The 110,491-nt window shown below is 36.8% G+C and overlaps 18 protein-coding genes across 23 annotated transcripts; 8 read left to right on the top strand and 10 right to left on the bottom strand.

Moving 5' to 3' along the window:
• Positions 1-23,169: 23,169 nt before the first annotated feature.
• Positions 23,170-26,961, top strand: LOC117789906 (BTB/POZ domain-containing protein KCTD3). The gene is made up of 3 exons (XM_034629084.1): positions 23,170-23,580; positions 23,707-25,138; positions 25,203-26,961. The coding sequence occupies exons 1-3, from the start codon at positions 23,519-23,521 to the stop codon at positions 26,037-26,039; spliced, it is 2,331 nt and encodes a 776-aa protein (XP_034484975.1). The 5' UTR covers positions 23,170-23,518; the 3' UTR covers positions 26,040-26,961.
• Positions 26,962-26,998: 37 nt separating this feature from the next.
• On the bottom strand, positions 26,999-31,509 carry LOC117789905 (uncharacterized protein PB18E9.04c). 3 transcript variants are annotated; one of them, XM_034629083.1, is made up of 9 exons: positions 31,213-31,509; positions 30,848-31,033; positions 30,665-30,786; positions 30,173-30,601; positions 29,974-30,114; positions 29,282-29,913; positions 28,334-28,613; positions 28,124-28,180; positions 27,876-28,017 (listed from the first exon to the last, which is right to left on the bottom strand). In XM_034629083.1, the coding sequence occupies exons 1-8, from the start codon at positions 31,335-31,337 to the stop codon at positions 28,164-28,166; spliced, it is 1,932 nt and encodes a 643-aa protein (XP_034484974.1). In that variant the 5' UTR covers positions 31,338-31,509; the 3' UTR covers positions 27,876-28,017; positions 28,124-28,163. The 3 variants fall into 3 exon arrangements, with proteins under 3 accessions (XP_034484972.1, XP_034484973.1, XP_034484974.1); XM_034629081.1 differs by lacking the exon at positions 28,124-28,180 and having other exon boundaries at positions 26,999-28,020; XM_034629082.1 differs by lacking the exon at positions 28,124-28,180 and having other exon boundaries at positions 26,999-28,017.
• A 526-nt stretch (positions 31,510-32,035) lies between these two features.
• LOC117791771 (alpha-2-macroglobulin receptor-associated protein) lies at positions 32,036-33,663 on the bottom strand. Its single transcript, XM_034631649.1, has 5 exons — positions 33,361-33,663; positions 33,089-33,304; positions 32,821-33,031; positions 32,403-32,764; positions 32,036-32,345 (listed from the first exon to the last, which is right to left on the bottom strand). Exons 1-5 carry the CDS (start codon positions 33,658-33,660, stop codon positions 32,217-32,219), a joined length of 1,218 nt encoding a protein of 405 aa, XP_034487540.1. The 5' UTR covers positions 33,661-33,663; the 3' UTR covers positions 32,036-32,216.
• Positions 33,664-33,826: 163 nt separating this feature from the next.
• On the bottom strand, positions 33,827-35,647 carry LOC117791175 (BTB/POZ domain-containing protein KCTD9). Its single transcript, XM_034630853.1, has 3 exons — positions 34,970-35,647; positions 34,364-34,495; positions 33,827-34,304 (listed from the first exon to the last, which is right to left on the bottom strand). Exons 1-3 carry the CDS (start codon positions 35,513-35,515, stop codon positions 33,990-33,992), a joined length of 993 nt encoding a protein of 330 aa, XP_034486744.1. The 5' UTR covers positions 35,516-35,647; the 3' UTR covers positions 33,827-33,989.
• A 36-nt stretch (positions 35,648-35,683) lies between these two features.
• LOC117791173 (Golgi to ER traffic protein 4 homolog) lies at positions 35,684-37,049 on the top strand. The gene is made up of 2 exons (XM_034630852.1): positions 35,684-36,193; positions 36,257-37,049. The coding sequence occupies exons 1-2, from the start codon at positions 35,789-35,791 to the stop codon at positions 36,887-36,889; spliced, it is 1,038 nt and encodes a 345-aa protein (XP_034486743.1). The 5' UTR covers positions 35,684-35,788; the 3' UTR covers positions 36,890-37,049.
• Positions 37,050-37,817: 768 nt separating this feature from the next.
• On the top strand, positions 37,818-39,948 carry LOC117790863 (E3 ubiquitin-protein ligase MARCHF5). The gene is made up of 4 exons (XM_034630469.1): positions 37,818-37,963; positions 38,040-38,610; positions 39,085-39,281; positions 39,346-39,948. Exons 2-4 carry the CDS (start codon positions 38,044-38,046, stop codon positions 39,824-39,826), a joined length of 1,245 nt encoding a protein of 414 aa, XP_034486360.1. The 5' UTR covers positions 37,818-37,963; positions 38,040-38,043; the 3' UTR covers positions 39,827-39,948.
• A 2,530-nt stretch (positions 39,949-42,478) lies between these two features.
• Positions 42,479-46,311, top strand: LOC117790296. Its single transcript, XM_034629705.1, has 2 exons — positions 42,479-42,968; positions 45,985-46,311. The coding sequence occupies exons 1-2, from the start codon at positions 42,744-42,746 to the stop codon at positions 46,147-46,149; spliced, it is 390 nt and encodes a 129-aa protein (XP_034485596.1). The 5' UTR covers positions 42,479-42,743; the 3' UTR covers positions 46,150-46,311.
• Positions 46,312-46,362: 51 nt separating this feature from the next.
• Positions 46,363-48,955, bottom strand: LOC117790295 (E3 ubiquitin-protein ligase TM129). Its single transcript, XM_034629704.1, has 2 exons — positions 47,898-48,955; positions 46,363-47,296 (listed from the first exon to the last, which is right to left on the bottom strand). The coding sequence occupies exons 1-2, from the start codon at positions 48,528-48,530 to the stop codon at positions 46,739-46,741; spliced, it is 1,191 nt and encodes a 396-aa protein (XP_034485595.1). The 5' UTR covers positions 48,531-48,955; the 3' UTR covers positions 46,363-46,738.
• A 293-nt stretch (positions 48,956-49,248) lies between these two features.
• On the bottom strand, positions 49,249-51,097 carry LOC117792102 (protein Tube). Its single transcript, XM_034632088.1, has 2 exons — positions 50,489-51,097; positions 49,249-50,433 (listed from the first exon to the last, which is right to left on the bottom strand). Exons 1-2 carry the CDS (start codon positions 50,925-50,927, stop codon positions 49,394-49,396), a joined length of 1,479 nt encoding a protein of 492 aa, XP_034487979.1. The 5' UTR covers positions 50,928-51,097; the 3' UTR covers positions 49,249-49,393.
• A 177-nt stretch (positions 51,098-51,274) lies between these two features.
• LOC117790912 (contactin) lies at positions 51,275-58,205 on the bottom strand. Its single transcript, XM_034630524.1, has 8 exons — positions 58,066-58,205; positions 56,492-57,565; positions 54,746-56,431; positions 54,252-54,418; positions 53,311-54,183; positions 53,073-53,241; positions 52,131-52,264; positions 51,275-52,076 (listed from the first exon to the last, which is right to left on the bottom strand). The coding sequence occupies exons 2-8, from the start codon at positions 57,444-57,446 to the stop codon at positions 51,777-51,779; spliced, it is 4,284 nt and encodes a 1,427-aa protein (XP_034486415.1). The 5' UTR covers positions 57,447-57,565; positions 58,066-58,205; the 3' UTR covers positions 51,275-51,776.
• A 426-nt stretch (positions 58,206-58,631) lies between these two features.
• On the top strand, positions 58,632-61,251 carry LOC117791801 (protein YIF1B). 3 transcript variants are annotated; one of them, XM_034631686.1, is made up of 4 exons: positions 58,632-58,818; positions 59,148-59,716; positions 60,294-60,680; positions 60,740-61,251. In XM_034631686.1, the coding sequence occupies exons 1-4, from the start codon at positions 58,785-58,787 to the stop codon at positions 60,971-60,973; spliced, it is 1,224 nt and encodes a 407-aa protein (XP_034487577.1). In that variant the 5' UTR covers positions 58,632-58,784; the 3' UTR covers positions 60,974-61,251. The 3 variants fall into 3 exon arrangements, with proteins under 3 accessions (XP_034487577.1, XP_034487576.1, XP_034487578.1); XM_034631685.1 differs by having other exon boundaries at positions 58,632-58,833; XM_034631687.1 differs by having other exon boundaries at positions 58,633-58,806.
• Positions 61,252-61,399: 148 nt separating this feature from the next.
• LOC117791199 (WD repeat-containing protein 20) lies at positions 61,400-68,345 on the bottom strand. Its single transcript, XM_034630886.1, has 4 exons — positions 67,235-68,345; positions 64,562-64,750; positions 62,583-64,499; positions 61,400-62,513 (listed from the first exon to the last, which is right to left on the bottom strand). The coding sequence occupies exons 1-4, from the start codon at positions 67,838-67,840 to the stop codon at positions 62,454-62,456; spliced, it is 2,772 nt and encodes a 923-aa protein (XP_034486777.1). The 5' UTR covers positions 67,841-68,345; the 3' UTR covers positions 61,400-62,453.
• Positions 68,346-69,641: 1,296 nt separating this feature from the next.
• On the top strand, positions 69,642-70,139 carry LOC117790351. The gene is made up of 2 exons (XM_034629779.1): positions 69,642-69,715; positions 69,777-70,139. Exons 1-2 carry the CDS (start codon positions 69,703-69,705, stop codon positions 70,067-70,069), a joined length of 306 nt encoding a protein of 101 aa, XP_034485670.1. The 5' UTR covers positions 69,642-69,702; the 3' UTR covers positions 70,070-70,139.
• Positions 70,140-70,372: 233 nt separating this feature from the next.
• Positions 70,373-71,013, bottom strand: LOC117790350. Its single transcript, XM_034629778.1, has 3 exons — positions 70,791-71,013; positions 70,552-70,704; positions 70,373-70,489 (listed from the first exon to the last, which is right to left on the bottom strand). Exons 1-3 carry the CDS (start codon positions 70,963-70,965, stop codon positions 70,476-70,478), a joined length of 342 nt encoding a protein of 113 aa, XP_034485669.1. The 5' UTR covers positions 70,966-71,013; the 3' UTR covers positions 70,373-70,475.
• A 4,556-nt stretch (positions 71,014-75,569) lies between these two features.
• On the bottom strand, positions 75,570-77,444 carry LOC117792085 (vasotab-like). Of its 2 annotated transcripts, none has more exons than XM_034632046.1 (2): positions 77,223-77,444; positions 75,570-75,824 (listed from the first exon to the last, which is right to left on the bottom strand). In XM_034632046.1, the coding sequence occupies exons 1-2, from the start codon at positions 77,416-77,418 to the stop codon at positions 75,766-75,768; spliced, it is 255 nt and encodes an 84-aa protein (XP_034487937.1). In that variant the 5' UTR covers positions 77,419-77,444; the 3' UTR covers positions 75,570-75,765. The 2 variants fall into 2 exon arrangements, with proteins under 2 accessions (XP_034487937.1, XP_034487938.1); XM_034632047.1 differs by lacking the exon at positions 77,223-77,444 and adding an exon at positions 75,909-76,137 and having other exon boundaries at positions 75,573-75,824.
• Positions 77,445-81,310: 3,866 nt separating this feature from the next.
• Positions 81,311-81,790, top strand: LOC117790156. Its single transcript, XM_034629468.1, has one exon. The coding sequence runs from the start codon at positions 81,326-81,328 to the stop codon at positions 81,635-81,637; it is 312 nt and encodes a 103-aa protein (XP_034485359.1). The 5' UTR covers positions 81,311-81,325; the 3' UTR covers positions 81,638-81,790.
• A 6,978-nt stretch (positions 81,791-88,768) lies between these two features.
• On the bottom strand, positions 88,769-90,246 carry LOC117791342. The gene is made up of 2 exons (XM_034631064.1): positions 90,202-90,246; positions 88,769-89,687 (listed from the first exon to the last, which is right to left on the bottom strand). Exons 1-2 carry the CDS (start codon positions 90,209-90,211, stop codon positions 89,026-89,028), a joined length of 672 nt encoding a protein of 223 aa, XP_034486955.1. The 5' UTR covers positions 90,212-90,246; the 3' UTR covers positions 88,769-89,025.
• A 1,978-nt stretch (positions 90,247-92,224) lies between these two features.
• LOC117791330 lies at positions 92,225-93,125 on the top strand. The gene has a single exon (XM_034631050.1). It carries the CDS (start codon positions 92,310-92,312, stop codon positions 92,907-92,909), a length of 600 nt encoding a protein of 199 aa, XP_034486941.1. The 5' UTR covers positions 92,225-92,309; the 3' UTR covers positions 92,910-93,125.
• The last annotated feature ends 17,366 nt before the right edge of the window (positions 93,126-110,491 follow it).

Genomic DNA, 110,491 nt, shown 5'->3' with positions numbered 1-110,491 from the left:
TCCAATGGTTTGATTCGGTTACTTCCTTTTACTTGTATAACTATTCAGTTGATTCGTCGCTATTTTTACACATTTCTTAAAGAACTTCATTAATGTTGCATTTGCTGCATGTCAATTGCAATCCTGTGAAATATAGAGCAAGAAAATTGTATTTGATTTATGTTAAGTCAGTGGGTAAAAATAACTTTTCATTTCTGGGCAGGAAAGGTTTATAAATAATGAAAAGAAGAGAACAAGTTGGTTTAGTATTGAATATTCTCTGCAAGTAAATATGTAAAGTAGTATGATTTCAGTTTCAGGTTTCTAAGTTTTCTGATAAACATAGGAGTCAACAATTGACTAAAATACTACATTAAACAAATTTTTTTGTAAGCTGTGATATATTTGAAATTTTTAGAACATTAAAATTTTTTTTAAGTGAAATTTTATTTAGTTTTATCATGAATGTCACCAAAAATTGAAAAAAAAAAAACTTTCTGAAAATTTGGAAAATTAATCTTATTGGCGTGGTACTTTTTGATTGAAAAGTGCCGTGAAACTTTGGGAATAAAAATAATTTCTTAGCCACAAATATATATAAAAAATAATGGAAATTGTGTAACTTATAATTAACAGAACATACAAGAAAAGGACAGGAACTTTTCTTAGTAAAAAAGTACTTAATGCAGTTTTTAAGTAGTTAGGTCAACAACTAAAAGATTACTCAGTCTGTAAATGGCAGTACACTCGGTACTCGCAACCTAATCTTAAAATCATTATATTTTACACTTGTTTAGCTTAACACACAAGTAAGTATTATAAGCCATAATCGCAGTCTGTTGCTGCTGTGCTCGGTTAGCAGTTTACGTCTTTAAGAAATCAACAGCAGCGATAAAAACTGCAGCAGGAAAACCCATAAATAGTTTGTTGGTAGAATGTGGTGGGAATTTTGGTTCAATATTGGACACGTCGTCACGGTTGCCACGACACAAAACCATATACCACACATCGACAGCACTCACACTCACATATATATATATAAAGTATACCCGCAGCATGTGGCGCAACCATACAAATATTGATGTGGTGACCTGACGGTGGTCGTAGTCGACACGTCGACGTCAGCAAACATGGCGTTTAGTTAGTTAGTTTCGATGCTCATACAACAATAACAACAGCTTTATATGAATTCTACATGTGTGTGTGTTTGTTTAACGTCTGATGTGTGATAACGCACAGATGTGGCACACGCTTATGTTTGAGTTTCCATTAAATGTGAATTACAATGCCGAAACAAAGCCAAATACAAATTGCGGCATAGTTCGAACAACTGTTAATTATCATAAAATGCTTCTGTTTGCAAACGAAAATCCCCAGGCAATGCAACAGTTAACAAATTAACACAACTCTGTAATTTTAGTATTGAAATTAGTATACGAGAATGCTCGCTTTGTTAAATTAAATTAGCAAGAATATTTAAAAAAAACTTTTAACTTCATAATGTTTAAATTGACTGAAAGCAAACAAATATTTACTAAATTAATTAGTAAAAAATAAGTAAATAATATAACAAATAATAAGCCAAACAATAAACTTAAAAATCATCCTCAAATAGTTTATTAATGACAGACACTATAAATTTATTTGATAGTAATAATATGTTACACATACAACTTGCTTCTACATTTCCGGCAATATAAAACATTAAAATATAAAATAACATATAAGAGATAAATTAATCAAAAATAGATTTCATTACTAGAATTTAAATATGTGCAATTAAAGACAATATTACGCATACGACTGGATTAAACATTAAACTTATAAATATAATAGTTAAACTAATTAAGATGAGAATGTCTTACATTACTAAATATAAAACAGAAAATTAATATTAATTAAAAATAAATAAGAATAACAAATTGTTTATCATTGGTTGAGCCTATTCAAGTATAAATACCTTTGAAAAGATATTACGTATACGCATGTACATTTACAGAATTAGAATAGCTAATTACATTTGTCTGTCTTTTTTTTTAACTCTTTCTCACTGCATTCATAGTTTAGTAAAATTAATTAAAAAGTTATAAATAAGCTGAAAACTATAAAGGTATGCAGCTACCTATGCATATTTCCCTTCACAGAATTCACACAGCAAAGCAAACATTCTGTCTGAAAATATTTTTTTAATTTAATACTATGAATGTGTAGGAGTGTGTGGGCAAGTATGTGTTGTGTATTGTACAAAGTTGCGGCAGCAACAATAACAAAAAAAAAAAAATAGGACGCTGACAGCAGCAACAGTCAAAAGACATTTAAATGACAATGACAGTTTAACTGTGGCGGCACACAGAAAAGAACATCACACAATGAGTTTGAAGGAGAAAAGAGGAAAAAGGAGAGGAGAGGAAATGCAAACAGCGACTGCTTGCACAGTCCAACAGTTTTATCGAGTAACACAAGAACACACACACATACGCATACACACGATTAAAGCGGAAGTGCTGTCTTTTACGTTGTCTAACACTGGCTGCGCCTACGACAGAAAATGGCAGCTGAGCTAGTGATGTAAATCGTATGTGAAATATCGATATTAAAATTAAAAACAATTCATTGAATTTTCTATAGTATTTACAAATAAAATTAAATATTTTGGGTTCTGAAATATTGATTTTAACTTAAGAGACACTATTTTAAATACTTGACTAAGAAATAAACCCTGAGCTCGTTTTGAGAATTAAACAACAAAAGATGGGGAGAAAGTCGTTGTCTACCGCTATATCAGATAAAATATCGCTATCAGTTATTTATTCCATAAAGTCAATTCAAAATTTATATTCTGAAATTATGTTCTGAAATATTGATTTTTAACTTAAAAGACACTATTTTAAAAACTTGACTCGTTGTCTACCGATATATCAGATAAAATATCGCTATCAGTTATTTATTCCATAAAAGTCAATTCAATATTTATATTCTGAAATTATGTTCTGAAATATTGATTTTTAACTTAAAAGACACTATTTTAAAAACTTGACTCGTTTTCTACCGATAAAATATCGCTATCAGTTATTAATTCCATAAAAGTCATTTCAATATTTAACGATGTATCGATTAGGATTCACATCACTAGACTAAGGAAAACTGAAAATTGAAAACGAAAAGGAAATGCTTCTTTGTGTGTGCCAGTTTATGTGTGGGTATTCATGTGGGTGTTCGTGTGTGTTTGTTAGTCCCGCCAGACTCACAACGACATGCGATATCAATTGAAAGGCAACCGCGTAACTGGATGCTTAGGCTCCTGGCTGGCATCCTGCCTGTCTCAGCGCCTCCCCCCTTTGACGTCTGACTGTTATCCCGGACTGCCGTGATGATGGATGCGCATCGCATGTGCAAAAAGACTCACTGGCTGCGTGTGGTGCAAATGTAATTAAGCATTTGAAGTGAGAGTCTCCACTATACTCGTATTTTCTCCTCATTCTCGTGCTTATTGAAAATATGAAAAATGCACACGCATGCAATGTAGATAAGTACAATAAAGGAGCATATGAGAGATTATACGGCATCTTTTTAATTTACACTTGTTGAATTTTTAATGATGTAGTGCTGACGTCAAGTATACGCAGCATGTGACTGACGGCAACAATCTAATAACAACGACTATAATTTTAATGTAATAAATAAATAAAAGATATTAGATAAGAATTATTTCTTTATTTTTTTCAACTTATTGAAAAAAAACTTTTTTGATCTAAATAAAAAATGTATGTTATAATAATTGAATTTAAGTTTATCTAAGACTTTTCTATTCACCTAGTCAATTTTTAACAGGTATGATTTTTTTAAGCTCATAGATGTCCATTGCCAGTTATGTGGATATTTGCGAGCTCTTAATTGCCCCAGCTGTTGGATATTTTTAGCGACAGCTAACACAATGCTTTATTCATAGAGAGAGACAATACACAACACTGAGAGTCTCGTAATTGAATTTGACTGGAAACACACAAATCAATTTTAGTTTAGCATTCAGGAAGGCCAACCTAACATCATCCGGCTTGAGAGGCTCAGATTAAAAGTTTTTTATACGAACATATTCAAATGCACATTGCACAAACGTCATGATGGACAAGAGAAAACGCTTTCCCCTGCCTCAATGTTACAATGCCAGCGGCTGTCATGAATAAACAAACGAATGGAAAACAGAGCTAACATTTCAATGTCATTGTCAGTTATGCAAGAATCAACAGCAGTACAATCTGTGCAAATAACAGCGCAGGATTCTTTTGTACATATGTATCCACGTATTTTGCCATTAGATAGGGTCAATGCTAAAGTTCCGGAAGCAGCGCGTTGATAGTGTTGACAGCTATGCCAAAGAGCATAGCAAACTTAACAAAAACGTGCCGCCAAAGCACTTGACAGGCAAAAAGACATGAAATAAAGACATCGATACCATACAGACACTAACTGAACAGGAAACACACAGCAATTCCTGAAATATAAGTTCCATCGAATGGGAATAATGTAAAAGAAAGTATTCTTGACATTGTATCAAACTAATCATTTGCATTTTCTTTTCAAAACAATTTTAACTTTTTTCCATTTATTTGTAGTGGTTTTTCTATTCGATTTTTATTTACTTCTTTACATGTGCCCTTATATTATAAAAATACTATCATACAACAACAAATTATCACTAAACACATTTATTTTTATTTGACACATATTTAAGAGCAGTTTATATAAATTTCTTCACATGTTTTATGTTTTTTAAACAAAAGGCTTTTCTTCAAGTTTTTTCTTAAGATTGAACCAGTTTTTCGGTCACAAGTGTTTACTATCGACCAATACAAAAATCTACTTTAAAATTTAAATCTGTATATTTTTAAAGCAGTTCTTTTCTTTCCTTCATTTCATTGAAACAGTTTATCAATATTTATCATATCTAATTCATTGAAAGCAAAACATGTCCCAAATTTAATCATAATAAGTGGTTCTTGTGTACTTTAAAAACAGTTTTTAAAATTTTACAATGAACGAGTTTTTCTAAACTAAACATATTTAGTTTTGTATAAAAGTCATCATCGTAAGTAGCTCTTGTATGGTTTAAAAATACTACTTTATTTATTTTTACAATTTATCATTTTAATCCAAAAGCTTGTCTACAAAAAATCATCATGAAAGTAACTTATATACTGTCTAAGCTCTAGACACTGAATCATATTTTTCTACTTGTCGCTCAGGTAATATTACAGTTTATCCATAACTGCGGAAAGGGTATTAAGAACAGGAAAGTTTCAACGGCACAATCAATATCAAAGTGTCGCTTAAAAGCACACGCTGAATAGCCACACAAATATAGACACACTTTGGATACCTATGTTAGTATCACTGTCTGTCCGACTGTCCGTCTGAGTGTGTGTGTGTGTGAGTTGTCAACATTTGTGTGCAGTTCCGTTGCGCTTGCCCTTGTCTGTCCTATATAATGCCTTAAGCTCTGCTCAAAAGGGCGCATATATTACTTACTATAAAATAAGCGTTAAGCATGACTACAAGTGCATGTGTGTGTGTGTGAACATATATACATATATAGAAGCATGTTTACACCGTTTGCTATATGTAAGAGAACATTAAGTACCTACGAGTAACTTGCTGGTGTCAAGTGCTTGTCGACATCATTCTATGACTGACAACTTAAAGGGCTCGTTGCCTTTTGGGTATTGGCTCGGACCTGGGAATAGGCAACTGGTAAACATACATACATATGTATACACATTTGCCACAAGTGGCAAGTTAGCCCCCCTTGTGGAGACCACCTCAAATAGTGATATGAATAAAAATATGAATATAACAACAAGCATAGCTCGAACTGGATTCTAAATGAAACAATGTATATGAGGGGAACGTGTTTATTTTAGACTACATAACATTCGAGTAGTGCTTACTTATTATTATTTGTACAAATTTCTCTAAAGAGTACTTTGAAGCAAATTATTTAAATACCAATAAATACTCATAATAATTATTCAAATATTTTAAGAATAGAGACTGCTTTTTGAACATTTTTTATGTGGATTTCGACTTAACAGAAAAAGAAAGATTTTTTGAAAAATTCAATGAGATTATCGTAATTTAGAAAACTCACATATGCTCATAGCTTTTATGTACATATAAAAGACAGCGAGCTTAACTCTTTTAAATATACATTCAAATTCAATTTAAAACTAAAAATGTGGAACATTTTTTGCTAATAGATTTTTGTGCACTTTCCTGTGTATAACATTAAGTAATTAAAGATGTCATAAATAAAAATAAACACATATTTTCGGAAGGAAATAATAGTTTCACAAATTTTATGACATAGAATTCAGAATAGCATGAAAATAAAATTTTACCATTGATTATTTTGATTCCAATTTGTTTTTTAACTGCTTGACACGAATTAGCCTTAAGAATTCGGCACGTTTGATTTAATAAACATCGATTTTGTGTCAATAAATTCTTCTTTGATTCTTAGAGAATCGGGTAGCATGAAGCCGAGTAATCAATTGGGCATTGGTTGCTGCCCCAAATGAATTGGTAACTCTGTTGCACGTGATTCGCCTGTCAAACTGTCGAATCAGGCTTTCGGGCACTTAAATGCTCAAATATGCACTCACATGCACAAGTGAATAATTTAAGTATTCGTACAAAAATAGCCACAGACCGATAGCATTTTCAATACGTTGTCTCAAAGGAAAACGGAAGCGACAACAACGCAAATCGAAGTCAAGCCAATTTCCACATAAATATAAATTACAATCATAAATATTTAAAAATTGTTTGCCTCTAGCCACGGGCAGCTTTATAAACTTGGATAGCAAAATAATGAAATTAACAAAGTGTCTCAGTTCAACAATCGCAATTATCAGAGCGAACCATCCACGCACTCGAAAGGTTAAGTTACTGCAGCGCAACTGAATAACAAATAACGGTAAAACATCATGTAGACCCCAAAGCACCACTTTGGTGGCTTTGAACCACTACTTTATACAAAATTCATCAACGATATAGTAAGTTGAACTGGACAACAAGACAGAGATATAGTAACATATATCTATATATCTATAATTGACTTGAGCCATGGCAAACTAGCTTATTATTCTCAAATAGTTGCACTTCTTTAAATTGTTAAACGAGACGCTTGCTAGACTTTAATATACATTAAATAATAACACAGTATACAGGACAATCGTACAGCATGTCGTATACGTTTTTTTTTGCAAGCAACTTGAGAGAGTTACAAGCACAGAAAAAACTGTCGGCAGTCGTATGCACATGACAAAGAGATGTGCAGGATAAACAGCATCGCCATCTGCCAACCTTAAATTACACACACACAAAAAAATACATCCACACACATATAAACACGCGGTTGTTTGACAATGTCCGTCTGTATATGTGTTTCCATCTACGCTTGTCTGTGGACCGGCGTGTTTATTCAGCGGTTTTGTGTAACACACGTCGTATGATTTATTCAGAAAACAATGAGAGCCTTTCTTTCACCCGCCTATCACAGAACAAAGAGAAATAAATGTAGGTCAAAGTGCAAAAGGAACAAGCGAGTTCAAAAGCCAATTTGTGGATTAAGACTTTGGCCGGTGTATTTTTTTTAAAGGTCAAAATCGATTAGTTTTTTTGTAAATAATATGATTTTAAATAGAAAATGACTCAAGCTATTAAATAACAGGAAAAAATCTGATTTAATTCATTGTTCAACAACTTCAAACCATCATAACTTTGTTTTCCTTATTTGAACTTTATTTTGATTCTGCATCAAGGTTTGAAAATTCAGTTTATATCCAACACTCCATTTTTCCGTACATCATGCATGTAGTTGCTAGACTGATGCAATTAGTATAAATATCGTAATTTATGTAATAATCAAGCCAAACTGATATGCCACTGCTCAATTTACTATTTTCATTTTCAAACTTTAATCGAAAAAAGTCCACTTAAAATTTATTTAAAACAAGGCTAATACAAACAACCAACTGAGATGGCTCACACAAACAGCAGCAAAAGGGTTCTTGAAATAATAAATGGATTAATGCCAGCCATTTTTAGAAAATGTTTATCTTAACAAAGTGTAAGCCGGCATTCGATCAGCACAAAGCCAATTGGCCAATGGACCACAACTGCGAGAGCTGTGGCTGCTGATACAGCGTTTGCTAATGTGTGTGTGCTGTGTGTGTGTGTGTATGAGTGTGTGCTGGGGTTTGTTGTGCGCACTCTGCTGCCAATCGATGGGAACATAACCAAATCGCATTAATTACGCTTCAACAATTGTTGCGCCACAAACCTTAAATGGCGTTTAGCTGAAACTGTGACGGACCACGCCGACAAGGATGAAGGAGGGAGATCTGCCACTGCAACCAAGCCCTTCCCTCTTCTACTGTCCTGTCTGACAGTCTGTCTGCCTGTTTGCGCTTGTTATACCCTAGCCGAGGGTATAATTACGTGTGTGCAAATTTATGTTATAGACAGAAGAAGGCAGACATTTTTTGTATACAAATAAGAAAACTTTTAGAAAAATATATTATACAAAAAAAACGCTGAAGCAAGTGATCTTACAAGTTGGTTTTCAATTTAAAAGATTCTTCTTTCGAATCCAAAGATTTTGTTATAAACTAAAACGCTTAATCTAAAATGCGTCGAAAGCAAACATCTTTTATTACTAAGTTCGGACATGTTTTAAAAATTCCATGACGTTCAAATAAATCTACGTGTCTGTGCGCAGGGTATATCGTAGTCGAGCACTCACTTTTCAAGCTTTTCGGCCTGTCTATATCTGTGTGTGTTTTGCTTCAACAATTTCCGGCATTGCAGCAAATGTTTAATTAAATGCCAATCCATCTGACTCCCTCTCTTCTTCAACGTATTCGCCATCTTCCTCTTTGCAGTCTAGTTGTGCTGGCCTTTGTTTTTGGTCGAGAAGCAAACACCTCGACTGCAACTGAATGGGGCTTCAGCTGAAGCACAAGTCGATTTGTGGCTATATTTGATCATTTCAGCAACTACATTAGCATCGTTATGTGGCCAGCCAGCGGGAAAATTCCGAATCCGTGAAGCTGCTGGGCATAATTTGCCGCTCAGGCGGCATTTAATGAATGGGGTCAATGTTATGCAAAATGTCCACTCTCTCTCTCTCGCTCTCTCTCTTTCTCTCGCTCTCTTTTCCAGCCTCTGCCAACTGTCGTCTTTGAAGGGCAACACAACTGATGGGGCATGATGTTGTTTGGCGGTGTGTGTGTGTGTATGTGTGCAACCATCAACCGCCTGTCTACCGAGTCATTACCGTGTGCAAATATTTGCACGCTGCCACTGTGTGAGAGTGAATGTGTGTGTGTGTGTGTATTATCCTTAGTGTGAAACCTGCTCAAGCGTTTGCCAGTTGCCATTTTAGTCTTGCTTCGCACAAAGGTCAGAGGATTGCGTCGCAGCTGCTGTTTGTCATCTTGTTATGATTTATTTTAATAAAACTATATATGTGCTCAAAGTTATTGATGATGCTCAAATGGAAACCAACACACTTGACTTATACCCTGTACAATAGATATTTTCTTAACAGATCAACAGATTTAGTATTTGTGTATTCTCTATAATTTAACGTATTCTAATTAATTTTATGCAATTGCACATAGTATTATAATTTATTTCGTTTGACTTGTAAAGTTGCTATATCCCAGGTCTGACCAGCTTCAAACTGTCATAACATTGTAAAAACTCAACCGATTTTCAAGCGGAATATCATTTTGATAATGGATTATTCTCTAAACTCATTCATGAAATGGGAACTTATTTGTTTAGGATTGATTCCCAGCTTTAAGAAGCTCCCTTAGCTGTCATGCTTGCAATTCATATTTGCATTATATATATTTTCCAATCTAACTGAACAATTTTTCCCAGATTGAGTCGACCGACTGCTATCAATCAACTGAAAAGATTCATCAAAGTAAATTTGATATTTCTAATATGGCAAATTGTTTAAGGTGTTGTAAAAAATGGAAGCTACATACTCGTAATTATCCAAACCCCCTGAAGTCTCATTAGTGTACTCTTCCCACAGTCAGTTTGTATGTTCCGCTTGCTCAAATTATCCCTAAGGTACACTTCAAACTCACATATTTTTTCGAATGAAATGTATGTATAGATATATATGTATTTTTGGTATACGCATGCACAAGTTTTAATGCCTGGCAGCCTTGTCATTACGGCTGAGCCTTGTCAGGATTCCTGTGCCTTTGCCTGTTGTTTCTGAACTGCTTTTTTATGCATAACTTTTTCATATTTTCTCTTCCTTTCCTTTGTAAAATTTCAATTTTCAACGCAACTCATAAATCAAAATGTCTGGGCAAACAAAGCCCCAAAATACTACAAAAATGAAAAAGAATATCCAAACATGTGGTTGAAAGTGTTTTCAATTAAACCAATAGATTGAAAAGTGATGTTTCGCATCGAATGCGAGTGCATGCAATGTCATTGCAAGTGATTAAACAAACATAAAGCTGACTTAAAAGCCTGCCTCAAGCTGCATAAAAAACCACGAAAGGAGAATGCAGACGAGGAAGGTCGGAATTGTCCTGGTTGACTTGTTGCTTTCGCAAATACGCACTCAACTTAGCAGATTACTTGCGGATATAGAAAAGCATCAATCTTTGAATGTCACCACCAACCCACAAATACTTCAATACACATTCACTTTTTGGGGCAGGTTTCCGTTTGAATTTGGGGTTGTCATAAATTCACGTCAGCTTAAGAAATACGAGACAGATCTTTAAAAAGTCGTTTAGACATCAAATGAATTTCACGCTTGTCGCACACAAGAAACGATCAACTTTAATGCGAAATTTATAAACGAGTTTCGTAATTGATAAACTCAGTCATGAGAGAGTAATTATAAACGACCTAATTAGTTAAAGTTCAGTTCATCAATGGATTTCAAGTTAAATGATATACATAATGTGGTTGGCAAGGAAATGATAGAAAGGAAAACAAGTCAAGCAAGACGAAAAGGAAAAAGGAGAAGCGCGTAGTGAAGCCTTTGTGAGTGGAAAATGCTTAACAAGATGCAAATACAGTATTAAGAAAACAAAATAGCAAAAAGATATAACGAGAAGCAAAGGCGTAATAGGAAAAAACAAAGCATGAAAGATAATTGCAACAAGAAGTCAAATCACAACGAGTAAGAAATTCAAAAGTAGATACCACAATTGTAACGAGATGCTTAGTTGAATATGTAACGAGACACAAATATAACGAGAAGGAAAAAGACTGGAGAAAACACAAAGCAAAGTAAGCGAGTAAGCATTATGAACATAATCTGAAAAAATCAGCACATAACGAGTAAAAAACCTAAAGCAACAAAAAAGAGAAATTTTAAAGCTGATGGACTAAAAACAGAAATCGCAATGTGAAGCCAGGTCAAAACTGGAAACAAAAAAAATGCAAAGTGGAAAAAAAGAGAAGTGAAGCCAGATGATAAAGCTGAAAAGTACAGCATTGCGAGTAGTAAATGATTTCTGTCAAAAACTTGAACAGAAATAAAAATAGCAAGGCGAGAAGGAGAAGCATAAATATTAACTTTTCCCGAGGCAAAAGAATTGTTCCTTAAAACAGCATTGGATATGAACAAGCTATAATAGAAATTTATCCAACCTACTATTAACAAATTTTATTTAAATGTAGACATAAATAAACATATATGAAACAAATCACTTAACTGTTTTCAATAACTAATATTTCAATAAAAGGCAGAATAAATATTTATATAAACATATTGAAAAATAGCTTTTATGTGAAGAATGTTATTTTCGCTCGTTATTTATATTTACAGTACATTTAATAATTATTGACGGCTGTTTAGCGAACTTAAAACCCAAATGATGGATAAATAGTATTTGAAATTATTAATTCAAAACTAACATAATTGACATTACTCCAGCTGCACACTCATTACCTCTTCATCTCTTTTCCTATCATTCCGTGTGCAATAAAAATGTAAATTCATTTTGTTGAATAGAATTATTGGCCAGACCGGCATTGGAGACTCCCTCAGTCAGCAAATACAGCACACTAATGATTAAATCGATATCTGTATTGGTAGCCGTCGCAATAGCTGTAGCTGTAGCTGTATCTCTATCTGTAGCTGGCCATCTATTGTATCTGGCATTGTTGTTCTGCCTCAACCTCAACCTCAGACAGCAACTTGATGCTGGCGGTTGTGGCTTAAATATCTTGCCATTTGTCAGAGTCGATGCCTCGGCCTGTCAATCTTTAAGATGCCTCTGATAAATTGCTAGCAATTTGTTTGCTCCGCAAAAAGTTTTTTGCATTCAATTTTGAATCCAATGAGTGTGGGCTTTGAGCCAATACAAAGGATTCCGGCCTAATAAGCCAAAACATTGCAAATATTTTAGACCCCAAATTCAATTCGATTACATTGTAAACGATGCAGCAACAATAAATCTTAACATTTCTTCAACATGTTACATTACGTATACGCCGCGTGACCGCAATTGAATAATTTAAAACATATGCAGAATTTGATCGCTTCTAAAAATCCTTGCATTCCTTTCATGTTGTTTCTGTTATTTCGCAGCCACAAATACGAGAACATAAAATAAAATGTGTGCCAAGCCGCCAGCACTGTGACAATTTGATTATTTCATGTCAAAATGGAAAACATTTCCTGTTTTTTTTTCTTTTATGAATTTTATATCAAATCAACAAAGCCACCCCGTACAACAAAGAGAGCATGGAACTTGGGGGCAGACAACAACAATAATGCTTTTTTTTTGCAGATGACAAAAGTATTTTCTCTGCGGCAACAAAAAAAAAATGTTAAAAATGCGTCATTCCGTTGGCTTACACGTATTTCTGCTTTATAGCCGCTGGAAAAGCGGCGTGTGCGAAAACTTTAGTTAATAATCAAAATTGCAGCATTAAATCAAGGCCATATTGAAGTAAATAAACGTGTCTAGGAAATTTAAAAGAATATTATAAATTCTAATAAATATTTTCTATGTTTGATTTGTTGATCATCTTACAGATTATGCTCCATAAATATTCATTTGTGTTAAACAAATTTGTAGCATTATTTAAGTTAAATAAAATAAACAGATGAAGACTTGCAATTTTCTATTTCAAGGTAATGAAGTAATAAACGAAATTGGTTAGACATGTCGGGTAATTTGAACCAGCTTACTGTCTGATTAATTTTAATTACATTTCGCAATTTTGCTAATGATTCAATGACAGGCCAACCAAACAATGCGTCTAAAATTCTTAGCCATGTCTTTGTCCCGAATACGAGCATATTTTGTACGTACAAATGTGTGTGTGTGTGTGTGTGTGCGTGTGTGCGTGTGTTTGTGTGTCTTTAGGGACAAGTGCAAAGTTCATTTGCCATACAATCGATTTTCACATTAATTAAGCACTAATTGCATGCTCAGCATCCACATTGAATGCGAATTTCCAACTGAAATCACACTAAGCAAATGAAATAAATAAATTTGTTTTGCTGGTCCACAACATATGTACGTATATAAGTACAAACATCATTATTAATTAAAATGTTCTGTCTGAAAAGTCGTTTAATGAATGGCCTCCAAATTAAATCATCATGTCTAAGACGGCTAACAACCACACGCACTTCAGTTTATAACGCCAAAAGGCATAAATGTACCAACTTTTATCTGACTTTTCTGTTCTGAACTACATAAACTTTAACATAAATGTAATCGTATAAACTTTGTGACTCAATTCGCACTTTATGTTCCCTGTATTTTCAGTTTCAGTTGCAAATTAAATTTACAACTCGACTTATTTAAGTGCCAATTACACAAGCTACACACACACTTTTGTGGTGCACCAGAAAGGTTATAAATAAATGCCTGTAACAATAAATGTGTGCAAAATGAAGCCGAGTCAAGGAAATGTATATATTAAATTTAGTTTGATAGCTAGAAGTAATTTTATATATTTATAGCACACTTTCAAGGGCCCTGAAAAGGTTATTTTAATATTTTATTATTTTAAAAGTTTTGGCATTGCAAAAATTTTATTGCTTAATCAAAATATATGCAAATTTTAGTTGTTAAATGGGACAAATTTTAGAATAGTTTAAGTATCATTTATTAAAAAACTTTAAGCAATTGAATTTTTATAGCATATTTTGAGTATAACATACTCCACAAATTTCTACAGATTCTATTGACAATTGATTTTGAAAACAACCACATGAAATGTTGGTGTTCCTGAAATGGGAAATATGTAATGCACACAGTCAATGTACATATTTTCATACTTCACCAAAGTACAAATTCTTGTCATATTTTACACTATAATTTAATTAAGTTAAAAATACTCAAATACTTATTTCAACAAATACAGGATTTATTTAAAAAAAATAATACTCGTAAGGCATAGTTTCAAGAGCAACCGCAATTGTTTTTGGGTTGCTAGAAATTTTTAGAACATGCCTGAATATTAGAAAATTTGAAGCAGTTGTATTTAGCACACTTAAACATAAGAATTTAAAAGTTCAATTTAAATATATGCACAATAAAGCAGTATTACGAAAAAAAAAATATAATTTTGAATTAAATAGGGCCACAAATGCTGAATGTACTTCCCATTAAATAACTCCTCTTTTAAAATGAACTGAATTTGAAATCGCAAAATAAATTTGCATAGGGTTTAAATTACTGCAAAACTCTTTTACTTTTTTTAAATTTGCAGATAATGAAAATAAACAACAATTTGAATTCGTTTCATTCATTTTATAATCAAATTCTGGGTAAGTTTTTTGTTTTATTTCAACAAAATTAATGGCTTGCTGGAATGTAAAAAACACTAACAAAAGTAATTCTGAGAAAAGCACCCATAAAGTATGCACCTGTTTTTGTACATATATTTCGATGTTGTTGGTAACTTTGCTTTGAGCTCCAATGCACACACGGCAAGGACAACAACCTTTTAAAGCAGTGTTTAAAGCAAATTTATTGTGGAAATTCATATTGGCGTGGGAAAAACATTAACAATAACAAATGGACAGACTGGTCCAGGAAAATCTTTTAACTGTAGTTCATAAAAAATGTAAAAACGAGTACGAATATGAGTATGAGTGTGTGTTTAAGGCTAATTGCAAGTCTGAGCATAAATGAAAAATGTTTCATGGTCATAAACGAAATGTAATACAAATAAACAAAGCAGAATTCATTCAGCACAATGCTAACAATTTGCCATCAAATGGTTTTAATCAAAACGAGCGAATAAAAGAAAGGAAAGCCAGAGATGATAAACAATAAGGGAGAATGAACAATGAAGGGAGAAAAATGAAAGAAAATGAGCGTAGAGAGAATGTAAATGCTATGCAAATACAAAAGGCAAACAAGTTATTACTATAATGCCGCCTACTGAATGACAGTTGAGGGGACATAACTTCATATAAAACAGTCGTGCCGAGTATGAATATTAAGTAAAATTCACACACACACACAAAGATATAGACTCATTCACGCACACACATAAAGTTTGTCAATTAAAACTTTTCACTTGCCTGACGTCTTGAAACACGCCTTGAATGTTGGCTTGTAGGCGTGCCCACTAATTGTTTACTAAGTGTTGCCAAAGACAAAATTAACATATCACAGCATGCGTGCAGCAGTCGATGATTCGAGCCATTTTGCCCCTCCTTGATTTTCCCACGCAACTCGCACACCGCAAAACTGATTTGTTAGCCGCGTTAATATTACGTACGTTCCCGTTATTTCCGTTTAAAGCTGGAATACCGGCGCGATTTGCGAGGCGGCCACGGCAAAGGACATCTGCGTTATGTGCGGCTCAACAATTTTGCGCTCCAGCTGCTGTTGCCACTTGTCGTGGCAAGCTTCGTCAAAGCTGCTCGGCAATTGACGACGCAACGCTCGGCTTTACTTTGTGTATTGCTGTCGTGTCTTTCACTTGGTTCGTGTGTATGTGTGCGTGTGTGTGTGTCAGTATGTCAGTGTGCGGCAACTGTTGCTCTTTTTCAAGTTTATTGGCTCACAAGTGTCAAGGGAAGTACGTATTAATGGCAACGTGTTGCAAAAGGCAAAGGCAGCACGCCAAAAAATCGTACGTTACTATGTACGAATTGTAGTAGACAGCGACACATAAATAGTAGTAGCAATTGCACTAATGAGCTGCGGCATGACAGCGTTGCCAGATAAATGACAACTGGAACAACGTTTTGTTAATTTTATTATCTGTTAATAAAATAATGTCACAACAGGTACTTCGTGAGTTTTGAATTAATTCATTTTTTTCAGCTATGTAGTAAGAATTTGATTTTTTTTTAATAATCTTTAAAAAATAGCTGTTTTTTTAATTCATTCCATTTCTTATACATAAATTTGTTTAATTTCTTGACTTTCTCACAAGCTATAAATTTATACAAATTTCATTTAGTTAAAATATTATATTAAGCTAAGTTTACTATAATTATGAATTGTACATGTAGTATATTTATTTGTATTTTCTTAAGCTATTCAAAAAATTTTAAAAGTTTATGTGGATGTATATTTGGTTAATTAAATATAAATTTAATATATTGATCTACTTTTAAGTCTTTTCGATTTTTTATTTAGTTAAATTTCTCAAGTTTTCACAACTTATCAACTCTTTTGTCTTCTGAGTTAAGTTGTTTTATTTCTAGGCATCAAATCAACTCCTTCGGTTCTCAAGTTAAATGCGCTTATTTTATCGTTTGCAATCAATTAATTGAAATGAATTTCTTGAGTTTTATATGCATTTTTTTAAATTTATAGTTTATGTATTTGATTGATTTATTTGTACATAATAATAAATGTAATTAATTTATGTAGATTTTTAGCAACTTTATCCAGCTATGCCTTATGTAATTCTCATAAATGGACTTCAACATTTCCAATTTGTCTCAAAGATAAATAGAAACTCGAATTTCTGTCATAAGTTTTGACATTATCTCTTTCTTGAGCACACAATGTTTACGCCTGCTTCAGTTCAATTTGGTATTGCTTAGCAATAAACAGTAAAAGTCAAGGACCTCAGCACAGGACAACACAATCCACTCCCCCAATAATGGTGGTCATGAAGCTTTACCTAAGTTTGTCTGCTGTTATCGGACCGGGCAGTCGTAAAAAATGCGAACAGATGAAATTATAGCGACGAGCATATGTACTACACACACATACACTTACACACATACTCTTACATATACACACATAGATAGACGCAGATGTTTTTGGCTCAAAGCATGCAAATGGAGACCCTGGTAACATCAAGACCTATACGCATAGGAGAAGCTGGCTAAAAGTGTAGCATACTCCTGAGGGTGCAGTATGTATGTGTGTCTGTTTATCTGTGTCGGTGTGTCTGTGTCTGTGTGTGCGAGTGTGAGTGGTTTTTGTGTCTGTACGTGTGCGCGCTTTGCAACTCAATAAGTTGTAATTTTCTTGGTGTTTTATGTGCCAAAACGACGACGGGGACAACGCGCGAGTGCGCAACGGAAATTGAAGATGAAAGCAAAGCAGATAGGGCACATAGCAGACACAAAACACCTTAAAGGATGCGATGTCCGATTTAGGCGCCTTAACAGATCCTGTGCAACCAGAAACCAGACAACAGGGGAGTACCCGAACCTATACAATGTTCGACGGTGTGGAAAATGGGAAAAATGTGCAAGGGCACGCATAATTGAATTTCAATGTTTAAGTTTTCTTTTCTGTGCATACATATATACACAATGTATATATATATATGTCAGTTTGTTTAATTTGTAAGTTTACTTTTAATTTTACAAGATTCTTGACGACATACCAAATTTTTAGAGTTTATAGCGCCATAAATATTTGCTTCTTTTTTTTTTGGTTTCTTATATTTAATGTCATCTACTATATTTTATACTACACGGCACTAAACGTAAAAATCTCATCTGCTTGGATGTCGCAACATTTTTTAATAAACGCACGTGGAGCTGGCTACAAAAAACACATACACATACACACACACTGACGCGTAGCTATTTGTTAAAAATAATAAACGGTTTTTTAGTTCGCGACTTGTACAACACTGTCAAAGAGTCGCGCGCACTCCGCTTGGCGACGATGTGAACTCGCCAACAACAATCCAGGCACTGAAACAACTTCGGCCTACAAAGCAGGTCCTGGGTGCCCATGCACACATAAACATACACATACATTTAGCTATGACGCTAACTGCGCTGCTGCTGCTGCTACGCATACAAATGCAACTGCCAGTAAAGCAGCAACAATTTCAGGTAAAGCGGCATGGCTTTGTCTGGGCCACGAGAAGGGTGAGCAGCAGAGTGAGCTTATAACTGTTGCTCCAAGAGAGCGCAAGCGAGCACAACGGCGAGAGAGAAAGAAAGAGAGCTGAAAAGTTTTTGAGAGAGAGCGCACTGTCCATATCCAGTGTTGCCGTGCTGCGCGCACGCTCTAAAACTGTTGCGCCTGGTTCTGTTCATCGTCATTATTGTGAGATAATGTTCATTATATTACGCGTAAAAGCTTTCGTGACATAGTTTTGTTAGCACTTTGAAGAGAAGCTTTTACGCCACGCTGTGTGGGCGTTTGTTTATGTTTTCTTCACTGCCAAAGCATGTGCTTCAACTACCCAAACACACACTCACATTTCAACACACCTAGAACCTCACACATACATATGCATGTAACCATTGTGCTGAGCACTTGAAGCAAAGTTTTTGTTTGGCCGCCTGAAAAATGGCGTCGCTTGACCTCAGTCTTGTGTATGTGCATGTGTGTGTGTGTGAGTCTGAGTGCTTGTGCGTCTGTATGTGTCAGTTTGCGCCTTTTGTTATTTCAAGCCGCAACGAATGAGTTAATTTCATGTTAGGCCAGGCCCAAAGTAAAGCTCATTTCTCATGTTGTTTTGTTCCAAAAGACGATAAATGAACAGCCATTTTGAGCATATAATTGAAAGGCAGTATAACAGCGACTTTAAATTTAAAGTATTTGCTGTAAGTAAACAGATAAACAATGATTAACTAAATGATATCCTATAGACAGGTTTTTTATAGTCTTCCCTTTAGGGAGCAATGGATGTTCAGAGAAATATCAGCGAATGACAGAGAATTTTTCTGATTTATATCAACATTTTTAAATTATAATACACTTTTAATAAAATACACCTATAATGCAAATGAAAACTGGTATATTCCTATATTTTAATTTTATCTCTCCCCACATTTCCAATTTATAAAAACCTCAATTTAAAGCTTCTGCTGTTTATAAACAAGCAAAAATGCGCAACTAATAGATATCCCGTGTATATTATTCTATTGTCTTTAATAAACTATTTAATGATATAGATAAGCTCTTCATATTTACTTCTTTATTCATTTTATTATTATAATAATAATGACATTATTTATTTTACTTCAAGTTTTTATTATCCTTAACAGGGTATTAAAATATGTACATTTTATCAAAACAAAGAAAAATATTCTGATGCCGACTCATTACGAGGCTTCATAAGCCAAAAAGCCCCACCCAAAATCATTAGCATATTCTGGCTTGCTATGTAAACAAAGGCGCTATCAAATGCAAAAAACCATTAATTTGAAAAAATTCGCTTGAACTTGAAGCGGAAATGCTGCTGCTGTTGCTGCTGCTGCCACAGTGAGACCAATAAAAAATATGAAAATATAGTCTTTCCACACATTTTTTATCGCAACGCTTTTTACAGAGCAATGGATCAAGCGAAGGGACGAAAAACTGAACGGAGCCGGCGAAGCCCAACGAAATGGCAAACAAATTAAATTGTAATTAATCATTAGGCTCCTCCACAGTGTTGGCAGCACGTGCTGAGCAGCCTATGACAACGGTTCTTCCAGCAGCAGTAAAATATACAGCCAATTAATTACAAAACGCACAAGAGGCCAGATAAAAGCGACAGGCATTTAAGACATTAAGGCTGGCGCCAGCCAAATACCCACAACAACAAAAAATATATGAAAAACAATAGCAGAAAAAAGCGGTGTCAACAAGGATTAACAATTAACACCCAACGTCTGTGGTGTGCCCACTCATATGTAAATACATTAAATTACATTCATAAATTAATTGCATTCATTTTTTATTTTCCCCATTGAAATTTCTCTGTGTGTTTTTGTTGAAATCAAATTGGGGATTGACTTTGGCATACTTTGAGATTTGTACCAGGTATTAGAATATTAATTAAACTGATTTTACTGTTTGTCATAAATAGAACTCTTTGTAAAAAGAACTTGCTCTTCACTCGCCATGCATAATTCAATGGAATTTGCCAACCCATAAAATCCATGGGAAACTTCAGGTGCAAGCTCTACCATTTCTTATTGTATTATTACTTATTTATTAAAATAATGCTTAATTTATGGGGAAAAAGTTTTAAGTACAATATCTTTATTTACGTTTATATCACAGTTATAACTTATTGACCTATTTTCTATCCACAGACACCATTCATATATTATTAATATTTAGAGTTGCGTAGTTATTACAAGAGCTTTTTTTCTTAAACGGCATAAGAACTAGAAAGTGCTATGTTAATGAGCCGATATCAAGTAAGCTTTGCTCTGTACTTGTGTAAGCACTTGTAAGTTAATTTTTTGTTTATTGGAGGGGCCTTTTATTTAAATGAGAATAAGTTTTGCAAGTTTGTAATTCAATTAATGCAATCAGGGAAGCAAACGGAAACAAATATAGGTTCCGCTGTTGTTTTATTTTCAAAAGATATAAAATTGAGTTCTGCGGCAAAAAATTATTTGAAGAAAGTTTATAAAATTTAAATGGAGAATGAATTTAAAGCCCAAACCATGATCGAAGTGACATTCCGTTTGAAAATCGGTTGAGTTTTGATAAAGTTATGACAGTTTGAAGTAAGTCAGACTTTGAATCCACAAGCTTACAAGTCAAAATTTTCGTTCAATTTCCCATGATTTTTGACAAGAAAATGAAACGTCTCAGAATCAAGTTTAAAGTGTTGTTTAATGGTAGTTACGATATAAGGAGTTGGTAAAAAGTGAAATATTGAGATTTAAAATTTTCAATTTTTAAAATTTCAAAGGGGGGGACCCTTTGCATCTAAATCAATGTCAAGATAACAATGTGATATTCAAGCCTTAACAAGTTTAATGGGCAACAAGTTGCGTAAAGATTTATTGATTTGCATATTTATGAATTTGCTTTTAAATATGTTTGTATTTATCCATCCATCACAACTACTCGTTGTACTATGTTATTTATGATTGAAGCTAACTCGAACAAATCCCAGAAATAGAAATCGAACATCCTGTGCATAAACACAAACACAAACACACACTCACGCATGCATGTGAAGCTGTGTATTAGCACACAACACGCGCCAAGATTGGCTCACTTTAATATGCAATACACACACACACACATGTGTATGTGCTTGTTAAGCATTTGCTCGAATTTGGTTACACGCGTTGTTTCTGGCTGTAACTGTTGCCGTGTTGAGGTTAGTACCCCTAACAGGACAATCAACCAGTCAGTCAGTGCTGCCAATTTAGATATTTTATAGCTAGTTTTGAAAGTTGCTTTAAGACGAAAAACTCTCTGTTTGAAATATCTATTTAACTATATTAAGCCATTCACTTATTTTTTTGTATCTTTGTGCAAAATGTCTGGACGAATTTGACAAAGTAGACAAAATAATGGAAATTTTGTAATTAGATATATATTGGTTGTATAAAAAAGTTGGCTAGTTTTTTAAGCTATTTTTATTGGATGCTTTCGCAGTTGGCAGCACTTCTCGGGTTGTAATCAGTGGAGGGGGTGAAGTGGGTGGGGTATGTATGCTAACGTGTGTGCGTGCGTTTTTGTAACTTGTTACACATTTTGCCGCCATTATTTCTTTCATTTACTTGAATTTGCCTTTATTGTTGTTTGCTCGAGTGCCGTTATCATTTGTCGGTTTATTTTCGCCATATGTGTCGAGGCTCCCACACATGCTGCTTTCTTCCTCCTCCTGCTCTTCCTCCTGCCCCTTTTAGGGCACAGCCACTGCGGTTTATGCGCTCTGCTCCATTGGGCCCCCTAATGCCCTGCGATTGCCACACAAACAAAAAAGAAAAATAAAACTGGTAAAAAGGTGCTGAATTAGCACGCCATCCTCATTGTCCTTCACTCTTCGCCGGTTGTCCAAGTGCCCTGAAAAACCACTTACCAAAGGTTAGTAGTCCCCCATGCAATTGTGAATAAACCACAATAGGCACATGTATGCATGTATACACATGTGCTTACGTTACTTACATTTTGTATTATTTTTTATTATTTATTATTTTTGCAGCTGCCGCAGAGCATGCAAAACTTTACTTGGCATAACTATGCTGACTTCACACTGCGTCACAAGGCGCCAAAGATCTTTTGGGTCACTGGAAAGTGACTGTCAGTTACTGCTGATCGATTAAAATTTATAATCGATAATTTAATATTGATAGCTGTGCTTATGATACAATGACAATAATTTTAAAATATTTATTAATTTAAGGAGAAAGAATATTTTCTTTTAAAACGGCAGCTCGATTCCGTTAAACACCAATCAGCGTTACCATATGAAGTTAATAAGGTTGAATGCCAACACAAACGTTAATGTGTCGCCATCTCTTGTCCGTATCCGAAAAATACGTCACCTAGCGTATTGCTTTTACAATTATGTGATTGCCATTCACAGCGAAACACGGATCACAATCTACAAACGCGCTCAATTTCAATATTTTTAGGTATTTAAAAATAATTCCACAAAAAAAAAAATAACAACTTATTGAAAATGTTGAAATAGAAATTAGATCAAATAAAGCTCAATATTTTTATGAAAGCAGAGAGTTCGTTGTGCCTCAGGTGGGAAAATTGTGTAACAACGTTTTTATTAAACTTAATCCAAAATTTTTCAAAATTTTATCAAAAATATTCAAAATTTTAGATTTTAAATTATAGAAGTTTCAGGTAAAGCTCAGTTTGGAAATTGATCCCAATATGGGCTTTAATTCGTGAACCAAGCCTACCAACTCGCTTTTTTTTCTACTATGACTGTTAAGAAAAGGTGGCAGCACTGCTTTTTATTTACAAACATATGCACAAACTGTAAGCAAGTATTTGTATGCATGTGTGAATATGTTTATGTAGTGCAGCGTAGCTAAAGCAAATAAAGAAAACGTAATTCCAAAAATAAAGTGGTCGCTCATTTAAACGAATAAACTACGGCAGCTAGGCAGCCCTCAAGCAGAGTGATATCAACTAATACAGAGAATAGACTCACTGCAATTGCAGTCGTCAGCGGGACAACAACTCGCAAAAAGCGACAACGACGACAACGACAATAAAAATAAGAAAAGAAAAGCACTAAATCGAAGCCACACAAATAGACGATTAAGAAATTGGGTTGACGCTGCTGCTGCTGTTGCTGGCGGCAGCTGTGAACAGTATTTGGCATGTCCTACTTTATGCACAGTGCCAGCGGCGATTTAGTTAATCTCAATGTGGGTGGTCAACGGTGAGTAAAAGGGTCTTGAAATACATAGTTCCAGTCAACTTTGATGACGCATGCAGTAACAAAAGACAATGATAACACCACTCTTCTCCCTTCCCCCATTTGTAACCCCCTTTATATCTATTGCAGCTTCTCAACATCACGACAAACGCTTACGTGGATACCGGATACATTCTTTACGGCTCTGTTGAGTGGACGCATTTCCAGTCTGCGGGATGAGCACAATGCCATATTTATTGATCGAGATCCCACGCTCTTCTCCATCATTTTGAACTATTTGCGGACCAAAGACATTGATATCAAGAATTGTGAAATACGTGCACTGCGTCACGAGGCGGAATATTATGGTGTAACGCCGCTGACGAAGCGTCTGGCCTTGTGCGAGGACCTTAACCACTCCTCCTGTGGGGATGTTATCTTCTATGGCTTTCTGGCCGCACCAGCCATGCCGCCAAATGATGCACTCCAGGCCACCATAGAGGTAAACAGTCAAATGGAGCCGAGCACGTCTGGCGGTGCGGGAGCACGTCCTGGTTCCATGGTGCGTGTGCCCGAAACGTCGTCCGCTTCGTCACGTCATTCCTCCACGCATTCACGTAACTCATCCTGGGATTTGCGCTGCGGACGTGCAGCCAACGGTGCATCTAGTTCCAATGCTGCTCCTGTGGCCCCTCCAGCTGCTTGGAACGCGACAGGAGGACATTCCCGGAATGCATCCCTTGACTTTATGCGACACTCGCGCAATTCCTCCGCGGATCTGAATAAGGTGATCCGAAATGAGGTGGGTTTGGTGTTCAGTCCCACACAGAGTTCGAATTGGACGCCTCCGTTGCGGGTGCAGATCATCAAAGCTCATCAGAATTGGATTGCCGTGGCCTATGCCCACTTTGTGACCTGCTATCGGGTCAAGGACTCAAATGGTTGGCAGCAGGTGTTCACATCACCGCACATTGATGCGGCCATCGAACGCATTGCCATCAATTCCAAGGTGAACACATCCACGGCTGAACCGATGCCCAGCAAGATGATTGCGATATCCTACGGCAGTCAGATACGATTGTGGAGCATCCAGGAAGGTGGCAACAAGACGGATATTGGCACCTTTAATCTCAATGTGCGTGTCGAGTATCTGTTCTTCATTGGCAGCCAGTTGGTGGCGTTGTCCTCATCCGGCAAAATTGGTGTCTGGCATGCGATGACACAACACTGGCAAATCCAAGATCTGGTGCCGGTTTTATCCTTCGATTCAGCGGGATCCTTTCTGCTGCTTGGATGCAACAACGGTTCCATTTACTACATTGATATGCAAAAGTTTCCCCTGCGCATGAAGGATAACGATTTGTTGGTCACCGAACTGTACAAGGATGTCAACATGGATCCCATTACAGCCATATCTGTCTATCTGACGCCCAAAACATCAAGTATAAGCGGCAATTGGATCGAAATTGCCTATGGTACCAAATCGGGAGCTGTGCGAATTATTGTGCAGCATCCGGAGACAGCTGGACATGGACCACATCTCTTCGAGACATTCTTTGTGCACCAGAGTCCCATAACCAAGGTGGGGTAGCATTCTTTACTCCTTATTTAAACTAGAATTAATAATTTAATTGAATTACTTTCAGGTCATGCTCTCCGAGAAGTACTTGGTGTCCGTCTGCAGCGAGTATCATCATGTGAGAACCTGGAGCTTGACCCGCTTCCGTGGCATGCTCTCCACACAGCCAGGCTCCACGCCGGAGGCATCCTTCAAGATTGTCTCCTTGGAGGCCACGGACAGCAACTATAGCTATGCGGCAGGCAATGATTTCGGACCCTATGGCGACTACGATGACATGATATTTGTGCAGAAAGTTGTGCCCGAGACGAATCAGCTTTATGTGCGTCTAGCTTCCAACGGTGATCGCGTTTGTGTGGTGCGCTCCGTGGATGGTTCGACCATCTCGGCATTCTGTGTGCACGAATGTGAAGTGTCCTCCAGGATGGGCTCGAGATTTATACTGACAGGACATTGCAATGGCGCCATACAAATGTGGGATCTGACAACAGCACTGGCATTGCTCAACAAGGATGAGCCGCAGCAGAAAACCTCTGGCGGACCCGACACCAACGAGCTTCTCCGCCTACTTGACCAGTGTGAAATCAGCAATTCATCATGCTCAACACCTTGTATGTCACCGTGCCTATCGGCTGTGGGCGGCGGCATGGTCACCTCAATAGCCCGAATGAAGGCCAGCAATATAGCGCTATTGAATCGTGAGCCAAGTCAACAGCCAGTGGCACAGATGCCACCTGCACCTGCACCGGCACTGCAACCGGTGGCACCACAACAACAACAACAACACCAACAATTGCCACCGCCTGTGGCCGCTGTGATGGTGGCAGCAGCAGCTGGAGGAGCAGGCGGAGGAGCAGGAGCTGCTGTGGTGCAGCCGGGCGATGGCAATGCCAACAATGAATGAAACGTGGAAGCGGCTGTTTCGGCGCTTGTCGGGCGCGTTTCATCGTTTACATTTCATAGATGTAGTTTGATCTTTGATTATCAATACATATTCCTGCAGTTTGTGCTCTGCGCATTCATCTATTATCTGTGGATAATGCGCCAACGCTCAGCGAAAGTGGAGGGAACGGACAGAGAAGGAGGAGGAGGAGGGAGCATCAACTGACTGCATCCGGCATTTACCTAAATCAAATAATCTCCCATATACATACAGACATATATATATATTAAGACATATAGACATAGCTTTTTGTGCTCGATGTGGTTGCAAATTTGCAATTTATGCTCGTTATGATTGATGTTACTTACTGTCCACAGTCTTTGTCTTTGTTGCGTCATGTCTGCGTAAATAAATACATAAAATATACTATATATAAAATGAAAATCCAATTTATAAATGTCATCAATAATTTATTTAACTTGTAGCTTAATTAACTTGATGCTCGAATACTTGAAAGTTTACTTTCTCTACACATAAACAATGGTTTTTACAGTTCCATATGCATATGTAAATGTCGTGTGTGTGTCCATTCAATAAAGTTTAAAAAAAGCAGCAAAAAATGCCAACATATAAAAAATATACAGTTTATATATTATAATTATAATCTACACGTATTTAGTAAAATTTATTTTTCGTTTACTTTAATATCTGCCTGCGAAATCTAATCAATTTAAAAAATAAATCGCTTTAAACTGCGCGCTTTCAATTGAACTAAATTAGGACGCACTGGTATAGATATACAAATATGTATATAGAGATATAGATTCTCATACTCATTGCATGAGTAGAATATTATTATTATTATTATATTGATTATAGTCAAAGCGCATATCTATTAAAATTGTAAGCCCTCTTGTTATCTTTTAGGGTTGAAGTGTAATTATCAAAGTTAAACATACAAATACTTTGTACATGGAGTTTTCTTTTGTTATTCTGTTATTTATAAACTTATACTCTAAGCTAGCTAAGGTCTAAAGAGCAAACCGATATGAAGCATGCATTTCTTGGGGAGCAGGTCAATGAACTGTGCGATTGCTGTGCATTCAAAAAATATGTGATATGTGCGTTTTTATAAAAGAATGAAATTGCTAAGCAAAATAGGTTGACGTTAGTGTTGAAGGAGATCCAGCTCAATGGTGTTACACCTGAAAGTAATCATCCACCAGCAGCTGTTCACTGGGCGTGGTGCTTTGCATCTCTGGACTAAGCGGGCTGCTCGTCTGTGTATTATTATCCGATTCCAGACGTTCATAGGCATGATCCGAGTTGTCGTTGCTGCTGCTGTTGTTGCTGTTGCTGCTGCTGTTGTTGCTACTGGTATTTGTTGTGGTTGTTACATTTAAATAACATACAGATTCATAGTTGGGATCCGTTTCACTGCCCGTGCCCGTCAAGGATTCATATTGCGAGGATACGGGCGTGGTGCTCACATTGCTGTTGCTGTTGCTGGTCGTCATGGACAGACTGTTAACCATTGAGGTTGAATTCGGTGTAATGGGTTGACTACTTCCGGGCGTGCTGGCGGCATTTTCGGCAATGCGCGCATAATGATCCGTTTCATTAGGAGCAGCTGTCAAATGTGCCTTCGTTTCCAATATGCTGGCATAATTATGATTCGCATCCGCGCCTGGTATGGTGCTATAACCGCCACTGCTATCAACCGCATCGACAGTTGGACGCTTCTTCTCCAGCACTTTGGCATAACCATCATCTGAATGGGCGCGACTCTTGAGCACCTCATAGTTTGGATCATAGTCGGACTTTTTGGCATCATCGTCATTAATGTGGGGCGTGGCTTGCAGCTGCTCATAGCCAGGATCATTGTTGCTCAATGGCGGACACGGTGGGCAGTTTATAGTCTCATAGTGCTTTGTGCTTTTGCTGGGCGTATTTGTTGGCAACTGGACGCTGCTGTTGTTCTGTTGTGTCTGACTCGAAGCTGCTAAGGAAAGCACAACAATGCAATTAGTTTAATTATTGTGTGTTTTTAAATTAAGTTATCCAAGCTAAGCTAATAAGTGAGTCCATTTAGTTTTGATACTAACCAGACAACAACTGACGAAATTGTCGCAGCGCGTTAATTTCTCATTTTGGCAATTCAACTAGGGTTCAAAAAGATGGTCAATGAAAATGGAAGCAAGACACAAGTAGGAGAGAAAGACGAGAGGAGACAGTTTGGGCATATTAAAAGGTTACACACAGTTCAACAGGGATTTCATATCTTATTTCTGTTGCATGTTACATGTGGCATTTACCTGCTTCCTGTTGTCGCTCCTTTTGCAGCATGTTGGCCGCATAACAATCCGACTTGCGATTCTCATTTGACAGCTGATTCGGCAACTGGTTCTGTCCATCCGCTGGTATCGTCTCATAGCCATGATCCTTGGCAGTATAACTATTACTGCGCACGCGACTTTTATCGCCAGGTGTCGCCAGCTTCTGTGTGTCCATCAGAAGCGCTGCTGCCGCACTGTCCAGGGGACTGACGCCTAGCGTATCCGGCGGATGCGAGGAGAATTTGTGCTTCTTCATCACCTGCAAAACGAAAGAACAATTTGGCAACTCATGCGAATTTGAATACTTTTATCAGAATTAAAAAAGACATTCAGGGTAACCAAATTTGGAATGAAACAAATGGAAGCAAAAACTAGGAAATGCAATTGTGAAATCTGTTTAGAGTAAAAAATTAGAAAATATCTAGTTCATTAATAATGAGGAAAGTAGCTAAGATATTTTGGACTCAAACTGAATTTTCGTTTCAATAAGAAAATAATATATGCATGTTCTTTTGTTGTGTAAATACTAATCAATATTTATGTCCAAACATTTTAAAACTATCTAATGCATCTACTTACGCCGATTTAAATGTAGGTGTTTATTCATTCACAGTTTATTTTGATTATTCTAAATATTTGTAACGACTAATAACGACTAAATTCAAAATCTTAACCAAAATTTTAAACACAAACAGAAGTGCAGTAGCCTAAAAAAAAACTTTTGCTAATTTTTTAATACTTGACTCTCCAATATTTTTTCCAATTAGGGTCTTCAAATTTATTCCTAATTTTAGTTTTCTATTAATTTTCTGCTTATTACAAGTTTCCTAGTTTTGTGTTACTAAATTTGTTTCCACAATATTGGTATTCTTGTTCTATGAAAAAGAGAATTCAAAAGAATGTTAGAAATGGCTCAAGCAATCTCACCTTGGCATACATGCCCTCAATGTTCCTGTTGCCCTCCACATCTTTAGATGGACTTAGACTCTTGCTGTGCTTGCGCTGTGGCGATGCATCGCTAGCTTCAGTTGAATCATTGCTGCCTTCAATAGTTGCTTCAATAACAGATATAACCGAGCTGCGTCCAGATGTTAAATTGCTGCTGCTTGCCGCCGAGTGCAGATGATGTTGCCCCTGAGATTGGGTAAGACTTGCTTTAGGAGTTGGCGGTAACGGTGAGTTGGCCTGACGTTTCTCTGGCTTGGGTGAGCCCAAGTTGCACACCGATGACGATGAGGAAGCCTGTCGTGAGTGCATGTGTGCGCGCAAGCTGTCCACATGTGGAGGCACAGGTCCAGCATGCTCCATGCTGCTGCTGCTCACTCTATGCGAGGATGCGCTGCCTGTGCTTTGATTTAATGGTGGCAACTGTCCACTGCTCGCTTGGGAAGCATTGCCTGCTGATAAACTGCTGCTGTTGTTGATCTCGACGGCGACAACAATGGGATTTGCCTGCATGGGCTGGATTTGTGCATAGGTTTCTGAGCCGCTGGTGTAAATATCGGTGGCATTTGGAATGTGACGATTATTAGGATCCTCAATTGCCGCATAGGTTTCATCTGTAAATAAGTGTGGAGTAATTAATAACTAATAAGATAAATAAAAGCTTCTTAGCTCACCCGAATCATCAGAGACAGTTGCATAGTGCGAATCATTGACATCACGGGTAAGCGTTGCATTTCTAGCCGTCAATTTACTTGGAGGCTGCTGGGCGAGAATGTTGGCCAAAGGTTCTCGCACACTGATGCTAGTATATCCCTCTGTGGATTAAATAGAAGTTAGTTCAGGGTCGGATTTGTGATCGAGTTTTGTTTTTACTGGAAGAATCTTGTGAATCGCCGCTGAAATGTTGATTTGCAATGGGCGGTGTCATATAAGGCAGATCCTGACTGGCCGAAATCATGCCTGCAATGGCCGAAGCAGCTGGAATTTCCACCTGCGGCGTCAGCTCATCGTTCAAGTGTTGTGTGGAGCCGGAACTCAGCTGGGAGCCACGTGGCAATGAATCTGTGCCATGCTGTGAGCTGGCAGCTTTGCTGCTGGCAGTTGCTGTCGAAGATGCGGCTGCAACAGCTGCATTGGAAGTGGACGGTGCATTCAGCTGGGCATACGGATGCTCGGTGGCACGCACTTTGGCATAGTCATGTGGCAAGCCCTTGACACGCGAGTACGGGGAACTAACATCATCCGCCTGACTGATGGAACTGTGCTGTGAGACGCTTGTTTGCTTCTTGAGACTCGGCTGAGCTGTGGTTAGAAACAGGACAGGATTAGCAGGCTAAATAATGATTTATACTGGTATTTAATTACGGCTCTGATTGTGCGCACTTGCAAGCTGCTTGTCGGCAACGGTTTCATACAACTCCGAGCCGTTATCGTTGTGCTCCGCCACGGGAATATCCGGCAGGCTGCGATGTGCCGCCGTGCTGGATCTGTAAGAGGAAGTATTTATATTAAAGAAGTGCATATGATTTACATGGGTATGTGAGTTACCTCTTTTCTGAGTCAGCATTTGAGACTGTAGATGCATTTAGCTCTGCTTGTGACTCACTGTTGTGCACCAGGCTGTTGCTAGTTGCAACATTATTCATTCCATTATTTGCATTGTTGCTGCTCACCACAATTATCTCGTCCGGGTTCTTCAGCTTAACCATGCCCTCCAAGCCAAGCAAGTCATTTCTGTGTACAAATCAAATGCATTTTAATTAGGGTTTCAAGAGTTGTTTTCTTTTGGCGCGAGCTCATCCAACTGGAACTGGGACGTAACTTTCACTCCCCCAAACAAACCAATTTGGATAGGCATCGAATATCGAATGCAGAAAGATTTTACAGCTTACTGCAATTTGTTGTATACTTACTTTGGTATTCTTTTCTTACAGCAGAGACAATTAAAAAACATTACAATTAACGTAAGCGTTATACTCAGCGTCACGAGGAGATAAGTGTAGGCCTCCAAATTGCCAAATTTTGTTGTTTCCACCATGCCTACATCTATACACCACAAATACGCACTTTCTATACAGTATACTTAGTAATAATAAAAGCACAGTTTTACTGCCCCATGGAACGTCACAAAAAGCATTGCACTTTACAACTAACAATAATTATTCAATTGTTTTACATATTTTTTTTTCTTTGCTGCTTTTGCTGATGCAGTTGCAATCACTGCTGCCAACTTAGCTATTTTATAGCTAGATCTGGCTATTTTCAGAATTTGTTTGCTACAAAAATGTCAAAATTGTTGTTAGCTGGAAATCTGGATATTTTAAATATATATTCAGCTAAGTTTTACTATTAATATTTTTGATAAAAATGTGCAGATCAGCCCAGAAACAGAAACAGTTATTGTTTCTCCTAAAAACTTGCCAGCACTTGTGTGGAACACTGCCACCAGGTGCAAGGGCTGCCATCGTACAAAATTTCCCGATCTGGCAACTTGTTCTAATTTAATCAAATTAAAAATTTGGTTGCGTTTGTAACTTCTTTCCCCTGTGAGTGACGAACTTTAAACCTTCATGAAAATGTTTTCCTTAATTTAATCTAATTTCGAATTTTAAATTTTCATCAAATTATTAATTTTTTTTCAAAGTTTTTGCATATTGAAATTTACGTTTACCTACATTTAAATGAAATATCCATTTGCCACTACAGGGTGGCAACGCCCAATAAATACACAATTAATTTTCAACTTCATTTGTTTTTAATTCATTTGTTAACATAATAAATGCGCTTAATAGCTGCTTGGGATTTGGTATAAAAAATTAGTAAACTAGGTTAGTGCTTAGCGGAAAAATTGCTTCAGAGATTATTTGTAACTTAAATTAATTTGCTCGCTTGGAAAAATCATGGAGAATTGAATGTTTCAAAGTTCAGTATGTTTGAAAATGGTTTTCTCAATATTCTCTTGCAGTTTTTCGACCTTTCGTGTTTGTTTCTTTAGCTGATCCTCCATGTCTTCAAATCTATTGCTCTTGTCCTTGTGTTTTTCATCCTAAAAAGAGATACACATTAACAATTTGATATATTTAAGAGACTGATTCATTGATACCTTATATTTCTCCTTATGCAGGGCATGCTCCGCATGCAAATGACGTAGTTTTAACAAGCGACTCTCAAAATGATGCAGTTCGGTTTTAACGGAAGCCAGTTCCTTATCCGTAAAGTTGCTGGATTGCGCCACACGCCACAATCCCTGCACCTTGGGTTCAATAAAGTCTTGGCTGTGTGGGCCGGAAGATACCAGACGCTCCAAGCGATCATAATGATCCTTGATTCCAACATGATGACCACGCAGCGAGTTCAAATCATTCTGGAACTTTTTAACATTCTGCTCGTGTGTGGTGATCTCATTTTCGTTGGGATCATTAGAGATGAGATTGTAATTATCCAAGTCTTCGGTATTGATTGCATCTATATTATAAAAGTAAATATATTATCTCTGTAGAGTGTGTGCTATTAAAGCTTACTTTCATGCTTATCCGTATCCATGGTGCCAACGTTCTCCAGCAAACTATAGTAGACATCAACCTTATCTTGATGATGATCAAACTCCTGCTTTAAGGATTTCAATTCATCAGCCGTAAAGCCTGAGATTTCAGCCTTTTCCCACAATCGGTTTAGTTTTTTGTCCTTAAACAGACTTTTATTCTTATGGCGTTCCTCGGGATCATGAAATTTCTGTAAATATCAAAGATAAGTATAACAAAATCGTATATCAAATTATATATGTGTTACTTTGTAGGGCTTTGTTTTCTCCACATCCTGCGTATCGTCAAAGTGTTCTAGCAAATCATAGCTGCTCATGATGCCAATCAGCTTTTGGCGCAATTCATTCTCCTTTAGACCATCCTTGTCTTTGACTTGGGAGCTAATCTGCTTCCATGTAATCTCCTCCTTATCATGTATTTTCAGCTCCATGTACAAAGACTTTATTTTGCTTTCAGTCAGACGCTGAATGAAACGAAGGTTAATAATAGATTTTATTTTCTCGTCAGGACTGCACTCACATTCTGCGCCTTTGCCCAAACGAGATTCAATTTGGCCATGCGAAATGGCCGCTGAAGATTCCGAATTTCCGGCTCATATTTTTCGTCGACAATTTGTTTAAAATGCGGATCGTTTGCCTCCTTGCTGTACTTTTTGCTCTGCTTCTTGTCGGCATCCGTAGAATGCGTTGCAACTAAAAGGCACAGGGCAACAAGTGCCACAGACAAGTGACACGTTTTCGCCATAATTCTTCTGCAAAACTGATCAAATCTTCTTAAAGTCGACGACTTCAACTTGTAGAGTATTAGAAGGTTGCCCATCCAGTAAAAATTGTCGATATGGCTCGATTTCTTACCTATAAAATAGGTACATTTATGAAAAACGATACATTGAATAAATTTGCGTTGCTATAATTTTCAATCGATATATTTATCGAAAGACAGGGCTGTTATAAGCGCGGTAAAAAAAATTATTTAAAATCCAGTGTAGCGTATTTAATACTGTTTTATTTAACGTTCTAGGTCTTATATACAAATAGGTATTTACAAATATTAAGTCAAGACCGCAATTTACCTACGCATCACATAATAGAAAACCCAAAATAATTGCACATTGTGATGTCCCCTTTGGCTTAAAAGGTATTTAAAGATTAACGTATGGCCTGCGACATATGTAAAGGCGTAACCATCAATGCCAGCTCGGCATCCTTTAGATTGGCACCACGTAAATTGGCCTCCTGCAGATCGCTTCCCGATAAATTGCAACGTTCCAAGTCGGCTCCAGCCAAAACTGCGGCACGTAAATTACAATTCTTCATATTGGCATTCTTAAGATTTGCCACGCGCAAATTAACACCTGCCATGTTACTGCTCTCCAGGCAGGCTCCCTTCAGATTTACGCCCTCCAGATTGGTGCGCACCCCTGTGGGATCCTCGAAGTTGCAGCCACGCAAATTGGCACCTTCCTAAAATCGAATCAGTTAATACAAAGATAATTAACTTAAATTTTCTCGATTATTTTTACCATATTTGCACATAAACCGCGCACTGAAACCAACTGTGCGCATTCCAAATTGGCATATTGAAGATCTGCTCGCTCCAGGCAGCAGTAATTCAGATTTGTGTGGGATAAATTGCAACGCGACATATTAGCATACTGCAAAATAAAATAATTAGAAAATGTAGTAAGAAAGATAGATTTAATTTCCTAACATTGCCCCTTATCCAACTCTCCACTGATTGTTCCTATCGCAGTTATATGATATAACAGACTGTATAAGACCATTCTAAATACAATATATGTGATATTGGTTACGATATCTTAAGAAAGAACAAAGTTTTTCTTCCTAAAGATGGATTTTCGAACGATCGTTCCTGTGGCAACTATTTGATATAGTGAGCCGATTTGAACGATGTACTGCCTGCAGTAAAATGCACGATGTGTACCAAGTTGCATCAAGATAGCTTCAAAACTAAGTAATTAATTACATAGAAACAGACGGACATGTCGACTCAACCGTCGTTCTAACCAGGAATATAAATAGGGTAATGCGTCATACATTGCATAACTGACATGACATAACATGACTATAACACTCGGCAGTATTAAGAAGAAGTAAGGAATTCGCACCTTAAAGTTGATATTACGGAAATCCAGTTTGCGAAGATCAGCGCCAGATAGATTAATGCCCTGGAAGCGCAGCTCCGTAATTGCAGATGTCTGAATGATTGCTTTAATCACCTCCATGCGTGTCAAGGGTCTGTCGTCCAGCAGCTGCTCCTGCTCGCTCAGCTTCTCCTCCAGGTGAGAGACCAGCGAGTAGATTCCAAAGAAACGCGCCTCCTCCAGAACGCCCTTTAAGCTAATGTTACTCTCACATACGAACTCCCCATGACGCAGATAATTAATAATCGGCTCAAAGTAGCGGGCACTCCTATCTATCAAGTAGGCGCCCTGTTCGTCCTTCTCGCTGGGCATCATGCCACCGTCCTGGAGAAACATCCTCGCCAACATTGAATCCGGTTCACGGCCAACTAGTGTATCAATTGTTGTTGTATAAATTTTCCCACCGACATTCAGTTTTATCCATTTATTTGATGGAAAAGTGTTTACGCTGGGCGTTTCACATAGTGCAACAACATTAGATGCATTTTCTGCGCTTCCATCGCTTTCCATTGAGTTAATTTTCTTATTTGTTTTGTTGTGATTCCTTTTTTCCTTTTTTTTTTGTTGCTGCGATTTCCTCAGTTTTTGTTTGTGCGAACGGCAAAATGGATTGATGTGGCAACACCATTTTGAGCAATCGACATATGTATATATATATATAAATCGTAATCGTAATCGGTTTTCTGGCGATAAAAAGTATCCACAAATAATCTTGTAATTTTAAGGAAAATTTAGAATCATTCAAAAGTATACATTTTCGAAAGTGCTGCACATCGTATACTAATGAAGAATATGACCACGGCCGAAGCCGAACGTCCCGCTGCCAGTGGCAGCAGCAGCAGCTCCACAGCCAATCAACGGGGTGTCAGTCGCGTACTCGCCAAGTTGTCGCATTCGTTGGCGGAGGGAGAGTTCTATGAGGCGCATATGATGTATCGAACGTTATACTTTCGCTATACGGCCCAGAAGCGTTACGAGGATTGCTTAGATTTGCTATTTGATGGCGCCCAAAAGCTGATTGAAAAGGAGCAGGAAAGCAGTGCGGCCGACTTGTGTTTGTTGCTATTGGACACACTGGAAAAACGGGGACCAATTGACGAGGACACGGACAATTTCCAATGGGTGCCTCGACTGGGCGCATTGATACGTGGCCTCAGTGCAAGCACTGTGGAACGTGAAACGCTAATCGTATGTTAAAGTAATATTCACATTGTGATTGTTCTACTAATTCCATTAATTTGGTCCAATTAGCAACGCGTTATTAAATGGAGCACTGGTGTGCATGGCCAGTTTGGACATCCGGTCTTGCATAAGCTGATTGCGCATGTCTTTTGGACCGAGGGCAACATTGAGTCGGCACGTCATCATTATTTGCTATGCCAGGATGGCAGTCTCTGTGGACGTGTGCTAATTGAGATTAGCCAGAGCAAGGGCTTCCAAAGCGAGATTGATCTATTTGTGGTGCAGGCGGTTCTGCAGCAGTTGTCCCTAAAGGATCGTAAAACGGCCGAGGACACGTTTAACGAGTATACGCGTTACCACCCAAAATTATTAAGGCACGAGTTTCCCTACAAGGAGCCATTGATCAATTTCCTATACTTTCTGTTTCGACTCATCGATATGAAGAGTGTAACGGGTTTTCGCGCTCTGCGCAAGCTCTATGATCCTTCCCTCAAGCGAGACACTTCGTTTAGCAAATACTTAACGAAAATTGGTAGTTTGTACTTTGATGAGCAGCCGGAACATGTACACACTGGAGCCCCTGGACTTGGTGGCATGTTTGGCGACATTTTCAATCGTCTGATGCAAGGCTTCGATGACGAGGACGAGGAGCAAAGCAGACCCCAACGACAACGACAGAGCGCCAACAATGAACTGGACTAGCAGGAATCAGGCATAAATAAGAAATCAATGGCAAATCTAGAAATTGAAAATTGGCAAAGTCAATGAAGCTCTTTGCTACTAATAAATACACCGGGCTTTCTTTATAATGTTATTGTATATTTTCTAAACTAAACTTTACTCGCAACTGCAATAATACACACATATCATTTTTATGTAGTCCACTGGTGGTGTGGGTGAAATCAATTTGCAGTTGAGGTCCCTGAAAACCATTCTTGATTTAAAGAATTTTTATTGCAACTGTTTTTTGAAAGACAGTTGCCACCTGACAGAAAAGCTGTCATTTGTTTTAGCGCAGCCAGACCTAGAAATCTGATATAGATAATTGTTCATAATTTTTCCTTTTTTTTCAGAATGATCTTGGTATGTTTTTTAAAATTTAAAGCTAGAACTTTGAAATTTTTTGTTACAATTTGTTCGAACTTTCTAAGTTTCTTAAGAATTCAATTTGTAACTTCTCCCACCGATGGGTGGACGAACTTGTAACCTTCATATAATCATTCATCTTTATTTGATCTAATTTCGAATTTCGTTGGATTTGTCATAGCTGCTATTTAAACAATCGTTTTTTTGTTTAGTTTTAGTGAATTTAAATCGCGCGCCAGCCGGCGAGATCTTCCCTCTGAACATAGCTAAAACTTGCTATAAAACAGCTAATTTGGCAACAGTGGGACAACGAAACCTTAACAGTTTTCTGTAATGTAAGATAACAGCGCGTACTAAATTTTTTTAAAATGAGCTAAAACTGACTATCGGTTCTTTTCGGGAATCAAGATATCTTCATAACTTTATAACTCGAGTATTAAAAAATATTGTTATCTTTATCAATATATAATTAGAGTATAATTAAACTAGACTTACTGAATATTGCAAAATTAATTCCAGAGCAAAAAAGTCTGTATATCGAGCGTAACAAAAATCACGAGCACATCTCTAGTTCATACATATTCTGTTTCAGTTTTTTGAGTCGAATGGAAAAAGTGGAAAAATAAAAGTATTTTTTATAGTAGGCTGTAAAGAAAACAGACCTAAACAAGTGACTTAATAAATTTGCGAGTAAGTTGATTGATTAATATTAGTAAATGACATCAAAAATGCATACGAATCCGTGTAAATGGCGTGTAATTGGCAGCGATATGGATGATAAATCAGCAGCGCCCACAGCAGACGCTGCGACAGAGACGGAGACAGAAACAGAGACGGAGGCCGGCACTGAAATTGCATCCTTGAGAGCAGCACACACAACGGTAACAGTGGAACCAATTCCGACAACATCAAAGTCGCTAAATGATGCAGCAGTGAGCAACAGCAACGTAGCGACCGAAGCAGCAGCAGCCCGGAGGGATTCCTCCGTAGATACCGAGCGTAGTTGTTGGATTTGTTTTGCCACGGACGAGGATAATCGCTTAGCGGCCTGGGTGCAGCCATGTCAGTGTCGCGGCACAACCAAGTGGGTTCATCAGAGCTGCCTATATCGCTGGATCGATGAGAAGACACAAAAGGGCAATGCACTGCGCTCCGTGTCCTGTCCACAATGTCAGACCGAGTACATTATTGTGTTCCCACAAATGGGCAAACTGGGAGGAGCCTTGGAAGCCGTGGACAATGTAGTCAAGCGTCTGAGTCCGTTTCTGGCAGCTGGCTTCTTTGTCGGCTCACTCTACTGGACAGCCGTCACCTACGGCGCTGTAACTTTCCTTCAAGTGAGTCTATAATTATTATACTCTTGCAGAGGGTATTTTAGTTTTGTCATAAAATGTGTAACGCATTATTGGTGTGGTGTGGGTAGACCCCATAAAGTATATACATATGTACTCTTGATCAGGAAGTCGATCTGAGTCGATTAAGTTCAGTCCGTTCTGAGCTCACCATATCATAGAAACCATTGTTAGAAAATCAACATTAATCATACGTTTGGTTTTTTTTTAAATATAGCAATTAATCTTTTTTATTGTGTCCTAACAATATTTTTCTTAAAATTGGACTCATAGATCATATAGATTCAAACGAATTAATCATGATCAATCTCACAGATTGTGCTTTTAGCATTGCCTTTTATATCCTTACCAAATTTAATTCAAATCAGACTACTATATCATATAGAGTATCAAAATTGCGGCCTGCCCAGAGAACCTATAATTAATTTGTATAATTATATGTTATTGTATTGTTTACAGATTGTTGGCCATGAACACGGAATGTCTATAATGGAAGCTGGCGATCCCCTCATACTGCTAATCGGTCTACCCGCCATACCTGTTGGCCTTATACTCGGCCGTCTCATACGCTGGGAAGATGCCCTGTTGCGTTTGATACGCAATCGTGGCACCGTAATGCGCAAGTTTCCATTTGTGAATTTTATCTATCCAAATCTGTAAGTGGGTCATAATATAAAGCAAACTTTTCATCTATATCTTAACTATTTGTATGCATTTTAGAAATCAGGAGGAGGAGCAGCCAATCTCTTCAAATCCGGCAACGCCAGCTCTATCAGATCCCGTCTCGGCAACGCGCATATTTTGTGGTGCTCTGCTTCTGCCTACGATCTCTTGCATTGTGGGTCGCATACTGTTCGATACCGTTGAGAATACGTTGCATCGCACATTGCTCGGCGGTCTAACCTTCATCACGGTCAAGGGCATGCTAAAAATTTATCTAAAGCAGAAGCAATATGCGCGTCGCAAGAAGCGTCGTATTGTTGACTACACGGAGGAGAATATACGAAATTTTATGCATCGCAACAGCAACAACAATGCTGGTGCCACGGGAATCGGTGGGGCACGTCATCAACAGCAGCCCCAGCAGCAGCCAGTACTTCCCATGTCACGGCTGGCCGCTGCTGCAGCGGCTGCTCGGGAGCGTGAACGTGAACGGGAACGCGAACGGGAGATCGAGGTGAATGGTGACAGCGTTGTTTAAATGCAAATGGACACTCAATTCAATCGTAATTCATATGATATGACAACCTACTTATTGTTCAACTAGTTGAGTTTTGATTTAAGTTCATTTTGTTTACTACCCAAAAAAAAAAAAGAAGAAAACCACATCAGCTGAAACTCTGGTACAATACTTAGCGAGAAAAGCACATAAATGCAAACCAAAATTCATTGTTAAATTTTACAAGATGATGAAGTCCAGAAATGTACAATGGAAGCAGCCTCAATATTGCTTGGCCAAATTTGTTGTTAACAATAAAATACGAGAAAATCACACTGCACTGTCCATTTAGCTATAAAATATGTATAACTACTTATATATAAATATATACTAAACTATATATACAATATATATATATAAAACACTTATAAATTATGCATTAATGCTTCCACACAATTGAATTTATGTTATCATATTGTTTTGTAAACTTAACTACTACAAAATTGCCTATGTAAATAAAACCAAAACCCTTGGCTGTGGGTGGGTTTATAATAAAACTGCATAAGATTTTTATTTAATTAACAGATCTCTGCAAATTTACAGATTAGATAATGATTCCAATGCAGCAAGAAAGTGTGAATAATTTCTTTATTCAAAGCTTAACCATTGGCTGAATCATCAAGATAATGAACCCGCTGAATGTAAGTAAACGACACACCGCCACTACCAGTTATATGTACTATAAGTACTTGGCCTATACAGATGTAGTTGGCTTGGAAGAGAGGAAGCATCATCTCTATCTATCTATCATGTGTACACACACAAAAGTTACAGTTAAAGACCCGGACAAAGTGAATGCTCCAAAAAGCGATCTAATCATTTGTAATTGTTAGCGACTCGAGTGTTTGTTTTGTCTATTTGCGCTTATCATCGACAACACACGAGTTGCTAGATGATATCTATTTGTGTACATATAGAAAATACACATGTATACAACAATATACTAACTTCTTTCGGGCCATAACGACTGACCAAATGCGCTAAGAAAAGCTCACTTCAGGTGTTATTTTAATTATTTAAAACATATATTTTTTAAATCATAAAATTGAATTGAAATTGAAAATGAATTTAAAATAATAATGGATTTTATATCTAATTAAAATTATAACTAACAAGAAAACTGCTGAAATTAATTTATTTATCTTTTAACTAAGCGTTTTAATTGCGCTATTTGCATGTGCCTTGGCTGCAGAAAAGATTAAGTACCAACTAACAGTTACTAGTAGAATTATGGATAAATCTGTAAAAACTTTCGGTACATTAAATAAAAATGTAGCGCTTTTGATACAAATCTACCAAACAAGGCAACTTTGTCTTTATGCAAAGAGCTTAAAATTAAACTATTAACTATTCCCTTCTCACTCTTACTTCTTTGGTTCTGCGCTTCTGACAGCTTAATCTACAGTAATATCTAATCAATGCGATAACTTTACTCTGTGCTTTATGTGAAATTTAATTCGCAAGTTACAGCGCATTGAGACAGTCTGAAAAGCTGCGCCCTTTTGACGTCAACTCAAGCACAACACATATACATATAGATATATTTCGCATACAATACACACACACACACACACACAGCCAGGTGATTTATGTGTGAATGTGTGTGAGTCCCACCTGTTTGGCTTTTCAGGAGCAATCACACGCTCTTGGATTCACACAGCAGTTGAAAGATTTCTTGCTGCTTTCTTTCCACCAACAACACTAACAACAGCAACTATAACACCAACTACAACAACAACAACAGCTCCAACGGGTTGCGTTTGTTCTTTGTGACTGAACGAACGTCCGTTGGGGGCCAAAGGCGGCACACATACACATACACACACACACATAACGTAACGTAACGAATCGCTGGAGCTGTGAGTCGTGTTGCTTGTCGGCTCTGTATTGTTGCCATTGTTGTTGCTATACCCGGTACTTGTATAGCACAAGGGTATATTGTATTCCTTGCAGTCAGGGATTAACACCGTCATCGACACCGTAACCTATAACCGGTATTAACCGATTGAAATTTCTAACCGGAAAAACTTTAAACTGTCATAGCTTTGTCAAAACTGGACCGATTTTCAAGCGGAATGTCATTTTGATCATGGTTTATCCTCGAAATTTATTCTGTTATCAAATTTAATGAATTACGTTCATAAAAATTATTGCCCTCTGATTTTCGGATCCGAATTTAAATCTAAGGGTCCCCCTTTGGAATTTCAAAAATAGCAACTTTAAAATCCCTAGTTTTCATTTTTAATTAACTCCTTGTATAATATTTGGTATAAAAAACAAAAAACAACACTTTAATTTTGATTCAGAGACATTTAATTTTATTGTAAAAAAATTATGCAAAATTGGACAAATTTTTTGACTTGTAAAGTTACTATGTCAAAGGTTTGACTTACTTTAAACTGGCATAAACTGGACTCGAAATTCTATCTGCATTAAATTTTCAATAAATTGCGTTTTTCTATAAATTCAAAATTTTGAATTTTAAGCATTAGACAAAATTAGTTTGTTGTACCGATGAGCATAAACATTGACTACCGGGTATCTTATAGTCGGTAAATCGACTTAAACTTTCCTATTGTTGCTGTTGTTGTCGCGGTTGTCACTTGTGTGCGACGACAGCGACTACGGTTAATAACAGCGCTGTATCGGCAACTCCACAGTCAGACGGGCACCGGCTAACAACACGCATCGCAAATAACGCGTCTCTTAGATAAAGAAGAAAAAAATAAAACATACATATGTAGAAACGATATTACATATTGTCGGTATCACTCGGGAGTTCTTTGGTATTGTGTCAATAAACGAATTGAGCTGATTTCTTAACATCAATATCATTAAAACGTGCAACGTATAAGCAACCGAAATTCGATTCAAATTATATCCTGAATTTAAGTTTAAAATGAGCAACACTATGACTGCCTCACATGAGCCCACCATACACTACCTGGACAGCATTTTGAACGAGGAGGAGAAACGTTGTGGCGATCAATATTCGCATCAATGGCGCAATTTCACAATTTCACGTTCGGGTCGCTTCAGATCGAAGAACAAGAAACGGGATGTGGTCGATGGGAAACTGTTTGATGGCACTGCCAATCATAATGGCAAGGAAAATACTGATAAGGTGCGGTTAAACCCATTTTCATTTTCAGTTTCTGCTTCATTTCATTAATTATTATCAGTTACCAGGACAGGTGCTCTATAAATAACCAAATATATCAATGACAATATCGCGATCAACATTGTAAATTGTGTGCGTCAATTTTAGCGTGATTTCATATATTTGTATTTGTGCTGTATTTATAGGTAAAAATTAATCTAGAATGGGGTCTTAAGGGTATTTTTTGCAGTTCGAAAGTCCACTCGTCATTTTCGTGTGAAAAGCGAACAATAACAAAAACAACAACAACAAACGGAAATGCTCGTTAATAAGAAAACGGAAGTTGTTTTATTGTGATAAGACTCAATGCAGTCAACATAGTGTAAACACTATTACGATTGCTCTCAAGAGCTGCAAGATCATTCTCTTCTATGTATATCTCTCTATATATAGTCTCAATGCCACTTGAGACTTGAATGAAATTGAAAATCTCAGATATTTGTCACAGAAACTCTGCTTTCGCTAAGGAAATGTAAAAATAATTCATTAAGCGATAAAAATATCATTAATTTACACCGAGTATATAAATATAAGTTCGTTTTAATTAGTTATGTTAAGTTTGTAATTATTGTAATTGAAAGGAGTGTTAAAATAGCTTGAAGTCGATTTTATTCTCAAGTAAAAAGCTTGTCAACTCCAATTATAATTATAATTCAAGTGCTTTTTAAAGTAAATAATAAAATATAAGAATACCTCTGCGAGTTTTTTTTTCGTTTTTTTCGAATAATACTTTAGTTTTTGATACAAGACAATCTAAATATGAAGTATAATTTATATGTTGCATTAAACTAAAGAGTACTCCTGGTAGCACTCGTTTTGACAATTGAAACTTATATTTTGCAATGATAAGATTACATTTGGTACTTTTCCCGCTATCAAACTCTTGGCCTTGACTGCAATTTCTCATTTATTTTTTGTTTCGTACTATCTACGACGTAAATCAGGCAAAGAACAAAGCATTTCGTAACTTGCCAACAAAGCAAAGTCCTTTATTGAGGCTTAATTCCACTTCATAAAAGGGTTATATACCTTTAAACAAATGCTATCATAAAAAATTCACGAATATTGCACACTTTTTACGTTGGTTTCTCACCAAAAAAAAAATAAGTTCAGAAAGTAAACAACAAACAGAACTTTGTCGTGTGCAAGCCGAAATAAGCAAGATCAATGGGTTTTTTTTTATATTCGTAATACAGACATAAATACATGCATGTATCTTTAGCGACCGACAAACACACCTTTCTGGAAACTTTATACATCTGTATTTGTTTGGGCGCTGTAAGATGAGTAAACGACGAAAATTCTCCATACTGTCATATAATACGAAAAAAGTATTTCATTATATATGTATGTATATGTGTGTACAGATACAAAGAAACGAAAGACGTAGCTGGGGCGCCATAAAATTAACAACCCACAAGTCTGAGACGGCACGCGAATTTTGTAAATTTGGCAAAGGAATGAAACGGGAACGGTCAGTTAGGGGTGCCGAGAGGGTTCCGAGGGGAGTAACGTCCAGTCCCACTGGTGGGGTGGTTGGGAGTGTGTTTTATGTGTTGTCTTGCGCAATAAATGCAGTGAACGATCGATTGCCGGCAACGTTCTTGCTGCGTCATTGTCGTCTGTGCATTGAACTTGGTTAATGTTATAAAAGTATCACACCTGGAAAGTGCACATGAAATTGCCCGGACTCTAAAAAAATAACACGTATTTTAAAAAGGTGTCGGTTTTTGGATGGAGTAACTTTATCTCATTTCTCGACAGTCTTACATTTTAAAAATTTGTATTTTACCATGACTATTTATATCTTAAGATTTATCTTTACTATAATTTTGAAGATACCTTAGGAATGATACCTTATACATTTATCTCATATCTATGTATATTTACGTTTTACAAAAAAATCATAAGATTTCATTTTGAGAAAACCTATCAAGAAGAATAGATATAGTAAAGAACAAATAATTCGTATTTAAAAAGGTAACCTACCAAGTCCCATTGTTTCCATGTTATAATAGCCCAGCACTTCAAAGAGTTTTAAAGATTTAATGACGTCTTCTAAGTTTATATAGCTGATAAAAAAAAAACCATATAAAATTTTAATTTATCTCAATCAAAAATCTAAAAATTGTTTGGACTGTTTCTGTACTATAATAGCCTAGAACTTAAGGAAATCAAAGCAATTTATAGATTTTGTGGCCTACTTTAAGTTTATACAGCTGAAAAAAAAACCATAAATGGGTTGTATATCTAAGTATAGTACATGAAGTACAATGATAGTAAGACATGAATTATGGCCAAGGTTTAACCAACTAAAAGCACTCAAATAATAAGTACATGTATGTATGTATATAAGTGTGATTGTACCCATATCAGATATTGCAAAATTTTCTTTTTTGCGTTTTAACAGTGCAAAAAACCTTATCAACTAACAACAACAGCAACAAGTGAGATGGCCTAAGAGAAAGAGAGGGCAACAAAAAGACAAACCTTTTTGCTGTTGTACAATGAACGTGTACGCATATGTATGAATGTGTAATATACAGTGGCTCCCAGCTTATTTGATCCAATACATTTATACCTATTTTGGTTTTAATTGTAAAATATATATAAATATAAAAATAAAAATGAAAAAAATTGGCTTGAGCTTAAAAAAATCTTTTTAGCAAATCTGCGTTTAAATTTTACGAATAGGGTGTCAAATAAGCTGGGAGCCACTGTAGATAAGTGATTGTGCACGCTTCGTTGTTATTGTTGAAGCCACTTGTCAAAAAACAGAAACAAGAGAAAAAAACACTACAGAAGAGGAAAAGATTTATACTTTGTGCATGCTTGATTAAAATCATGTGTTAAATCAAAGAAAATATGACTTTGGAACCTGCATTTCGATGACTTATAGAAATGATAAGCTAGTCGTATCTCTATACCCATGCAAAAACAAGCTGAAATAAACGATATTAATTGTGGTTTTCCATTGCAGATCTCTGCTCGTAATACATCCAGCGGTATGTCCAAATCATCCTCCTATGCAACAAATACAACAGCAACAAATACATCGGCATCGGCAGCAACAGGAACGACGTCAGTGCGAAGTCAACGTGACAAAACGGAGAGCTATAAAAGCTTTTACGAAACAAATTTATAGATAGTGTTTGGGCTCTATACATCATATGTACTATATATATATACAACACATATATACTTATATATATATAACATTTGTATTACGCTTTATTAAATCAACCTAAGAGTTTATTGCACAACGTGTGGACTATATAAATGTGCAAAATTGGCAACACAAAACGAGCAAAAAACAAAAACAAAAACGCAAGGGAAGACTAATAATTTTTTGTATTGCTTTTTTGTGCTTTGTTGCTGCTATTTAGTTTAAATAGAGAATAAAACAGATTATGGGCTACTTAGGCACTCTCTAGATATACATACATATATACATAAATAAATATACATATATATATATATATATATATTATAGATCGATTGTACTTACATATATAAAGTAAAGTTATGAACATTATTATCTCTTTCTTGCTTAGATTGTACAAGTATTAAAACGTGATAATTGCACTAAATTGCAAACGCATATCTTTAACTATACTTACTACTTATAAACCTATATACACATGTATATTTGTCTTAACCTTAGAACAGAAATTTAATTTTGTAAATCTTAACAATAAAGCATAAGGCTTAAATGAATTGTTGAATTGTTTAAATCATGAGGCTTCATTCGTTGCCACAGGCGCCCTTATATAGCTAACATCAAGGACACAGAACTTGGCACGACACATGGGACAGGTGCATTTCTGTTCCAGCCAAACCTCGCGATCTACATCGCTTTGGCGGGCGGCAAACCAACGTGCCAAACACTCCACACACCACATTGGACGACAGTAACAATTGGAGCAACATGCCTCATCTGTTAGCGGTGCTCCAGCTCGATTCATATCGGCACATTGCTTGTTTATTTTGATATTGGGCTCGGCTAACATGCAGGCAAAACACTTGTCCGTAATTGGCTCCGAATTGAAGATGGGATTAAGCGTCACCTGCGCCTTGAACACATCAACGAAACGATCGATGACACTGCGATGAAATTGTATGTTTGAGGGTATTGCGATAGGTCGCCTTACGCGATCTTCCAAACTCCGGAACTCCAATGCATTGATGCGAATATGAAAATCGGAGACGCCTTGACGCATCGGACGCACAATAATGCTGATCATTTGCAAGGTATCATTTTGATCATGCTGAGATATATTATAAGTTTCCGCCTGCAAGCAAATAAGTTGATTAGCTAAGAGATCAAAGTTATTAAAAAATTGTTTTTAAAAATAATAAAAGTTCATAATTATCTTTGATTTTTACAAATACTTCAGCTAAATGAATCTCACTATTTATGATTTTAAATTGTTCAAAAAAAATCATAATATGATAAGAAACAATAATAAAAACCAAGTAAATTATTAAAGTTGTTTTGATAAAATTATTATTTCAAATATTTCTATCTTATTCAAAAAAAATTTAAATCTCACTAGCTTCTGAAAACCTTTATTAACCATAAGAAAAATAAGAAATCCAAACTAATAGAAGCAGAAAAAGGTTTGTTTTCCAAGAAACATAAACTAATAATAAAAATAAAGAAAAACCAATAGGTTTGATTTTTTCCAAAAATATGTGATCATTGTGCTCTGCCAAAGCAATTACTTGACTGACTGTATAGTTACTTAGGAGTCATCCTACAATAATAATACTAAATAAAGAAAAACCAACAGGTTTAATTTTTTCCAAATATATCTAAAATGAAATGTGATTATTGTGCTTTGTCAAAAAAAATTTCTTGACTGACTGTGTATACTCATTTAGGTGTCCTACCTTGGCAACGCTGAGCGCTGTGTTGGCTTGATGAGCAAAGTTAACATTGTACATGGTTGTTTTGATTATCCAGTTTTCAGTGGCAATCACTGTGCTAATTGAGTTCAGTTTCCGTTTGTAGACGTCCTGGCGACGGAACTCGGTGCCAATGTCACTGGATACGGCGCTGTAGCTATCCGGTGTATTTGAGTATTTGGCAAGTGTTTTGTTTATGGGATGTCTGCGCCAGTTGTGCTGATGCCAGTTGAAGATCAATGCCGGCACAGCCAGCACAGCCAATACACTAAAACGTTGAGCCATTTTCCAGGTCAACGTTTTAAAGGCCACCGCTTCCAGTGGCATTGGAAAATCCGGATCAACTTCATTGTCCTCAAGCGGCTGTTGTGTGGCAAACACCGAGAACTTTAGCCTGTGTATAAGAAAATATGTAACGGGCAGGCAGCTATGGACAAACAGATTGAGAGATGTGCGGCGTATGTGGTATCCGACGAAATCAAGATATTCCTCTCCCAGAAAGCGCGAGAACATCTGCTCAATTGTGAAGCCCAGACGTTGGAACTCCTCGGGCGGATAAATGACGCACATGCACAGCAGGAAGTAGAACAAATTGAAGAGCAGTTCCGACTCGTCCATATTGCGAAAAATTTTGAAAAAATTCAACAAAAACTAAATATATTTTGAGTTCAGGGTCTGAATTAGAGATGCGTAACTTTTGTTGATGTGTCGAGTACGCAGTGCTGCAACAGCACAGCACTCATCGATTAATCAATATTTTTTTGTGTTTTCGATTTGCTTGCGCGCCAAAACGAGTTTCATATGTTGCTCGAGCTATCGATCACACAGTGCTGCTATCGTAAAGCACTTTTTGATTAGGCGATATATTTCTTAATTTCAAGTTGATTGCCCGCCATCACACTTTTCGTATGTTTCTCAAGTTGCTCAAGTTTTTCCACACCATCCTTAAATTCCTGCTCATCTTGCAAACTCTTTTGATACGTTTTGGCCATCTTTATGGTACCGTGAATTGGAAACGCAAGACACAAGCAGCATACAATATTTACAATAAACCAAATAACGTCGTAGATAAAACTCATTTCTTTTATACGTATTAAATGTGTATTTTTGTAAAATAGTTTAAATACAAAATTTGCTTTGATTTGTGCTATGGATTGATTACATAAACAAATAAAAATTCAAAAACCAAAATCCAAACAAATAATCTCTTTCGTCAAATTTGAAAATAATTTCAAATGTCTGTCATGGGAAGCTTAAACTAAGTTAGCTCGATATGTTAAATTAGTCTGTTAACAACTTGTGTACGATTTAACCTTTTATAGATATATACATGTCCCATATATATATGTATTGTATATATAGTCAATAATATAACAAACCACATGTGATTGTTATATCAAGTAATGCTTAATGGAATGTTTGTAATTAATGTGGATTGCAGAAAGTAAACTAGTGCTTATCATGGACGGGGTGGGGTCACTTTACTGCTGCAATTCACTTAGATCCGGAATGTTGTTGATATCCTCATCATTTGAAGCTAAACTGGAATCATTGGTAAGCTCAAAACTATTTTCCCCGCTGGTTCCAGTAACTGTGGTCAAGCTCGAATCATTGTTAGAAGTTTGATGATCGGAATTGCTCAAGTTTGGCAATGACACATCCGCCTCTTCGTCATCCACATCGACATCGACATCATCGTTACTTAGGCTGTTTGTGCCACTGCTGTTATCATCGTGTGGCACAGCAGCAACACCATTGCTAGCTGCCTCAATGGCACTGTTCAAATACAACGCACTTATAATTGGCAAATTATTGCAACTTGTTGCGTTGTTTTCTCGCATTATCATTGCTTCTGTAGCTGTTGAGTTCGTTGATGTGGTTGTGGATGTTGATGTGGATGTTGCTGATGCTGATGCTGTGACTTCTGTTGTGCTGCTTATCTCGCAACTTGAACTTTCCATTAATAGCGTTATCAATGGCATATCTCTAATATTTGTTGCTACATGGCTGCCATTGCTGCCGTTGGTTCTTCCAGTATTCGGAGATGTAGTTTGCGTGCTCTCTGACCTGCCATTGAGTAGAGAGAGCTGCGGCACATCCTCCGGCTGAATTTGATCGGTAGAGGTCGTCAGTTTATCGCTGCTTGGATTGAAAATTGATAGCATAGGCAAATCGGGCGTAGTTGCCATAGAATTTGTTGTGCTGGCTGTTTCGTTGTTAGTCGTTGATTTTGACAGGCGTGCCGATCGCCCAGTTCTCGGTGGTGGCACGGGTTTGGCAGCACCACCATTTTCCAACTGATGTGGCATGCTTTTATCACGTCTAACCGGATGTTTCTCATAGAAATCCATGTTCATTTTCGAGGTACCGGCAGCGCCTGCATTCAATTCGGATGTATTTGGCTGAAAACTGCCATTGTCCTCCACTTCCATGCGTTCACTCTGCTCCACAATCTCTGCACTATCCATGTCGAACTTGATGGGCGCTGCAGGCCCAACAGCTGGGCGAGCCGGTCGTGCCTCTGTAAATGAATTAAAATACGTCATTGTTGTACATAACCTTTCGATCTTGCTTACCGTTTAGAAACTTTTCAGCCACATGATCGGCGGCACTATAGATTTCGGCTTGAATCAGCAACTGTAGCAGAACTCCCACGGTTGGACGCTCGTTTGATTTACCCGACGTTTTCCACTCATCGATCATAATCTGTGATTTACTTTGGCCGGGCATTAATTGCTGTTCGGCAATCTGACGCATATGACCGTTGTTGTACTTATAGCCGACCATGCCAGCGATTTCCTTCAAATTCCGATCCCCTGAGCTGCAGGCCTCCGCGTCTAGTTTTTTGGGTATAATCTGCATTAGTTTCTTCCAGCAATCCTGCAAATCGAGTAATGTGGCCAATTTGTAGATGTCGTTGTCGTCGACCCGTCGCAATTCCGTGTAGCGCGTATATTTTGAAAATCTGGGAACGGAACTTGATGCCGCATAACCGTTTGTTTTTGCCTTTTCCATTGTTGTTATTCCTCTAGAATTGTTGGCTTCAGCGTCACCGTGCGTCTTGGGTGTGGATTCGCCTCTCTGACTGTCATTTGCACGTTATAAATGCATTATATATATTATCACTTGCTCTTTTGTTTTCACTGAATTTTCCTATGAGCCATCATTGGTTTCTCCGCACGCACTTACATACATACATGTATCTACATATGGAATATGGAAATAACAGCTGTTAAAGCTCTCAGCTCTGCACCGTCGATAAGTAATCGATAACATTAGTTAGCAGCACTGCACTGAGCGTTTATTTATTTCAAATTTAAAGAGGTAAGTAAATAAATTCTTCACAAAATTATTAATTTTAATTTTCTTTCTTTTTTATTATAAAATAGCAGCTTGTAAGATTTGTATAATGGACACAATTATATTTAATACATTGTACAATTAATATGTACTAGAAAAATTCATATAAAATTAAGATGAAACAAAACAGATAAGGGACGGGTTTATGCTTATTGCTAATGTACAATATTCGTTCGTTGTTAAGTCAAAAGAAAAAACATACATATTCATATATATACTATGCTCGAAAAATATTTATAAAAATTTGTTTTTTGGGTTTTTCTTGTTTTTAATTCATATGCTCTACTTATTTGTATATAAGGTCACTTTCTTATCTCTGCCTGTAGTTGTATTTTGCATATGCTCAATTCGCTGAGATTACTCTATAATTATAAAGACGGAATGTTTTGCTGATATTTCATCTAAACGAGACTTTGAAGTTTTGTGTATGGTGTTGTAAAGCTGTGCGCTTTGCATCTCCTGGACGGTTTAGAAAACTTACTGCCTAATTAATTGCTGTTCATTCTAATTATTGGCATTGGTAAAGAAAAAGGTGGTAATAAACAACAACACGCTCATGATCAATGCTGTATTGATGTTATGGCCATGTCGTGTATTCGCTGCATTGCGAGTCGTCTTGCCCATTTGGAAGCGTAGCGTTGGACTGGACATGCGGCCATCGCCACCATTGCTGTAGGCGAGCACTCGCATGTTGTAGCTCTTACCGGGTGTAAGGGTGTTTATGTAGGACTCTAGTTTCTCTCCAACAGGCACAATGGTATTGTTCGCAGTGATCATATTCTGATCCGTCTCCCAAATGCGCACCTGTAAACCAAGTTCAATAAAGTTTGGATTTCCAGCTAGTTAAATTATATATACCTTATAGCCCTCAATGGGCTCCTCATCCTGCGCTGGCGACACATAACGCCACACAACGCGTATCGTAGACGGATTAATACCAAAGACATGCACTGAAGACGGCGGCTTCTGTGGAGCCTTGCGATATGTGCGTTCTGCAAGCAAATAAATAAATAATTTAAGCAAGGAATTAAACCGAAACAAATATAGGTTACGGGTTCGGTTCCGGTACGTCCCAAAATAACTATTTCGGTAAAAGGTTTTATTTCAGTTTTTTTTCTTTCGGTTCCAATATCATTACCGGCACGTAACAGTACAGCAAATCAATTTTGAAACATTTTAAAATTCAAAATAAACGAATTTGAACGAATGTAAAAATATTTGAATGCAGAATGTATTTAGAGGCCAAATCATGATCAAAATGACATTCCGCTTGAAAATCGGTTCAGTTTTGATCAAATTATGACAGTTTGAAGATGGTCAGACTGCGGATTTCGCTACTTTACAAGTCAAAATTTTTGTTCAAATTCACATGATTTTTTACAAAAAAATGAAAGGTCTCAGAATCAAGTTTAAAGTGTTGTTTTATACTAATTACGATATAAGGAGTTGATTAAAAGTGAAAACTTGAGATTTAAAATTTTGAATTTTCGAAATTTCAAAGGGGGGACCCTTACCATTGAATTCGAATCTTAGTCGAAAATATTAAAATTTTCAAAATAAACTAAATTTTAATGCAGAATGAATTAAGAGTCCAAATCATGAACAAAATGACATTCCACTTGAAAATCGCTTCAGTTTTGATCAAGTTATGACATCTGAAAGTCGGTCAACTCTTTAACCACAACCGTACCGGTACAAACGTTTCGGTATTCGGTTCTTGACAGAGAATTTTCATTCGGTTACGGTTTCAGTTCCCTGATTTTAAAGCATTTTCTTATGAAAACATTATATTTATGTTACCTTCGAAACGTTCGCTCTCTGGACCTTCTCCTGCCGCATTGTAGGCCATGACCTTAACAAAGTAATACGTGTCCGGCTGCAAACCCACAATTAATGCCCAGTTTCGTGTGGTACGCGACAAATAGTAAACGGCATCCTCTTCCTGATGCTCAGTCTTCCAATACTTCAACTGGAGTACAAGATATAAAAGTTTTAATAAAAGTGCATGAATTAAATTAGATGATCTATGATAATTTACCCTGTGTCCAATAAGCTTGCCACGAATATTTTCACGTGACATGTCAATGGGACTCCAAGATACATTAAAGCAGGTGGAATTGTATGCCAGAGCGAAGGGTTTCTGCGGTGCCACTTGTGGCATATCCTCAGCTGAGTGTATAACAACGGTTTCGCTCTCTGGTCCCTTGCCCATGCTATTGATTGCCTGCACCTTCACTTCGTACTCGGTGTAGTAATTGTTGAGTGGAATGTTGACAACGGCAATGCCAGCATTATCTTTTTTTATAATAAAGTCCGATGCCCATTCTAAGGCGCCCTTTAACTTCCAAAAGACCTTGTAATGTATGCCATGACTGTGCTGTTCCTGTGGCAACAACGGCTCCCAGGTAATGGTAAGATCACCAATCTTACCGCCTCCTCCACTAACTTTCCGTGGTGCAATGTACGGCTTATCGTCGTTTGTACTGTAGATTGGCGAAGGTGCCGATGGTGTTCCAATGCCAAGATCATTTACAGCCGTCACGCTAAACTCGTAGGAGGACCAGGGTGTCAGATTGATAACCTCTGCCTGCTGGCGGGATGTATAACGATCCACCTCAGTCGCCTGCACATGCGTGGAAACATTCACCCAGGTGCGATTCCAATTGGTGCGACCCAAAATATTGTAATATCTTATAGGTCGTCCATTGTTCACGCCATCTACCCATTCAATAATGGCCTTGGTCTTGCCAATGTCAACTACTTGGACACCACCGGGTGCACCAGGAGCGCCTTCAATAATCACATTAGTCTTGGTGCTTATCTCATTCACGGATGACTGCACAACGCATTCGTAATCTCCAGCATCACGCATTGTGATGTTGTGCACCGTCAAGCTGTTCCAGTCCACAATCTGCCGGAGGAAACAGACAGAAGCTATATTATATTGTTAAATTGAATAAATTGATTAAGCCAACATACAATGCGTTGAGTGCCGTCGTGATTGTTGCGTAGTATCTCGCCGTTGTGCTTCCATACATACGCAATATCCAGCAGCTCGTCGAAGGCCGCCTCGCAATGGAAATAGATAATATCGTGCTCCCTGGATACAATTCTCTGTGGTGGCGTCTGAATAAAGCGAATTTCCTCTGCAAGAATATAAATTTATAGATTAAAATTTGAATTTAGATTAAAAAAAAATCAATTTGGAGACCACAAAATCGAGTTAATTTTGGCAAAGTTATGCAAGTTTAAAGTCTAGTAAATCTTCGAATTAGAAACTTTACAAGTCAAATTTTTATTACAGTTTTGGCAGGATTTTAAAAAAAAAAATTAAACTCCTCATAATTAAATTTAAAGTGTCGCTTTATATGTACTAATTTGGGCACCAGGAATTGATTAAGTGAGTACTTTAGATTTAAATTTTTTAATGGAAATTTTTGTGAAAAAGTCATATGGATATGACTCCAACTTACGTAGAACAATAACTCGAGCATGGGATTCATCTGCGCCCGCCTGGTTGGATGCAATGCACGTATACATGCCCTCATCGTCGCGAGACGTGGGTGAAATGATAAGTGTGCCGCTGGGAAGAATGCGCCGATGTCCACCAGATCCTAGCACTTGACCATCCTTCTTCCATTGGAACTTAGGACGCGGTGCAGCCTCGGGATCACACACAATGGTCGTGTTGCCATTGTAGACAGCATAGATTTCGGATTCGAGTGGATGTTTCTTGAATGATGGTTTCATGGAGAGCACACGCAACTGAGCAGACGAGAAGGATGTCTTGAGCTGATTCGTTGCACCGCACTGATACATGCCCTCGTCCTTGTCCTTCTCCAGGAACTTAATAGTCAGCACATTGTCCTGTATAACATAACGATCACGATTGATAGTCAAGGGATCGAGACGTTCAGCGTTCTTGTACCACGTATAGTTGGCATCGGGAATGGCAAAGGTTTCACAAATGAAAGTCACATCGCTGTTGTAGTCCTTGATCATGTCCTTGAGCGGAATGGTAAACTCGGGACGCATTTGAATATTGATATAAATGGATTTCACAAGAGTCTTGCGTGGATTTGTAATGCTGCAAGTGTATTGTCCATTATCATTGATGGTTGCATTCTTAATGATGAGCACGCGCCCATAACTCGTTATGTAGGCGTTGCGCTGTAGAGGTAGTCCCTCTCGCGTCCAATTGTATGATGGTATGGGATAACCAAAGGCCATGCACTCCAAACGAATCTCATCGCCGGCTACAGGTGCCTCTGGAAATGCCTTGGGAAAGGTATTGGCAAAGATCAACGCCTGATAGTTACTGTTGGGAGTGACGCGTAGTGGAAAGAAAGGTCCATTGCGTCCCGTGTCGGAGACAGTCGTTTGCACAGTACACGAATAATTGGCACGATCCACAGTCTCAATGAAGGAGAAGTACAGGGCACCATCGTGCGAGACGAACACGCGCTGATCTTCCTCCACAAAATTGGGAAAATAGTCACGTGCCCAATAATATTTAATGGCCGGATAATGTTGAGGTGGATCACAGAATATTGATTTGCCCCAATTCATTTCACTTGTCTCCACCGAACGCTTCAGATTGAACTCCATGATGAAACCAAAATTTAGATGAGCACTCTCGGAACGCACGCTTCCAAATTTGTTCTGAGCCACGCAATGATAAGATCCCTGATCCAAGGCCTGCTTGGGTTTATATATAATCAGATTGCCACCCGATATGGTATAACGATCCTCCGTCAATGGATCAATTCGATGATATTCAAGCGTATCGTTCACATAAACTTCACGATACCATTCATAGGTGGGCGTTGGGAATCCACCGGCCAAACATCTGAGAGAAATATCGTCAATCAGACGATTCTTGTTCACATCAAAAGTTGTATCATTCGGTTGCCTTACAAAGTAAGGGCCACGTGGTATTCGCTCCAAGTCGCGCACATCCAGACCATAATCATAAGGACGCTTATCGTCCAACTTGGTGTATACATTGTCTGGACTGTAAAGTGCCTTGGACTCGCAGATAAAGAGATTCAATTCAATTTCATATGCCGGCATAAACATCCAGCGATCGCGTTTCTTTGAATAAGCATAAACGACACGATCCCGTAAATATCCATTATCACCATAGGGCTGATTGGGACCTGTGGATAGCAAATTTAATATTGTTAAAGTTAGTATAGTTAAAGTTATAAATTACTTACCAAAGTAACCGCGTAAATTGTTTTGATTGCGTTGATTGATATTTGTTGTGCCCGTCATGGTGTTGTAGTATTGACTATTGGGATTATTAAAGTTCCTATTGCTTATATCATTTTGCACCAGGAAGCGATTGTCAATGAGATCCTCGTTCTCCAGCGCCAGCTGCTCGTCGAAGGCAAATGAATCCTCCATCTGCAGCAACTGCGAGTTGTCATCATTAACCCAACTCTGGGGACCCGATTGTCGTGCCGAGATGAAGAAACGATTTTGTCGCTGATTCTGCATTATGAGATTCTTCAAAATGAACGCATGCTTCTCCACATTATCCACATTGATCAGATCCGCCGTGTAGGCCTTGCAGATCTTTTTGGCCTCAGCCCAGTTGCGTTTGGGTGAGCGTATGAAGCGATAGCAAGTCTGTCTGTAGGAAACCCAGTGTTCAGGACAAAAGTTGTCCTCATCTGTGAACATGTCCCGATAGCCGAGTCCATTCCCGACATTTCCAGTCACACTATTGCGATTAAAGGGATCGTATTGTGGGCCCAGATTGCCACCAAGGCTGCCAGGACCGCCTACGTTGCTGCCACCGCCCATTAACGGCCGATTGCTGTCATAATTGTTGTAGTTGTTGTAGTTATTGGGATTGACAGCGCCGCCACCATAATTGGGATTGCCTGGTTGGTTATTAAAGTCCAGCAATGGATTCTCGTATTGTGTATTTTCGGGATTTTGCTGTTGACCCGTATAAAGTGGATTATAACGAGGTGAATAGTCCTTGTTATAAGTGGGCTGATATCCTTGCGGTTGTTGTTGTTGCTGTTGACCCGGCAGCAATTGTTGTTGCTGCTGCTGTTGTTGTTGTTGTTGTTGCAGGTCATTGGGCAGTTGTGCCTTAATCGTTGCCAACAACAACAATTGCATTAGCCAACATATTAGTAGCCTGCTATTTGTTGACATCGTGACTTGGTTTGGTTTCCAGTTTCTAAGCTTCAGGTCGAAATTAGTGGAAACTTCTCTAGTTGCCGTTGTGTACACGACTAAAGGCACATTTTCGATTTGAGGGAAATTCGTCGAGTCTATAAATAAAGCACAATAGAAAATGTTTATTTGTTCTAATATTCAATTTATGAACATTTAACGTAAACAAATCCACAGATCAGTCAGTTTAGTCAGACTGCAATTCAGTGTATTAGTAATCACACGAATACACTCTCACATGTTCTTCATGTGTGTGTGTAGGTGTGACCCATGTGTGTGTGTGTTTGGCTAGGCGTGGTCTGAATCATAATTTGTTTTAATTTACAAAAACTATTAATTAAACTGAGCACAATGTTAGCCACTACAAACATCAAATTGTTTAATTTATGTTTTTATATCAATTTAAGCGTTTGTTTTGTAGTTTCCTTTCCGAAAGGGCCGCCGCCCAATTAGAAAAAATAGCGCTTAGTCAAACTCCCAAAACTCAAACCACACCTTAAAATTCTGAGCCACATAATTTCTCAGGCTTACACAACGTAAACAAACTCTAGTATTAACATGCACACATAGTTTAACGGATATTTAAACGTGCACTAACCAATTGTTTAAAAATAACAACACACTTTAAACTTATAGCTCAATTAAATAAAAACAAAAAACTAATCACAATTCCAAAATAGCAAGCAGGTAGATAGATATGAGCAAGCCACGATTAGTAGAGCTGTGACTTGCTTCGATTTTTAGTCGATTAAAACGATAGGGCTGCCAGGATTTCCGAAAATATTTTAATTTGATTATTTTTGCAATCGGCGAGCGGTTTAAATACTTAACAAATTTAAGCAACTAACAATTGTTTAAAAAAGCAATAAAAGCAATTATGACACATTTAATAAAATTCGAACTTAAATAAATATGAATTCGTCACCACACGGATAGAGAGTAACAAATTTAATTCTGGAAAAAATATAAAAAAAATTGGTCAAATTCATAACAAAAATTGTGCAAAATTTAAAAATTCTAGTAAATAAAAAATTAAAAATCGGAAATAAAGTACAAAAATGAAAAACACCCAATTTCAGAAATGTACTTGTTTTTTAAGTACAAAAAATCAAACCAGATCGGGAAATTTTACAGGGTGGCAGCCTTTGCACCTATGCTGCATGTATGTGTAAAATTACAGTGTATGTGTAAAAATTACAGTGTATGTGTATGAGTGGTGATGTGTTAAAACCAAAGTTTTGCTGATATTTAAAACAAAACAGGGTCAATTACAATAGAAAAAGAGGAAAACGAAGGCGAGGGCGCAGCACAGACACGATGAACTACAATCCAAACGCGGGTATAAGGAATCGTAAGTGGGAAAATTGTAAGGAACAAGCTACAGCTCCACGCAAGTATATACCACGAAGGCAGCTGCCGATGTTGTTGCCGCTTCCTTCAGAAATGTTGTTGTTGCTCCAGTTTGCGGATTGCTGATGAGAGAAACTCAGAACGCGACTGCAGCTGGCAGCTGTTTTGTAGTTTTGTTGATTGTTGAAATTGCTAATTAACAGTTGTGTTGCGTTGTTTTAGCTTTGTTTACTGCGTGTGTAGCTATCCTAACACTTTCTCCCCGTTCCCCGCTTCTGCTCTCTTGCCAATTTCTATAAACCCAACTGTCTCTTATGTTTACCAAAATAGCTCAAGGCGGCGGACGGGCGCGTCCAATTAAACGGGTGAGCGATGTGAACGCTATGGGTCCATCTGCACCAATGCCCAGTGGCTCTGCCTTTATGACGCCGACTGCGGCACCCACAATGTTTGATCCGAACATGTACGCGGGACCAGCACCACAAGCTAACAATTATGGCTTTAATGCAGGCCCAACAGCACCACATCAGCAGCAGCAGCAGCAAAGCTTTGGCTTTACCACGGCAGCACCACAACCAACGCAACCGCAGGCAGCTGTACCACCTGGACCTGGACCGGCGTCATTCGGATTAGGTGCACCACAGCAGCCGCCTTATGGTGCTGCACCCGGAGCTGTACCGCCTGGCGGGCAATATCCACAGTTTGCCATGTTCCAACAGCCCATTGTACAAGACATGGCTATGCAATATGGCCAACGTCTGGCGGATCAGGGCAAGCAGCTGGTGGAGAATCAGTTTGAAAAGTGGGTGCCAGTGGCTAAACTGAAGTACTACTTTGCCGTTGATAATGCCTATGTGGGTAGGAAGCTGCGCTTGCTCTTCTTCCCTTACATTCACAAGGTAAGCGGAGACTCTAATCAGTTTCCAATAAACTCAAGTCTGATTGGAATATAATGTTATCAGCAGCCCTTATACATAAAACTGCAGATTTAACAGACTGTTAACATAAGCACAATTTGATAAACATAGGAATGTTTATAATCCTCATTTATACATAAAACTGCAGATTTAACAGACTGTTAACATAAGCACAATTTGATAAACATAGAAATGTTTATAGTCCTCATTTTTTTTAAAATTCTTTTAATTAAAGCTGAAATTTGGCTTAGTTTAATTTAAAATATAAAAAACAAATAATTTTTAATTTAAAATTTGTATATAAAAATTATTATTGTTACTGTCCCTTGCCTTACTTTAACATTTACTTTTAATCTTTACTTTTATATATATTTCTTTTATAAAAATCGAAAATAAGAGTAATGTTTAATTTATATAAAAAAAAATAGAAATTTTATTTATATTTAATAATTTTGCTTGTAAAAATCAACAAGTGCTTAATTAACAAAAGAAAACCGTTACCGTCCCTGATCAGCAACTAAATAAATCTTAATTATCTCATTTTTATTTCTCTTTCAAGGACTGGTCTTTGAAGTACGATCAAGAGCATCCAGTGCAGCCTCGTTATGATATCAACGCTCCCGATCTCTATCTGCCGACTATGGGTTATATAACCTATGTTATTGTTGCCGGTTTGCTGCTGGGCATGCAGAATCGTTTCTCGCCCGAACAGCTGGGAATTCAGGCATCCAGCGCTATGGCCTATAGCATTTTCGAACTTGTTATCTACTCAATATCGCTGTATGTGATGAATGTGAAGACGAGTCTCAAGACTTTGGATTTGCTGGCATTTACGGGCTATAAATATGTGAACATCGTTGTCTGTCTTCTGATGAGCACACTGTTCTTTCGATCTGGCTACTATATAGCGTTAGCATACACCAGCTTCGCCTTTGGTTTCTTTTTGGTGAGCAGAAGATACACTATATTGTATTAAGCATATTAACAACTTTATGCTATTTGCAGTTGCGCACTCTGCGAACAAAATTGTTGCAGGACAACTCTCCGGCAGCTCCCAGTGGTGCCATCAACTATGATCCTTACGGGAATCCACGGCAGTTTGATTATAGCGGCGGACGCAAACGGAAGCTATACTTTCTCTTCATTGTGATTGCCGGACAGATGTTGTTTGCCTTCCTGCTATCCAAGCACTTGTATCTGCCCGGTGTGGATCCATTGGCGACGCTGAAAGCGCTCTAAAAAATATGCTTAGTATAATTTTGTGAAACTCATTGAATTAACCGGGGGCAATGATATAATACATACATTTATCCAAGCACACATGTCTGTAGTATAAACTCTCAAAATCGATGTGTTAAATGTTTCCAAAACAAATGCAAACAAAATCATTTCCAAAATGTTAAAATCTTAGTGGTATCAATTGAGATTAGCGGAAATGAAGCATACTAACTTTTTTGTTAATAACAACTTAAAAATAAAACACATTTTATAAATAAAAAGAAATGCTTAAAAAGAAATTGAAGAAATTCTGTTGATTGTCAGTAAAACAAGCGTTATGTATGTTTTTCATTGATTTATCTCTTTTTCAAATAGTATATAGTTTTTATTGAAATTTTTAGTCTCATTACTGTAACGTGTTGTTTGGTTGGTTTGTTGTTGTTTTTGTTTCTTGCCTTTTGTTTTTGTTTCAACTTATTGACTAACTTTCGATCTTTTCAAATTTGTCACTAGTTTCGCACACGTAACCGTTTCCCTTTTTATAAAATATAGGTCTGTATGAAATATTTATATTTTATTTTATTTTGTTTCCTGTTTGCATTTAGTCTAATTTGTTGGGTGTTTATGTTAATGTATATATTTTGTATTTTATTATGTGTGGCTGAGAGAGTTTTGCACTCGAATAGCATTAAAAATAATCATAATGATAATAATAATAATAATAACGATAACAGTTCCTACATTAGGTATTAGTTTCTCGTTTACGTTATGTTTCGCAGTTATTTAGTAATAATGCATACTAATTAGTTATATAGTTAGTATAAGTAGTTCGTTAGTTGGGGCCTCAATTGCAACTCAGTACCATAGCACAAATGTGAAAAAGTTTCGCATACAAATTTCGCTGGCTTAGCTTTCATATTGGATGTATTTTCATTTGATTCAATTTCTTCATTTTGTTTGCTTTAAAGTTGACTAATGCAAAGTGTGTGTGTGTGTGTAGTTGTTTTTTTGTTTTTATTATTATTGTGTATTTATGCTAGCGCTTAGTAAATAGTTATAAACATGCTTTGCTTTGTTTTCAACAAATTCCACGTATTAAAAATAATACATTTACAACTAATAATAATCCAAATTTAAATATATTTATATATATATATATATATTATATTCATATATAAATGTTTGTTCTGTTGCCTGCTGTTGTTGCATATATTAATTGTAGTTATGTTGTACATAACTATATATCGTATTATATTTATTTATATATATTTTCTTTTTCTGGTTTTTTTTTTTATGAATATTTCATTTTTGAGTGTTCATTATTCAATTGGAATACAAAAAGGTCGCAACAAACATAGAAAAATAAAACAATTAAAACTCGTGTCTATCAGGAAATAATTAATTGAAATCAATCGCTAACTCTAACCTAAATCACCGACTGCGCCGCCTCCTGCTGCTTGACAAGATTACGCTGATAGTTGACCGCATTCATTTTATCGAACTATATTACCGTGCCGCCCGGAGGCGCTGATTGACTGGGCGACAAGTGCTGAGCAACGTGCTGTGTGGAAACAGACAGAAATCTTTAATGAAAAACACTTTTTAAGTGAGTAGAATTTCGCAATCTTACCGTGGTATGACCAGGCCTCGCCCATGTGTAGATGAAGCCATCCTGGCATGCTGTCAAAAAGCAATCCTCACGGAATATCAGCGCCGTGAGTCGCTCATGGGCAATCTTCTTGCAAATGAGCGGCTCCAGCAGTGGACACTCCTCGAACCGCGGACAGGCTGGTGTGCCAATAAGTTTCATGGGATCATAGCTACTCACACTGGTCGACGACTGTCCAGCCGTAACCAGTGATGAGTTGTGAGACGATTTGCTCAATTTCAACGAGCCAAAGCTATTCGCCGTCGCGCTGCTGCCAATACCCGATCCTGAGCCTGTCCCTGTGCCCGACTCCACGGCCGTGGAGTGTGCAAAGTTTGTGGAGCTGCTGTTGCTGCTTCTGTTGTTATTGTGGTTGCTGTGATTATGCTGATTATAGCTCTTCAGCATGCTCATTGCCTTGCGATGCTGGCGATGATTTGTGGCCGTTGAACCACTTCCATTGCCCTCATAGCCAATGGTTGCCGAACGTTTGTCCGAATTGCTTAGGAAACTAAAGTTGGACAGACGCTGCGTGAGGCTATTGAAGGCGCTAAAACTGCCGCTGCTCGCATTGGAATTCGATTTGGTCGAGCTATTGGAATTCTTACTATTGTAGCCGGATGTCGAGTAATTGGAGTTGCTGACACGCGGTCCACTGCTATCAATGCTATCGGACTTGGTCGTGCTGATGCAGTTGGGAAACTTAATCGAGTTGCTTGCGCCGTGTGGCCTGCTGTTCGGTTTGGACGCAGTATTCGCTGTATTCACAATTGCCGTGTCTGTTTCACAGCATTCATCGGGCGGCGTATTGGCATTGGATGATTGCGAGGATATCGTGCAGTTGGCCGTTGAGAATTTACTCGAGCTGCTATTGCTGTGCTCGGTTGTTGCTCCCACAACACCGCCCGCCGACTCCCGGTTGGGACTACAGCTGCCGGAGTCGGCTAAATTGCTTGCCTGTCCCATGGCAACAGGTCGTATCACTTTGATGCCATCCGCATCGAGGCCGCCGTTCATAAAGCTGCTATCGTTCAGTTGTGTGCTATTCACACGCTGTCGCATCGTCAATGGATGCCGCAGCACATCCTCCGTGATGTCCCATAGGCAGATTTGCGTATCCTGACTGACCGAGCCGAGGCGATAGCTTATCGCCAGCTTATCTGGCGCCAGCGCCGCCGACGAGGCATCTGAACGAAATGAAGCCGAATGTGGACGCGCTCGTGTCGCATGGAGAGGCGTTGAGTTCTTATCGAAGCCCTCGAAGCCACCATTGGCTGTGGAATCGCCGGAGAAGCGTTCCTCTCTTGTGGCAGTATATTCATTTATTTGATTCTCATCATCACTAAAATCACCGCCATCCCAGTTCGTATAGGAGGTTGTATATGGATCAAAGGCCACCACAGAGACCCACGAACGATGTCCCTGTCCACGTGCAACAACGCGTCGCTCGTGCAGGGACCATACCGTCACCAGATCATCCTCACCGCCGACGACAATGTATTTGCCATCCGGTGACCAGCAAACACAGAGGAAGCCACCAAAATAGGAACGCGCAATGCCCAACAGCTCCATGGTATCATAGTGAAAGACACGCAAAAAGCCATCCTGTGAGACGAGCGCCAGATTGGAACCACATGGTGAGAAGCACAATTCATTGATGCAACAATTGTCGGTGCTAAAGACCCACTTATAAAGCGGATTACGTGTTGACTTTGATTTGCAGGTGAGTATCGTGTAACCATCGCCCACCTTAAAGGGTTGATAACTGGGCGCTGTCGCCGCACACGGCAACTCCTCATTGTACAGATACAAATGACCCGAGGCATGCGAGGCGAGAAACAAATGCGGTGAATTCGGCAGCCACTTGAGGCAGGTCACTTTGGTCTTGTCAATGAGACGCTGCAAGAGATATATAAGTTATATGAGATACACTCTGGAATACATATGTTTGTTGGACTCACCTCCTCGTTGAACAGTTTACGCAGCTCACGTGGCCCTTGCTGTGGGGAGACCAGTTGAATTTGGCCCGTTGTGAAACCAACCAGAAGCGGTGCACCTGTGGGCGTGGCTGCATTCGCATTGAAATCATGACAGCTCGGATTCGTGCCCTTGTAGAACTTCTTATCGATTGGCTTGCTCATCTCGGTGCCCTGCCAGAGAAACAAAGCAAACAGAAACGGTTACTCACATATTACACACACAGATGATGCAACAGTAAATCAATCATATATCTTAGAATAAACTAAACCTTATATTTGATTTAAAAGGACATTCTTTTTGGTTACACATTTACTCAACTTTAAGTCAATAATTTCCTTTCCACATTTCTTCTCAAATTCTAATCAAGTTAAAGCACATTTTTATTGTTCTATTTCTTTCAGGTAACGCAAATAAAAATTAAAAAAAATTCAGCAGGATTGCCAAATGTCTCAGTTCCATTTATATATTTTTTTAATACTATTATTTTTCAGTTGAATTAAAATTTTACATATTCAGTAATGAGCATTGTCTTTTTCAAGTCAGTCATCTCCTCCGCTCGCTTATTTTGTTCACGGAGTATATAAGCAAATTAACACCTCTTGTGGCAGCATTGTGGAAATTAGCGGCTTGTTTATGAATTTCAGTTGAGCAGCTGATACGAATAAAGCTCAGACTCCAATGGCTTGACATAATATATTTAAGCGTTTGGCCAAGTTAAGGGTTAAGTCAGTTTTGGTTGATTTGCTGAATCTCGAACAAATGTAAAACCATTGCAATTGCAGTGCCAGAGAACTATAATCATCCATTTGCCGACTATTAATTAAACAATGGTGAATTAAATTGCATTGAAGAGTGTACTTTCAGCCTATTGCAGCTCCATTTATACAAACTCTGTTTCTATGGTAACTGAATAAACATTTAATTCATTAAAATTTAACTTTTAGCATATGTTTACAAAGTAAGGTGTTGATATGTAAGAACTTTATAGAAACAAAATAAATAAAATAAGAAATCAATATCGATAATGGATTCTCAAATAACTTTTTTGGTTATAATCTGATAGTTTCTGGAATATAAAGTTGAAATTAACCGGTTTAAGAAGAATATGATAAGGTTAGATAGTGCGATAACGACTAATAGAAAGAGGTTTCCTGGTTGTTACAAAAGATTATAGAACAAAACAAATGTGTATCTATAATAAATGGCCTTACTCCAGAAATATAAACTAACAAAAAACTTATACAATTTTGATTGGCTTACATTGTTGGTAACAACTTTGTTCCGTATTTTATTTTATTTTTAATGTACCTAATTTTCTCAGTATAAACATAATTCTGTTCTGATGAAGGATTATCAAAATAGCATACAGTCAAGTTAACGTAATTTTATTAACAAACTACTTGAAAGTTTGCTGAAATTCCAACATTTTTTTTTGGTACATTACATTTTTATTTTCAATTATAATAAAATAAAAAAACACTATTGTCTCATCAATATAAATATATTTAGCTATGGGGTATCAGATTTTACATTGGGTATCGATAACAACTATTTGGCTCAAAAGGTATCCGGTAGTACATAGGCTGCAAGACATTTATTTGTTCTACAAAACACTTTCCAGTTGTTCATTTAACTATTTTATAACAACTTTTAGTCTTAACAAAAAAAAAAAAAAAAAAAAAAACAGAATCTGATTGAATGTTTTTAATTTAAGAAAGGGTATTTAAAAACAGACCCAAAATTTAAGGTTGGATGGTTTCCAGTGGAAAAAAAGCTGCACATTTAAATAAAAGCTAAGCAAGCGAATTGATCAACAAGAGCAACAACTAAATAACTACATAAATAGCAACAACTGCGAGAATTGGAACAAATTAAGCGATTGTGTTTTTGTGCCAGAAAGGGGCACGTGGAGGGGGAAGAGAAGCTAAACTGGATATGATGAGCTGCTAAGTCTGTTGAGGAGGGTGTAGTTGTTATAACTAAATAGAGCAGTCGTCAATTGTGTGGCGGGGTTTGTTGCATGTTGCATGTGGCATGACTGCCAATGCATTTCAATGAGAATAGCGCTTATCAAACTGATAAAAACATGCTTTATTTTTGGGAGTCTAGCCAGGTCAAATTCACGCTACTTAATGAGATACAAAGAGAAAGAGAGAGAGAGAGAGAGAGAGAGAGAGAGAGAAATTGAGAGTAAATAATGCAAATAATAGTGACATCTACTATACTCAAGGTGTGTTTATGTAAGGTGAAGTATTCTTGAAACTGTTCTTAGTCTGGTTCAACCAGCCATGGGATTATGCTGTATTTTAATTTAAAAATAAATGATCATTAAAATATTATAATTTTATCATTTGAAATATCTTTTTATATATTATTTATTTTTTATTATTTTTTGTTAGGGCAGTGAGAAGAGAATTGAGAACAGATTAATGAAACTCAAAAAATCAGGGCAGTGAGGACAGATCTGAGAACAGCTCTGAGAACAGATGGTGTCAGATTGAATTTATTTATGAAACTCTGTAAATTGTAATACGTCACCATTATATACTGATGTGCCATAGAAAGCGAAACCAACTGCATACAGTTTTGGGATATTTTTCGGTTGCTTTCCCTTAGGTGGCACCTTTGATAAATAAACCTTGTACTACACTCACCTTTTTGATGCCACGAAACGCATAGACATACAGATCTCGGCCAAAATTGAAGCATATGCGATCACCGCCGTAAATTTGATTAGTGGGCATTCCATTTTGATCGAGAACAGCGCCGTTTGTCATCGAATGCATTGAGATGCCGCCGCCCAAACGAGCGTCCACAGTGCTGCTACCGTTGTAGCTGTCACCGCCTCCTCCACCTCCTCCTGCGCCACCGTTTAATGTTGTTGTTATTGCTGCTATTGATGGTGTTGCATGTATTGTTGTTGTTGTTGTTGTTATTGGTGTCGATGTTGTTGTTGCAGCCCCGCCATTTGACTGCAATTGCGTGCGCTTATCACTCGTTGTTGTTGTTGTTATTGCTGCTGCTGCTGGCGCTGCATTTGCCTCATCGCTGTTGCTTTTACTGTTGCTGCCGCTGCCACTGCTTGGATTGGGCAGCGTCACAAATGAGACGCGCACCTGCGGCGAGCTTTGATTGTTGCTGTAGCCGACGCGATTGGGTCGCGAATATTCCGATAGCGTTAACAGGCGATACGTTCCCTCGCGCGTTACAAATTGCGTTTTCAGATCGTCCTTGACATTGGCATCCAGTTGATTGGCCATTACGTAGGCGTTGTGTGTTGTAATTCGCTTTAGTTACACACGCCGCTCTTTTGTTGTTGTTGCTGCTGCTGCGGTTCTTTGCATCACACACTAACACACAGCACAACACGCACACACAAACACATATCACCTCAACCCATACCGCGCGCGCACGCCCCACACACTCACTCTCACACTGACACACACACACACACGCACGCAAGTGTTTAGGCTGCTTGCTACCTGCCGCTGCTGCTGTCGCCGTCGCTATCGCTGCCTCTGCTGTTCACTGCCGCTGTCGTTGCCCTGCCCGTTTGCCGTTTGCTTTTGTGTTGTGTACAAAAATCGTTAAGTTTTCTGCTACTAATTAACTGGCCTTCTATGTGGGAGTGTGTGTGTGTGCTTAATGCTTGAGCGTTGCTTGTTATAATTAGATTTAATTCTTCACTACACTTCAATTTCTGTGTTGTTGTTGCGGAATTTTTATTTTTCTCTCGCTGCTACTATTTGCTTATCGATAGACGATAGTCATTTTGTTTCACAGCGCAACTAACTTCACGTGACTCAAAATGTGCGCAACAGCGCACAGATGATGGTATCGCTGTTGCAGCCCTGAGAAATTGCGTTGAGTGGCAACGATTAAATTTTGCTTACATTTAGTCAAACGATATATCTTGATCTGGCAGCACATAAGCAACGCGTCGTAGGGTAGCTGCCAATTTAAAAACTTGGCGCGCGTTTAAATGAATATAATGTTTAATTTTTTTCGTTCTTTACTTACTATGTAAAGATAGTTCAAGTTGATGACTTTAGTTAGTTTTAGAGCAAGCAGCAGATGAAATAATTTTTGTATTACTATAAAGTTTTTTTAAGATTCCATTTAATCTAAAATGACATCCATTATTTACTTTATTACTGATGTCTTTATCCATTTCTGCCAGGATTAGCTTCGTCTGAACGGAAACGCAATTCAAACATGTCTTTCAAAATTGACCAAAGGAAACGTTTTGTTCGCTGTTTGGCCAAATGACGTTGCCTGGCTTTAAAGTTCGTTTTCGACGGACTCGGACTTGGTTTTGAGATGTGGGGAGAGGCGGGGGATATGTGGCAAAGCTTTCCGCTGGCATTTGTTGTTAGTTGAAATTCTCTTTAGCTTGACCATTTGAGAACGCGTGATTGGCATGCAATTTTCTGGACGAATCACTAAAGTAATTTGTACTACGAAAACAATCACAACGGGAAATGAATCAATACGTGAGAAGTTAAAAAATGTGCTAGGGGAATTTTCACGTCTGTTTGTACATATTTAATAATAATAAGGTAATATTTATTTATATAGGGAATAAAATCAAAATGTTTAAATTTTTTATTTAAAATAAATTTGAAAATAAAAATTGAATAGTTTTATTGTAGAAGTTAGTTCAATTGGAATCTTCACTGTGGCTTTGTGAAACTGATTTTTCATGTCCAACAAAATTGGGTTTGGTTGAAAATGTCTTGCTTTTCCGCCGCTTCAAATGCAGCTGCTAACTGTATTTCTTGAGGGATTTTTCTATCACTCTTTCCATCTTTCTTTTTTGTTTCTTTTTTGTGAAATTTTAGTCATTGCAAAATGCGTGTGTGGCATTTTATATGTTGGACACAATCCCGAGCTGTGGCATTAAAGTCATTCAATGGGGAAAAACAATCAGAGACAACACTCGAAGAAATCGTGACCTTGGAAAGCTCTTGAGATTGCATACAATGTACATATATGGATGTAAGTGCTCTAACATCGGACAATGAACTTTAGATATAGCATATACCACTTGAACTGTCTATAAAAGCCACTGTTCTACAGACTGTGCATCCACAGTACGATCCGAGTGGTTCCATAATCCATAATGCAGCTTTCAGGTATGAAGAAAGAATTCTGATTTAGTTAACAGACTTACTGCAGTTTATTATCAATTATCAGTTCTTGTTCTTGTATGTTGCTTTTGCCTCTTCTTGGAGGCACGTGGCCAATGCATTGATACCTATGAGCCGGGTTGTAGATCGCCAGCGGAGATTGGCCGACCTCAAAGGCATTGTATCGATCCCACAAAATACTGGATGTGCCCTCAATTGAACGGAAAAGCGGTGCTTAAGAAGTGTGCTCCCAACACTGGATTTGATCAGGACAAAGATGCGTGTATACCATGGATTGCTTGGGTATGGAAGCCTTGCATTGAGCCACCAAGTCGTCCAAAAGACTGGGAACATTGTTAACAAAATTAATTGTATTTGATTAATAATATGAAAAAAGGTAAATAAATGTTACACGCTTTTGACATTATAATTGCTCATTGCTCATTTTCTTAATGGATTTAAAATACTAACAAATATTAAAATAATTTAATAACGTTACATTGAAAATTAAATTAGCTTAAACTTGCGAGTTTAACAAACAAAATTCTCAAATGTTAGAACTGTTAATTTAGTTGGTTTAATTATCGACATATTGTAGAGATAGACTAAAAGTGATTTTTTTTAATAATACAGAAACTGTTAAAGTTTGAAAGTATAGATAACTTGAATTCATATTGCGTGTTTTTATTTATTTTAATTCGAATAAAGAAACTGTTTGGAATAACCGCAAAAAGATTCCAGTTGACTGCACTTTACCATACAGAGTTTAGTTCACGAACGCTGTGTAAATGAAAATAGATTTTAATTTTAAGTAATTTTGATTTAAAATTAATTATACTTACTCTCTCCAGTTTTGCAGGAATGTAAAAGCATTTCACATGCATTGCCAAAGTTTCTAATTTGTCCTTTATAGTTGCCCGTCACGGGAGCAAAGATTTGTGGACAAATATCAGGACAATGTTTCTGGCATTCCTCCTTGGTAGCAATGGTTAGAGCTGTAAATAATTGTATATTAATTATAAAAAATGAAAAAAAAAAGTAATATATTATTGATCTTATTTTATTTGTATTTGATACTCACCTGGCCTGCGAGTGCAGTTATCTTTATCGAAGAAACATTTATTACGGAAGACACTACATCCTCCTCCCATAGCCCAGACAACCTCCTCTGTCTCGGGGCAAACATCGTTGCAACCGGCATTGACGTGGCTCAAACCCAGGCAGAGTAGCAAACAAAAGGCCAAAACGTATTTCATCGCAAATTAATTATGACTAGCTCGATCAGTAGCTAAACTTCGACTGAAGCTAGTTGCTGACGGAGATACCTTAATATACAAATATTTAGAAGTCGCTTTAGCATATGCATATTGGCTTAAGTAAGCCCATATATACTCATATACTCATATACTTACGTCTAATCAGCTGCTTTCCAAAAATAACTAGTCTTTGTCCTCACGTGATCAGAAAATATTGACAACTTCTCATAATTATGACGATAACGGAAAAACACCACACATGTATTTTTGTATTAACTCACAAATTCAAATATAATGTGTATGCTTAATTTTTGATTAGAATTTTAAATTTGTTTCAAAGTCAAGAACTAAAATGTAAAGTTTATTTAATTAGCAAGGAGACTTGTTTTGAACTTCGAGCTATGCTTGTTTATTTAGTTAATTATTTTCTATAAATTTGCATAAGAATTTGTGTTAGGTTTGTAAATATTATTTTGACTCAAACAAATAATGAAAAATATTAAATAAATGTTGGGCCATTGCTATGTGCGTATGTGACGACTTTGTTCACTTGTTTCTATAACAAAATAAATTTCTATTTGGATTCCTGAAAGCCCAAATATCGCGCTGTAATTAACCAATTAAAAATACGTCAATACGTGATTGTGTGGCAAGTGCTGACAGTAAATTTTAGATCTGTGCTGTGGGGTTCGTTAAGATATAGTGTATATATTTAATTTCAGTCACAGCTGCGGGAATGGGAAAGAGATAGATCCGACTCTCCTGAGTTACTTAGAATTAGCATTTTTCAGCCTGGGTAGTCTCGCGATTGGAGTACCTGATACTTTTTTGAGAGAGTTCAGAGCCAGAGCCAGAATCCCATCAATCAACCTGACCTTATCTATCTACAGATACCGGATCCATCAGATATTTACTAAAGCTGTCTTTATAATGAAAAATTGAAACAAAAAACACCAAAATTTTGCATTTCAAGCAAGTATGTAAATTCAACAGATTTTTAATCGTACAAGCTACTACAAGTGCTTAAAGTTTCTTCGTAGTCACATGGTATCCAGTCTGTAAAAAAAAAAATGATTAAAATAACTAGTTAAATAGTTAAATTAAGATGAGCTTACTTATATTCTTTTTACAGGCAATGTAATCCATGTCACAAGAACTACTAAATCTGCAACGCATCAGTTGACCATCGATTATAGCTACTCCGCAAAGATATTGAAATATATGGGGACATATCTGCTCGCAATCGTCTACGGCCAGTATAAAACTGCAGCAAAGCAGCAAACTGATTAAGGCGACACAGAACTTCATCTCGACAACCTGAATGCCAAAATTGAATATTTAGTTTCGATCCGAGGGACAGTCTTTTATACGATTTGTTATTTGTTTTACTTATGTTTTTTTTTACAATACGGTGCAATTTTTATTTAAATATACTTTAAGTTCAGGTGTCGGCTGATAAGTCATTGGGCTAAGTTGAAAAAAGCATAATTATGAAAAATTCGAAAATATTCTAAATTCTCAGAGATAGTCTTAGAAAAGATTAGTCTTATCTGTTCAGTTATTTTTTTTTTGCATGTTGAAGGTCAATACGACAAGAAATTCCAGATCCGAGCTGTGGGTTTCGTTACGGTATTGTGATGAAATAGGTGAAGTAGTAGGTGCTTTTTGGAACCGTGTTGGACTTATTGAAATTTTCGTTAACTATTTGGAAACTGGATAAACCCTTTTCTTGGTCGCAGACTGTGCTTCAAAATAATTTAATGATCCATATTGAAATAAATCCGCAGTATATCTTTGACTTCTGTCACGGCTGAGTAATTGAGGAAGAGATAGAAAGTTGTCTACACCTTATCTTCGACTTTCCTGAATTACTGGGAAGCCTCGCAATTGGCGTAATTGATACTCTTTCCGATTTCAGCAGGTTGATTTCAGCGGCACACTTTGTTCCACGGAACCAGCTAGATAGTCCAGATCGTTAGCCATATAAATCCCTTAAACACCTTGCCCCTTCTATCCATACAGGTACCGGATATCACAATAGGCCAACCGACCTGTGGGTGCACTCGACTTCTGTCGATATACCTATGTATATCCAGCAGATATTTATTATAGCTGTCTTTAGTATGAAAAATTTATTTAAACGAATAAACAACGCATTTTCAATCAAGTATATATATTTAACAGATTTTCATTACACATAATTTTCACAATTGTTTGAAAGATCGTAGCAATGAGTTTGGCTCCAATCTGTAAATAAATAAAAATTAATCACATAAATAACTAAATAGTTACATTAAGATCAACTTACTTATATTATTTTTACAGCTACTATAATCCATTAGACAAGTATTACGTAAATGACAACGCAACACTTGACCATGAATAAAGGCTAATCCGCAAACATTGTCATCATGGGTGCAGCATTCGTATGGACAATCCTTCTCAGCCATAATGAAACTGAAGCAGAGCAACAAACTGATTAACGCGACGTAGAACTTCATCTCAACAGAGTGAATTTTTAAACTGACTATTAATTTCAATGTCGTCTTTTATATATTTTGTTCAGTTTTTTATTTAATCAGTTTTTAGACCCCGTACTTAAAAAAAGTACAGGGGTCTATTGGGTTTGTTTTAACGAATATGTGCGTAACAGGCAGAAGGAGGCGTGGCAGACCCTATAAAGTATATATATTCTTGATCAGCATCAACAGCCGAGTCGATATAGCAATGTCCGTCTGTCTGTCTGTCTGTCTGTCTGTATGAGCGCCTAGATCAGAGACCATAAGAGATAGAGACACCAAAATTTGGTATGTAGATTCCTCTATCTTGCAGGCAGGTCAAGTTTGTTTCTTCTTTGAATCGGACCATTATATCATATAGCGCCCATAGGAACAATCGGTCGAAAGTCAAGTTTTAGTATGAAAAACTTTTGTTTTATGAGATATCTAAAGCAAACTGATACAATAAGCATATGACTTGGTTTTATATATCCTCTCCAAAGTTTGTTCAAATCGGACCACTATATCATATAGCTGTCATAGGACCGATCGGGCTAAAATCAAGTCTTAGTATGAAAAATCTTTTATGTTTTATGAGATATGATAGAATATGCATTTAAGTTAACTAAATATTTTTTAATTTTTTCCATTATTAGTTTTTGCCATAGTAAGTATGGGGTCTCCGACAGTCGAGTATGCTCGACTGTAGCACCGGCTATTTTAGGATTTTTTCCCAATGCGCTAAATTTCTTATTTTAATATTCTTTAACTTCGGGGTTAGGCTGATAAGTCATTGGCCTTTGTTGAATAAATATCTTTTTTGAAATTTTCGAAAATATTCAAAATTCTCAGAAAAATTCGTATAAAAGATGAGTCTTATCAATACGTGATTGTGTGACAAGTGCTGACAGTAAATTCCAGATCTGTGCTGTGGGGTTCGTTAAGATATAAAGGTGAAATAGGAGCATTAGCGATTTAATTTCAGTCACAGCTGCGGGAATGTGGAAACGATGGAAAGAAGTCTAAACCTTCTCTCTTAGAAGGAGAATTTTTCAGCCTGGGTAGTCTCGAGATTGAGTACCTGATACTTCTTTTGATTTCAGCGGCGAACCTTGTCCAACGGAAACAGCTAGAGAGTTCAGAGCCAGAGCCAGAATCCCATCAATAAACCTGACCTTATCTATCTACAGATACCGGATCCATCAGATATTTATTATAGCTGTCTTTAAAATGAAAAATTGAAACAAAAAACACGATAATTTAGCATTTCAATTAAGTATGTATATTTAACAGATTTTTATTCGTACAAGCTTCTACAAGTGCTTAAAGTATCTTCGTATTCACATGGTGTCCAGTCTGTAAAAAATAAAATAAATTAAATAAATAGTTAAATCGTTAAATTAAGATGAGCTTACTTATATTCTTTTCACAGCCAATGTACTCCATTTCACAAGGAGTAGGAAATTCGCAACGCATAAGTTGACCATCGACCGTTGCTTCTGCGCAAACAGGGTCCAAATTCGTATAGTAGCAGGGAGTGCAATTCTTTTCGGCCTTAATGAAACTGCAGCAGAGCAGCAAACTAATTAATGCGATGTAGAACTTCATCTCGACAGACTGAAAGTCTAAATTGACTATTTAATTTCAAGCTGAGGTAATGTCTTTTATACATTTTGCCGGCTTGGTGGTTTTTCCGCTGTGTCTGTTTAATAGGGTATTTTTCGCATCTTGGCATTTTTTTTTTTAGGATTTTTTCCCAATGCGCTATAATTCTTATTTTAATGTTCTTTAATTTCGGGGTTAGGCTGATAAGTCATTGGCAAAAATAAAAAAAAAATCTTTTTTGATAATAGCTATTCTAAATATTCTGAAATATTGTTAGAAAAGATTACGCATATCTGTTTAATATTTTTTGTTATGTCGAAGGTCAATTTGTGTTTGTGCGGAAGGCGCAGACAAATAATTTTCAACGATGTGTGTTAAAAACAAGAACAAGTTGTAGTTTCTAATAAAAAGTTCACTCTATTTATTATATATGTAGCTGATTAATATAAAGGCTATCGGCTGTCGGGTTAGTTAACTAAGAGTGGGGAAAGTTGAAAGAAATTGTGGGCTTTTTACAGAACCTTGCTGTATTTATTGACTTTACAATAACATAAGTCATTGACTGTTTGAAAGCTGAAATAACATTTTTCTTGGTCACAGACCGTTACTTCTAAATAATTGATTGATCGTGATCCACGTTATTGCATTTTTTAAATATTATTTTTCTTAGCTTTAGTCTAGCTTATGTTTCACAGACTTAAATCAGACTTCCACAAGTGGGTGAAGTACCATATCCGCAGCTAGTTTGAAGCCAGTCTGTGAGAGAATCATAAAAAATGAATAAAAAAGGTTTAAATAATTTAAATAAAAACATAACTGAATAATTGTAAAGCAACTTACTTATTTTGTTAACACAAGCACTGACTCCCATTTTGCAGGCATTGGAGAATTGACAACGAACGCTTTGACCGTCGACCGTGGCTTCTCCACAGACAGGCTTAAAATCGGCTGTGCAAATCGTTGGACAATTGTCTTGAGCCATAACAAATGTGGCACAGATCACCAAACTAATTAATGCGACACAGAATTTCATCTCGACAGTTTGAATGTTTAAGTTTACTACAGAATTTCGATTCGAATGACAGACTTTTATACGAAATTTTCCTAACCGGTATTAATTTTTAAAAGCTCATTACAATGCAATTAGCACGTAATATTGTTTTTAGACCGAGCACTTTAAAAGGACAAAAGGTCTGTTAAGTTTGTGAACCGCGATCAGTATTGACTAAGTACAGAGTCTCTTACAGTCTGGTTCACGCATATTCAACCACTTCAATAATATCTTTTTTGAAAGTGACGAATTTGGAATGCCCTTAAAATTGCATTAAGAATTGACTTATTGTGAAACATGGATACCAAACTGAGAGTATTTTGGCTAGAAACAGACTGAAAAAATTTTGAAAGTTTGTTCCAAATATCAGGAGTAGATTTATATAGCAACATTATGAGCAACAATGTGATAATACCATTAAAAGTGTATACTTATTACTACTTGAAATAAATATCTTACTGAAACGGATTATTATAAATACGGGAATTTTTGTTCAATTCAATAGTATGATATTTAATTGTAATTATATCAGATCAGCGAGCATGAAAACGTGCCCCTTTATTAAATACCGGAAAACATGACGACATGAGTTAATGACGTAAATTCAACCAGTTAATCTTTTAAATAAAAACTATGTCATCAATTTTGTATTTCAGCTTATCTATATATATTTAGTTTTGAGTCGCTGTAACTATGTCATCTTTAATGTTCAAAAAGTACGAAACATGCCCAATATCAGCGGAATGCTGAATGTGATTAGATTTTTGACTAACAAATTGCCAACAATTACAAATATTTTCTATAATAATTTAAAACTTTATTGATAGCTGACAATGTGCCAAGGGATTTCCCCAAATTTTGAACTTTCTGTTTCTTTTTATAATGAATAAATTTTTCTCTTAATCAACAGCGTCTTAGTTTTCTTCAAGCAGTTATGTTTATTTAAGAGATTATCATTTGTGGAGTTTAAAGTTAAACAAGGCTTCTACAACGGGGTGACGTATTGCCACAGCTGCTTGGACGCCAGTCTTTAAAAAATAATTTAAAAAATTATTAGTTACTAAAAATATATAAACTAATTTTTTAAAAAGAGATAAACTCACTTATTTTGTTACGACAACCACTGCCAGACATTGCACATCCATTGGAGAATTGGCAACGCACACGTTGTCCTCCGACAGTCGCTTCTCCGCAGACAGGACTGAAAATGGCTGGACATACATCTGGACAATTTGAGCTTTGAGCCATAATGACACTACAGCAAAACAGCAAACTGATTAATGCGACACAGAGCTTCATCTTGGCAGACTGAATGTCTAAACTGACTATTTAAATTTCGACCCGACCGACAGTCTTATATACGAGCTTAGACCGAGCAAGGTGAGAGACAAAATTTTTCCAACCGGTTTTAGTTCTCAGAAGCTATTGATAGTTCAATCACCAAAATCTTAGAAAAAAGGCTTGTCTAATCCAATCAGCTATTTTCGTTATGCCGAAAATAAATACTCTTACAAAAAAATTATGATAAGGTTGTGGTAGTTATTTGGAAGCTAGGGCAGAATTTTCCATTTTACACACTGAAATAATTGTGGTAAAAGTTAAGTTAATAGAATTTTTGCTCGCCCTTTTAATATCGCAATTTTTTTAAAAATAGCTTATATATTGTTTACCAACATATGAATTCTCATAGTGTAGCTAAGTCTTCACATACATAATTTACATTTTTTGTTAAGTCATTGTTAAGTGCTGCTATCGGAGGAATCCCCTAAGTATACAATGGCTTTCGCACCTTCACTTTAACATTATAATGTTATTAATTAGAATTAACACTGTGTTATTGCGCTTTCAGATAAGTTAATTGATTTATTAGATTTCAATTGTTCATAGAAGAACTTCAGTCTGTAAACACTTATTAAAAAATTATATAAATGAACAAGTTAAGATTCGCTTACAGGCAATGTTTGACAACCATTATGAAATTCGCAAACACTTTAAATTTAAATAGCAAAATTAACAAAATTTTAATTTTTTACAGTAGAGGATTTTTGATTCTACTCAATATATGATGTCCAATTATTTTGTATGCCCTTAGATAACAGGTTTTCAGACAAATCAAATGCAGATAAAATTAATTGAATTCTTGACTTTTATGGGATTTAAACTACCTTAAATCATTTTATTTTGAATAAGTTTTACATTATGTATTTAGTCTAATCGTTAAATTGTTGTTAAGACGTTTTGGTTGTGCATAAATTTACATTTAATTTTCATTTGTTGAAAGTGTCATACTAGGAAAATAACAAACACATACAACGACCTTAGAATACTGGATGTATCTTAAATTAAGCGAACTTTATTAGTAATGCCACTCGGGGATTTTTGTATATTTATTTTGATGATTATAAGACAGTTATGATGGTAAACTATTAAAATTTTAGGCTCACATTTCCGGAACTACACTGTGCGATATTTGTACAAGATTCAAAAAAAGTGTTATCAGTCAATATCTTAGGAAGTAAACAACTGTTTGTTTATCATCACCATCGTATCAAGATAAGCATGCAATTTTAAGTTTAAGATATAATTAGATGATAAGTTATCTGTTAATGGGTGTGTTGTTTTACCCGCTGTGATTAGTGAATCAGCCACTTTCTTTCGCGCAGTGTACACATGCTGGAGTGATTTCAATTGACAGCAGACCTTTGACTTATGACAGCAATTGAACTTTGCCACATATTATTATTTTTTTCTGATAGTCGCATTTATCCCTTTACCGCCCATTGCAAACGAGCAACTGTTAATTGTTTTTGACAGTGAAATTTAAATCCATGTTGGATCGGCCCCAAACATCTGTCATAAATCAATACTTTCGCGTTTGGCAACTGCTCCAATTGCAATTCACTTGGCCACGGCTCAGGCTTCAGACTCAATAACAAAAACTATAAAACAAATGCCACAGTTCAGTTGCACAATTTTTGATTATTTTATGGTTGGTTTTTTTTTTTTATTTTATTTTGTCAGTTATCAGTCAAACCCTTTGTCAGTTCAAAAGCGAGCACATCAATAAAACGAGCTGCTTTATTTCAATGGAATATTCGCAGCATTTTTTTGTATGTTTTTATTCGAATGCCGTTTTTTGTGCGTTTCGAGTGGCAAACAAAAAGTATTGAAAAAAAATTGCATGTTAAAGAACATTGAAGAAGTGTGATCGACTAAAACGTACTCACTAGGTACATCTACAGTGTATAAAACCTTGAATTTGTAACTTATATAATAATAATTAATAACATTTAATTTAAATTTAAATAAAATCGAACTAATTTTTTCCTTAAAGTCGTTTCAAATAGTTATGTTATGACTTATCTATAGTGTGCACTATAGTATCTTTGGAGTCGAGCATTTCCTATAACACTCTTACTGACAGCTTAAAATTGGAGTTGGGTGTGAAACAGAATCAGAAATGTTTCAATAAATTGAAAAATGAAATTGCATCGGCTGTGAAATACTCATAACATGTTATTTCTATTTAATTACATTCTGGCACTTCAAAGTTGCCACAAATCAATGGAAAATACCGACGGTCGTTAGAGACCACATTAAAATATAATTTTTTTTCCAAGCATTTATTTTAATTTGAAATTTTTGTATATTTTAAAATACAAAAATACACAATTAAAATGCACATCAGGACATATTAAAAATATAGACGGAAAATCTTCTCTTCAAGTTTTGCCAATACTTTTGATATTTTTACATCAAAATACCTCAAAAAACTTTGACACTAATTTAATTATGTAAAATCACTAAATAACATTAAAACAAAATGTATATTCGCTGTCTCATGTCTCATGTGTCGGATATTTTAATATACTTAAAAAATTATTGTCAAGGAATTTTCCTGAATTTTCCATACCTTTTCGCAATTTCGAATATCTAAATTGACTATACATTTTGATCCGACAGACTTACTAAACGTGTATATGTGAAAATATCCTGAGCGCTTTAAGTGCAAATTAAATGGATTATAAATTGTATTTTAATTAGAATTATGCTGTCATAGAAATCAGGAGAATACATTCTGTCTAAAGACCTTAAAATACCATTAGCAAGTGTATAATATTGTAAATTTACGTCGAACAATATCATAACCTTTGATAAGCAGAATTATTAAATGGATTTAGGTTTAGGAACAGTTTGAGTAGTTTGAGAAAATCATCTCTTGAGATTTTCCTAAGCTTGACGTGAGCACATTAAGTGTGTGTAAGCCAAAAGTGCATACAAGTTTTGCAGATGTTTTGTAAAATCTGAAAATAACTTCAAAATGCTACAAATGCCACATGAATTAACATAAATCACCGAAAGCCGAGCTCAAGAGACCATAGACCTGGATAAAGCTTGTTGTGGTTTCTCTTTCTCTCTGACTCTACCTCTGGCTCTTTCTCTGACTGTAGCTTCATTTAATGGCAGACATTAATAACCTGATTTAATTTATGGCCAAAAGCAAACAAAGCCAAGTGCGCAACGTGAGCAATAAAGGCGGCACCATAGACGTCTCTGCTCTCCACCTTCTCCACCTCACCTCCAGCTCTGCCTATTATCCAGCCATGAGGCTGAGGCTCAACTGCAGCCGCATTGCAATGGCAAGGGCAATTACTCAAGTGTGCAGGACCTAATATGCCTTAAGGCGGCCCAAAAGCAAGTACAGGACAAGTACAACAACAACAACAACAACAACAACAACAACAACAACAAGACTGGCCAACCATTGCCTCATTTGCCAGGTGAAAATTTCGTTGGCTCGGTACCAAAAATGTGCCTTTAAGGCAGTGTTTTGAATTAATTAGCTGTTGTTCCGCTTGTTGTGGCTTGCCAGGGCTATCTCTGAAAATAATTTACAGCTGGCGTTGATGTCATGAATATGCAAGCAGTCCAATACCCCTCCCAGTCCTCCCTCAGCCAACTAGCTTCAAATGATGGGCAAACAAACAACACCATAAAGTGCCTGCCAAATAGCAACAGGGCTTGTAGGCTTCCCTTTTCTCCAACTTCTCTTATCTCTCTTCCAGCAGAATCCCTAAGAGCCTTATCTGTTTACAACATCGTGCCACACTTATTCGCAGTTCCGTTGTTTTGATAAGATTAAGTGCAGGTTTTTGCGCTATATAAGAAGTGTCGGCAATGGCATAGGTCAGTCTAAAACATCATCATGAATTATCTGTATCTACTCGCTTTGTGCCTGGCTTTCATTAGCTGCTGCACTGCCCAAGAAGTCTATGGCAGATATAATGGACAGCCGGGCTGCCGAACGGAGGACGAGATCACTGTGGGCAAATATCCTCATTTCCACAACAAGAAGGCGTATTGGGTGTGCGAGACTCTTGGAGTTCCAGCTAGGATGGCCTACTGCCCAATCGAGACTGCTTTCCTGAACGATGCCAGAACTTGTGTGCCTTGGGCAGAATACTACTGGTCACCCACTGTGATGCCACCAAGTCAGCCTAGCTATGGAGGAATCTAAACGCAAACATGTTTCGAAATTGGCTATGAGAAAATGTTAAAAAACTTCTGTGAACATATAGACATATAGAAAGTGTCCTTGATGTATACTTAATTTATTACGTATGCGACTTGTTGAACCAAATAAATAAATAAATTGATTGAGCATTTTAAACATGTTTCATAACATGGTTTTATACAATTTTTTCCTGCCTAATAGATGATAAAGTAATTTAAGACTTGTTTAAAAAAAATGCGAAATATATATAAAAAGTAAATTCTGTGAGCGAAAAAGTATCTTACACTTTATATTAAATACGGATTATTTTATATATTAAACGGTTTAATAAATAAATTGATCGTTTTAACCTTTTTTATTATTACAGTTTTAAAAATTTTAAAAATATAGTTATTCATCGGTGTTAAAAGCATTACGCTGAAGGCAATATTACAAAACTTTTTCCACTTAGATAAAATAGTATAAAAAATAAATACTATTGAAAAATCTTTTATGTAAAGATGAACACAATATTTTAAGCATATAAATGATGTCTTATAATTATATTATTCAAGTGAATCAAACAAATAGTTTAAATTTATTAAAAAAAAAATAAATAAATAGAATTATATTTAAAAAAAAACTTCTGGCTACAATATCCTTAAAATATGTACTATGTTCTAAAATTTATTAAAACAATTTCACAAATGAAACTAAGGATTGCCAGTGAATTCATTAGAGTAAACCCCCTAAAGTAGCATGCTAAATAAACATCATTAAAAAGCAATTTTGCAGAGTGGTCACAACAATGTCAACCCGTAGCCTGCTAATTAAAAATTATTAAAATGGGCAATGAGGGGTTAAGGCCCTCTCTCTGCCGTAGCATAGTCAGGACCATGAAGGTCCCTTCTATCGTCAATTTACCGAATTACGCAAACAATAGACCCGAGCATGCTCTGCAAAGGCGGGTTGAGGGAAAGATACGGAGAGGGTAGGATTTACGTGAACCACAGCAATTTCTGGTGGCGTCACGCCCACTTCGCCTACGGTCCAGTGCATCTGACCACGCACTCTGCGTAATTGTTCCGCGTATGCTGCATATCACAGCAAATAAATGCAAATCCTTTTTTGGCCAGCACCCAACGTTCTGCATTTCTGTTTTCATTCATGTGTTACCCAAAAGCGGCTTATTTCCCATTTGACTGCTGCTTTGAAAGCCACGCCCTCAACCCCTCAACCAAGTCTATAAATAACATTTGGCCAAAATTGCTTTTAATTAAATTGTCGGCAATTCTTGTGCCTGGCTTTAATTATTGGATTTTTGCGGGTGATTGCGATTGTTAGACGACAAACACTATTAAATCTTCTGTGAGTTAACCCTTTGTTTAACCACATAAGCTTCATGGATAGACGGTAGTTCATTTATGTGTGTTTAGGCTTGGCTATTATATACTTTATGATTAACAAAAAAAATTAGCTCTTTACTTTCGAAATGCTTTTGTATGTATGGGCATTTAAAATTTTTTTTACTCAAATAGAATGATAACAATAATCTGAAGAGTAACTCAAAAATAATCAATAATGAAAATATTAGTAAATCATAAAATAATCATTGCTGTTTGATTTGTATATTTAAATTTATAATCATTACGTTCCCTTTCGAAATTGTCTAATTAACTAAAAGCTAGGCTCATATTTTAAAAATAATTTAAAGCTTTGCAGCTCAAGTTTAAAGTGTGAATAAGTGTATCAGAATGCTGAATTGGAGTTTATCATCTTGTTGCCTGCAAGTAAAGTGAAAGCTAAAGTTTTTATGCATTTTTTGAATATCATAATGCTGAGGAACTTTTCTAAAATTTCCTTACTGAAGGCAGCTCATTGGGGAGACCAAGAAAGTCGTCTTGCTTCTCGTGTTGATTTGCTGTAACAGCTGTGCTCTCATACAGTCAATGTTTCATTTTTTTTTTTTGTGGAGCGCCACAATTTGATACACACAAATCGATTTAGTTGCGCATGCAAATAACTTTATTTGTTTAGTGGGGAAAATAAAAGGAAAAACAAAAAAAAAATTGCTAACAAAAAGTCGTAAGCAGTTGCCGTTGAAGTTGACTTGGTTGTTGTTGTTGTTTTGTTATCGCATGTGCCAAAACGGAAGCCGGCAAACAAATTTGCATAGATCGCAGTTGGTAGCACACAGAACACACAGCACACACCCCCATGTGTGTGTGTGTGTATATTTAACACACACGTGCTTATTCACACACATGCATCGACATCAATGTCGACATCGACATCGACATCGATGGGAAGTGAGAGGAGAGAACGAAGACTAAGTGCATGCTTGAGTGTATTTTGCTATCATTTCCATGTGCTGTACTTTACCTTTACGACGGGACACCAGTGCACCACTGCGATTGAGCAGCGGTTTATTGTATACTCTGCTCTGTGGTTGCCACACCTTCTTTCACCTCACACATAAGTAAATAAATATATGTAAATCAAGGTACACAGAAATCTGTTACACCATGATACCATTACAATGACATGCAATGGAGCTTAGGCTCAACTCACAGATACAAACGACAGCAGACTAGATACTTAGACACGTGTCTTCTATTCACTGCGATGTGTTATACAAATGCGTTATTGATGCCCCATCACCACGACAACAGCAACAACAACAACAATTGCTGCAACAACATTGAAAACATGCTTAGCAACAACTTCTGGAAGCCAGACATGAGATTTCTCTACTGACAGCAAACTACACGATTTGGAACAGAGAAGCCCCGCAAGTTATTTAAGTTGCCACTACTCCTTTGTCCAACTCTCCAGTCGCAAGCTGTGGGGCAAGCAAATCTTGCAGCTGGCCATTAAATGTTGCCAGCCCTGAGGTATGCAAAATGAGCACTTGGCACAATAGATATGCCAAGTGCGTGTCCAATTGTGAAGAAAAAAATATAACATGAAACACAATGAAAGAGAGATAGAGAGAGAGAGAGAGAGAGAGGAAAAAAAATGGAGGGGACCAAGATAACAACAATGAAGATGACCTAAAAATAACAAAAGTTGCTTAATCTGACAGGCAGTAAGGATTAAAAGCTAAACGAGAAACTTGCTGTCAAACTGTTGAAAATAAAAGAAAAGAAATATAAAAAAGGCGAATAGAATTTGCATTAACTGAAAAGAAATTCATTTTGTTGAAAATTGAAGAAATATTAATGTAACTCCAGTAAATTTAAAATACGAGCTTAGGTTTGACTTCAGGAATGTCTTAAAAATCTCCAATTATTATTTAAATGAATATGTGTTTAAAGCGATGTCAAAATCACATCTTTTTGGAGCCGCATAATACAGGGAAAGTATTATAGCTAACGAATTAATAAAAGACAAGATTAGAGACAAGACTAAAGTTAAAGAGCCTATAAAGATTCCCAATAATTTTTGGGTCTGAAACTAACGAAGAATTTCAAACTTAATGTTTCAAAAGTGTGCTTTAATTTAAGTGAAATTCTATTAAGTAGCTCGCTAAAATTTCTTGAATAAATAATATCTGATATGGTTGCAAAGTAGGCCATTCTACGTGCAGCAGCTAAATAAATGATCACAACAAGATAGCGACGACCTGCAACTGCAATACAAATGGCAAAAAGCAGCCAAAATAGCAATAAAGTAAAGGACAAACAACAAACAATGCAAAGGCAATAACAGAATTCAAATTGGAAATGGGGCGGAAATTGAAATCGAAGGCGTTGAAGTGATTTCGTCTCACGAAAATTCAATTGGAATGGCAAAAACGATAGAGCAAAATGCCTGACAAACAGCAGTTAGAAGGCAGGCGATGGCAAAGTCAGGGAATTCCGGGGAAACTCGGGGAAATCCGTGGAACCCTATGCCGATATCAGCAACACCTTGGCAACATATCGTGTTGGAGCAACGACAACTGGGTAAGACCAACTGGCAACGCGATTTTGTGGCTGCTTGCGCACACAATTTGTATTTTGTATTTCTGTTTTTTTTTTCGTCTTCCTTTTGTTACTGCATGCAATTTTAATGCGATTTCGGATTTGATTTGTAACCAAAAAAAAAAAAAAATATAAGCCAAACAAACTTTGTGCACAAAGTGCAAAGTTCTTGTTGTTGTTGCCGCTTGTTAAGTGCAAATATAAATTCAACGGCGCCATAAAATACGACGAACAGGGGAACAACCGGGGAGGTCAAATATTTATTTGTTGCAGTGCAGAAATTTCATGGTGCATACTTTTATGCGCCGATGAAACACAATGCAGAGACGTCGCTTCTGGAGGCGCATAAAACCTTCCGTTGCCATTCAAGTGGAAAAGTTTAAGCCAACTTAACAGCAGGGCCTTCATCTTTCCATTCCTCTTCTCTATTGTGCTCGGCAAAAATGCGAACGCTGAAAAATCATCGCAACAACTCAATGGTTGAGTTGTTGCCTCCTCCATTTGGTGTTGTGGGAGGAACAGGGGAAGTGGTTTTTGTGGCTGGTGCCGCTCAAGTTGACTTGTGTAGTGACTTCAGCGGGCACGTTGGCATTTCCAGGCGAGAAATGCCAATTATGGCTACTCGACAGGAAATGCCTTGCCAATAGCTTAGGGCACAAAAAGAGAATTGAAAAAATACTGTTGCATACTTTTGTGCGCAATGCGTAAATGTCGTTTGGATCTTTCAAAAGTTTAACGCATAATTTACAGAGACTTTATTTATGTGAGCAGCTATCATAAGCGCAATCATTTATCATATATATGCAGATATAATTTCACAATGTCCAGATCAAGACACTTAATTTATAAGAAAATGAGCTTGATCTTAAAAATATTTGTTAAAATCTAAATATTATTTTAAATGTAAGTGCGTCGGATAATGTGACTTATACTTAAATCAAAAGTAAGCTTATTAAAAATTTAAAATTGGTCTTATCTCATGTCGGAGGCATAGTTTACGGCAACTTTATTCCAGTTGTCAGCTATCACACACACGTATATGAATAAAGTGCTGTAATTAAAGTGGCAACACCGTTTGACCAATGTCCATCAACGTTCCTGCGGAAACGGAAGTTGTGCCGACGAAGTCGGTTGCAACTTCTGACCAAGCGTTGAGTTGAAAGTTAAGCCAGTTGCAAGTTGCAAGTTGCAAGCACGTTGCAGGCAATTCAAATGCATAACTTGCAAAACTCTGCTTCAGTTGGCCAGGCCGCAGAACAATTGCAAACTCAATTAAATCTGAGCACCATTGCGACAGCGCCCAAGCCCTTAACTACAGGCCAGGCCAAGTTCTTACTCTCTGCAAGAGACACAAACTCTACGGACTGTGTGTGTCTTTCTGCACTGGACATTGGCTGTGTATGCAGCTGTCCAAGTCTATGTCTATGTCTGTGTCTGTGTGTGTGTGTGTGTGTTGATAACATACGACAATTGTGACTTTAAAAATCCCTTTTCGTAATTTCAGTGCACAAGTTGTGCAGGATTAATGGCCCGAGCGGCAGACCAAGCCAAGCAATTAAAATGCAGCAACAGCAGTTGCTATAACAACAGCAACAACAACAACAGCAAAAGGAGCAAGAGGAGCAAGAGGAGCAGTAGAAACTGCACCACCGGACAACACTCCAGTGGGCGGAAATGGAGCAGAAAAATTGCTGTGACTTGGAGAGCGTTTTAGAAATGCACATGTGTGACAGAACAGTGTCGCAGCGGAGATAGTCGACGTCGCTTTAAAGTGGCTGCAGGACGATGAACGAGGAGCGAGGAGCAAGGAACGAGGCACGAGAAACAAGAAACTAGAAGCTAGCAACTAGGCGCCTAGTATACTGTATAGCAAAAAGGAGTACAAGTGGCAGGGCAAAAGGGACAATCGCGTTTTTGTCCGCAACATCCAAAAGACAAATAATGCAATTTCCTGACTAACTCATTTGGGGGCAGTGTCGCATGCGCCATTGTTGCAGCAGTTTCGTGTCACTGACACTCCAACTCCACAAGCTCCATGCATGTCAATGTATGTGTGTGTGTCTGTTTGTGTGTGTATGTGTGTGTCTGACACTGTATCGCTGTCAGACATTTATTACCTAGGCAATAGAGTCGCATTAGCTATGGATTGCCCAAGCTCTTTTGTCTGGCAGAGCTTGACTAAATGCGTAACTATCCATGAAACTATCAACATGAAAATTAAGCATTCAATTGAGTATGAAGTTGAAACTAAGAAAAGCAAGAATTAATACACTTGAGTTAAGTTTTAAGTTAAGTAAATTTAATCAAGAGAAAAAGAAAAGATCACTAAGAATGTTTTTTAAATTCGGTGAATTTTTTCAAGCTTCACATTTGTTGAAGTTTAATGTGCTGTATTTTAAAATACAATCCAAAGAACTTTATTGGCATCAAATTGACTTCTATGTTTCGATAGTTTGAGCTTTATGAAAATAAATGTAATCCAAGCTAAGACTTATATGTGCTTTACTAAGATTAAGAGGATTTGTAGACATATAAAATTTAACAAAAAATTGGAGCAATTGTCAGCTTTAAAGCTAGTTTTTATAAAACAACAAGTTATGTTTCAGTTGGGTTTTATTTAAAAAGAATCTTTTCCCCAGCTTGAAAATAAATGTTCTTATCAGATACGCAATTTCTAAAATCGATGCGATTCCAATACTTACAAATATAATCGAAAAGAAAAATTTATAATTCAACAGTCGCTGCTTTGACGTTTGGCAATCAAGTATACGAAGTTGTGCACAGTTTAGATTTTTTTGCCAGAAGATACAAAAAGTAATGTGAACTTTAAACTCATTTTAAACTTGCTGCAAGTTGATGCAGCAGTTAGAGAGACAGAGACAGAGACAGAGAAACACACACGTACAGTATATAGACTAAAAAGTATAGTATTTTATTTGATACATATGTTCGGTGACCGAGTCAAGCTGCGTCATGTGCTCTGCAATTTGCCATTTGTCGTGTTGTTTTGCTGAGGGAAAAATGTGCGGTGACAATTGTTTTTTGCCAGCTCAGATACGGATACAGATACGGACATTGACACACACACACACACACACACACACACGCACACAACCAAACTAATACTAGTTTTCTTTGCAAAAAGTTTTCATTTGAAGCTTTTACTTTTCAGTTTGTTGGGATGACAAAATAAAAGAAAGAAAATCAAGATTTATTGATATGTGTGAGGTTGTGGCATATCTATAGGTTCAATCTTATCAAACTATTTTATTAACAATTGCCTCGGTTAATTATTTTGTAATCAATTGAAAATTAATTTATATTCCATACGGAAAATATTTAATCAAGATAAAGTCCGGTATATATAAAAAACGTAATTAAAATGCTGGACATTTGGGTTATCTATTTAAACGCTGGACATGATTATGTTTTATGGCTATTATCGCCTTAATAGGTTTGGCAACCGCGCAATTTGCGCCACTCCGGCCACTCGAAGCAACCCAAGTAACCGCCCTGCTTAAGGAACGCCTTGTTTTGTTCACAGGTGCACTCCACGGGCTCCGCTCCCTCTTTCTCGCAGAACCAGAAATTAGTCAGAGTCTCACTTGGCTGCGGTTGCAACAGATTCTTGCCCGTGCAGGGACCCACCGTGATGTCGAGATTGACGCATTGGGGATCCATTTTGTCAGCAGGCAGACAACCGGAAACCAGATCATTGCTCACATAGTATTCATCCTCATTGCACTGGGTGACTTGAGCCACGCCGTCCTTACAGAACGCAAATTCACGCAGATCTGGAACACCCCAGGCTCGGGTGGGATATAAACATTCTCCAGGCTTAGTTGTAACAGGTGTAGTTTGAGTCTGAGTTACAGTTGTTTCAGCAGGATTAGCAGTAGTTTGACCCGAAGGTTGAGTTACAGTTGTTTGAACTGGATCAGCAGTAACAGTGGTTTTAGCTGCATCAGCTGTTGTTTGATCCGCCACAGTTGTTTCAACTGGAGCAGCTGTAGTTGAATCTCTAACCGGCTCAGAAGTTGTTGAATCCGCATCCGCATAGAGTGTAGCCGCATGGCCAAGCGCTAATAGGCTTAGGAATATCAAGACAGCTGTAAGTGCGATTCAGTAAAATACACTTTAAATCATTTTGTACCGAATACCTTATTTTCAAAATGACAATTATAATTTTCTTTTTAAAATTCAAGCTATAAAATACGAATTTCTTTGAGATATATATTTATTTAATTACTAAAAATTATACTGTTTTTATCGAAATAAAAAAAATTATATAAAATATTTATTAAATAATCAGAATATATACCTTTTAAGTGGTATTTTTTATAATCTTTTGATTTGTGCATTCAATTTTTTTTTTTAATTTTAAAATAACCTCTGTTTTATATGTGTATAGTTAAATTGATAATAATGGATATATGTACGTGTAATTTTTTTAAGATAAAAATTGAATTCGAATAATTTTTTCATAATTTTACATCGATTAAGAATTAATATTAATTTATATATAATATGAAAATAAAACGTTGTCCTACTTCCAGGATACTCCATCAAAGTAACATTATATTTCAGATTTTCTGTTTTGATTTTGTTAAACAATCACTTTACCTTTTTGCATGTTCAACTTTTCGGTTTATTGCTTCCGTTGTTTAGTTTAAAATACTTGAAAATAGACTAAATTGATTTTTGGCTATTGTCTGACCATTTATAACCTTTTCAAAAGCTAATCAAGTCACTTATCTGGACCTCACTTGATATCATTGTCAATGGGCTATTGAGAATGTTATGATGCCTCACATTGCTCATACGCACCGTGTACGCGCTTATCGGACGCACAACTAGATAGATAACTGCTTGTCAATATTTTTGACTTAATTTCCTAATTATCTATATATGTATATATATATATTTTGTTTAATATTTGTATCTGTTTGTTTTTTGGACACTTATCAGCTTAAGTGCTCTGGCAAATTCCTAAGAAATAGACGAGTACTTTGCGATGAAGCTCTAGTGAACTCATCAGCTGCTGCGCATGTGCAGTTGGCAAAGTTTTAATAGAATTTTCTGGCCACATGCCTATTGGAATTTATGTCGATTATGTTGTCAACTTTTGCTGCACGAAGTTTCCCTATTTAAACTTGTCTTGCGTAAAATAAGTAGACTGCGAAAAGTGCCAGCGACAGCCAGAGATGGCTAAGTCCCGGCTTCCCACACTTTTAGCCAGCATACAGAGAAGAAAGGAAACTTCAATTGACAACGTGACTCAACAACGACAAAGCACAGCAACTGAAGCCGGATGCTGTCGGCTGATGTCGGAACTTTTTCCAGGTTATAGCCTACTCCAAGTTTCAGGCCAGGTCGTCAGCTGGGTTCTCGATGGGTTCAATGGCTGTTTGTTGCCCGATTCGCTGCCTGAAATCTCTCGCTGTAAGCGAAATCAATTAGAACTTTTGACGGCAGCTGCGCCTGCAAACAAAGCTTGTAAAAAAGATAGAGGATAAATAGAAAAGAGCAAGAAAGAGTGAGAGAGAGAGCGCGCGAAAGCGAGAGAGTTTGGCACTTCTTGGGTCTGTCATGTATCTTCGAGTTTTGTAATTAAATTTTGTCTGATTGCCTGCAGCAATAATTTCCAATTTACCTTCATTTGAAAGCCAATTAATGTTATGCTATCGCATTGATAAGGCCATTGTCGTCTTTTTGGGTCTTATTTTATGCCTCTTCCAGTAGTCGAATTTTAGTTAATGTGAGTCATGTTCGGCATGTAATGACTATAAAATTAAAAACTTTTTTTTTTTATAAATTGATATTGACTTTTTCATCTTTCTTCCTTTAAGATTTTATAAATATTTATTATACATTTGAAATAATTTTCTGTCGCTGTTTTTGATTTATTTGTTTTCTGAATTAATATTAAAAATTTATTGTTATTTTAGATTATTTATTTACATTATTGTATATTGAAAATCTAAATATAATTTATAAATAAAAAATATACTTTCATAATTTTGTATAAAGATCAAAAATTGATTTAGAATTTTTTTTAAGTATTGAAGTTAAAAATTGCTTATTTGCCAAAATACCCTATCCTTAAATAATATATCTAGGATTTTCTTATGTATCCAGATATTTTGTCTTTGGTTTGATTATTGTAGACTTTCTTTTTGATCTCTTAAATTACTGTATTTACATTGCTGTATTAAGTTATTTAATTGAAAAACTAGGAAGTATTTCTTTGCTGTTGTTTCTAAGCAAAATCAGCTGTTGTGTTTAATATGAAAAGCCCATTTATCATAGAGAAAAACCAACGAATATGGTAAGATGTTAAGCATTATAAAACACAAACTGTGAACTTTGTTAGATATCTAATCAGACAGAAATAAAATTGTGAAGAGAAAGAACAAGAAAAGTAGACAACGTCATAAGTTTGATTTTGACAATGGGAATACCATTGCGAATGATAAAACAGAAGATAAAATAAAAGAATGAAAAGACGAGAACAATGGGAATGAGTATAAAAATGAATGACAATGGCGTCGTATCAATCAGTCAATGTTTATATGGTGCACAGTAAAAACGTGGCGTTAAAGGGTCTTAATTTTTTATGAAGTAAAATAATAATAACAAATACAACAATAACAATAACAATAACAATACCAATAACAATAACTTGAATATAAAGGGAATTTGTGTTAGTGGTGTGCCTATAAAAGTTGCTGATGAAATTATTTATGAGAAATGAATGCAATGCACAAACGAGAATTTCACTGGAGCTGCGAATGCTGATGATGCCGCTGATGATGATGATGATGATGATGATGATGATGTTGATGCTGGGTCTGAGGGATGTGAACGCATCCGTTGCGGCCACGAACAGAACATGCAAACATGCCACGAACATGTGGGGCGATCCGAATCCCAATATATTCTACGTATGCAACGTGGCGGACCAAATGCCGCTGCAGCTGCAGTGTCCACAGGGAAGGGGATTTTTCAATGGCCATGGCCATCTGGGCTGTCTGCCTTACGACCAATGGCCAGCCTGTCGTCTCACCGCGGAACAGGCATCCGCTCAACTCGTTGCCGGCTGTGACGGGCAACAGCAGCAACAACAACAACAACAGCAACAAGCAAAAACAATGCACCAGCCGTGGGCCACCATGGATCCCAATCAATTCTACATGTGTCCGGGTGTTAATGCCACACCCCTGCTGCTCAGTTGTGCCCCAGGCAAAGGGTTCGTTCAGACCGCCCAGACCTCGGGATGTGCAGATTGGCCACAATGGCGACGTCAGATGCAGTGCGAGGGATTCTTCTGAATTGAAAATACCAACAGTAAAAATGTATATAAATGCATATGATATGCCTTTCACATGCATATTGTTAATAAACGAATTCAACTAATAGCAACAACAACTCAACAACAATTTTATATGCTATAAATATGTACATATTCTTTTGTATATGTGCAGCGAGCATAAATGTGATGCTTATGGTTCAATAACAAGTGAAAGTGATGTTTTACGATAAAACAATACAGAAAATTATTTTTACTATTAAGTACGAAATGTATAACAACTTTTTATAATGTACCATTTACTGATATCATCAGATAAACAAACAGACTGAATCAAACACAATAAAAGACATTTTTTCAAAATATTACAGTGACCAAGAACGTTGTACTCTAAATTAAAAATTGGGTCTGATTTTATCGTTGTTGTATTTTTAGTGGACACGAATTATTTCTGAATTTATTAACTTAAGAGAAACAAATTATTGTTCAGAAATAGGAAGCTTTATAGCATACGAGATTTAAATACCAAGATTCTAATGAAAAAGCTAGTTTTGGTTTTTATTTATTTATTTTAAATTGAATTAACTTAACCTCAGAAATTCTATTTCGTAACTTAATGTTCTTGTTTACTTTCTGTAAAATAAAGATAAGTTTATGCCTTCAAAATTAATAAGTTAAATATTAGTCCATTTTATAATTGCTAATATATATTGCTATTAGTCCGTGCCAATTTGTCCAATCATACATTTCTTAAAAATATCAGCTTTGAAATTCAATTAAATTAAATTTATTAATCTGAGGTAAGATATCCAAATATTGTTTCCAATTAGTACTCAATTCAATCTGGGATATTTCAAGATAAATTATATTGCAGGCAACCTTTCAGGTATTCGTTAATCTTTACTTTAAGGGCTTTCTTTGTACTATTCATTTCTCCTCTTTTCTGTACACCCTTTCAATGGAATATATAATTTAATTTCTGTTTACCTCAGTTGCTGTCATCCGCATATTTTTTTCAGTGCATGTTCTTAGTAGAGTTCCCAGTAAAATAACCAATAGTAGCAAGAGCTTGGTCTTTGCTGCTAATGGAAGTGAAGGAATAAAAGAAGAATAAGGTGATGAAGTAGGAGCAGAAAGAGGAGCAAGAGGAGTATTTCCATCATGCATGCATATTCCTTTGATGCGCCATTACCTTTTGGCAGCTGTGGTCAGATGGCTAAGACCTCAAGTCGAGTCGGGCTCTTGGCTTTGTTGCTCTCTTTGCTCTCCTTAATGTGTATGAGTGTGTATATATGTATGTGTGTGTGTGTGTGTGTCAGTCAGTTGCCCACCTGCCTTCACCTGTGTAGCTCGCTCAGTTGCAGTTTCGCTCGCATTTATGAACCTTGGCCATAAAACATGGACACATGTGGCTGCTGCTGGCCGTGGCATGTTTGATGAAAAAAAGTCCAGCGTGCTTAATCGGAAATTGCATTTTGTTTTGAGCGCCAGACATGTCAGGAAATTAGTGTCAATGGCAGCTAAAAGGAACCTGTCATCGATCGATCTTTAATATCTTCAAAATGCTAATTCTTAGCAGATAAGCTAAAGAATATAATTGCTAAACAATTTTTATAAAATATTTCTTTGTTATTGTAGAAGAGTAAATATTCAGACTGCTTTTTTTATTTGCAAGTATAATTAAAATGGAATTTTTTTGGGAATGTAATGCAATGTTCTGAAGAGAATAAACAATACTAATCTCAAACACAAATATTAAATTTGCATATGTAATTGACACTTGTGCAGCAGAACACACACATATGGCGATTATTTGTTGAGCATTAAACATGGAAAATTTGTTACTAATAAACAAACCGCAGAGCGGAATATTTCTGTCCTCATTTTGTAGTTAGTTCAAATAGCTTTAACTGTTTAGATTGCAATTAATTAACTGAATGTGGCACACATGAAAACAAGAGAGTTGAGAAGAGATTGCGAGGGAAAAGAGTGTAGAATTTGTGTGAATAAATCCAAAAAGTGCTTCAAAAATGCAATGTTAACTGCAATGGATGCAATGCGAGGGAGACGAGGCGAATAGTGTGTTACCAGAAGCAGAACCAGAGCTGGTTAAAATATGCGTGAAATGCAAACAAGCTGACGTTGCCAGTTGCCATGTGTGTGTGTGTGTGTGTGTGTGTGTGTGTGTGTGTGTGTGTGTGTGTGTTTGCTGTGGCATAAACCCATTTACAGGTGTTTGGCCAGAGTCAACAGGAGTCATCGCCGATGCAGACGCAGTCAGTCGTAAAACATTTGTCACATTTACATTAAGAGCAACGCAATGGGATGTGTTGCAAATGGCATAAAGCAGCTACACTGAGTAACTGTGGCTGCTCTGCTCTGCTCTGCTGAATCCCAACTGGCAACTTCTATGTGCATCCTCCCTCTACAGCTGATGCAATTTATTTGCGCACTGCACTTGCCAATTAATTCTTATCTGAGCTGCCATGCGGGTCGCTTTCTCGGCGACTGCATAAATCAATGTGCCCCAAGTGATAACTCATATATGAGTTGAAGAACCGAGACCGAGACCGAGACCAGACCCAGTTCTAGTCCAAGTTGGACTCACTCAATTTCATGGTTTCAAAGTTACTCACACACATTTTCACCTGAGAATGTACTCGGCATGTCCATTCATGCCCACATTCAGGTCCAGCTTAAGGTACCAGCATATTGCTGTTGTCAACGATGCATGACACTCGCTGCTGCTGCACAGCATCTTTACGCCTCCACAGACCCTTATAGTTTAGCCGGGCCCAGAAGCAGCTTCTAATTGAATTGCATTGCGTCAATGGGATTCGCCTCATCATGTGGCGTGGGCGCCTAATTGAAAAGTGTTGTTCATCAGAGCGCCAAAAGCAAAGCAAAGCAATCAGTCAGTCGTTTTTTTTTTCTTTACTTCTTCTTCTCTCAAAGTATGTTACTTATCAATGAAATGCCATCAGCGATCTCTTGGCGCTACTTCAAGAAAGATAACGTACTTATTTGATATTTAAGTTATTTATATACAATAGAGTTCACAAGCCTTTGCAATGAATGCATTTAACATCTAAAACTTTTTATTTTTAATTTATAGAATATTTTGTTCGGTTTTGACAAAGTAATGTCAAATTGAAATTGATAAAGTGCCAAGGGTACGGAAAAAAAAAAAATTGATGGATGAAAAATTAAATTTTCCAATTTTGATGCAGAAGAAAATTAGAGGTTAAATAATGTTAAAATTGACATTTTGCAAGGAAATCGGTCAAGTTTTGACAAAGCTGTGACGGTTTGACTTTGGGCAGAATTTGAATCTAGCACTTTAAAAGTCAAAATTTTAGTTCAATTTCCCATGATTTTTGATAAGAAAATGAAACGTCTCAGAATCAAGTTTAAAGTATTGTTTTATAAGGAATTGATTAAAAGTAAAAACATGAGATTTAAAATTTGTAATTTTGAAAATTTCAAAGGGAGTATTACCATCAATATCGAATTCTAGCAAAAAATAATTTTTTTTTTTAAATAAATAAAATTTGAATGCAGAATGAATTAAGACACCAAGCCATGATCAAAATGACATTCCGCTTGAAAATCGGTTCAGTATTGACAGAATTATGACGGTTTGACTTTGGTCAGACTTTGGATCTAGCACTTTACAAGTCAAAATTTTCGTTCAATTTCCCATGATTTTTGACAAGAAAATGAAACGTCTCAGAATCAAGTTTAAAGTGTTGTTTTATACTCATTATGATATAAGGAGTTGATTAAAAGTGAAAACTTGAGATTTAAAATTTTCAATTTTTAAAATTTCAAAGGGGGGAGTATTACCATCAATTTCGAATTCTAGCAAAAAATAATTTTTTTTTTTAAATAAATAAAATTTGAATGCAGAATGAATTTAAAGGCCAAGCCATGATCAAAATGACATTCCGCTTGAAAATCGTTTAGGTTTTGACAAAGTTATGAAAGTTTTAAGTCGGTGAAATTTTTGATCTAGCAACTTTACAAGTCCAAATTTTTGTCCCACTTGACATGATTTTTAACAAAAAAAATGAATTGTCTCATAGTCAAGCTTAAAATGTTGTTTTATAATTACTAATTACGATTTAAGTAGTTAAATAAAAGTGAAAAGTTGGTATTAAAAATATTCAATTTTAAAAATTTTAAAGGGGGAACCTTTGGTCAATATATAAAAATCTAGAAATCTACGAAAGATGAAGTAATTGTTATTCTTAATATTCCCTTCAAGTTGATTGGATCTTTTAATGCAAGAAAGTCACATAATTTATAAAAATTATTATATTATATTATAATATGATTTGATGTTCTAAAAAACTGGTGGGCAGATTGCAAACTTTTCAATCAGATATTAACAAACAACAACAGTAACTGGAGGCATTGCCAACGCATAAATTCATATAATTAAAATGAACCAATTACCGTTGGGTTTTCTTAATATTTTATTTTTGTTTTTCCGCATAACTCTCAGCCAGCTGTCAGCGACAGTCGCACCTGAGTCTGAGTCTGAGGCTCAGGGCAACGTTGCCGGGGCGTTGACTGTCAAGTGAGTCGGCATTGAGGTTAGGCCCTATTCGCGTTTGTGGCATGAGAGGCACACGCAACGTGGCCGATGACGATGCGATACCGTTGGGAAATGTGCGCGCTCTGGTAATTAATTATGCCAGTTGAAATGACGGCGCAGTAAAATGGTCGTATTTTGCATACACACAGGAGAAGGGAAGCGGCCCACTTTCAAAAATGTCCTCGACAAACGGCGAGCTGGCAAAAGCGGAAGCGGAAATAAGTACAAACCGTTGACGTCTCGTCGGCAGCGGTAGCAACAAACAAAAGTTACTTGGAATTTGCCCAAATGATTTATTAGAAGCGACAGTTACATTTTTCATAGCCAAGAAGACGATGAGGCGAAATAAGAAATACTCGTATAATTTGCTTGTTGACAATAACGTAACGATTCAACATGTAACTAAATGCGTCTTTCCGGCCGGAAGAGCGCCGCCAGTGCGTGAGGCACATCCGTTTGCCTGCCATTTTGGTTCTTTTTTTTTTCTTAACTTTCGGTTATTGTGACAGCTCTTGATAATCTTAGGCAATAATATCCATAGAAGCTGCACAGTTCAAAAAGCGCAGAAAAGTATGCTATGTTTTATAGAAAGTAGTCTGCGACAGGATGAGAAACCGCAAGGAAACAATAAATTTGCTGCAATGCGAAACGGAAATGTTTGTTACGGAAATAGAGGAAGCGCAGGCAGCGAACCCAAGTGTAGCAGCAAGAGGAAGAGCATCATCTTCTTCGCTGTCCTTGCAACACATACAAACAAAGTAATTGGCGCACAAATTGGCTAGCAAAGTGTAACTGAAGCAAAAAGAACAAAAAAACATATATAATAACGACAGGAAAAAATGCTACAAGTAAGTGGAAAATTGCTAGCAGCTAACTCCAGTAATAGCTAGTAAATTTTATTATGACCATGAGAAGGTTGACTCGCTGTTGCTTGTTGGCCAGGCTCTCTAAGTTAGCCCAGTTCGTGTTGTTTGCCCGGTTATACTGCCCAGTTACCGGCACATAAATTATGCATATTTAGCTGAGTGAAATTGAAAACTAATTAATTACACTTGCAGCCCGGAAGCGTCGTGATGGCAAACACACTGGAAAAGCGAGGAAAAGTGGGAGGGAAATGGCACTGCTCTCTGTTTGGTGGGAAATACTCGAAGCTAAAAAGAAAAATGTTGTTCAACTTTTTAATTGCCAGCATCAAGTGTTTTTCAAATTGCTCTTGGCTCTAATTATGGTAGCGAAGTAGCTGAAACGTGAGACATTTAATGCCCGGAAAAAGGGCAAAATGGTCGCGCTTATAATCGCACTGTTGGAATGGTTAAATATGCTGCTATAGTCCTTCCATTTAACTCAAAAGCAACAAACTTGAGACACTTGTTGGTTGTTACTCCCCCTCATGCTTAAACTTCACCGCCCATAACGAACAAACTGCCGACAAACGAAATGAATAGAGAGGAAAGTTAACATTTTTGTTGCCTACTTTGAGGCGTCATTTGAGGTAGGTTCGGGGCGTTTCTAAAGGGTGTCTGACTGCAGCACGCCCTTCAGCTGTAAAACAAGCACAAGTTTAATTAAGCTGCTGCTCTTAAAGCCAAACTGTTGCCAGAAGTAGCCAACAAATTGTTAAACAGAGCCAACAAATTATGCCATTTATTCGCCACAAAGTTAATGTATTTTTTTCTGCCTTTTTAAACATTTATTTTCCGTTATTTTATATTATATATATTTATGAAATTTTTTACAAATATAGTTATTAAATTTATACATAGTATAAAAAAAACATAGTAGACTTATTATTAGTTATACTGTTTGATTGGTTATCTTTAATAAAAGCATTCGTTGACATAACTAGCTACAACTATTTGTTGTATTTGATTTGTTTTTCAATGTTATACATTCGTCTAGTCTTAAGTTTTAAATGCAAAGTGCCAATCAAATGGGCATATTGATTTGTTTCGATGCCTCGCACATCTGCAACATCAGGGGTAATAGTGGGGCATTGGCAGCTCCAAAAGGGGCAACAGTCACGTACACCTGACACAGCTCTAACTTTCAGAGGGCGCAACCCGGCTGCCATTTTATATCACCTGTCTACCTTTTTGATACCTTGCAGTAAACATTTAAATAGGGTGAATACAAGTTGTTTATATATTTACAACTGAACTTTGATCTGAGTGGCAATATTTAAAAAATGTGGTGAAAACATTTGATATTTATTTTAAATTATTTTGAATTATTTTTAGTAATTTATAACTTAATTCATGCCTTATTTTTATTTAAAAAATGTAGCAATAATACTTAAAAAATGGTATTTTTTTATTATTTACATTTAAGAGGTATCAGCTAGTCGTATACTCACTCATCTGTATTTCTTTTTATTATAGCGCAACGTTGGCATAATATAAATACGCTTAGACGGTGCTAAGCCTTTAGTAGCTTTAGACCAGGTCCGGGCTTGGCATCGATTCCGGGCTGTATTATGGTCTATATGTCTGTGTGCTTTTTTTATTAGTTGGCCAAGTAAAAAGCGGATGGGGAGCGGGGTAGGCAACCCTTTTCAAAAAATGATACTAATAAAAATCCATGTTAATGTTGCATGAATATCAAATAAATTGAGGCAGCCAACACGTATTTATTGATTGAACATAAAATTGGGCAATTTCACATGGACGTAACAATTTTGTTAGCCAAAATTCCCAACTGGGGAGCAGTTGAAATGGCTAAGACTCGAGTCAGAGTGTCTTGTTTAAATAATTTATATATTAGAGCTGCACGGCATGGCAATGTGACAAATGAATATCCTTGGTTGGTTAAGGATCTGCTTAAGTAGCCTGTCGCTGGCAGAGATGAAGTAGCTGCTGAGACTGTGGCAAGTTTATCGATTCTATGTAGTTGCAGCGTGCAATGTCATGAAATCAATGCAAGTGGCAAGTAGCAAGTGAGAAGTGGCAAGTGGAAAGTGGCAGCTGCGGTTGAAACATTGTTTGCCACTGCTGCAACACTGTCTGCCACGTTCTCCATCTCTATCGCTGTCGGGACATAAACAATGCAAAGGCAACGACGCTAAATGCGGTCTGGAAATGGCGGCGACAAGGATGAATTGGCTGACTGAGATGGCAGTGGAATGAGGCATCCACATTGGCACACAGACTCGTAAGTAGTAGTAGGAGGCGGGGAAGTGTGTTTGAGTATGGATTTTTAGCGTGAATCAATCAAATCACATGACTGCCTGACTAGCAGCCAGTGATTTGATTGATGAACTGCTTTCCGAGACAGCAATGTTGTCAGCCAAATGGAACATGAGTGCCACCCAAACCACCCAAACCACTCAAACCACCAACACCCACTATGACACGCATAATACAAACAATGGCGGCTGTCTGACTGCGACTTTTGCGGCTTCATAAAATTAACTTCTTGAAGCGTCAGCCACATAAAGAGCTGCTCATTTATTGATTACAGGATTACGAGCTAAAGGATGCCATTAAATATCATTAGATGCCATCAGAGATGCCTCCTCTTAGCTGTCTAATCAAACACACATGATAAAACTCTAGTTATACGCCCTAATGATTATTTGATTTGACCACAGCTGCATTTTGCTCATATATGAAATAAGTTTTTATTTTCAATTTTCAAGTGCTACAAATATGAATTTATTTGCATATTTTGAGTGAGAAAGTAGTTTCACATTATGTGTGCGGCAATAAAATATTTTATTACTTTTTAAGTGTATTTGCTACTCTCGTAAAGTTTTGTTTTATATTTTTCTTTAACCTTCCTTTACTTCAGTTGGCATGCAATGTCACATATGACTGACTGAGGGAATGACTGAGCGACCTCCTTCTGCATTGGCATGCAAATTCTGTGACGACTCGACTCAATTCAACTCAAGTCAACTCAACTCGTCTTGGTTCAAGCCAAGTTAGTGAAAGTATGCAATGTCAGCAGCGGGTGCCTTTTGCCAATGTCTTAGAAAATGCTTTCTCTGCAATGTGGATAAAGCTGCAGGAACTTTCTATGAGCTGCTTTCAATAAGCGTTGCTGCCTCAAGTTGCAAACAGATTTTAGTGTAATTGGATACATTTATTATTATTATCTACTATCTCATTTTGATTGTGATGCGCTTAAATCTATGGATTATATTGTGTGTAGTAGTCTAATTATGTAATTATGCACATTAAATGCATATTTGACTTAATTGTAGTTCAGTTCTATGATGGAGTAACATTAATAATTGCAGCAAATTTAATAAAATGTAATCTATTCCAAAAGTTTTCTAAATTGTAGCATAAATGTAATTTTTTATTAACTTGGCTTAGGCATAAATAAATAATAAAGTTTATTGCAAAGTTTATAAATATTTTATTAAATAAGCTGGAAACAGACTTTAATTCATTTAACAAAAAAAATATTTTTCCTTGAAAACTATGAAGGCTAACTATACCTAATAAAATGAAGAAGAGAATTAATTATTCATGAATTTATGTTTATATTTTTGAATAAAATTAAAAAATCAAAAATATTCGATGCCGCAATGGCGAGCTTTCAGAGTTATAATGATTATTATATTGTTAGCACAGTTTTATGTATAACAACTAATACATCAATTAAAAAATGAAAAAATAAATAAAAAGCTTTAGAAATAAACTTGAGTATAAATGATGGAATTTTAATTTCATGCATAATTAATTTTCGGGAACTGCACAAAAATTGATTTGGTTTGTTTTAACATAATAATAAAAAAATCTATATGGTAAGCAAACCGAAAAAATCTAGTAGCAAATTGTCTCAACCAAGATAAATATGAAATTTAAATTTCTAAAATACTGTTGCTTACATTTCTATCATATTCATATGCCCTGCTGGCAGCCAGGTGTAGGGCATGACCATGTTATGCGAAATTCAGCGCTTTGGCTTCGGCCTCAGCCATGTAAGTTGACTGCATTGCTGGCATGATATTTTTTTTACACTCTTGCCCACATATTCAACATCTTTTTTATGTAAATGTGCGAAAATTTCGTCACACACACACATACAGTGAGACAGACACGTATATGCACACATCTAAGGGATATAAAATGAAATTGTACTTTGTGGCATGGCAGGCAAAGTATGAGTATGGCAACAAAAAAAAAAAAAAAGAATTTATATATATGAAAAAAAGAAAGTAAAAAGTGCCACCAAAAAGGGAGAGAAATGTCTTATTTCCAACATTGCCAGTTGGCGACCATGGAAACGCGATGCGAGAGCTGCTCTTCCAGCTGCTCCTGCACCATCTCCTGCTCCACCAACTGCTCCTGCTGCGGCTCATCATCATCATCAGCAGCAGCAGCAGCGGCAGCAGCAGCAATGTCCTCGTCCTCGTTCTCATTCTCGTTTTCGTCTATGTCGTTTCCATTTCATCATTGTCATAACTTTGTGTCACAATTTTTGTTGCTTTTCATGTGCACATGATATGGCCATAAGGAATTATTATGCAATTTCGGGGGCCAATTTTCATCTGGCAATCTTATATTTTATGTCAGCTGCATGGAAAATTGTTATCAATTGCTTTCGGCAACTATTCAATTATTGGCATATTCAACTCAGACAGCTTTAAGCCATATATTAAATATATATTTTAGACTAAAAATGTCAACATTTTTTAGTAAAGCTTCTGTCACCGGGATTTCAACAAACATTTCATTTCAAACTGCAACAAAGCAACTGTGACTGACAGCAACAACAAAAGCAACAACAGTGGTAACAAATGCTGCACACCACTTTGGGGCATATTTACACTTCACTTTACCACTGCAAAATATTTCACAAATGTAAAAATAAACATTTTGAAAAGGCGAAAAATCTCATGTTCTCAACATTGTTTTCCTGTCGACATTTTCGGCAATTTATTATGTCATTTAATGCTAAGTGTTTTCTTTCAAATATGCTATGACACACACACACACATACTATACACACATACAGACACACACACACAAATAGCTGACTCCAATTTGTTGGCACCTTGGCAGCAGCTGTGGCATATCAAGTGCCAATGTGTTGCATGCCTCTAGGCTAGATTTTTGCTGAGACTAGCATCGTTGTGGCACACAAATATGCATATCAGCGTATGCGCAAGTGTGTCTGTATTAGTGTGCTTTTCAGTAGAGCTAAGCTTGAAGATTCAGCATTTAATGTGTGCTTTTGTTGTGTACTTAGATGAGCTTTTAATGATGGAAATTAATATATCAATATCGAAAATGAACGGCTTAGAAAAAAGTTTTTATTTTGTGTCTTATTCGATACATCGACTTTAAAATCATAAAATATTCTTAGTAAAATTGCTTCAGCAAAAAATTAATTTTTGAGTTACAAAATTGTTTTTCATTCAAGGAAAAACTAAAAGACTTGAAAAAAAAATAAAATTGTTTTTTTATATAGAAAGTTTTTACTTGAAATGAGCCAGTGCTCAAACCAAAATACTGGTTCATGAGTTCTTGAAATAAGTGAGTAATAAACATTGTATTTAAAATAAAAGAAATAAAACTTAGAATAGTTATTCAAGACAATGTTCATGCATAAACGCGCATATTTTATTTAAAAATATTCAAATCTTACAAAAAATTCAGAGTTACTTGAAAATTGGCTAAATAACTGCTTAAAGTAAGCAAAGTTTCGCTTAACAATGAAAATGCGAAACGAAAAAAAAGTTTGTGTAACTTTTTTAAAAATGTAAGTCGGTAATAAAAACGTTGGCCAAAGAGCAGCAGAAAATAAATGTTAACAAGATGACTGCACGGAATGTGCTAGGAGCAGTGATCAGGAAACCAGCTTGAAGGCGACTTCTTTGTACCACTGTGGTGTGCTAACAAAAGGCCGAGCTTTGGAGAAATGAACTAAAGTTCACTTTCTCGGACTTGATTTGACCGCCTGCCGTGGCTTCATTGTGTTGTCAGTATGTGTATTATTTTTTTACAGATTTCCTAAGCATGTACATAATATTTGCGGAAAGTCAGAAAATCTTCATTTGGCAGCAAATAAAGTAAAGTTGGAATGCGCATAAAGCGCGCAAACAGTCATTGACATTGGAGTTGAAGTTGAAGTTGAAGCTGTAGTTGGAGTGGGAGATTGTCTGCCCTCCGCCAACTTCTGCCCTCTGCCCATGTCACTGTCATTTGGCCAAGTTTTTGTCGCATAAAGTTTAGCTGCAACATTTGCCTTCGCATTGTTTTGTAGCATGTCTTAGTGATGGGAGGATTGGGGGTGTTGTTCTCTCGCTCTCTGCCTGGCGAAATTAAAGTGCATTGTGTTCTAAAAGTTTTGTGCCGACAAACCGGAACAATGAAAAGTTCATGAAAATTTTTGCTTCAAAGCATAAACAATAAACATAAAAGTTTTGACCATTAAAAACGCGCAATGGCTAAGTGTCCATTGGTCGGTTTGATGTGCTCTGGCCCAGAGGGGGGGAGGGCGAAACGGGGGAGTGTCATTTGTTTGATGGTGTCCAGTTGCTCTTCACAGTTTTTGCTTCATTTTAATGACAAAAATCAGCGTGAATTTGATGTTCTGGGAAAAGAAGTTTTGGTCTTCCCAGAGCTCTGCAAAATATGGCTTAAGAAAATCGTTATAGAAGTTTTTTCATTAAACGAATTAAGCTACGCTATGATACAAGCTAAATAATAGACAACTTTTAAAAAATTTAATAGGTTTAGATTTAGTTATGATTTAATCTAGAGCAATTGTTACCCTGTGGCTATAATGTGAGCAAAAAAGTTTTTAAAAGCTTATGTTATTATATAAAAAAGTTGAAGTATTACTTTTGGAAAATAATTGTATAAAAAAGATATGTTGTTCTTAATTTACTGTTCATTATCCCTTTCTTAATTAAAAAAAAATGTTAAATCATGAAAAATTTTAAAAATTTATAAAAAAATTAAATAAAGTATTTTTCAGCTATATTTTACAGTGTAACTAATTTTTTAACTAAAAAAGATCATTTTATTTGTGGAAAAACAATTTCTTCTGTTTTGCTTAAAAAGTATTTTTAAATTACAGCTCGATTCAATAAAATTTAAGCTCAATTTGATTCGTGTTGTGCAGTGTAAACCTGCTCGAATTCCAAACCGCAAACACATTCAAAATTAAATTCACTTAGAACAAACAATAATAAATAAAACATCCGGAATACAACGGAAGCTGTTTAAGCCCACAAATTTAAAGCGCATGCGTCAATTTCAGAACTCTTATACCAAAAGAGATAGAAATAGAGGCAGAGAAAAAGTGAGAGAAATTAAGAGAAATTGTTAGATATTTGGGTGATGTTACCAGTATTTAGCAGGTTGTGTTTACATTGCATACAGAGCACACGACGCACAGTGCAATTAATGATAGACTTTCGAGGAATCTACTACCTCAACTCGTCAAACAGTCTACCCGACGAAACGCTGAGCCACCCGAACCAACGAACCAAAGGAATGGGGGAGTGAGGGGTAGCTAACAGCTGATGATAGTCTGGCAAGTTGTGGGCAATGTCATATGAAATTTTATGCATGGCATTCAGGAAAATTGTTGGGAAATTCTTCAGAGATTTTCGTGCAGAGAATTTTCATGTAGCGTGTATTTAAATTTCAAATAAGAATTTGAGAAAACGCTGCATTATTCAAAAGCGAATAACTGAGCGTCTTAAAACTTTAGCTGGCCATTATATAAGTATGTGGACCTGGAGCAGATCTTAAATGTCCAACACACACCCTCACACACCCTCACACACACACACACATATACTGATACCGGAGAAAAGTTTTGTACAACCGACGCAAAGCATTTGTAACATGCCAGGCGAGAAATATTTATTTGAGCTCGTATGTCACGGATTTAAAGGCGCGGAGTGGGCGAGGAGTACCGTTATAGCGGATGTATAGGTGGAAGAGTAAGGGCGACGGTAGGTCCATAAAACTTTGGGCCATTTTTCAAATTTGTCGCGGTCGGCCATCCACAAAGTGGGCCGAATGCGGTCGCATTTCAAGTTGATAATATCACAGTTAGTGTGAGCCACATGCGGATTTTACAAGTGCTCCGCCAAGTTAATGCGTTGGAGACCCGACCTGGTGAGCCAACGCACCACATCGCAAACTTTTTGGGAACAACCTCTGGCGACCAGCACGGTCATGTTAAAAAAATGATTAATGATTATTTTTTTGCGTGCGTTTGTGCGGCTCTGACCTGGTCCTCAACCCAGAGAGAGGAATGGAAGATTGGTAGGGGAGCTGTGAAGAAATATGCGCCTGAAAATATGTTAACGCTTTTTAAATCATCCTGTGCGTTTTGCTGTTGACTCTGAAAGTTTAATGTTTCGGGGTTGTAAATTAAAATGCAAAAAGGAAGACGAGGGACTTTGTGGTCTGGCAGCAATCTAAAGGCTCTTTACTTGGCCATAATAAATAATAGAGTGTGAGACAAAAAACAATAATAAAAGTAATGCCAACAGAGATATAATTAAGTTATACTATGCAGCCACAAGTATTCAATTGCCGGAGCTGCATTAAGAAAAGATGGAGAATAGAATAAGAACAGAGCAAGAATCCTGATTTGACTCTGAGCTGGAATGGTATCTTTGCTATGCAAGCGAATGGAAAATATAGGAAAAAATGTTAAACGAAATACAAAATAGTGCTGTATACGACTAGTAGATACCCAGTAGTTTTGTATGTTAAAAGACTTTGAATTCATGCATTCATGCACTTCTAGATAATTTTATCGAAGCTTCCAGCAGACTAAGTAAATTCTTTTATGTGAATATAAGCAATTTAATCAAGGCTATTAAGCAAATTTTATATAATTACTTGGTTTTAAAAAAATAAAATTGAAAAAAATACATGTTTTAAATTAACGATATCTCTTCATTTTATCAGACTTGAATATAATTAAATCGTTTAAGTATCTCGTACGATTCTTGAAAAATTTCTATTTCATTTTAGAATCAGGGAAAATTAAAACATTTATAAAATGAATTTTATTTAATTTAGATAAATTCCACCACTATTTTATTTTGAAACTGTAGACCATTTTTACATGGTATCCTTAAATGTTATAAAATGTGTTTAGTTCAGTTCTATACAGCATACAGGAAAGTGGAAAATAACAAGAACTCAGTACTTGGCTTTTTTCTACTTGGCCGAATCGCATTAAAGCATAACATTTTTGCCATAGCTTTTGTTGCCGTTGGCTGCACTTAAGCTTTGGCTAGATATCAACAAACAGTACTTACCAAATCGTCTACAGGCAGCATTGCCAAAAGGGCTAGACACGTTTATTCGCACTGGCAACGGCCATTCAGACCATACAGACAGGCCATAGATACAGCAAGAGTGAGAAGCATAGATAAAGTAAGAGTGAGAGAGTAGAACGGCAGAGTTTGCGACTTATACTATAAATTGCATATCGAATTTAGTAATTTTGAACATTTATAAGAATATCGTGCGTGGCCCAAGGCTGCATTCTGGTCAACAGCAAGCTGGTGAGTCATGGGATGCCATTGCCCGGTTTTGGCCTGGCTTCTATTCTGCTATGGACTGCCGCTAATCATGCGATCGCCTCCTGCTGCATTGTTGCATTGTTGCATTGTTGTTGGCTACTGCATTATTTCCTAGAGGTAGAGACTCGCTGACAGGTTCTGTGCGCTTCCTACCATAACTTGTGCTGTTTCTGCACATTTTTCATTCTCATTCTCATTCTCATTTTCATTTAATATTTATGATTTATTTATGTGCGGATGTTTGTTGGCTCCTCTCATATCGTACCGAAAATTTATGCTTTCCGTTTTGGCTTAAGCTACATTCAGTCCATGGTTTAAACTGAAGGTAGCACAACAATTTCATGCACTGCTTAACACAGTAGACCAAGTCCATTGGCCAGGGCTTATTATGCAAATGTCTGCCTTACAGAACTTGACCACAATCGCATTGTTGCCTACTCTCAGCTCAGCCGTATGGCCATAATAACAATTTGTAAGCCGGCCTGATAAAAAGGTAAACAGAATGAATTAAACAGATACATAGAAGAACTCCTGCCAAAACCATAAAGTCAATTGTCTTGCCTTACAAAACAAATTGACCAGCTTTAAACAGACTAAACTGTTTTAAAATACAATTTAAGCTTATACTGAGTTGAATCCTCTATTTATTTATCTTTAAGCGATTATTTTATTAAAGTCGTGTATTTTTGCATGTTTTTATGCTTTGTTTGTTTGTTAGTTTTTAATTTAATGCCACTTTTTGCGATTTTCGCATTTTGCATTTTCCATTTCGCATTTTTCATTGCCTGCGCCTGGCAGCAATTGCAACTTTTTCAATTAGCCAAACAGTGAGCGGCATTAGCCTTATCATAAGCTTTGGCCAGGCTAATTGCCTGGGGAGTCCAGGTACGAGCACTAAACCAGTTCGAGACAAACTTTTAGCACGTGCTGGCTGACAGTCGAATGCCTGAGGCAGCTCTCTCTCTATCTCTCTCTCCACCTTTCTGCCTTTTTATAATCGATATTTATTTATTGTGGCTATTAAAATAAATGTGTGAGTTGGCTTAAAGACAGCTGTAGATGCTATGCCATACCCTGTAATGAGCTTGACCTGTAGCCTCGAGACAAACAATAAATAAATATAAATAAAACATGAGGGTTATGTGCTGCAAATTACTTAAATTAATTAAATAACATCCAACAGCAGAAGAGTGTGGCAACATATCTGTAATAGAAAAGTAAAGCTCATATTATATTTATATTTTCTCTTTACTAGAGGCTGGTTTTTTTTTTTTGTGCCCGTGGCTGACCGCTGACCGATGTCAAACGGACATTAACAAAATTGTTTGCCCTTCAAGTGAGAAAGACAAGGGAAATATTTTTTGCTGCGCTAAGGACAATAACTGAAAATGGCATGGAGCAAAAACCTACGAGTAGTAAGCATTGTGAAAATCGCCTTGATTCGAAAGCACAACACAAAAATTCCAATAAATTCAATGCGACACAACAGACACTTGGGAGGACTTTAGGACATGTCACAGCAGCCAACATACAGAAGACGGAAGACAACAGAGCGACACAAAATGTTGCAGGGGGTGTGGCAGTTTTAGGGAGTCGCTTTGTTGCCTGTTGTTTGTCTCTGTCGTTTGTTCGTTCGTTGGTTGGTTCGTTCGCTGGGAATGTGTGGCAAAAGTTCTAAACCTTTGACATTTGTGCGCCAGCATGCATTACTCATACGCAGCGTGGTCTCAAGTAACTTTATGGCAAATAGCTGCACAGCTTTACAAAAGTTTTCCAATATACTCGCTGAGAGTCTCTAGGCTGGGCTGTTGAGCTCACTTATAAATTTAATGAAAATCTCAGCTAATAGTTTTGCCAGCACATAAATAAAGTTGTTGCCATCGTCTTCAAGCACTTTTAAAATATGTTTCTCAACTCTCTCTATATATTTTTTCCATTCTCGCATGTGTCACAATTTATATGCAAACTTATCAACGTTGCAATGTCTCCAAAGCATCGTTACCATGCATGTGTCTGGGCACCAAAAACATTGAAAAAAAAAAGGGCTGAGAGATTCAATGTGCTGTTAATTCCCAGCTCTATGCAGACAGCTCCACTTCCAGCTGCAGCTCTAACTTTAGCTCCAGATTCTGTTGCCTTTGATAGTGCAAGGCAAGTCGCCGTCTGTTACTCGGCAACATAAGTTTGGGGATTTTTATTTGCCGTCTGCCGGAAAATATTGCTCGCAGGCTAACACATGACAAACGCAGCCGTTTGTCAGGGCCAATATGGCAATGGCAAAAGGATCCCAGACCAGAAATGACAAGAATCCCAGCACAGCCTTTAAAAACTTTCTGCTTAAAGTCTTTACATATTTTTATTATCTGTAACATAAGAAATTTTTAATTATTGTTTGCTCATTTCTGCAGAATTTGAATATTGCTTGTTGTTTTTGAGTTGTTCTTAATTTTGTGAACTTTCATTTAAAGTGGCGCTTTGCTTAATTTGCTTA

This window comes from Drosophila innubila, assembly GCF_004354385.1.
Source record: "Drosophila innubila isolate TH190305 chromosome 3R unlocalized genomic scaffold, UK_Dinn_1.0 2_E_3R, whole genome shotgun sequence".
NCBI classification, from domain to species: domain Eukaryota; kingdom Metazoa; phylum Arthropoda; class Insecta; order Diptera; family Drosophilidae; genus Drosophila; species Drosophila innubila.
The sequence above is the reverse complement of the archived record's forward strand: the minus strand, read 5'-3'. Positions and strand labels throughout refer to the sequence as shown.

What these genes read in the sequence shown, in the direction of transcription:
- LOC117790295 (XM_034629704.1), bottom strand. Translation starts at nt 48,530, where the DNA reads ATGGACGAGTCGGAACTGCTCTTCAATTTGTTCTACTTCCTGCTGTGC. An exon ending in CAGCGCTCAGCGTTGCCAAG is followed by an intron (nt 47,297 to 47,897) that starts GTAGGACACCTA and finishes ATTTGCTTGCAG; the next exon opens with GCGGAAACTTATAATATATC.
- LOC117790156 (XM_034629468.1), top strand. Translation starts at nt 81,326, where the DNA reads ATGAATTATCTGTATCTACTCGCTTTGTGCCTGGCTTTCATTAGCTGC.
- LOC117790350 (XM_034629778.1), bottom strand. Translation starts at nt 70,965, where the DNA reads ATGAAATACGTTTTGGCCTTTTGTTTGCTACTCTGCCTGGGTTTGAGC. An exon ending in TAACTGCACTCGCAGGCCAG is followed by an intron (nt 70,705 to 70,790) that starts GTGAGTATCAAA and finishes AATTATTTACAG; the next exon opens with CTCTAACCATTGCTACCAAG.
- LOC117791330 (XM_034631050.1), top strand. Translation starts at nt 92,310, where the DNA reads ATGAAATTATTTATGAGAAATGAATGCAATGCACAAACGAGAATTTCA.
- LOC117791771 (XM_034631649.1), bottom strand. Translation starts at nt 33,660, where the DNA reads ATGGGCAACCTTCTAATACTCTACAAGTTGAAGTCGTCGACTTTAAGA. An exon ending in GGATACGGATAAGCATGAAA is followed by an intron (nt 32,765 to 32,820) that starts GTAAGCTTTAAT and finishes TTTATAATATAG; the next exon opens with ATGCAATCAATACCGAAGAC. An exon ending in TGCATAAGGAGAAATATAAG is followed by an intron (nt 32,346 to 32,402) that starts GTATCAATGAAT and finishes ATCTCTTTTTAG; the next exon opens with GATGAAAAACACAAGGACAA.
- LOC117792085 (XM_034632046.1), bottom strand. Translation starts at nt 77,418, where the DNA reads ATGAAGCTCTGTGTCGCATTAATCAGTTTGCTGTTTTGCTGTAGTGTC. An exon ending in TGGTTGTCGTAACAAAATAA is followed by an intron (nt 75,825 to 77,222) that starts GTGAGTTTATCT and finishes ATTCTCTCACAG; the next exon opens with ACTGGCTTCAAACTAGCTGC.
- LOC117792102 (XM_034632088.1), bottom strand. Translation starts at nt 50,927, where the DNA reads ATGGAAAAGGCAAAAACAAACGGTTATGCGGCATCAAGTTCCGTTCCC. An exon ending in GGCTGAAAAGTTTCTAAACG is followed by an intron (nt 50,434 to 50,488) that starts GTAAGCAAGATC and finishes ATTCATTTACAG; the next exon opens with AGGCACGACCGGCTCGCCCA.
- LOC117790863 (XM_034630469.1), top strand. Translation starts at nt 38,044, where the DNA reads ATGGATGATAAATCAGCAGCGCCCACAGCAGACGCTGCGACAGAGACG. An exon ending in GCGCTGTAACTTTCCTTCAA is followed by an intron (nt 38,611 to 39,084) that starts GTGAGTCTATAA and finishes TATTGTTTACAG; the next exon opens with ATTGTTGGCCATGAACACGG. An exon ending in AATTTTATCTATCCAAATCT is followed by an intron (nt 39,282 to 39,345) that starts GTAAGTGGGTCA and finishes TATGCATTTTAG; the next exon opens with AAATCAGGAGGAGGAGCAGC.
- LOC117791173 (XM_034630852.1), top strand. Translation starts at nt 35,789, where the DNA reads ATGAAGAATATGACCACGGCCGAAGCCGAACGTCCCGCTGCCAGTGGC. An exon ending in TGGAACGTGAAACGCTAATC is followed by an intron (nt 36,194 to 36,256) that starts GTATGTTAAAGT and finishes TGGTCCAATTAG; the next exon opens with CAACGCGTTATTAAATGGAG.
- LOC117791199 (XM_034630886.1), bottom strand. Translation starts at nt 67,840, where the DNA reads ATGGCCAATCAACTGGATGCCAATGTCAAGGACGATCTGAAAACGCAA. An exon ending in CGTTTCGTGGCATCAAAAAG is followed by an intron (nt 64,751 to 67,234) that starts GTGAGTGTAGTA and finishes TTTCTCTGGCAG; the next exon opens with GGCACCGAGATGAGCAAGCC. An exon ending in GTAAACTGTTCAACGAGGAG is followed by an intron (nt 64,500 to 64,561) that starts GTGAGTCCAACA and finishes TATCTCTTGCAG; the next exon opens with CGTCTCATTGACAAGACCAA.
- LOC117790912 (XM_034630524.1), bottom strand. Translation starts at nt 57,446, where the DNA reads ATGTCAACAAATAGCAGGCTACTAATATGTTGGCTAATGCAATTGTTG. An exon ending in ACGACGGCACTCAACGCATT is followed by an intron (nt 54,184 to 54,251) that starts GTATGTTGGCTT and finishes TTCCTCCGGCAG; the next exon opens with ATTGTGGACTGGAACAGCTT. An exon ending in AGCCCATTGAGGGCTATAAG is followed by an intron (nt 52,077 to 52,130) that starts GTATATATAATT and finishes CTTGGTTTACAG; the next exon opens with GTGCGCATTTGGGAGACGGA.
- LOC117791175 (XM_034630853.1), bottom strand. Translation starts at nt 35,515, where the DNA reads ATGGAAAGCGATGGAAGCGCAGAAAATGCATCTAATGTTGTTGCACTA. An exon ending in TCCGTAATATCAACTTTAAG is followed by an intron (nt 34,496 to 34,969) that starts GTGCGAATTCCT and finishes TTTATTTTGCAG; the next exon opens with TATGCTAATATGTCGCGTTG. An exon ending in GCGGTTTATGTGCAAATATG is followed by an intron (nt 34,305 to 34,363) that starts GTAAAAATAATC and finishes ATTCGATTTTAG; the next exon opens with GAAGGTGCCAATTTGCGTGG.
- LOC117790296 (XM_034629705.1), top strand. Translation starts at nt 42,744, where the DNA reads ATGAGCAACACTATGACTGCCTCACATGAGCCCACCATACACTACCTG. An exon ending in GCAAGGAAAATACTGATAAG is followed by an intron (nt 42,969 to 45,984) that starts GTGCGGTTAAAC and finishes TTTCCATTGCAG; the next exon opens with ATCTCTGCTCGTAATACATC.
- LOC117789906 (XM_034629084.1), top strand. Translation starts at nt 23,519, where the DNA reads ATGTCCTACTTTATGCACAGTGCCAGCGGCGATTTAGTTAATCTCAAT. An exon ending in CTCAATGTGGGTGGTCAACG is followed by an intron (nt 23,581 to 23,706) that starts GTGAGTAAAAGG and finishes TATCTATTGCAG; the next exon opens with CTTCTCAACATCACGACAAA. An exon ending in ACCAGAGTCCCATAACCAAG is followed by an intron (nt 25,139 to 25,202) that starts GTGGGGTAGCAT and finishes AATTACTTTCAG; the next exon opens with GTCATGCTCTCCGAGAAGTA.
- LOC117791801 (XM_034631685.1), top strand. Translation starts at nt 58,785, where the DNA reads ATGAACTACAATCCAAACGCGGGTATAAGGAATCGTAAGTGGGAAAAT. An exon ending in GAATCGTAAGTGGGAAAATT is followed by an intron (nt 58,834 to 59,147) that starts GTAAGGAACAAG and finishes TTACCAAAATAG; the next exon opens with CTCAAGGCGGCGGACGGGCG. An exon ending in TCTTCCCTTACATTCACAAG is followed by an intron (nt 59,717 to 60,293) that starts GTAAGCGGAGAC and finishes TTCTCTTTCAAG; the next exon opens with GACTGGTCTTTGAAGTACGA.
- LOC117789905 (XM_034629081.1), bottom strand. Translation starts at nt 31,337, where the DNA reads ATGGTGGAAACAACAAAATTTGGCAATTTGGAGGCCTACACTTATCTC. An exon ending in AAGTGCGCACAATCAGAGCC is followed by an intron (nt 30,602 to 30,664) that starts GTAATTAAATAC and finishes TTCTAACCACAG; the next exon opens with CTCAGCCGAGTCTCAAGAAG. An exon ending in AACTGTCTCTGATGATTCGG is followed by an intron (nt 29,914 to 29,973) that starts GTGAGCTAAGAA and finishes ACTTATTTACAG; the next exon opens with ATGAAACCTATGCGGCAATT.